The sequence below is a fragment of the Melanotaenia boesemani genome, chromosome 5, assembly GCF_017639745.1.
Source record: "Melanotaenia boesemani isolate fMelBoe1 chromosome 5, fMelBoe1.pri, whole genome shotgun sequence".
NCBI lineage: Eukaryota > Metazoa > Chordata > Actinopteri > Atheriniformes > Melanotaeniidae > Melanotaenia > Melanotaenia boesemani.
The window spans coordinates 15630491-15750805 of NC_055686.1; the positions used below are offsets into that span (position 1 = coordinate 15630491).

General features: G+C 38.8%; 6 protein-coding genes across 19 annotated transcripts in view; 4 read left to right on the plus strand and 2 right to left on the minus strand.

The window, feature by feature from the left end:
* nagk (N-acetylglucosamine kinase) overlaps nucleotides 1–1425 on the plus strand; it is a 3636-nt gene extending 2211 nt beyond the window's left edge. The window contains exons 9-10 of the mRNA XM_041986676.1: nucleotides 24–102; nucleotides 249–1425. Of these exons, the coding sequence (XP_041842610.1) occupies nucleotides 24–102; nucleotides 249–451 (282 nt within the window). The 3' untranslated portion in view covers nucleotides 452–1425. The remainder of the gene's footprint in view (nucleotides 1–23; nucleotides 103–248) is intronic.
* A 5693-nt stretch (nucleotides 1426–7118) lies between these two features.
* On the minus strand, nucleotides 7119–19683 carry paip2b (poly(A) binding protein interacting protein 2B). 2 transcript variants are annotated; one of them, XM_041985401.1, is made up of 4 exons: nucleotides 19457–19683; nucleotides 9938–10104; nucleotides 9232–9414; nucleotides 7119–9113 (listed from the first exon to the last, which is right to left on the minus strand). In XM_041985401.1, exons 2-4 carry the CDS (start codon nucleotides 10091–10093, stop codon nucleotides 9057–9059), a joined length of 396 nt encoding a protein of 131 aa, XP_041841335.1. In that variant the 5' UTR covers nucleotides 10094–10104; nucleotides 19457–19683; the 3' UTR covers nucleotides 7119–9056. The 2 variants fall into 2 exon arrangements, with proteins under 2 accessions (XP_041841335.1, XP_041841334.1); XM_041985400.1 differs by lacking the exon at nucleotides 19457–19683 and adding an exon at nucleotides 16511–16672.
* A 71-nt stretch (nucleotides 19684–19754) lies between these two features.
* hspa12b (heat shock protein 12B) lies at nucleotides 19755–45177 on the plus strand. 2 transcript variants are annotated; one of them, XM_041985395.1, is made up of 15 exons: nucleotides 19755–19820; nucleotides 25405–25549; nucleotides 30556–30619; nucleotides 30976–31058; nucleotides 32291–32415; nucleotides 32501–32687; nucleotides 32835–32939; nucleotides 33058–33174; nucleotides 36098–36275; nucleotides 39937–40023; nucleotides 41405–41509; nucleotides 41578–41836; nucleotides 41953–42056; nucleotides 43538–43728; nucleotides 43797–45177. In XM_041985395.1, exons 3-15 carry the CDS (start codon nucleotides 30574–30576, stop codon nucleotides 44274–44276), a joined length of 2067 nt encoding a protein of 688 aa, XP_041841329.1. In that variant the 5' UTR covers nucleotides 19755–19820; nucleotides 25405–25549; nucleotides 30556–30573; the 3' UTR covers nucleotides 44277–45177. The 2 variants fall into 2 exon arrangements, with proteins under 2 accessions (XP_041841329.1, XP_041841328.1); XM_041985394.1 differs by lacking the exons at nucleotides 19755–19820; nucleotides 25405–25549 and adding an exon at nucleotides 28124–28535.
* Nucleotides 45178–46220: 1043 nt separating this feature from the next.
* cct7 (chaperonin containing TCP1, subunit 7 (eta)) lies at nucleotides 46221–51460 on the minus strand. The gene is made up of 12 exons (XM_041985396.1): nucleotides 51385–51460; nucleotides 50436–50519; nucleotides 50285–50354; nucleotides 50080–50186; nucleotides 49818–49996; nucleotides 49553–49724; nucleotides 49251–49415; nucleotides 48982–49170; nucleotides 48649–48746; nucleotides 47976–48108; nucleotides 46988–47194; nucleotides 46221–46900 (listed from the first exon to the last, which is right to left on the minus strand). Exons 1-12 carry the CDS (start codon nucleotides 51388–51390, stop codon nucleotides 46670–46672), a joined length of 1641 nt encoding a protein of 546 aa, XP_041841330.1. The 5' UTR covers nucleotides 51391–51460; the 3' UTR covers nucleotides 46221–46669.
* Nucleotides 51461–52026: 566 nt separating this feature from the next.
* Nucleotides 52027–59762, plus strand: LOC121639848 (kelch repeat-containing protein). Of its 2 annotated transcripts, XM_041985398.1 has the most exons (13): nucleotides 52042–52299; nucleotides 52618–52776; nucleotides 52927–53008; nucleotides 53139–53189; nucleotides 53409–53640; nucleotides 53839–53931; nucleotides 57226–57357; nucleotides 57440–57627; nucleotides 57715–57911; nucleotides 57999–58093; nucleotides 58182–58236; nucleotides 58353–58450; nucleotides 59065–59762. In XM_041985398.1, the coding sequence occupies exons 1-13, from the start codon at nucleotides 52238–52240 to the stop codon at nucleotides 59283–59285; spliced, it is 1665 nt and encodes a 554-aa protein (XP_041841332.1). In that variant the 5' UTR covers nucleotides 52042–52237; the 3' UTR covers nucleotides 59286–59762. The 2 variants fall into 2 exon arrangements, with proteins under 2 accessions (XP_041841333.1, XP_041841332.1); XM_041985399.1 differs by lacking the exon at nucleotides 53839–53931 and having other exon boundaries at nucleotides 52027–52299.
* A 4479-nt stretch (nucleotides 59763–64241) lies between these two features.
* On the plus strand, nucleotides 64242–118948 carry mark2b (MAP/microtubule affinity-regulating kinase 2b). 11 transcript variants are annotated; one of them, XM_041985382.1, is made up of 21 exons: nucleotides 64243–65606; nucleotides 87852–88022; nucleotides 90998–91051; nucleotides 92879–92927; nucleotides 93121–93186; nucleotides 93539–93609; nucleotides 93873–93929; nucleotides 95504–95740; nucleotides 96535–96654; nucleotides 97669–97771; nucleotides 97950–98062; nucleotides 98273–98347; nucleotides 98663–98720; nucleotides 98914–99065; nucleotides 101161–101255; nucleotides 104066–104212; nucleotides 108688–108954; nucleotides 111090–111116; nucleotides 113758–113796; nucleotides 114445–114554; nucleotides 116670–118948. In XM_041985382.1, the coding sequence occupies exons 1-21, from the start codon at nucleotides 65556–65558 to the stop codon at nucleotides 117017–117019; spliced, it is 2412 nt and encodes an 803-aa protein (XP_041841316.1). In that variant the 5' UTR covers nucleotides 64243–65555; the 3' UTR covers nucleotides 117020–118948. The 11 variants fall into 11 exon arrangements, with proteins under 11 accessions (XP_041841325.1, XP_041841316.1, XP_041841319.1 ...); XM_041985385.1 differs by having other exon boundaries at nucleotides 113761–113796; XM_041985388.1 differs by having other exon boundaries at nucleotides 98273–98311.
* The last annotated feature ends 1367 nt before the right edge of the window (nucleotides 118949–120315 follow it).

Consider the following 120315-nt stretch of genomic DNA (forward strand, 5'->3'; position numbering starts at 1 on the left):
AACTTGTGTTTTTTTCATCTCAGTCTTTATTAAACGGTGAACTCGGTCTTCCTATCCTGTGTGTGGGCTCCGTGTGGAAGAGCTGGTCTCTCTTAAAAACAGGTCAGCATCCTGGCAGCTGCACATCATAAAGCGTTAACTGCCTTTCTCCCTTATATTTATCCTGAAATACACAAAGATAGATCAGGAGACAAACCTGGATAAAGTTAATAGGAGTTTACTTTCTGTTCCTCACTGTCTTTCTGCAGGGTTCACTGAGGTCCTAGATAAGGCAGCATCATCTGACAAGTTCAAGGGCCGTTTCCATGGCTACAGCCTCCTGATGTTGAAGCAGTCCTCAGCCCTCGGAGGTGCCAGTCTTGGGGCTCAGAGTTTAGGGGCCACTTTAAATTTGGATTATGCAGCCAATGCAAACGTCTTCTATCAACACACCTTCAATGGTAGCCAATGAAAACGGAATACATTACCACTTTGTAATTATTTGGGTCCAAAACTTCTAATGTTCTAATAATGACTCAAATAATGATGGTGTAAAAATGGTGTTGCACACAATTTAATTTAATTTCAAATATCAAGAGAGCAGATGAAAATATGCCAGATGATTTTAATGGTTGTTTGATTGCTACTTTGAAAAGAAAGTTACTATGAATTTCACTATACTGTCAAAACATTTTTTACGCTTTTGAACACTTGTGATTTATAATAAAAATGCCAGTGATTTTGCTGAAAATGTTTGCAGAATTATATCTTATCTTTAACCCCCCTCAACACTTAAAAATACTCCAAAGCTCACAGAATGTTTTGTGATAAGTTATCACAGCTCAATAAGGAGAGACCTTTGGAAGTGAAGAGCAACCCTTACAGATGTAACTGAGGTTCAGTGTTAAATTCATTTTGGGAATTAGACTTTGAGGTGATGCATCATAACAGAATGATGTCCATAATAAAACTATACAAGGTGTGTCTGGGATAAGGTGGAGAGGAGGATGAAAGGGGATGTAGAGTCCGAATGACAAGTAAAGGAATTTGACAGTGTGGAAAAGTGAAAATGATGGAGCAGCAGGAGTTGCTCACACATCTAGAAGTGAAGGCAAACCAAAAGGAACAGATCTAATTAAAGTGATGAGCACATCACATTGCCTGCAGTTCTTTACTGATTATGTAATAAACCGAATGAGAAGCATACATCTCTGAAAGACGTCTGTAGTCACTACAAAATTATTTTCTTGTAATTGATTTTCTGTAACACATGTAATATTGAGTCATGGTTATATTAGCCAAACATTTGCTATAAACATGATTAATTAAATGAGTGGTTGGTTGTCTTTCTCTATGTTATATTAAATGAATGATGAATTACTCTTAGCAAGTTGATTGACTGTTGGGGATTTTATATGAGATTAAAAAACGAGGCAGGATGTGATACAATGATATTTGCTCGTCTTTAATTGTTCCAATAAGTGTGGTATCAATAGTAAAGCCCAGAGTGCTGAAGTTGCATTCTATGGCAACAGTAAAATACATGTAAGAGCTTCTCCTAATGTTTAGAAATTAATTTAAATGTAAACAGTTTCAAAAGTATTCCACTGGCCCTCACTAGTATTTCTTTTCCAAGGAGACGCCAAGAACATGTTTCTGTCAGCATCTTTTCTGGTAAATACACTTTTTTCTTTTAACAGTTTTATACAACTTTGAGTTTAAATATGCAACTTTTTTTTATCTTTTATTGTGTTTTGAATTTAAATTAGATTAAAGCAGTCAATGAAGGGAAAGGCGTCTATGTTTGGCCACTAGGGGGCAACGTAAAACATGCCGTAAAGTTTATTGTCTTGTCTACGGTGGTCTTGCACGACGAAGTTTTTACCGTTTAACTGTTAAGAGCTACAAATTTATTGCACATAACAATTCATGGAAGCTATCTATATAGCCAGAGTTGTGAATTTATAATCAACATTTACTGCCCTCTGTCATGGTGCTGTTCATTAATGTTGCTATTTCTCCCAAAAAAATAATAATAATAATAATAATAATAATAATGATAATAATAAAAATAATAAATAGTAAAATATCTGGTCAGTGACGTTACTAGCTAAAATGCTAGCATTAGCACTAGCGTTGCCGAGAAGAATCAAGTTTTTACTTGTACACGAATTTTTCGACGCTTTCACCCAATGATCAAGTTTTTTTTTTTCTCTTTAAATAAGATTGGTTTTATATTTGTTAGACGTGTAAGTATTAATACTTAAGTTCATCCTTAACCTATATAGAATGACCAAATATATGATTGGGAAGGCTTTAAAAATATTCATCTTGAAACATAAGGGAGGACTATGGTGTCTGTATCCCACCGACATAGATGACCAGCTAGCAGTAATTAAAAATTATATGTTTTCAAAAGAAAAAGATGCATGACATAATAAATAATTATGCAATATAGAGTTTGTGAAAAATGTGTACGTTTGTGAAAAATATGTACGTTTGTAGCAAGATCTGTTGCAGTCTGGTGCAAATAACTGTTAGAAATTAAAGAACACTAGATAAATAAAAAGAATCCAAATTAAGTTGTAAGAAAGTTAAATAGAGACATGATTTTTTGGGGGGAAAAGCTAAAGTCTTCAGTGAACAAATCATTTATTATTGCCATTTATTTAAACACTGCTCATAGTGGTGGTTAGCGCCTCACAGCAAGAAGCTTCCTGTTTCCAGCCTTGGCTGGCCTTTGCTGTGTAAACGTTGCATGTTCTCCTCCTGCATGTGTGGGTTGTCTTTGGGTACTCTGACTTCCTCTCACAGTCACGCATGTTAGGTTAATTGGTGTTTCTAAATTTCCTCCTGAAGTGAGCATGAGTGTGAGTGATTGACTATCTATGTTTGTCCTGTGATGGACTGGGAACCTTTCCAAGGTCTACCCTGCCTTTGACCTAGTAGCATCTGTCATCCTGCTGTGGAATAAGCACATTTGTGAGGTTTATTTATTTTTACAATGAAGTTATTGTGCTTTTTTTCTTAAAGATAATGGTTATTCCTATACAAACCATTGTTTCTGATAGGATTTATTAATCTGCATTTTATGTTTGACTACTTACAGTGAAATTTTCATAAATGCCTGTTTTGTCGTCTCAGAGTCAGGGAGCGACGAATGAGGGGAGATTCACCAACACCTATACCGATGACTTTAAACCCATAAATGAACGCCAGCCACAGCTAAAGTTCAGAACTAAAGCTGAGCCTGTTCCTGCACATATCAACCCACTGCAGGTTGGATGGATTACTTGATGTATAATCCAATCATTTTAATGATATATTAACTCTTCTATACAGGTTGTGTTGCTTTTGTAGGCTAAAGGTGAAACTTGACTTGTTTGTTTTCAGCACATCTACAGGACAACCAACAGCACCTATGGCTCAGGTGTTATCTCCCAGGTTAAACAACACAACTATGCATAATTTCAGTAAAATCTGTTTATTTTTATGTAGTTTCCGTTACCAACAGCAGCACAACCCTCTCACTCTGTCTTCCAGTCTCCTTTTAGCTCAGCCTTCCCTGGCTCCTTGCCCTCATTTGGCATCCCAGCTCCTTCCCTTTCCAAAGCAGTTGGGAATGTGGGCTCTACCCTGAAAGAAGCTGGGACACAGGAAGCGAGAGTTTCAAGGGAGCAAAGGGTTTCATTTGGTGGGGAAGATGAAGGTCAGTAGCACTATATTTGTGACATATCTCTGAGACCGATACACGTGTACGATGAAGATGGCATGCGTGTAAACATTCCACTCGTTTTCTTTTACTGACAGCAAACAAGTTGAAGGAGCAGGAGTCAAAAGACGAACTGCGGAAGTCTGGTGTTCACTATGAGGAAGGTAAAGTAAATAAAAAGTCCCTGATGAAAAAATTTTAACATTATTTCAAGAGCTTTCAAGGAAAATGACATTTTAAATATTTTTCAATCCTATTCAAAATTTCTTCATCTTCAGGTGTAACTGTATTGTCCTGTCTTGGTCCGACCTGCTGTGATGATTTCCAAAAATCTCAGTACAGAGAGGTCAGATCACTCAACCCTTCAATGGCCTCAGCTTCCCTCATCACAGTGATTTATAACACAGGTGAAGCTGCATTCTTTCACATACTCATTTGTTCCGTGTTGAACCCTAAAACCATCTGTTACCGTGAAGCCAGGGAAGTAGCATTTACTTAATTGGAGGTTACAGTTTTTCTCAATTGCTAAAACACTAAACCCTATTGTCTGAACCAGATGCTCAGATGCATGAACCTGCTGATTGAATCACTCTTTTGGCAAAAACCATAAGCAGTTTTCACATGTTTAAACACAACTTGCCAACACATTTTTATTGTGATGCACCTGTGTTGCATAATAATGAGCACAGGTGGCAAAAGTCAAATACAATTAAAGCACAGGTGTCAGAGGTTGAACACAACAACTTAAAATTTATTTCACCCTTTTGGTGAGGGAACCTATAATTATATATATTTTAAGGAAATTATTAGATTTAGATTAGATTTTTGACTTTTAGAAAAGTAGATAAATGTTCAAATAAATGCTTCCAAATATGAGATCTCAGCCCGTCCAGAGCGTGACATATTTTACTTAGATATAACAGATAAAAACTCTGCCTTATTATTTATTCAAGTCACCAGCATACAGAGGAATTAGTAGGTCCTCCTGTAACAGATGCAAAGAAAATGTCAGTTGACAAATGTGCAGTCACAGCTGAACAGAATGAAACATATTTAAAAAAATAGTTTAAAATGCCACAAACTCATATCTGCAGCAAATATGGTATCTTAACAAATGAACTATGTTTCCCACCTCTGATTAGATGATGGAAACAGGGAGAACAGCGCCCACTTGTGGGACTTGAGTCCTGCTGTTGGGCTGCAGAGCAGCTCTGTCCTTCAGCCTCCCTCCAGGCAGTGCAGTCAGTAAGTCAGTGACACAAACCATACATTTATAAATCTTTCATGTATCATGTTCAAACACTGTCTCTCGCTTCCTATTGTCATCAGCTGTGCACAGGAAATTGAGCGTTGCTGCTCTGAGATGCAAACCATCCCTCCTCACATCTCTCAGAGCCACGGCCAGCCATTGGCTTGTGCACAACCAACTAACTGCTGCATAAGGTCCATCAGGAAGCTGCCGATCACAGAGTACCAAGCCAGCTATTCTGCTAAGGTAAAGCAGAGTTGGCAAGGTCAGCAGAGCCTCTATGTGTGTGTCTTTAATGGTTTCATTTATCTTCACTTTTTTTTTTTTTTATCTCTACCCAGTGGTATAGGCCTAAGATTCGTCATTGCACTCGTCCTCATCACAGGAATCCTTTACTCTGAATTTCAACCCTTATCTCAATACACAGCTGAAACAAAACAACAGTTGTTTGTCTTTTGTGTTTGACATGACATACTATTAAGTTTCAAGTTCTAAAAGAGGTCTTTGCAGGAACAAAAAAGACAAATGTTTCCAAGCCAAGATACTGGCCTTTGTCTGGAGTTCTCCATTATCTCGCTAAAGGAGCCCGAGCGCAAGTCATAACAGAGTAGTAGCAAAAATAAGCCAAGTCTGCAGTCCCTCTTTGGGAAGACTGGTGCCTGTAAAGCAGCTTCTTGTAAATTATACATGCTAACCCACATTCACCGCTTTTATAATCTAGAACTCAATAGTGTTCTTGCAGAGGTTTGCTTTTCATAATCTACACGAGAAACTGTATTATACTACTATAATTCTTATATTTTTTTGTCATCTTAGTTTAATTTTGTTAATTTAGTTTTAGCTTTTTTTTAGACTTGCAGTACTTTCAAAAGAAGTTAGCCAACTTTGGAAAAAAACAAAAACAAAAAAAAACATAACATTCTCCAAGGAACGATCTAAAGGAATTAGCCTTCCTGTGTGCATCTCATTAAACCAAAGGACCTAACCTGGACATCTGATCATCTAACCCTTAGATGGTATTATAGAGTGATCATATTATCAATGTCCAGATTATGTTTTAGAACACATGGTTGGCCAAAGTGTTACAAATTAAGGTAAAAAGACACGACCCAATGAACTAAAACAGATGTCTCCTGTCATAAATGGCAAGATTATCATTGGCACCTCTTGTCACGCACAACTGCATTTCAGAGCTTCACTGTGCTACAAAAAACACCTTATGTTAACCTTATCCAGAGGCAGCACTGATTTTTCTCATGAAAACTTCTGGGATGGACCATTGCATGGTGGAAATGTGTATAGGGGTCAGATCAGTCGGTATTCAAGGTCTTTAGTGGAAGAAGTTATTTGCTTGTTCTCTGGACCCAAGGTGAAAAAGACCATTTTATGTTTCATGTCTCTTTACCTTGGTCTTATATCTCTGATTACTTTGTGTTGTACTGTAGACATAATATGTATAGAAGTACAGCACAAAGTAATCAGAGATACAAGACCAAGGTCATATGTGGTTACACTTAAAAATATGGTAAGAATGATGCGTTCCTGCAGAGGGGCATTGGAGGGAGCTGGTACCTATCCCGGGATGGGAGGGTTACCATCCAAAAGGTTGCTACTCCATCACAGCACCAACTCAAACAATTGTTTTTACATGCATGAAAACCCACACGTGCACAGGTAAAATACAAAAAATCTCGCCTGCTAACTGCTGGGACAGGCTCCAGCTTCCCGTGACCCTGTACTGGACTAAACAGCATAGAAAATGGATGGATGGAGGAAACCCAGTGAACCACAATGCTGGGTCAGCACTCCATTCTGTCATTAAATACAAATCACCTAAAGAAATAATTGAAGTCAGCAAATGTTGACAATTTTTTTTTTTTTTCCCAATCGAGTTAGATTAGTAAGATAATGAAAGTACTCTACATCCACTACAATGCTGCATGCAGTAAATCTCCTTCCCAGGGCCACTTTAAAGTCAGACGTCTTACACTTTTAACATTGTGATGTCAGTTCTGATTAGCAAGTCCCTTCTGAAACATGGATCAGCGATGAGTCGGGTGAAGCTAAATGTTGTTTACCAATTACAGATGAACAATTCATTAGCTGCTGTTAATTAACTGAATTTACAAACTGCTGTAAATAAGTGGAAAAGACCACACTGACAAAAAAAACCCCACATGTCTTTAACATCTTTATTCATCTTTTTTCATTATTTTTATTTGTATTGAAATTCATACTGTGTCATCTGAACTTTTTTTTTTTTCCTTTTAAAACAGCTTCTGTCATCTAACGCAAACAAAATCACCAAAAATGATTTCATGTTGTACAATCCACCTGGCGGACATTCCTATTGGCTTCTCCAGAGTGCCATTCCACAGCTGTGGTCCAACCCTGTGAGGAAGTTCCCCTTTAAACCAACACTTCACTGTCTCTACTGCATTGTTGGGGAACACGATGGAGCCAGAAAAAGCTGCTAGGGTGGACAGAAGTGCTACTTGTCAGATGATAAATTCAAACGTGCAGCACATGTCTGCTTTACACGAGAAAAAAGGAAAAATATCACAGCTGTTAATACCACAAATGATTGCTGGCATGAAGATCAGAACAATTTGACAATACTATTTTGAAGGCAAAATATCTTAAACTGAGAAGGAGCAATATTTAAATTCAAGATTACTGTGGCGAAATGGATTTCTGGGAAAGTTTCTATTGACTTACAACCTAATGGATGCTATACTCAACTATGGAGGGAGACTGATGAATCCAAGACTGCAAAGATTTATGGTTTAAAAGCTGAACTTCCTCATGGGGGCAAAGAAACAAAAAAACTGTCCTCAGATAGGACAAGAATGGCAAGTAGGTAATACTGTCCACCACAAGCTCCATACTGTATTAATCTGATACTTTTCTCCCTACTGTTTCTTCCTACAAACAGGACTGCATGGACGCCACAGGCGACTATACCCAGTGGAAACAAACAAAAAAAAACCTCATCCTCAAAAACAAGAAGGGAGGAAGGGAGAGGGGGGAAAAAAAGGGAGGAGAGGCTATTTGAAAACCTGATCTGGATATGGACACTTGATCTGACGCTTAACAAACCAAGTTGTTTCAGCAGAACGAGGTGGCTGCGTTCCACACCAAACACTTTTCACCTGAAACAAGGCTGAACACTTCAGAAATCCAAACTCAAGATATGAAGTGAGCCAACAAAAATGATAAAACTTTATAACGCGTATCCTTCTAATATTTTAACTCAACGCATGATTTTGACATTTGCCACCTTTGCTCTTCCAGATTGGCTGCAAGATAAACTCAAGATTTCCACCTGAATTGGAAAAACAACTACTTATTCACAACACCTGTCCATGCCTGCTCTGATCACTTTATTTGAAAGGATAAGGGTGGAGCAAGTATTTGGTTTGGAACGGAGTCGTCGTAGATACAAATAACGAAGCCGCATCTTTAGATGCACGAGAGCTGTGATGTCACAAGAAGTTTGAGACATCATAGGAGCGGATATTAATGGATTTGAATGACTGATGACTTAACAGAGTAGCAGAAGCCCAGTAAAGTCCCCTGAAATGTTAGTCCACTTCCAACTTCATTGAAACCCTCAACATGCTGATGATATTTTACCCAATTTGAAATCATAGAAATGAACATGTTTGTCAAAATGAATTTAATTATTGGGATTTAAGTTTTGTTCTGGCATCACTCCTGGGTAGCTGCCTCAGTTCCAAGGAAACTTCACTGAGATCTGTGTGCTCTGCAAATGTCAAAAAGGTGTCACCTGAAATACAATGATGAGCTAGCGCCAGCAGTAGGGTGGTGCTGGTACCACACCCTCCCCCAACCCTGTTCCCAACGTTCCTCAGTTTACAAGAAACAAACAGGAAATAAAAAGATTAAAGAAAAAGAAAAAAAAAAAAAAAAAAAGAAATCCCCCCACCCCCCAACCGGGCCTGCCAGCACGCCAATGACTTCAAGTGTGTCAATGAGTGTGTGCGTGCATGTGTGCGAAAGAATCTGTGTGTGCGGACGAGGCCGCAAGAGTCTCTGAAAATATATGAGGACTGGTGTGTGCATGTGGAGGCTCCATGGGGGTGAGGGGGACTCCTAGTATTTCTTCCCCGGGATGAACTCCTTTGCTTCGGGATTCAAGATGCTCTTCCTCTGCAGAAGAACACACACACACAAAAAAAAAAGACTAAAAACACTCCTTTAAACTCAGAGACTAAGAGTTTTATTATTTTTTATTTATATATTATATATAAATTTGCATTTAACTCACCGCCACTTCCTCCAGGTTGCTGTGGTGATCGCTGACCGACAGACCGTTGAGTTGCTGTTGCAGCTGCCCCACTCCCTGGTTGTTGAGGTCACGTGACGGGATAAACCAATCCTGGTCCTCTTCCTCAAGCATTTCCTGGAAACAGCGCTCCAAAAACTCCTGCTCCAACAGCTCCTCTTCCACCTGAGAAGGGGGAGAGGAAAAAGAAAAGAAAGTGGGGAGAGGCAAAAGCCACACAATCATTTACAAACTCCAATTTAACTAAGTAACCAGTCAGCATCCTGAAACCAGCTCTGGTCAGATGTATTGCTTATTGTTGTATTTTAGCTTTCTAAGCTGTGGGGGGATATTTTAATTTTTCCATTAAAATAAACATTTCAATGCTCTCCTTTAGTGGATAAGCAATCCTAGAGTTTTGGGGCTCTCTTGTATTTAACATGTTATTTTTGCCAATAGAAGCAGACAAAAATTGATCATGCAGAAGCCTGAACAAGACCTGATGTTGGTCAAACGCCACACTAACCAGATCATGGACCTCAGACATGTTTTTCCAAGACTATTTGAGCATAAGGAGAATGGATGATAAAATGGTTAGTAGTTAATATAACATTAAATACACCAGGTCTACAATTTAAAAAATTTTTCCAGATCAGTTACCTACTAAAACTGCATTATGTGCCATTGCAAGTGCACCATGTGTACATACCTGTCTGTTATATTCCTCCTCATTCTCCATCCACATGTACTCAGCAAATGGGTTGGCATCATTGCCCTCTCCTCCATGCCCATTGGCCACTGGCTCCTTTCCTTCTTTTCCTGGAGCCCCGCCACCCGGTGTCTTGGCCACTTCTGGACCGCTCATCTCAGCTGGCTCTGCATGAGGAATACATACAAGGATTACTGCTGATGCTCCCTGAATCCCATTTTGCTCTAGAGAACTTTAGAAATAAAGCAAGCTATGTTTTTCAAAGCAGACAATCCAAAAGTATCTCACATTGGTTTATTCCATTTCTTGAAGCCATTTAACATGTACTCTTCACTAAGCTACTAGGTCTTATTAACTGTTCACTTCACCTTATCTCATTTTAAAACGAGGCTTTGACAATTCAGCCCAGAATCCAAATGTGAGAAACTGAACAAAAAGGATCATAGTCTCATTTACATTTTAGCTCCAGCTTGAAACCCAAACACCAGATGATGTTAAAAGCTGGTTCTAATCTTGCTTTGTGCACTGATGCAAGTCCAAACAGCTCTGTCAGAAATATTCTGCCTAGAAATGTAAATCAACCTTAAGGGTGCAAGGGTCTTTGATATTTCATGTTAGTCAATAACTTTTCATCAGTGTTTTATCATTAACCGGGTCAGACACACAGGCCCTGACCAGCATATGCACACAGGTCACCAGTAACAAAACACCAACAAACATCGATCGTTCGTAGAAACCGTCCTAAATTTTTTCCTGCAAATGATATTTAGAATGGTCCCAAGTAGTAAAAAAGATAAATCTTGATTTAACAAACGATGGGAGGCCAGTCGTATGCACGTTAGCAAGAGTTAAGGTCAGCTGCTGATATAATCATGTTCTAAAATCACTTGCTTGTGCCAGTTTCATGTTTTTTTTTTTTTGCATTCAGACACACCCTCATTTAACCCATTTAATTTGTTTCTCTTCGAAGAGTTGGAAAGAAACTTAATTTCTGCTGAGCTTGAAGCCAAACATGTTTAGTTCACTAATTCAGGTTCAGTTAACATTTAAAAAAAAAAAAAAAAAAAAAACATCTGAATCACACTTGAAAAAGTTTAAGTGTGGGAGAAAAATATTTAACAAACCTCTGAAACAATATACTGCATAAAAGATTTCATTACAGAATAAATAAACGCAGAGAGAAATGAGTGTAGTAAAATGATTCAGGATCCCGGAAAGATCAGTCTTATTTTTAAATGGATATTAAACTGATATCAAACTGTAAAAACAATTAAAGAAAAACATCTGAAAGAGAGCTGCAGCACACAGGCAAGACGCATCTGCAGCTAGAGGATAGAAACCAACAGAACCTGATGTTGCATTTTTATCCCGTAAACCTCAACCTCTGTAGGTTTTACTCGTTTTGCTGAGATGGAGGCTTGATTTAAAGTAATTTGCACACATATTCTTAGCATCGTTGCAGCACTACCCTTTGATCTGATTTTTAATCGTTCAAAAGAAATAAATGTGTTTTGGTCCGGAGAAAAGACGCATCCAGCGCAGCTGCTCTATTATGGCAAAAATGATAAATCGTTTTGATTTAAATTGAGATCTCGATTATTTACCACAATTATTCATTATTCACTTTAATTTTGTTCTTTAATCTATCAATCTATAGAGAGAGAGGCAGCCAGTGTGACATTTGAAGCGTTATCTGTGGTAATACAGACTAGTTTCTTTCCACCCAGGTCCCACGTAGCTATAGTTTGTCTCAGACCAGCAGCTATGTTTTTTATATTTTTATATGGCTCCATGGGGCAGCTTGACCACAGCTCCGTAGCGGCGGCGAAAACATTGGACTGTAGCCACGTCCTTCACAATACCCTCACCACACTCATACAGGGCAGGGAGAGACTCCACTAAAGTGGTGACGAGATGGCAATGATGCCGTTTGTCCAAAGTGTTGCTGAGTTTCTTAAATCCTGGGTTGTTTACTGTGTTAATTGAGCACTGGTCTTTTGCAATTAAAAAAAAAAAAAAAAAAAAAGTTATAAACAAACTTTAACGTTTGTTATCTCAGGGACTGGCTAACCACCTGGATATTCCCTGGGTCACTAGTTAATATACTTTTGCAACACAGACCCCAAATCACTGCAGAACTCTAACAGGATCTTTTTCTGCATCAGATCAGAAAGGATCTTAGCGATCAGATCAGCTGATCGTCAGCTTGAAATATTTGATAACATCAGATCAATGATGCTTAGATTCCACCTGTCTGTCACAGGTGTCAAGTTTTGAAACCAATGGCGCTACAAGCCTGATTGTTTTTAATAAAAAAGGGTTACTAGTTAATTATCATTTACAAAATAAAGAATATTTAGGCTGAGATTGCTGTGACGCCTGCAGAAATAATAGTGTCCCTGTTCTTCTACTAGATTCTGTGCATATACATGGCCGAAGCTGTTCTTATTTTTAAGAACATTTCTATTCCTAGAAGTATAAAGTACAAGATGGTAAATTCCACACTTTGCATGAAAATGTTTCACACAAATCTGTCTAAGAACAGCTGATAAATAAGGACCCACAAGTGTTTTTCAGTCAGTTTATGCCAATTAAAATAGCAAATACATAACCAATTACTTCACCCTAATTTCCCTACAAGTTTAAGCATGTGGAGCAAAGTAAAAATTAGTCAAATTAGATGCAAACTGATGCAAAAAATGAAAAAAAAAAGGTAGGAAAATAAAAAAGAAACCAACTTCTGGAAAAGACAAAAATAAAAAAAATGTAAAAATACAAAATCAGAATAAGAGGCTCTTCATTCATTCATGAGGCAATTTACTAGTCTGTGCACTGAGTCATAACCTTTCATTCTATTGCATATGCTGAAGCAAGTTTATTGAATGGTAGTGTGACGCAACTCATGACTCATTTAACTGGTTTTTCAGCCAACCATGTTTTGAAGTCAAGCTGGGTTTTTTTCCCCACAATCATCAAGAATATAGCAGAGAGCTTCGGTATAACAAAGTGTAAGGTGTGTATCTGCAGTACAAAAGTGTCTTAACATTTAGACTTGCTTTAGAATAAATCATGACTACCCTATGTTCATTTCTGACAACAGCATTCTGCAGCACATAACCTTTATATATTGTAAAGTGACTTACAAGGTTGTGATAAATTTTACTACACTATAATAAAAAAAAAAGAATACATACTTTCTCTATAATTGACTGCATCTCAGGGTGTTAAACATGATTGACCCATTTCATCTGAGCAGATGTACAAACATGTTTTCATTGTTCAGCATCTGCAGATTTCAGCACATGATGCAATCACGGTAAATACAATGAGTCATGTGTGATGGTGCTGCATGTTTAAACGTGGAAGCTGCAAGCACAACATCTGTCCTCTAAATTTCAGATGTCTGCAAGGGTTATTTCCCTGACCAGTCTTTGGGTTAAGTAGTCATTAGCTTAAGATGTCTTAACATTAAAGCCGTTTTCCACAACTGGTTGCTTAGAATAAATTTTTAGAATGGTTGCTCTTCTACACTACAACACAGCAGCAACACAGTCCATGATATTTCCAAAGTGCCCAACCTCAGTCAAGAAAGAGTTGTGAATCAGGAATTTAAAGGTCTTCAGCACGGGGGAAAATTTGTAGAGGAAGTGAAAACGAATCATACAATTCTAAAACTAGTTCTGCTTATCCAAATACTTACAAGCCCTCTACCTTCGATGCTATGGCCCCAAATTTAATAGAAATTTCCCATCTAAAAATGTTATGCTGAAACATCCACAAGATCACCCAAATGTACATTCCTGTGTTACATCTTTATCTTTTCACTGCACTGACCAATGCTGGACAGCATCCAAACCACAAGGAATTCCCGTCAATGAACCACAAAGCAACCAATTAATACCTGTTGACATCCCAACTACATTTTGAGATGGAATATTTTTTCTAAGGAAGCACTACATTTTATCATTTAAACATGACCTCCATCACACTTCAGTGTGGCCTGTACACGGGCCTCAAGAGACGTGCATGCGCAAAAAGACATGACACTCAGCATGCTTGTTACACTTGTTAGTGTTTTTGTATTCGTTTCTAAGTTATTGTGCAATCAGAGCCCAATTTTTTTATTTTTTATTTAATATATCATTAACATTTGATCTTACCGTTTCCCCATGCAGACTTGTGACGTGTGCCTTACTTCAGTGACGTGAAAGTCAGATGAAATGTGACATGACCGTTCAAACTGAAGTTGCTTTGAAAGATTGAATATGTATCCAATATAGTACTAGACTTGAAAGTGAAATTGGATTTGTGTTGTTCAGACTGTCTTAAAAAGATCTGATATGGGTCACATATGGGCTATACATATTGTATATATTATACATACACATATATACACACATATACATACACACACACACACACATATATACACACACATATATACAAAAGACTTTAGCCACTTTTGCCTTCAGTGTGAACCGCCAGCCAACCAGAACAGACTTTGTCATGACTTGCCTGATGCTAACAAAGTATTTTAGCAATGATTATTTATTATTCTACCAGAAATCTTCACATAACGTCCCAATTCCTAGCTTCTTTCTTATTGAAGCCCTTTCTGTGCAGGTCAGTGTTACAAAATCAACATGTGTGAGCAGAGTTGGAACTTGGGCAGAGCACACACCGTTCATAGTGAGTGGAGACAAGCAGTCTTTCAAAAGAGCTTCAACCTACATCCAAGTTGTTTAGAAAACTAAGAAGAATCCTGTCTGATGTCAACAAATGTCAAATTATCCAGTGCAGTGATTTATACAAAGCTATTTTTTCAAGTGAAAAAAGTTAAGAGTGAATGGGAAAGAAGCAAAAATTACTGGCATGTTTAAATCTTGTGCCAGTGTATTCAACTCATCTTTAAAACAATCCATAAAGTTTTATGGAACAGAACAAACTTATCAGTTGTAAAAGCTTAGCTTAATACTGAGCAACATAATCAATAAATGGCACCTTTGATGTTTCGGCATGTAAGAAAATACAGTTGAGAAGTATACAACAGATAAGAGAAAGTGAGCTGGAAAAATAAATAAAACTTTTGTTGCATTACCGTTTTATATTTCTGAAACTGTTGCAGAGAGTCAGTAAAAACCTCCATTCAGATGATACAAAACGCACAGCAGGTTAAACAAGGAAAGAGTGAGAACAGCGCATGTTCATGAGGCATTAAGATGTGCTGATCCCCATGTAATGTTTAGTTAGCAAAGCCTGGAGCTGTGCATCCTGAGCCTGCAGGCAGAGGGTCATTTGATCCAACTCAATGGCCATGAAAGATAAACAAAGGTGACATACAATTCTGTTCTGTAGGAGGGACACACAGGAAATGTGCAAACTCTGAAGAAAAACATTTGTTACAATATAGTACAGGTGATAGGAATATTTTCCTTGACTAACTTTACAGTCACGGTTATCCTCAAAAAAAAGGCTGCCTCTTGCTAAATACTATTAATCTTTATTAATTTTTTCTGTCATTTGGTGATATTAATTCATCTGAAGTCTCATTTTCCTCTATATGTTGCATCTAAAGGCTTGCTGAGAAGATTTTACAATTTCTTAATATATTTCAAGCCTGTCCATTTCTATTTGGCTATGCATTTCTTTAAGTACATTTCCTAGTATCTATACTAGAAACTCTTCATGATTTTTAGACCAAGTTGTCAGAAAAAAAACCGATAAAAGTAGCTGACCTTAGTAAACGAAAATGATCACTATAACGGGACGTGAATCAGCCTTGTTTTGAAAACAGTTAAAATTGTTGAAATGATAATTTGAAAGTACCACTTATCAACGTGTGCTTTAACCCAAGCTTTTCCCTTTGAACATCTGCAGGTGGAAAAAAGAAATCTCAGACTTAAAAGGTTCAACTATCGGATCGGGAAAGGGGTATATATGCATTTGTTCAAGACTGGGTGTACAGATTAAGCTTTAAAACGCTGAAAATAACCTGCTTCATAACTGTTTATGTGATGTAACAGTGTTGAATGTAACAGGAGCTGTGTCGTCGTGGCTTACTGTTGGCTAACGTCTTCGCACAGCTAACGGGCTAAACCAGGTGTAAAGGCCTGCCTGAACAGTGGGTAAAAGGATTGTATAGTTTAACAGAGGTGAGGCTAAGTAGCTAGTATACAGTGGCTGCAAATAGATCCACGTATCTGTGCTGTCAGTGAATGGGCCTAAGGGTAATAGCCATCCCAGCAACAACAAAAGGGTAGTGGGCTGGGTTGCCGAAAATTAGTTTTTCTCATAGTCGTCAAGAAGAAAAAAGTCCACAACGGAAACAACGCATTAAACTAAAAGTAGAAATGTTAACCAATACTAACACATGAACATACACCGAGGACGAACTCCGTTTCTGTTTGAATTTTTGAGGCGAAACAAAGTGGGCTCTGCTATCGGTTAGCAAGCTGCTAAAGCATGGCAGCATCCCTCAAGCAGGTCAACAAAACAAGCCTCCGCTCCGGGGATTACAACAGCTTCACAAACACGACGTCCTTTAGCATTTTTACATTAAATGGTTATCGTTACCTGGCATTGTGTGGTTGGTGTTTGCTTCCAGGCGCAACGTTGGGCAAAATTTAAGTGCACAACGAAGAGTGCGTGTTCGTCGTCTCTTCAGTGGGGATTTGACTGCTGCGATGCAACGCAACTCAAGTTAGCTAAATCCTGTTAGCCTCTTTGCTACCGTTAAAGATGGGTTGGTCATGTGGTCTCGTGTGGCGTTTGCGGACTTTATATCGATGTGGAAATGTCGCTTTTTTTTGTCCCCCTCCCCTGTAACCCAAGTGGGGGTAGGATTTTCCAAAAAATATTTCACATAGATTGTAGCCATTTGACCAGTCCCCTTTTTCTGATATCCACATTAATAATTTTCATCAAAATGTAGTGAAAAACTAATGACATTTATGACTAAAGCTTGTTTTTACTGATACAGCCTGAAGAGCTCAATTTCATGTAATTCATTATAGTGGAAAGTATCTATATAACCTGTGTTGATACTGGAAAATAAACCCAGAGTGACTTCACCAGCCCTAGATATTATGTCTGATTTTATCTTAACACTAACATATCTGATCATGCAGTCTTAATGAGGACGTTTTGTTCATTTAAAAACAATTTATACAAAAACAAAGATAAAGTGTCATTAGAAAGAGCTGATGACAGAAACAGAGAAGCAACTGAATCTGTTTGTATCCTAGAACAGTATTTCCAGTCCTGTCCTCAAGTGTGTGATTAAATGATGAATCTTATACTGAAAAATATCTAGCTCCAATGCACTTTGAGCAGAAACACTAAATGTTTGACTCTCTTTCCTCATTGACATTGCAATAGAAAGTCAGTCTTTAACATTTTTCTATTGAGAAAATGCAAAGGTGTATTTAAACGTTTCCCATCATATTAGGCAACAACAGATGACTGAAATAAATTACCAATAAAAAAGAAACGGTTGAGGCTTTTCTAACCAGAAATTCTTAAATATTGTCAATTATGCTGAGTGACTAACAGCAGCTGATACATTGATTGCCAATCAGCTAATGAGGGACGATCCAGCTGCTTCTCCCTGTAACAACATTGTCTCCACAAAACGTTGGAATAATGTAAAGTTAAAAAATGCAACGACTTGCAAATTTCTTGCAAACATTTAACTGGTCAAAAACATGACTATAGATCTCATAACTATTTAGGTTGACTGACAACTCAGTAATATGATTTATTCTTAAAATAACTTCTAATTATCTAATAATAATGATAATATGACTCAGAGGTAAAGATGGGGCTTCAGCAGCCATTGAAAGACAACTTCAGGGGGAAGCAAGTTTGAGCCTCATGAGTAACAGTCCTGAAAATTATTTAAAATTTTAGATATTTCCCTGTTTTAACACACTTCACTCAAATGAATAAGTCACTGGGCAAGGCATGATGAACTACTGGATCTATTTAATTTGAGTCAGCTGAGTAAAAACAGGGAATCGTTTGCAGGACTGGAGCTCTTGAGGACTGGAGTTGTCAACCCCTGGACTACTGCAACAATTAAAGAAAGTGCAAGGATTTCATTTGTTGCATTTATCATAACCAAAGCACAGAAGTTGCCACATAGTCATATTATGTTTCATTTGACAGACATTTCATTAAGCTTTCTTTCTTTGTTAAAATGCTACTAGATATAAAATACTAGATAGGTTCACCTCTGTTCTCTTAAAAGAACATTTGAAGTTGCGCTGTTTGCTGAATGACATACATGACCATGGCCAAAGAGTGGCATGTACACAGATGTTTCTATTAAAGTGTTACAAGACAGAACGAGACAGACCCTGACAATCAGGTTTAATCAGAATTATTTCTTAAATCAGATTGAGAAAGTAATGTAAACCTCTTCATAATGTTAGCTGCTACATTTTGTTTCACTTGTGTTTGATAACTGATTATGGTAGTGCTGCTTTCTTGTCCAGGTCACTCTTGAGAAAAGACATTTCTAATCTCTATGGAGGTTTTATCACACACCAGTCATTCACGTCTTCCTCAATTAATAGCAGAAGATTTTTTACAATTTCTCATATTTCTTTATTTTTAATGTCAATGAAAACACCTAAATTGGAATTTCTAATCCAAATGTGGATTAAACCTACTTGGACTTCAAGTGGATACACCTTTAAAATGGCTGCAGAATGCAAAAAAAAAAAAAAAAAAAAATCAAATTAAGCATTTACAGTTTACATTATTTTGTGTATAAGTGAAGTTGTCTTTCAGTGTGGAGATTAGGCTGTGTTTTGTGGTTCCAAGTAGTTTTCTTTATAATAGTGCTGTGTGGATGGGATTCTTGAATAACAAAAATAAAATAAAATATTCCTGTAAGTGTTAAGTGGGACAGCTAACTGGCTAAGGACCTAAACTGCACGTCGTGGCACCGACTTTGCAAAATCTGGGCCCAGTTATAGGTACCTAAATGCAACATGAACAAACATCCACCACATTCTCCTTCACTCTTCTAAATACATACATGACTGCGTGGCTTCACGAGGAAGAGCAGTTTAACTCTATTAATATGAATAGTTAAATGATCAAAGCTTTAATTTACTTGTAAAAGATCTAAACAGTCATAATGCATCCTCATAAATATGCTCTATTGTTCCAATAATTGTGTATACAGAAAAGATATCGATCCATCTTTCAACGTTGCTTGTTTTCGTACCCTTAACTTTGCGCAAAATATCGCAGTAATACATAAAAAACGTTTATTTATCTCTAATCTTTTGAGTTGTCTTATCAGTTTTAAGTGATGTATACTTGTGCCTTCTTTCGGTTGTGATACTAGAGGTTGTCAACAGTTAAATACTTGCATTTATAACAATATATATGTACAGAAAACAGGTTGTGTTAGATGCATTTCTTAGTTTTGTTTACATGAAGCTTGTCTGTGAAATCTTTCCTTGACGCTATCTTCCTTTTTCTTGCACCAGTAAGCAACACACTCACCACTGAACTTCAACTGCAAGGGGGAAGGGGGAATCCGCAAACCAGCTGTCGGAGGGTGAACTGAACTGCTCTTTTCTGGAGCAAATGTTACAAGAAAGACGCGCTGTAGTGAAAATTCTTCCAGTTATCTCCAATATGCTGAATGAACACTGATTTCCCCGGTCGGTTTGTTCGTGTTATTTGACGAAAAAAATGATAAATTCACTGTTTTCTGCCTAAACGTTCAGGGGGGAAACGGTATGTCGTGGTCTCGCTTTTCCAGCTGTACCTTTCAGTCATTGGTTTAAGTCTACGTCAATCAATGGTTACTAACCACACTATTGGTTCAAATGGCCACATGCTCCGCCCTTGGCTCTCCATTCACGTAAGTAAACAAAATACAGCGTCTCGCTGCCCTTTTTTGTAATCAATATGTCCTGTAAATATTTAACAGTGTGGCTGAGATCTAACCTTTTAACAAATGGAATTCTATTTTATGCAGTTAAAGAGTTATTGGGATGAGATTACTAAACAATGAGAGTAGAATAAAATGTAATACGACTGTGAGCTCTCGTGTGTGCATTCTAATAAAGGGTGAGGAAAGCTCCTACTTACAAACTCATTCAGTAACCCTACATTTACACATATTAAATAGTAGATGTTAAGTGTTGAAAGTGCTCATTTGAAGCTTTAAATGAGGAATTCACAATGTGAAAGGGGATTTAGACAGTTTTTGGTTTGCTTCAAAATGCTCATGGTTAAAAGATTGACCAATACAGTGAAAACTTAGAAAATAAGTGTTACGTTTCAATGCTTTTTTCTTGTGAAAGATTTTAATGTGCACTGGAATAGGTTTTGAAGAGTGGTTGAAAGAGCCAAATGCAAGGTTTACATGCTGTAATCAAACAGATGTCCAAGTCAAAAAAGACTATTTATTAGCTAACAAAAAGTGCTGCAGTGGCAAGCAAATAAACTGGGGGAAAAGAAAATACCAGCAGAAGCAACAATGATCTAACACTAAACGCATTTTATAATGAAGAAGATAATTAGAAATGAAGAGCAGGTGCAGTAATCAGAAACCCAGATGTGAAACGAAAGCAGAAAGTAAAAATTACAGAAAATACAAAGAGGCAATCTCTTCAAAAATAAAACAGGAAGCAACACTTACCAAATTGTTAAAGCCATGACATTCATTCAAGCATAGTAAAGCCAATCATAATAAAACCAGAAGACGCTAACAGAGCATGAATACACAGAACAAAGTAACCACATACAGATAATGCACAAACTATATGCACAATAGCATACATAAGTAATGGTCTATATTACATTTGTCAATGCACTAATTTGACACTTCGCCATGTTTTCAGCTCTTTGCCACCCTTTCCCATTCTCTATCTTCATTTAGACTGGATGTTGTAAAATGTCATAGACTGCCTGGCCAAAAAAGAAAGTCTCCACCTGGATTTAACTAAACAAATAGGTACAAGCTGATATGTACTGGATGGGTGATTATTTTCAGCTGCAACAAGTTATTTAATCCCAACTAATGCAATGAGTAGCTTCTCATTTGTGGAAAGACATATTACGTGGTTGTGGAAAAGATGTTGTTCTGTGTAAGAAGGGTCAAATCATTGGCATGCATCAAGCAAGAAAACATCTAAGGTGATTGCAGAAACTACTAAAATTGGGTTAAGAATTGTCTAACACATCATTAAAACTGGAAGGATAGTAGGGATAGTTGTTCAGAAAAAAATCCTGAATGATGGTGATAGGTGATTACTTAAACGTTCGGGGAAATCAGATCAAATAAAAACAACAGTAGAAACCAGGGCTGTGTTTAATGGTGAAATTAAATGTTTCCACATGAACAATGCAAAGGGAACTCAAAGGATTGTGGCTGCACAGCTGTGTAGCCATAAGAAAACCGATAATCTGTTAGGCTAGCCGGAGAAAAAGACTTTATTTTGCTAGGGAGCATAAAGATTGGACTCTGGAGCAATGGAAGAAGGGCATGTGGTCTTATGAATTCAGATTTAACCTGTTCCAGAGAGATGGGAGCATCAGAATAAGAAGACAGGCAGATGAAGTGATGCAGCCATCATGCCTAGTGCCTACTGTTCAAGCCTGTGGGGGCAGTCTAGGATCTAGGGTTGCTGCAGGTGGTCAGGTCTTGGTTCAGCAACATTTTGTGTCCAAATAATGAGGTCAGCTGATACCTGAATATACTGAATGACCAGGTTATTCCATTAATGGATTTTTCTTCCCTGATGGCACAGGCATATTCTAAGATGACAATGTCAGGATTCATCTGACTCAAACTGTGAAAGAGTGGTTCAGGGAGCATGAGACATCATTTTCACACATGGATTGGCCACCACAGAATCCAGACCGGAATGGTCCCTCTGCCTTGGGACGGGGGTGGCTGCCTCTGGGATCTTGGGGCTTGGGGCCTTTCGCTCTGACCACCCTGGATGGCCAATGCCTGGCAGGGTCAGTGGTTGCCGATCTTGGCCCGCCGGGGCCTGGGCCCCATGACTGCGGGGACCTCTGGCTGGGGGTGGGTCCAGGGTAGTCTTAGTGGTTACTTGGGTTCATGCTCTGGGATTGCAGCTAATCGCCCGGTTCTCTGTCTGTCTTGTCTGCCTCTGGCTTCTGTGGAGGCATGGTCATATTTGCATGATCACACTCATCTCTTCTCACTCCTAATTCCTCCTACTCCCCATGTTGACACTGTCCCCGAGTTGTCCAGTGGATTTATACACAAGCTATTTTTTTTTTTTATTTATTTAGTATGGGCGTGTCTTTGGTACTTTGGTTGTTGCTGTCTTGGTTATTTTTTTAAGGAACTTCTAATGACTGAAGCTTAGTTTACCTGTAAAGGCTGTAGGAAATTCTCTGTTGTGTTTCTGTATAGGTGTCGTAGTTGGATGTCTGGTGTTAGGTTGGATTGAAGGGTCGTTGTTTCTGTCCACCGTATCTTTGTCTCTACTTCTTGTTTTTTCACTTTCCCTTTTACGTCTCTCCATTACTGTCCTTTTTTTTTCCTCTCTTCTGTCCCATTCGGTCAGGTCCAGCAAGATTACACAAATTCCATAACACTAACTAAGATAAAACAATATATTTATACAAATAAAGAAATTGAAAAATTTGATATCAAGAGGAGCCTTATACTCATAAAGCTCCTCTTGGCAACACAGCAGCCAGACCATTATTCTGTTTGGCACAATGCTGGACAGGACAAGTTAAAATAAAAAAAAGACCTGGTCTGACCTCTGCATGCATCTCACTATGACGTTTTTTTGTTTTTTTTATTTGGAAAACCCTCAGGTTTTTCTAGGCTGCTTTCAAACAATGTGAAGGATTTTAAATCCTTTTTAGAGAGCACTGTAAGTCTTAACAGCTAAAGGATGTACTTGATTTAATTCAGCTTTCACCTGCATTAAGCGTTACATGATAGGCTGCACTACTCTTAAATCACAGAGGGGGGCGACTGTAGCACATTGTGGAGGCAGTATAGTGCATCCGTTAAGTAAAACAAGGATCAAAGTGGAGGAAAAACAAGGTAAATTTAATCAGCTCCATCCTCCATCCCTTTTATATCTACTGAAGAACAGCCCATTTAAAAGTACTTTAATTAGTTACAGTAGTTTAGTCTATAGATAACCAGAGACCCTGAAGTAGCAGTAATAACATTTGATGAAAGTGCATAGTTAATCATTTCTATTCATCTTTTACACACTAAAAAATTAGGGTCTAATTTCCAATGCATCGTCCCTTACACCACTACTTAAGCTGTAATTGTCACAGACACTCCCCTTCATTGTAGATCCTGCTTGCAGCTTGCTATTTTTCAGCTGGATTCAAGATGCATGGATGTGTGCATGTGCTGAGAAGGAAATAGGGACATTAAATTCAAGAGCACCAGATGTTCCCCTGAGTGTCAGCTCAAATTTAAATTTAAGTGTGTGTGTGTGTGTGTGTTAGTGCGTCTGCAGCTCCATATCCATAGTGTTTTGTGACATCTGTCCTTGGAAACAAACAAAGACTTATGAAAACTTTATGTTTCTTTGTGTTTAATACATGCGTACATGTGAGCTGTATCTTAAAGGCGGCTAGTTTGATATGTTTTGTGAAGTCTGACTGGCATTCATGAGGTTCTCATTTAAAAAAAAAAGCTGTTTTTACCAGTTTTTGACTGATTCCCACAATGAACTCTGAGTTTTTTTTCTGTAATCATCTATCATTTACCACTTTATAATTCTTTTCCACTTTGTATTTTCATAAACGGTGACTTCCTATTAAGCTCAGAGGAGGAACAAAAGAATTGTGTCAATTTTGAAGAGACCACCTTTTTTTAAAGTGGTGAAGCCTCATATTAACTTTAGATTAACACGTTTTTACACAGAACAAGGACTTCATGCTATGATACATTTACTTGCAGCTTATGGGAAAATTATGTTTTAATGAGTGAAAATAAAAGGAGGAGTTTCCTTCCGAGTGACCACTGTTTTAAGACAGATTTTAAAACTGTGCATCTTTAATGGAAATTCTCAGTGATAAAAAGAGGATGAGGAATTCTCCTTTAACACTCTTTTCCTTCTATCTGCTGCTACACCCCCCTCATTTTGTTCATTTCCCTCAGTCCCCTCTGTTATAAATTTTACTCTTAGACTTTGCTGTTAAATCATAAATCATGAGTTCCCGTCCTCTATCCCTCTCTTGCTTGCTAACCTTGTTTCTTATTACACACCAGCCCAGACTTTATGTCAGAGTGCAGTCATGTTTCATATATGTGTGTATATCTTCTATCCCAGGCTTTCCTGTGGCTCTTGTTCCCTTCCCATGGCTGTATTGCTGAGTTTGTCCAAGGCAGCTCACACAAAGACATACATTTGCTTGAGTATGAACACTGTGGACTCAGACCCCACCAAACACTTAAAGGAGGAAGTGGCACATTAGCGCGCTCACATGCACCCAAAGGTACAATATTGCCTTTATTATTTTCTGCAGAAATTTAATATTCTTGCACACACAGGTGCTTACTGTCAGAGGGTCTGCTTTTCCTCGCCACTGAGGTGCTGTTAAGTTGCAGCCTGCAATAAGCAAAAAATAGTTAAGTTTAAACAAGATCTAGATGTTGCACAGTCCATGCAGACATTTCACTTCCAGTCTAATAGCATGATTGTATTTTGTGAATCTGCATATTCAAACGCTTATTTACTCCAATAACAGAAGTGGGGAGAAAGATTAGCTTAGAACAAACATTTAGCTATTTAATGTTATTGTAATTTGAGAGCTTATTTGCAGATATTTTCTTAAATTAAAGCATTTAAATAGAAGTTAGAAAAACTGTAATTACTGAAACAAAAATGAGTTTATCTGTGAATTCAGTTTGCATGAGCACTGATAACATGAAACCAAGTTTAAGATTCAGTTAAATTCATAAAATTTTATTTGTCTGCAATTTTGTATTTGAAAAAAGGACATGGAAGTAGCTTAAAAAATAATGTAAAATACATAAATAAATAGACACAAGATCAACACATGATACAGCAGACACCATTTAGAGATAAAACAGATGCATAGTTTATAAAGTGTTTGGATTATAAAGTACATGTTTCGGATTTGTGTGTTCAACTTTGAGAAGCTTGACATCCTTAAGAACAAAAGTTGTCTTCGCACTTTGTGCCCTGCAACCAGGGCACCGTCACACGTCATGAAAGGAGCCATTCAAATTCAGAAAACAGAATATGGGAGGGGAGCTCTTATAAAATTTTGTGAGCCGATCTCACATTTGCTGATCACATAAAGTGGAGTTCAAACAGGTTGCTTAATTGCTTTTGAGCAAACTTTAACCATGTTCAACAGGTGGTTTCTACTCTGTGAAGTAATAAAGTGGACGCAGCAATTTTCCCAAATGATTTTTACTTCCTAAGTAGATACTGTCTTTGATGGTATTTCTTTAGAATTTCCTCAGTGTTCAGGAAGAACCTCAGCAAGTTGTTGGAGATTATCCCAAGATATTTAAACTCCTCTATCTGGCTGGGCTGATCTGCAAAGAGGAGAGCCGGTGGATGTGAAGACCAGTGGGAGTACTGAAGAGTACTGAAGGTACAGCTGCTCTGTCATATAAATAGATTTAGCTCTTACAGCATTTACCAGTTACTTCACTCAGTCTTGAATGTTGCTTTTTATTTGTACAACTTAAGTTGCTTTGGAGAAAAACATCTGCTAAATATAAATGTAATGGAAATATAAAAAAAATGCACCACTAGGAGACTTCACAAAGCTGGTCGCAACCTATAATACCAATAACATTTGGAATGACAGTAACAGCAATAATCAGGCTGTATGGAAAAGGCTATATTACCACTAATCAAAGAACCAGTGGGTGTTTGCCTAAAATGATGCCATAGAATTTCCAGAAAATAAATATTATCATTTATCATTTAAAACCTGTTTTGACCCCTGCCAGCATGAAGGACACACCCTCTATGCTCATCAATTCAAGAAAGAATATGTTGTTATTTTCCAATGGCACAGATTAAACTTGGCAGCATAACATGAAAAAAAACGTTTTATTTTGTCTGACAAAACAGAGATCAATCAGTTAATTAGTTAATGATAGAGACCAGCATGTTTGGCGTGAACCAGGCCAGAACTTCCACGGAGAATTCAAGGTCATAAAAGGGAGACAGAATAAAATACTGGCTGATGAGATGACTCCTTGCATCTAGAAGCTCAGCAGAAGAAGAATATTTCATCATGATAGTCAGTCATGAGATATGATTGACAGTCCCATGGTACACTACCAAAATCATGCAAGGGATTTAAAAAAAATTGGAATTATCACCTACTTTGCATCTTGTTAGTAGATCGTTTACCTGCTTGTGTTGGATTTCAATTAAGTGATATATTACAAGAGTGTATTAAATTCTGAATTACACTGTAAATCAACAAATGCTGCCTTGACAAAATAAAAAAATAGCACAAAACCATGAAAATGTGGCCCTTTTCCACTCTATGACGTGTGATGCTATCTTAGGAAGTAACAAGTTCTTATTTAGGTTGCTGTTGGTATTTTGGGCTATTTAAAGGAACTGAGGGAAGAAGACATTTTATGTGTGTATGTGTGCGCGCACACACGTCTGTGTTGTATGTTATGGGTGTGTTTCCGTTGCTCGAGGACTTATCCCAAAGATAATGTGGAATTCATGAAAGGAATGTCACACAGGGGTTCCTTCCTGTCACCTGACTCCATCACTTCCTGTGTGGAGTTTCCTGTGTCTGGACTTCGATGGAGAAGGGTGAACCTGATGAAAGCGATAAGAGGAGCCGGTTTTAATGCAGAATAACAGAACGATTATTCCAACCAATTTCTCAAAATTAAGAAAAACCTCAGATGTAAAAAAAAAAAAATAAAAAAAAACTGCCGCCCCATTAGAAAGATGCAGGGAGGGCAAAGGGTCCAAGAAAATGGATTAAACGAAAATAAATCTTGGCTTGTAAAAGTGAAAAGAGACAGATGCATAAGAACAATAAAAGAGCCAATAACAAGGAAGAAAAGAGGGGAGGCAAGAAGGTGATGGCAGGATCCATATGGGGCCTCTTTGTTTTTGGGCAGCAAGAGGGAGACATGCCAGGTAATGGCTTCCAGATACACATACACTCTTAATTTGATTTGGAAATCTGACAGGACAAGGAGACTGAGTGTATGTGGACATGTGTGTATGTACCTTGGGCAGTTTGTTACACAGACTCAAGAGATCTGGCTTCCTCAGCCCATTGGGAGTGCAGCAGATTAGACCCAATGTGCACTGGGGTTAATGTATGCTTTCAATCACAGCTTCAGTGGGGAGAAATCAGATCCCTGCAGTTTAAAGTGGATCTCAAGTTCCTTACATAAACACACACACACACACAGACATGAGAAAACAAAAATTAGAAGAGAAAATCAATACCCTATGTCATGAAACAAAAACACAGCTTTGCAGAACAGCTTAAAATGGGTTAACACGGTCATACTCTCAAACAAATTATATGGTTTTTTTTTTAGGTCCTGGAAGGTAGATTTTCTAATCTTTATAAAGTGCAACCTCATGTTTCCCAGTTTGAAAACTGGGAAAAAAAGTAAATCTGGAGTGAATATAAAGACAGAAGAAGATGAATATCATATTTTTCTGCAAGAAATTAAAAGAAAGAATTTCTTTAGATTTTTTTTATATACACTGAAACATTTAGAGTAAACCACAAGCTCTCCTCCCCCATGTGATTTAGTCAAAAGACTTTTCTGTCAGAGGTGGCACTGCAAAAAATAAAAGACTATCCATATACTGTACACCTGGCTACTTCCTGCTTTTGTCTGAGCAGGCTAAGAGGGCAGCAGCAATATCAAGAAAGGTGAAGAGATGAAAACAGAGAAATGGAAGGAGGCAAAGCAAAAAGGGAATGTGAGACAAGTGAGACAGTGGAGCAAAGAGGAAGACAGGATGAGCTAATTAAACAGGACGGATGGATGTTGAGGAGTGGGAGGAAAGTGAGAGGGCAAGATGACTTAATCAGGGTACACTGCCTGCTCAAGATTACTCCACCCTCAGCTTACACCAGGCTATTTCCCGGTGAGGTAAATCCCCCAGCATTCCCCCCATGTGTGTTGTCATAGCCCTCCCACTCCTACAGCTAGTGCTTGTGTGTGTGTGTGTGTGTATGCATGTATGTGTCACCACTTTTCTCCAACATTCCTGTGCAAAGCAGAGAGACGGAGCACTCGGCTGCAAAGAGACGGAGCTGCAAACCCGAATCAGAACTCTGTTTGGAGGAAAAAGAATCTCTAGAACTTCCCTCCTTTATCCAGTCATATCCCTTTAAAGTTTCTTTTTAAATCTGGGAAATCTGCATGAAAAACATTTTGGAAGTCTAACATTTTAACAAGGGATTCCTACAAGAGCATCCTCTTGTATCCGTTAGTTTCCTCCTGTCCTTCTTTCATCCATCTCTCTCCCTGGAGGCAGATTCCAAGTTTGCAGAATTACAGAGTTTGGGAAATACATTTGTGAACCAGCACAAAAGGTACAGAGCGAAGCAAGCATTTAAAAGGGTAAGTTAACCTTGAAAAAGAAAACTTTCTTTGTTAAGAAAGGGTGCAAACAAATGCAATTAAACTCTTTGTGTAATAGGAAAGAAGATATCTTTCTGCATGTTTGTTTTGGTTGTGTTTTGGATCATAAACTGGAAACAAATACACATGATAAAGAAAACTAATAAAGGCTCTGTTGAAAGTAATTCATGTTCTCAAACCTTTACCATACTCTGCAAACAGATATAGCTGTGTTGTAATGGTGCATAAAAGTAGTAGTAGTAGCATAAAAGTCTCACAGGAGTTTTTGTCCCTTGCTCTGCTGACCCCTGCTAGATCTCAGATGTGTGTTACAGAGATAAGAAGAATGGTAAAGCTAGAAGTATAAATCAGCTAGATCAACCACAGCACATTTAGGTTGAAGAGAAGATGTGAGAGAGATTTAAAAAAAAAAGATATGTGGAGTTTTATCCTCTGGTTCTACCATCAGATGTCAAAAACAATTGTGGAAAAGGAAGCTGATCACACAGAGATATGCACATGTGCTACATGCAGATTTCCCCGAGCGTGTTTTAATAAATGCACAAAGAAGTTGCATGTGTTTGCAAGAAAACTAATTTATTCACACATGTGAGTCAACCATGCAGAGCCACAAACATACGCTAACAAGAAGGAGGTCTTTGTTTCATTGTACTTGCTAGTTTAATTTGCTTTTGGCTCAGAATACAGTCTGATCCCAGTTCTCACACACCTATACACATATACTTAAAATACGCTGAAAATGACACACAAACAAAGCACATGCATATTAAGTAGTAGTAGCATATCAACCAACTGTAATACAGGATAGTAAACTTGTGAATACAGTACATGAACTAGTTAAACTCCAGGATGTAGTCACTGAGATGCTGTAACTTTCATATGGTATTTTTATGGTACTTGGAGGACATCCTGATCCACAAATTTACAGCAGACAGCTTTCTGTGGCAATAAGTCAATGCACCATGGTTTGATGTTCAAGTAAAGAGGCATAGTTGTTCTGAAAGATGGGTGGGGTGACCCATTAACTTCCCCATATTGGCTGAATATTTGTTCAGGATTACATCAATATTTCCCTCATGTTAATGCAGTGTACTGCATTTGTGTGTATAAAAAATAAAAACGACAGGAATTCTGAGCTAAAACTGAGCCCAAATTCAATGCTTTTGCTTTGTTGGCTTACATGTACATCAGATGTGCAACAAAAGAAATGTAACGTGAAAAGCCTTCTATTTTATACAAAATGTTTCAACAATTACAGTAGCAATGGCTGGATGTTAGCTCCGTTATGTTAAAAAAAATCACGGCGGTGTACCTGAGTTTGAATGCAAAGGTTCAGGACTTATAAACAGCTAAACAGGATTTAATCATAACTGAAATATTTACATCTGTGATTTTCACATACTTTTGACAAAATCTTTTGTATCCCAAATCTCAATTTACCCATTACTATAGATAAAACAGTTGTAGGAAATAGAGAACAGCTTTGTACATTGTTCAGTCTAGTGTTTCCATCTGGAAATAACTGTCCTATAAAAAAGCTATAAAGCTTAAATCCTGCTCATTCAAATGTGTAACACTACACTAATTACTGTTAATGTTAATGTAGTTATTTATTAAGGTCTGAGTCCTTCAGCTGTTGCTTTAGCTTTATAGCCCACAAATGTACTGCTTGCCTAACTAATTAGCAGCTAAGAAGTCAAGAGTTTTCTCTCAGAAAATTCTGGAAACAAAAACAGAGAAAATAGTTGGACCGAATATCAGCTTCATTTGCCAAAGGCTTAAAACAGTTCCAGATAAAAGCAGTAAAATACTGCACCCCTGCACCCAGGCTAAACAAACAAATTAAAATTGATTATTTAAGATTAATTATTGTTTAGATAACTCAAATTCTTTCTTTTGGCTTCAAAGTTTTATTGGTACACCACACTTAAGGTTGAACATAAAATCTGAACATAAAACAGATGACCAGGTAAAAGCATGATATGATTTTTTTTTCCAGAATCTGGCTCCTATAAAGATGGCTGACGAGGTGCAGCTAGAGCCCAATAACCTGCAAATACCTGGTGAGACACATGCACACAAACACATTAATTTTCTATAGAAATCTGTCCAGACCCCCCACCAATCCCCCCCATGTCCCTCTCCCATTTAAGAATATTACTCACATCAGATTCCAGTAACATTCCAGTCATTCCTTTACAATTATCCGGTCTCACATTGCTCTAGATGAAGTGTATTTTTTGCAGCTGACTATTGGGACAATTTTGGAACTGGGAAACATATACAGAAATATTTTCCTGCATGTAAACTAGTTTGTTTAGGCACTCTACATTGTTTTGCTAATTCTTTTTGTGTATTTAAAGCATAACTTATTTACTTATGTAATCCTTCTTGTTTTGTATCTTCCATTCATTTTCAGATGAAAATTTATCCACCCCGTCTTCACCAGCCACAGCTCGAAACGAATGCAGCATCATGCCACTCACACCCTCACCCTCGCCGGTAACTGTGCACACAACCACTCACCACAGGCACTCCTACACACCCTTATCCGGTTTCTACTTACTTTTCTTCATATAGAGCTCTTAATTAGACCTTTAGAAATACATAAGCTCCTTACTGTTATTAGTGGTTTACAGTAAGACACACAGTTTAAATAGAAAATAGCTTTAAAACAAGTGCTTAAAAAAGGTCTGCAATCTGAATAAAAGAAATATGCAGCTAACAAGTTGGAACTTTCTGTTGTGAATACTGAGGGAGGAAAGGAGAACAAATCAAAGAACAGTCTTATAGAAGTAAACGAGTCTGTTAATTCTGCTTGTCTCCTCTCATACAATCTCATAAGTGTAGAAATGTTCAAAACTAGAGAAACAGAAGATTTTCAGAAGGTGATAATTCGTTAGAAACTTCTTGTTTCTACAAACTTGCTAATTGGACCTTGTGCTAATTGTTAGCATGCTAGTATGCTTCCGATGTCATTATAATCTCATGTCAATATCTGATGCTTAAAAAATGTGTTTTCCATGTTTATCATCATTAATTAAGCTAGTTAGCATGCTAATTTGAAACTGAATTAAGAAAAACTATTATAATGTTTCAGTAGTTTGTTTTTCTTTCTTCTCTTTCTTCTTCTTCTTCTTTTTTAGAAATGATTAATTGTCCATCAATTTGTTCCAAAGGGCAATGGTTATCTTTTTGTCTCACAGTTACTTGAAACCTCTTACACTGAACTGTGTTGTGTAGAGAGTGTGTAGAATTGTCCTCTATGTTCAGCAACATGTGCAGCATTCTTCTCTGGACAATCTGCTCCAGGAGCTCCAGATCCGTCCTTTGCACAGAGACAGTTTTCTTGATATTCATTCTTGAAAGAGAATATGAATGAAAACCTCACTGCTGACATTTTGATAACCTGCGTGCAGATCTTTTCCTTTACCATTACATGTCCATGTTGAAAAGCACTGTATGACCTCCTCCTTTTAGCTTTCTGCCAATTTTGTTGTCTCAATCTGTTCATACAGTTTAAAAGAAGCGTAGATACATTAGGGTCTGGGATATGTTCCTGCAGCCATGTCTTGGTGAAACACATAACACTGCTTTCTCTGTATCCCTTCTGTGTCCTTGTTAACCCTTCAAGCTTGTCTATTTTGTTATCTAGAAACTTGTGCTAATAGAACATAGATAGGCAGACATGTTCACTTTTTGTGAATACACCCAAATTTCTTTCTCTCTTGCAGAGAGTTGAGGTCAGACCCAGGATGGCATGTCCATTTTCGGTTGTCGTGGCGATAGATTTTGGGACAACCTCCAGTGGCTATGCTTTCAGCTTCACACAGGACTCGGAAGCTATACACATGATGAAGTAAGGGTATGCTTCATGTGTTTCCTTCTGTTTCTTCAGTGAGTTTCTGTCCTTGACTGCCTTGTCTTGCTCCAATTCTTTCCAGACGCTGGGAGGGTGGCGACCCCGGAGTGGCCAACCAGAAGAGCCCAACTTGCCTGCTGCTGACTCCGGAGTTGCGGTTTCATAGTTTTGGATTTGCAGCCCGAGACTTCTACCATGACTTAGATCCAGAGGAGTCCCGGCACTGGCTTTACTTTGATAAATTCAAAATGAAGATCCATAGCACAACTGTAAGAGACATGTTTAAAGACCATTCTACCTGTAACACTACTGACAAGCAATATTAGAAGTAATTTGGTTTTATAAATCATGCTTTACGCAGTTTTACTGTTAGTTAAGCTTTAAAGTTTCAGCAGTTGTGGCTTTGTTTGCTGCAGGACCTCACCATGGAGACAGAGCTGGAGGCAGTTAATGGTCGGAGGGTCAGGGCCATTGAGGTGTTTGCACATGCCCTTCGCTTCTTTAGAGAACATGCTTTAAAGGTAATGCCTTAATTGCATAGTGCCTCACAAGACCTTTTAAATGTGTTGTCATGATGTTACTAGGTTGTTTTCTTTTATGGTTGACCTAAAAAGCAGTGACTTGTGGATTCCCATTTAGGAGGTGAAGGACCAGTCATCATCAGTTTTGGAGGGAGAAGAGATCAGATGGGTGATTACTGTCCCTGCTGTTTGGCGACAACCAGCCAAACAGTTTATGAGAGAAGCAGCATATCTGGTAGGAATTGTACACCTACCGATACATTTACACATACATGCAGACTCAGAAAGATGTTGTAGTGTAAAAAATAATTACAGATTTGTGGGGGCTTTCAGGTTAACCTAAACTATTCCTCAAATTAAAAGAAAATGTTGCCTTAGTGTGGGAGGGTTTCCCTCCACTATCTCTCTGAAAACCAATTATCCATTCTGGATGTATGCACTTTCCTGGGAAAACAGGCCTTTTATATGGCTATATTTTATTACTTTCAGTGTATTCACTGACCAATTTCACTGTGTTAAAATTTTTATTAAACACATCTAGAGTCTGATACCAACATACTGATAAAGGCATATTTTCTGTTGTGTTACATTACCATTTTGACTGCACTTTTCAGTGGTTTGAGATCTGAAAATATCAGTTGTTGGAGTTTTGCCAGAGGAATCTGTGTGTGTTCTTTCCGAAGACAACATTTCAACAGTCTCTGGTTGTCATCATCTGGTTCTCGTCTTGATGATGCTCCATATATTGACAACAGATACATATTTGAACTGCAGGCAAGTCAGTCAAGCAAACACTGTGTCTATAAAAGTCATATTGTTGTTAAGGTCTACTATTGTGCTGCTGAGATGCCCATGTACCTCCCTCTTAAAGACGTTGACCCGATGATAGTATTTGTTCCTCCTAAATTTAGTATAAAAATTCTGCATAATTCGGCATAGTACCTTAGTACACATGGAAGTCATCCATACCATGAACACTAACACACCCCTGTACCATCACAGACACTGACTTTTCAACCTTTCACTGATAACAGTCTGGACAGTCTTTCTCATCTTTGCCATGTGAAGCCAGATGGTCTTTCTTTGTTTCCCAAGCAGCTGATACATAGACTGAGAGTAGTTTGTGTCCAGAGAAGTAAGCAAGGTTTATTTTATTTTATTTTATTTTATTTTATTTTATTTTATTTTATTTTATTTTATTTTATTTCAGGAATGATTCTCTGACTAAGTTTTGTGTGTTTTGGCACAAAGTTGTGAGCCACGGCCCAACCATGCCCAAGAAAACTAGAAAAGAATTCTTTTTATACCCAATCCTGACACCCTTACCTGTCAGCAATTAAACTGCCAATGATATATTTCCTCCAGAACTGTATACTTGTTTATTTGAAAAACTTTTGTATTAAAATCTGCTTATATTTCCCAAACATGTTCAAGTTGGTCACGGAAGACACTGAACATTATTTGTCTGCTAAATAAAGGTTCAAATCAATTAAAACATTTAGGATTTTGTTGCATTTAAGGCAACTTTACCAGAATTTCTGAATCACTGCAAAGCTTGTACGTGTGTGAGAAACAAAGAAAGAGGAATAACAACACAGTGATGGAAAGACAGGCACTGTATAAAGCATGAGATAAAGGCTGATTAATTTTCCCACGGAGGATCACTTACATTACACACAAACACACAGAGACACACAGAGACACACAGACACACAAATCATAATGCTGCACTTTTGCCTCTTTCTGTGCGTATACCTTCCCATCAAAACACACAGCCCCTTCAGTGTGTACTGTACATGTTACAATGACTTGTAGGAAGCGCTTATGCTTGCACAGGAAAGCATCAATGAGAATGGATCAACCTGTGTATGTGCTGTTTCTAAGACTACATGACTACTAGTCATCCTTTCTCCTTTGACTTCCACAAACATATACACTCAGTGAAAACACACACAGAATAAATTGTTCACTATTACCTGTCATTCGCCACTCACTCACCCGGATAAATGCATAAATAGTCAGACGCAGATACACTTTCACATGCATGTTGATAACATGTGCACACACACACTCCATGCTGGCTCCTGGATTGAGGCCGTCGGGGCGTGTGTTCTTCCTGCTGGTGATGATGTCATTAAGAGTGAACAATAAGAGAGACCGGCGTACAAACACAGGAAGTCGAACCCAGACCCACGCCCTGCACACACACACACACACACACACACACACACACACACACACACACACATCCACTCACACACTCAACTTTACTCCCTATAGAACAAGACTAATGCTTATATGAATCTCCTCCTCTTTCGAGTCTTTCATCCAAACAGAGAATCATTAACTTGTGTCAGCTTTAGCTCTCATCCCCATCTTTCACCCTGTGTTTATGTCTCTCCATATGTTTACACTGCCCAGCTGTTCATCAGCGAGACTATGCGTGTGTTCCTCCTCTTCATTTTAGTCGACCTCCACAATTTGCCCCAACCTCCATCCAAATGTCATCTTGAAGTGTATAATGTCACTTTGTTTGGCTGATTTTTCACAGTACAATGGAGAACTGGGGTCATAGAGGAAAAAAAAACATTGGTATGGGAAGATTTTTTTAACTCACCTTTGCAAGAATAAACTCAAAATGTTGACAGAAGACCACCATCCACACAAAATAGAGACTACAACAATAAGTATGGTTACTTACTATGATGGCTGCATTACTTCAGCTTATCGTAAGAATCCATACCCCATAGCAAGATAGGCCCTTTTTCTTTCCTAATGCTTGCATGTCAGATGCTGCACAGCTGCCTCAGCTCCACATCTTCAGGATGAAACACCTTGATCAATTGCCTTTGTAATACAAAATATTCTCCCTACATTGCATACAAGTGGAAGTATTGGTCTGTTGCATCTGTTCGCTAGCAGCTATTTAATTGCGAGGAATGCAGCCACATCTTCCAAGTTTGTGTATTTTCTCCTTCTGAATAGCCACAATTTTCACCACAGTCTTTTTAAAGCACTAATATTTATTACCATAATGTGTTTAATGCAGAATAAAAATCTTTCTGCCTTCATGTGCACTGATTTACTGATTTTTCTCCAAACTACACTTCTCCAACTTGGTGGGTAAAAGCCTCATCTCTTCCTGTTGTGTTCTTCAGGCTGGTTTGGTGTCTTCTGACTGTCCTGAGCAGCTCCTCATTGCCCTTGAACCAGAGGCTGCATCTATTTACTGTCGGAAGCTCCGCCTCCACCAGGTGATTGACCTAAGTATGCAGCCAGTCACAAACGGCCTGGATCTGGACGCCTCACGGCCCTTCGACTCCAGCTTTAGACAAGGTAGAGAAAGCACAGAGTGTGTGTGCTTGCGACTTACTCATTAGCATAAACATAAAACCACACTGTGTTCCTGGAAATGTTTTTTTGGGTTCACATGGGGATTGTGGGTTTTGAAAAAGATGAATCCATGTGTATCTGAGAGAAACAAAGAGTGTAAAGATCTGACCTCAGATACTGCTCATGTTTCTTTCCCTCAGATGACTTTGCATGTGTGTAAACATGGGTTGTACACAGACACAAGACTCTGAGTGGGCCATATGTTTCATGTAGAGCAGACCGAGAAGCAGGAGAGATGGAAATATGAGCAGAGAGAGAAAAAGAAGGAACGCTGTTTTAAAACAGACCACATAATTCCCATGAAGAGGAAGTATTCTGGTTCTCAAGGCAACATTAAGCTTGTTAATTAACATTACACTGTGTCTAAAACACTGCGGCAAAGTCTTCAGTGTTGAGTCAGGTTTGGATTTTGTGGTAGGATGAGTAAGTACAGAGTGCTAGTGGTTGGAGCATTTCAATGACATGAAGCTCCCCCACATGTTTCCTCAGTACAGTGATGCTAAAGTTAAGAAGGTAGCATTAGATTACATCTTGCTCTAAAGTAAAAGTACTTAACTATTTGTACTTGACTATTTGATGTGAAGTTATCTGCAAATAGTAAAGAGTTGCAAGCTTGCAGTAAGCAACTGAAAATCAACACTTTGGGCTAAAGCCAAAATGACATTATCAGAGGAAGCAAGAAAGAGAGAAAGTAACATTCAGACATCAGACTGACTTAACTTCTGGAGAAGCTCAGAGAAGAGACAGGATGCAATGCGAAAGTTCAGTTAGCCGTCGTTTGGAGGCAACAAAGTAGTAATATCTGCCAAAGTTCAGTAGTGTTGCTTTAGAGTAAAAAAAAAGCACAAAATAAAAATCATTTGGGAAATTGAACATTCTGTTTTTATTGTAAATGATAGAATTTGACCTTATTTTGGTCAATATGTACTTCTGTTGGTACCAGATGTCCTATAGGCAGGACAGGACAAATAAATGTATTTGATTCAGGCTCCCTTGCAAGTACCTACCATTACCTACATACCAGTCGCAAATGTAGTTTTTCTTTGAAGCCAGACTCCAATAGCAGATGATACTGCAACAAAAACTCTCCTGTTTCATCAGCAAGGGTTCAGTAAATGTAGTCCAGTAACATAGTTGGTCCACAACAAGTGTTCTATTTATAAAAACTCATTTTAGGTGAAGATTTTAGGATTTTAAGGGGTTAAAAGTATCCTAGTAATGTTTGTCTTGAACGTTTATACGCTTCAAATTCAAGCACATATATGTAGCATCAGGTCATAATGGGCTAAATGGGAATTTACTGTCTGAAAAATTTTTTCCAGATCCAAGAACTGAATGCCACTTCAAGAACTTACTGAAAAGCAAAGTTTTTTGTTTTTTTTTACATTCACATGACTGCAGAAAAGCTTCATTTAAATGACATAGACATCACTTTTCAAGAGGAAAATGTCACAAAAAAGCAGCAAAGAACAAAAGTGATTTGAAGTTGGGATAAAGAGGCTGATGCATAATTCAGAGAGTGAACATGCCGTCCAAAATCCCCACCAAAGGCCCACTTATACATATGCAGTCAGTAAGATACACACAAAGAACATTCACTCACTCTAAACACAGGATATTGTAATTGGAAAAAGGTGCAGTGAGACTATGATCTCACCCCCTCCTGGCCTGTCACTCTCCCTCTCTTTCATTCGTTTTCTTTTCTTCGTATTTTCTCTCCAGCTCTTTCTTTCCTTTGCAACATCGATCCCGTTCCAAGGACTTTGCAGACGCACACAGCACCACACAAACAGACTTATTTACACACACTTGGCATCTCAGCCATATTTTTTCTATCTTTAGCTTTTCTTCTACCTCATTTAGTCTCCAAAGATAGCACTGGGGAGTCATTAAAACACACACACACACACACACACACACACACACACACACACACACACACACACACACACACACACACGTATAGTTTTTTTTCCTGCTGTTTTATGTAAATGGTTTCCAGACTTGAATTCTATTCATCGACCTGAACAAACACCCACATAAAATCAGGTCTTACATGATTGTGGTGGTCTTTATTCAGCTTCATTTACCATGCATTCATACACACTCGCTATCACACACACAGATGTGTTACCTCCTGCGTCATCCAGGGCCCTAAAACAACTCCAAGAGCTCACTGCTTTCAAGACAGTGTTGCTCAATAAGTCTCTAATCTTTACAAACTAAACAGACTTTCTTTTCCTTTGTTCTCATTTTTACTACAAATCTCATATTACCTTTCTCTCTGTTTTACATTTTCTATGGTGTGCAGCCCTCGTACAAGTAAAAACCACTTTTACCAGAGCTTTACTCAAAACTGTCAATCCTTTGCTGCTTTTCACAAACAACCTTTTCTATCAGGACCACAGCTCCATCACAGTCTCACCAAAGATTTTTTTGTTATCTAAACCAGACTTAAAGTTTGTATTTTCTTTATTCCAGTCATATTCCCTTGTTTTTTTTATGTAAAATTAGCTTTGAAAGCCATTATGTCTAATTTCATGCATTCAACTGATCTATGGAGGCTATTAAATGCATCAGCTCTGTCAAACTGGCCGTCACGTATGTGTTGTTTCTGCCATGTTCTGCTTTTGTTGGCCCTTAGTCTAATCTCTTAACCGTCACTCACACGATTTACACATGAAGAGTAAATATAAAGTTGAAATTTGAGACCATTCATTTTCAGAAAAATTGCTCGTCGTGTAAAAATTTCCTCCCCATATGTCTTTTGTTTTTTTACTGGGCAGAAAAGTAATGAACATTTTAGCACTGAAACTTGTTTACATTTCATATATATAAAAGGCAATCTTTATTAGTTAAAAACTGATTTGCGCTGAGAATTAATAAAATAAAAGGTCCTTTCATATGTAAATTATTAAAAAAGCACTGCTACATGTTTTTCACATACAACATTTTACTTCTACAGATGTATACAGTGATGCTTTTTTATTTTTATTTTTTTTATTTTATTTTTTATTTTTATATTTATGCAATAATATGTTTTCATATTTCTATTATAAATATTCTCTAAAAATAAAGTTGAACCATTTTTTCCCCCTTTCCATCTCTGAGGCAATTTGGTAATTACAATGCATATATATATATATATATATATATATATATATATACACTACTGTTCAAAAGTTTGGGGTCACTTCCCTATTGAATCCCATGGCAAAGTGACCCCAAACTTTTGAACGATAGTTTATATATATATAACATATATATATATGTGTGTGTGTGTGTGTGTGTGTAGGGGTGGTTACTGTGGTGGTTAAGGTGGTGGTTACTCTGAGTGTCTGCAGATGTGCACTGTCTATATAGATTCTTCTGGAATTCATTTATTCCGTAAAAAAAGGGCAATAAGAAAATATAAGAAAAAATAAAGATGTAAAAAACAAATAACAACAAAAAACACATAACAAAAACCAAGTTTTTATGTCAGGAATATCCATTCATAGTGCATAAGGATTATTGTTCAACTCAGTGCATGTTGTTGTGCACGCTTGTGCAAAATAAATTGCATCCACATATTGCACGTTATAGATTTGTGTGTTTTTTGCAGCGAGGGAGCAGCTGAGACGATCCAGACACAGCAGGACCTTCCTGGTGGAGAGTGGAACTGGAGAGTTGTGGTCTGAGCTGCAGACTGGTATGTGTGCTTGTTTGTGTGTGTATGTGTGTGTATTTTTGTTTCAGAAAGAGCCTTCATGTTGGAGATATTGATGATTTTGACCTTTAACCTCAGCATGCTGACGATGTGGGCCAGACAGATCCACTCCAGTGTGGGAGACAACTACTGCTTTCTAGTGCACTGTGTCCAGTTTATTGTCTTGAGTGTATTTTATTTTATCTTATTTTTATGTACATTTTAAATTTATTTTTCAATATGTATGTTCTTCTTGCACAGTGATGCCTGATTGCTGCTGTAACATTTAAATTTCCCATATGTGGATAACTTAAGTTGAATTTTATTAATTTTAATAATTTTAATAATTTATTTTCAGGTCAGTAAGCTTATGTTTCATATCCATTTCCTCGACTGCTACTATGGTTTAAGGAGATATTGCATTAGTTTGGAGCAATAAAACAACAAAAACAACTAAAGAAGCAACACAAATTGCTCTCAAATGAACTGAAGTTATTGCTGATGCAGGTGCCTTGAGCTAACAGCATTGATTTAATATAATTTTGTACCAGCACTTGTATGAATATATTGTAAAACCTACTGTGTGCCACTGGAATATATACAGTGCTTCCACGTTGCTTAAAGCCTCTTGATACGTGATTTTTTTTTTCAGGATATTTTTCAGGATTTGTGCATCAATAACCTCAAAATAAACTACAAGTTTCCAAGTTGCAACACATTTGTTGCTCAGTCTTAAATTGTTTATTTCATTTCAACCTCATTTTATGGTCTTTGGCAGCAGACATAGTTTGCTCATTGGACATTAAGGCTGAGTGCCCCCAAAAGAACAGAAGATCTCAATTTATGAGTCCTCTGACACTCAACAGGGCCTCTGATTGGCCTGGCACAACCACAAAATGGACAAAATCTACATCCCAAAGCTATTTTTCTGTTGAGCCATCACAACAATCTGAGGGCCACGTGGCCCTGCTGACCCCTTCTGCTCTCTTTCCTGTCCACACACACAGGAAAGACCCAGCCCATGGGACTCTGCCTCGGTGCTGTAAATATACAGAGGAAGGAGGAATCCTATTTTCTTCTCCACTCTTGCATTTGATTTTCACTACTATACATATCTAATTCTTTAACTCCTCTCTTTGTCACCCTCTTTTAAAACTTCTTATCCTGTTGGGTTTAGGGTGGGGTTAGCTGAATCTCAGACCATCTCAAAAAACATACAAAAAGGCCTGAAAGTTGTATATGTTTGAGTTTCTTCCATCAGACTTAGTATTTAGTTTAATAATCTTACTGTTTCTGGCTCTGGAATCACAGTGATAAGCCTAAAAATGTCACATAACAGACAAAAAAACATAAAATTATGTGTAATCTTGCTCTCTTTCTGCAGGCGACAGATATGTTGTTGCAGACTGTGGAGGAGGAACAGTTGACTTGACAGTTCATCAGATAGAGCAGCCGCAGGGGACGCTTAAAGAGCTCTACAAGGCTTCAGGTACAATATAATGTTCACACAGATGAACACATTTCCAAGAGTTTCTAAAGCTGTTGTGTTTCTCCCAGGCGGTCCCTACGGCGCTGTGGGGGTAGACTTGGCCTTTGAAGCCATGCTGTGCCAGATCTTCGGAGAGGACTTCATCCACAGCTTTAAAGTCAAGCGGCCAGCGGCCTGGGTGGACCTCACCATCGCCTTTGAGGCGAGGAAACGTACAGCATCACCAGGCAGAGCCAACGCCCTCAACATCTCCCTGCCTTTCTCATTTATCGACTATTACAAGAGACACAGAGGGCAGAGCGTGGAGGCGGCCCTGAGGAGGAGCAAGTGAGTGAGGCGACAGGTGACAGTATATCTGAGCAGACTGACTACAGTTTCAATGATGAAGTGCTCTTTTTTTTTTGAAGTCGTAAAAATGAATATTTTCTTTGGTTGTGTGTCAGCATGAACATAGTGAAGTGGTCCTCCCAGGGGATGCTGCGGCTGACGCAAGAAGCCATGAATGAACTCTTCCAGCCCACCATCATCAATATAGTCAAACACATAGGTAAAAAAACACACTACTGCAAACATATATTTGTCAGAGCTGCAAGTACACACACACACACACACAGCATTTAGTCTTCACTTATATGAGTGTGATTGATTTAGTGTATTTTTCTATTACTTTTAAGTTTGATGTTATGAATTCAAGAGTAATAAGTTCTGTGTCATCTGAAAGCACCAAAAACAGGTTTTTAAAATACTATAAGCTTTAAAACTGCTGAGTTTGGTAGTTAGTTAAAATGTCATGGGTTTGCTTTGACACCCTCATAATATTCAGACTACTGTTTTTACAGGATGACCAGCTGACTGTTCAATTAAATAACACATCATAGCTTGCTATTGCCCATAGACAAAACAACAAAAAGGCCAAACATGGATTTCAGCAGCAAATCCTACCAAACACACCACAAGCATAATGGCTTTTATAGATTCTTTACTCTAAGAGATGGTGACCTCATTTTCTGCCCAAGTTCTTCACAAAGAAGTCAGGCAGAAAAATGCAGAATGTCTGTTTCAAATCAGCCACATTCCAGTGGTACATTTAAAGCCAGGGGACTGGTTTTCCAGTTTGTAGCTTTGCTGATCCTGAATAGCCAAAATAAAAAAAATAAAGGTTTAACAGACGCTGTGTAGGGAATACCAAATGCAGCTGATGGAAAGAAGTTGGAAATCAATAACACTCAGTGAAACACGATATTTAAATACTCTGCTGGACTAAAAAAGAACAGGGGCGTATCCAGAAACATTTTAATGGGGTGTCCAACAGAAGACAGAAGTTAGTTTGGGGGTGGCCAATCAATAGATACGACAACTGCAGCAGGATTGTTGTTAACTTTGGTTAGAATCAGTAAAATACAGGAATTTTGGGGTGTCTGCAAACCCTTAAATAACAGCTTTGGGACCTTTCCAATTGTTTACAGATTTTAAAGAATATCATATAAGTTATAGATACAAGCTCTTTAAAAAAAGAGCTTATTGGTATTACAAACACAAACCAACTTTAATCCCACAGAGGAAAGAAAGGCTTCAAAATCTCTTCAAAATCCAGAGTAAACACACAGGAACTAGTGTAATTGTTCTTGGAGAGTAGTAACAGAGTTACTCACCAAACCCTCCAATTGTCCTAACCTAATCTCATGGCCTCAACCCAATTTCACACACTGGTTAGCCACATATAAAACGTTAGCTCTATTGAACAAGTATATCTTTAAAATTTGTTGTCATCCTCCTGAGGCTGAGCAAAAAATGCACAAATATAAAAGCAAATTGTAGATAAATAATAACATAGATGGTGAGAAAAGCCTGAAGATAAACATTTACTTTGCTTCTAATTTTAATAAACTTGATAAGCTACAAATCAGAATTGGGTTTGCCAAAGAGGTGGCCAACCAAAATTTAAGGGTGCCCCCCACCCCTTGCGACACCCCCCGAACCACCACCTCCAACAAATCAAATGACAGATCCTTGTCCTTCTTCTGACAGAGGAGTTGATGGCAAAGCCGGAGGTGCGAGGTGTGCGCTTCCTCTTTCTGGTTGGAGGTTTTGCAGAGTCGCCCATGCTGCAGAAAGCGGTCCAGAAGGCACTCGGGAGGATGTGTCGTATCATCATCCCCCATGATGTTGGTCTGACCATACTGAAGGGTGCTGTGCTCTTCGGGCTGGATCCCACTGTGGTGAGGAATCAGGAATATGGGTTTGAATATGCGGTTTGACACACAATGTAATGGCCTCTCTCCAACAGGTTAGAGTGCGGCGATGCCCTTTGACCTATGGGGTTGGTGTTCTAAACCGGTTTGTGGAGGGACGCCACCCTCGGGATAAACTCCTCATCAAAGATGGACGTGAGTGGTGCACGGACATCCTCGACCGCTTCGTCTCCGTCGACCAGTCGGTGGCCCTGGGCGAGGTTGTGAAACGCAGCTACACACCTGCTCGGGTGGGCCAGCGAAAGATCATCATCAACATCTACTGCAGTGCTACAGATGACATCATATACATCTCCGACCCTGGCGTCAGGAAGTGCGGGACGATAACTTTAGACCTACCTGAACCATTGCCACCACCAGGAGCAGTGGGAGGAGTGGGAGCAGGAGGAGCAGGCACAGAAAGAAGGGAGATCAGAGCAACCATGCAATTTGGAGACACAGAAATCAAAGTCACAGCTGTTGACGTCATGTCTAACCGCTCTGTCCGGGCTTCCATAGACTTCCTGTCCAACTGAGGAGGAGCAGGAAGTGGAGACGCAGACTTGAATACACACTAAACTGATTTAAGGAGTGATAACCTTCAACAAAAAAAAAAAAAAGAAAAAAAATGCTGTACTTTGGGAGAGGACATCATAGCTTCAGTCAATCAGTGGAATAAAAAGATCATGAGATAAACATTTTTATAACTGAGAATCCTCTTAGTTGCAGAGCAGAGTCTTCTCTGTCTGCCTTCTGTCAAACCATATTAAGCACTTACTGCACAGACACTCCAAAAAGGCTCCAAACCTTATCATAAATTATCCTCACAATGGATTACTTTAAATTGTTATAACCTAAAGAAGCTCTACAATACACAGTATACTACCTAGAGAGAGACTTTCTCATGTTCATTGTCAAATTCAAAGACTGTTGCCTTTTATAATTATTGATACCTCATTTAAATCCTTTCCCCTATATCCCCATAATGTATGAAAATAATAACCTGGACTGAAGCTAACATGGTAGTGCTCCACCCAGTGGGGAAAAGACTGAACTACAAGCTGAAAAGACTATATTTCTTGACTTGAATGAAAAACAATTTCAAATTTTGCATGGGTGAAGCAGAATAATTTAGTCTGAATTAGTTTAAACTGTGTAACATTTGCTTTTTACAATGTTTAAAACGTTAAAGCTCTATTATATTTGATATATAAGCTCCAAAAGCCAGATACAACATTTTGCCTCATTACATTAATTTAAACATTTATTTGGAATCATGTCTGACCACTTAATACAGTTAAATCTAATTATATTTTGTTTTCTACAACTCATAAGGGATATGTTTGGTTCTTTACCTGTTTAAGTGCTTTCAAATGTTTACTTGTGAAGCTTAACTTTGACTAAATAAAACTAACGGGAACCTGAGGGGAAACATGATCATGCTCTTCTGGTTTTCTATTTAGCAACTGAGTTAATGAGATATAAAATTAGTTATTGATTAGTTTGGCATTAAAGGGAATTCATGCAGAGAGAAAACATGGGGGGGAGAAGAAGTTGTAGCTAAATACTACAGGTTTTGGATAATTTTGGAGCATGATCTTGGTTTACTGCAGCTTAATTCCTGAATGAGATGGAGTATAAAGGCTGCAGGCAGAATGATCACACTTGAGAATGCTGACTAGAGAAACCCTTGAAAACTGAGAATACTATTGAATCTTAATGCTACATAGGCATGACTTCTTTTCTAGTAACAGTACAGTAACTTGAGCTGACAGCATTCTCCCTGTAAATAAAAACTAGACTAAAATAAACAGATAGTCTTCCCCATTACACAGCTAAAGATAACTGGTTCTAGCTCAAGACAATAAAAGTTGTCATATCAAGATCCTCACCCAAGAACTGACACACTCAGATCAGAAGTGGTTCACAGCCAGAAGAAAACAGAAAGGACACGACCTGTCAAGACTGCAGCCGTCTTGATTATGCCAAGGTTAAGGCCCAGTCCTAAGCCTCCTCTTGGTCCAACCATTTGTTCCTACTCCTTTGTCTTGCAAAGGTGACCCCCCCCGCCCTATTTTAAGGCATCATCATCTAAATACAATAATAAATACATAATAGAGGAGTAGGGCCCAAGGAAGAACTAGCAATAGGTCTCGTGACATGGTGATGTACTGGTGAAAGTCTTGCATCACTTCTAGTTGAGCAATCCTGACCAACTAACTAACTAACTTGTGTCTTTTGTAATAAACTAGTTTTCAGTTTAACAATGGTGACTCAGGTTAAACTGAATTCATCAGATTGTTTAGTTTGATAAGCCTCATTCTCAAGCCTGTTTATACCAAGGTTGCTATGACAACAAACAGGACAATCAGCCAGCGGTGTGATTTCAGCTGTGACTTTATTGATAAGAATGGTCCAATAAATAGCGCCACACAGCATGACCAACAGATGGTTCAGAACGGCTTAGCACGCCATCGGTGCTCCCACATAAGTTTGCCTCTTAAAACCTGACTGGAAGGTCAGAGGCAGAACTTAAGGTGACAGAAATCTGAGAGAAAGCCGTCCCCCTGCTTCTATTTCACCAGCATTTCACAGTAAGGTGGGTACAGGAGGAAAGATGCTTGAAATGTTAAACTGACGTTACCAGGTCAAAGCTTCAGTAAGAAAAACTACAGGTGGGAAACAAATAAACAAACAAAAAAAAAAAAAAAACGGTCAAAAGTCCACAGAATCTGAGTAGAAATTGCTAATGAACTTCTTTGTTTCACTGCACCTGCCGTTTGTGCACGGCTGGTTACAACACCTCATTTTATTAAGAATTAAAACCTAAACGCAGGTGAACGTGCTAAGCTGTAACCAAACCTTAACACTGCTTTCTGCATTTGGATTTTAATGCGTCTATAAAATGGGGTTTTCCTATTGCTCGTTGTTAGTGAGCATGTGGTCTCCCGCGGCCCCGTCCCCTGCCAACGCCACCTGGAGGACCGTCCACACTGCTGCGGGGGTTCTTGATCGTCTCGTCCACCGAGAGGATGAGACAAGCTGCCTCTGACGCTGCCGTCAGGGCGTTTATCCGCACGATGGACGGCTCCCAGACGCAGGCAGCGAAGTTATCTGCGATGTCCTCGTTGTTGATGTCCACGCCGTACCACATGCCACCCTGTAAGGAAAGAGGTGACCTAAAGTCAGCAACGGTGGAGGGGGACATCCTTGTGTAAGATTAGGGATACTGTTTTGAGTTTTCTACCTGTGCATGTTTTGCACGGAGTTTATTGAGGATGTTGGTGGCATCAAAGCCGGCGTTGTCACACAGCTGTCGGGGAATGATCTCCAGGGCCTTGGCGTACGCTCCGATCAGCAGCTGCTGCTTTCCGGGGATGGTTCTGGAGTAATCCCGCAGGTACTTGGACAGCTCCATCTCTATGGCTCCTCCACCGGCTACAATGGAGTCATTCTTCAAAAGAGTTTATACGACTGCGTCAGACTTGAGGCACAAACTTGCCAACTACTTCTAAAGATATCAGATAGCTTCAGCTCCAACTTGGAATATATTTATTAAATGTTTGAGGTTCGGTGACATAAAATTAAAAGACATCTGAGTCGGATGTGTGTGAATGTCCTTGAACAAGGGTTAAAAATCATGCGACTGCTACCTGGTTCCTGGTCAAATCTCTGCTGTTTACTTTTTAAAATCCAATCAACTATGAGTGGACAAAATTTTGGTTAGGTGAAAGAGTAAGCATCTTTTCAATCTTTATTTTTGTGCTATCAAAGGCTTAAGTTAACCACCCACTAGAAGGGAAAAAACAATCCACAAGAACTACAACTACAAACTCTCCCATGTCTGAAATTATTTGTGTTTGTCAAACAACCTGCAAACATGCTGGATGAATCTCCAGCCTCACTACTTGCTAAAGGTAGTCATGTTCAGGAAAAATTAGTGCAACTGTAAATGTTAGTAGTTGCAGCATTTACCCCAAAGCAGATGAAAACGATGAGATCGACTCCAACCTAAATTCTGATTGCTCAAATACAACTCAGATAACAAGTCACAGGAAACTGTAAACGCATGGCATTGCTAACATGTGTTCCCTACTGTACAATCTAGCAAATTCAGGTTTCCTTCATTTTGTATCGGGAGTTGGGAACTGTTAATACATTTGCATCACGTAATGTGACTTCAGGAGCTCAGCAGGAAAAACCTCCACAGCTACTGTTATCCAGGCGGAGCTGACCTTGATGGCTCTGCGTACGATCATGATGGCGTCGTGCAGCGATCGCTCCGTTTCTTCTGTGAACTGTTCCGCTCCACCTCTCAGGATGATGGTGCACGTCTTCGCTTTTGGGCAGCCTTTGAAGAAGTTGTACCTAAGAGGAAAAACAAGAACTGTTTTCACTGTGATCACTCCAAAATTTAAGCATCAAGACAGAGTAATTATTATAAAAACTATATATAAGCTTTTTACATGCAATAGATTACATTTATAGTGCTGTGCAAAAATCTTGAGCCAACACTTATTTCTTTATATATTATCATGGAAATGGGAAATAGGTGGAGGTAAAAGGACACAGGGCAAAAACAAAGGTTGTTCAAGTTTTATAAGTTCCAAAGTCAATATCTGGTATGACCTCCGTTATACTTTAACATCCAGGATTCAGGCCCACATGCACTACAGTCCCCAATTGTTTTGGACACATTCCAGTGGTGGATTGTAAGAACAAAAACGTCCACATTAACACTTTAAATATTTCCTAGCATGAGAGAAATGAGTGAAAATACTTTATTTCTCCTAGATGGAAATTAAAATAAAATAAATAAATAAAAAATAAGGGCTGTTGGAAGACTTTCACACAGCTCTGCGTTTAGTTACGATGCAAATTAGACCTCTTCTTTTAGTCGATTCTTACCTATCTCCTCCCACTTGGGCTTCTTCAAAAAGTTCACACTGACCCAAGACGTCGTTCGTCAGGCTTCCTACAGAAGTCTGTATGGAGCCTCCACAGGCCTGATGGTTACATTAAACACAAGCTTTTAACCGCTTCTGATCAAAGTACAGAAATATGGTTTTCTATCACGAACTTCAGCCTGGAAAGACACCTTTTAAAGTTAAATTATTATTTTAAAACAGTTACAGTTGAATAAATAATCCAAGCTGTTTCAGTCACTGTTTAACAAATTTAAACTGTTTTGCATATTTCTTCAGCATCACGGTGTATTCAGTCAGCTTTGGTTTGTCTCACCATCATGGTTCTCCTCAGGTCCTCCTCCTGCACCCTGCCAGCACAGAACAGGTCTCTGTCTGCAAAGTACTGGGTGGCCACATCACCGATAGGTAACTTAGAAAGAACCACCTTGGCTCCTGACTTGTAGATCTTCTCCAGTTTGTCATACAGGATGTTCCATTCTGCATCCACAATGGCCTGGTAGTCCTGCAGAAAAGATTCTGATGAGAAGAGCAAGAAAATAGTGATGATTTCAAGACTTTACGTTTGCTGTAGAGATAACGAACCTCCACAGACTTTACGCGGACTTCTGCGTTATCCTTCTCAGCCTTCAGCTCCAGCTCCACATTGAGCAGAGCGATCTTTGGATTCTCGTAGCGTTTGGGCTGCATTTCAAACCCGGCATAGGAAAAGGTCTTCTTGAACGCAACACCAGAGATCAACTGGGAATCCTGTGCAGTGAGAGAGCAGAAAAAATTTTTTTAATACAATTTATTAAGGAACTCATGAAACAAATGTATTTAGAAAGTTGTGCAAATGGCTCAGATGTGGACTGCCTTTCTTTTTTTGTTGAGCAGCGGACACCAACCTCAAGGGCACCTCCCTGCACCTTCTTGATGCCAATCATCTTCAGAGAGAGCAGCTCATCCAGAAACATGACAGCATCCACCACCATTTTAGAAAAAAAATCCTTCTGACCAGCAATTAGCTTGGAGTTCAGAGCTGTAGCTGCACATTTTTCCAACAACTGCCTCTGCTCTCTGGCAAAATAGAAAAGCAACTTTTAGGACATTTCCATGAAGAGATGACAGCTCAGATGTTTAAAATATTTTACAGTAGAAGTCACCACTTACTGTTTATCATCTTTCTTCACAGAAACGGCAATCTCCTTGATCTTGTTGACAGCGAGGTTGGTGGCTGTGCGGAACGCTCTGATGATGGTCTGAGGGTGGAGACCCTCTTCCACATAAGCCTTCAGCTGCTTCAGAAACTCAGCAGCCAGGAGGGTGACAGATGTGGTGCCATCACCGACCTGAAAGATGAGTGCAGGGGGAAAAAGATGAGTTGGTTTCCAATTAGTCAGAAATGTCCAAAGTCCACAGAAAAACAGCTCACCTCAGCATCTTGGGAGCGAGCGATGTCCACCAGAGTCTTGGCTGCAGGGTGAACCACATCCAGCAGTTTCAAGATAGTTGCACCATCATTGGAAATTGTGGCCTTCCCTGGAAAACAGCCATTTACATATTTCAATCAAATAATCCACAACGCATTTCCTGTTTTTTTTCTTTTTCTTTGTTTGTTTTTAAGCATCTCTTCTCACCTCTGTTGTCCACCATCAGCTTGTCCATCCCCCTGGGCCCCAGGGTGGTCCTGACAGCCTCAGAAATCACCTGCACAAGAGAAAATAACCTTTTATATTAGAATGTTAATTTATGCCACACAGATCCAGAGACACGATGTAGCTCCCTGACCTGGCATGCATTGATGTTGCTGACGAGCTGGGGAATGCCCTGAGACGTGTCCGTCCCCTCCTTTAGCAGGATAACCGGCGTGGGCTGCAGAATAGAGGGGAAGCGAAGGAGGAGAAGTTGATACATTAAGTACATTGAATCAGAAATAGAAGTCTGATGTAACAGCATGCAGAGTCAAGAATACGAGTCAACAAAATCCAAAAGCGTTAGATTGGTTGTGGTGAACTAATTCAGTTTAAGTTAAATTAAAATATCTTTTTGAAGAAATCCTACTGTGTCTTAATGAAATCCTTGTAATGTTAGAATAATGCTTGATTTTCATATATTATATAGAAACAATATGACCAAATATGGGAAAAGAAAGGCTGGAGTTGCCACTCTTCCATCAGTCATGCAGCCAACTGACACTGTCAAAAGCAGGATGTCTGTTTTCAGCTCCCATTATTTTAAAAACATTGGTTTGCATACTTTAACAAATAATGGTGCCAATAAATGTCAATCGCAGGTCTGACTAACTTATAATACGAGATGAATGAATAACCCGTCAAGACTTCCCTAACACATACAAAGAAGCTAACCCCGGCTAGCTTGCTAACACCTCTGTGTCAGACAATATAAAATCGTATAAATTAAAAATTCTTTAAGTCCACGACTGATAGCTTTGAAAATATGTAGCCAGCTGAGTCTAGTTTGTGTTTTACCCAGTTATCAACACGCTAATTGACATCGCCCTTAGCATCATATACGCCCATTGAATTGAGGATGCTAACAGTGTCTGGCTAACCATAAAATATTTTTTTAATGATTTCTGCATAATAACTCTTTTCCAACACTGCCAATAGCTTGCCATCTACATTACGAATCATTTCGATACGAATGACCATTGATTTATTAATGGATGGGCACGGATTGCAAGCCGTGTTAGCAGCACAAATGCTAACTCACTCACCATCATCTTTGCAGTTCTTTCGAGAAGCTTTCCACCGGCATCCCCACCCACAATGCTTTTCGACAGTAAGACTTGGCTGTGGTACATTCAAGAACAAGCCACTGTATTTAGTGAAAAATTTTATTTTATTTATTTATTTGCTTGTTTTTTTATTTAACATGTATAATTAAGAAGTTGTAGTGTATATTACTTATATGTTGACTTTAAGTGTTCACCATTAAATAAATATATGAAACAACATGTTATTTCTTTAAATAACGGTGAAGTTGTGCTCAAACCGCTCAAACACTTATGAAACACAATATCGTATTTGTAAGACATCTGAATTTGGAAGTAGTATTTTTCTTTATCTTTTAACACATTGGTGTTTCTGAATTACTTGAGTAAGAGCTTTCTGATTGGGGAGTTGTTAGAAGAGTATTTTTTATGAGTTATCATAGTATACAGTTGTCATAGATGCTGATACGTAAACATATTAAACATATCGTGGTTGTTTTGAACGCAGCTTCTACGATTTGGCAGCGCCGCTGATGTCAGGCCTCTGGTTGGCTTTCGTCTTGTGAATTGCAACCTGGAGTGCAATTGCTATGTGTTAAGGGATGTGCAGCACGGGCGGAACACTCGCTTACCTTATAATATTCTATCGCAGAGGATACGCTGAACAACAAAATACGCGCACACAAGGATTTGCTCGGAACTCGCGCGGAGTTTACAAACTGTACACATAGTGGTGGCGGGAGAGGCTACAAATAGTAGGATAGAAATATCTGCATTTTATGTTTTACATTGTAGTTAAAATAAAACGAAAAGCAGATAAAGTTATTTTAAAACACCACAGGAGGAAATAAGCAATATGGAAGAATTTGGAGTTTATGCTGTTTTCGGAGTTAATGGTCCGCCGCAAAGACTGCTGAGGTAGGAAACACGTTAAAAGCTTTTAACACTAGCGCATATTAAACTAGGTCTTTACGCGTTGTCCATTATTAACGTGTATTGAAACCTCAATCCAAGCGCTGTAACATAACGTTACGATTCTCGTAAGGTCTAAACTTACCTATATGGCGCCTCTTGAAATTGGCCATCTTTGTCACAAAAACATAAATCTATTAATATTGCTTTCACAACTAAACGCGTGTGAGTAAAAAAAATGTATACACAGTCGTGTTTTATTGACACCATAAGCCCAGCATTACCCTAATTTATTTGTCTCTTGCTTTTGTTTTATTTTGTCAGTGCTGAGGGGTCGTGCAGGGTGTCTGTTGCTGTTCCCTCAAACATCCACCAGGTGGTGCTGTTCAGTAGCGGACCGTGGGGCGAGAGGATCTGCGTCAACGCGGAGCTCAATGATGCCCGCATCCCCATAACCATTGGAAAACTTACTCCTTATAATAAGTAAATTTGCTTTGACACACAAAATTATCCTGTATATTCTAGATAGACTCCTTGAGATTTGCTAGAAAGAATGAATGAATAACGAAGTACAACACTAAATATTTTCATGTACTGGTATTTTTTCCCTGGATGCTTCCATTTGTTCTCCAGGTGTCTGTCATGGGAACAGTGGGAAGAGGAGACATGGACAGACAGCGTCACACTGAATGTTTCTCTGGAGGGAGGAAACATGGTAATCTAGAAATGTGCTGTCTTAAATTATTGCAGTTTTAGCTTAAAACAATTATAGTTGCAATGCTTGACAAACTTTAGATACTGACAGATTGATGGGGTAACATAATAGCAATTTTCTCCTCTCCTAGTCAAAATCAGAGCCTGAGCTCATCTTGGCTGTGAAGGAATACACCCCAAAGGTAATATGACAAAGACATAATTCCACCAATAGTGTCAGAAAGGAACTATTTAGCTCATAAAGCCATGTACAACAAAAAGAGTTAATTTTTTAACATATACCAACCAGCCATGTTTAGTGTTTTCGTCATTAGTTGTTAAACATATTAAATAAAGAATTGATTTTTGTCTTGTTGCTATACTATATAAGTATTTTTGCTATTATCACTGTGCCACATCAGGACACGGTGGCTCCACTCGCAGCTCGAGAGCACAACAGCAAGAGGAAGAGAAGACGAGCAGCAGAAGAAGACAATGATGACAAAAACGGGGGAAAGATGGAAGAAGAAGAGAACACATGTCCGAATGGTAGTAAGGAAAACACCTCACCAGTGCGAAAAGTTCAAGGTCAAACTAAAATCAGCCAGAAGCTGTTTGCTAGCAGAGCAGATGTCTCCAAGACAAAGGCAGCAGGTGAGGAAATGTTTTGCACTTTTGTTTATTGCACTTACATCTAAATCTTTATGTAGGTATGAGATGTTTTTTTGGGTGGGAGGGGGGTTGATAATTTGTGATACAGAGAGACTTGGAAGGCTCGGTGAGGAGGTGTAAAGCATTTCTCTCTGTCCTATTACATCTTTCAAATCTGCTTCTATGTCTCCCGTTTTGCAGCTAATGGAGAGACGCAGGGGATTGTGGGAAGAACGCCTCCTCAGAGCGCAGCCAGGATGAAGAGTAGGCAGGCCAAGACTCCCACACAGACTGGTGTGTTTATGCATGCACATTACAGATCATTTTAGTTGTTTATCTTTTTATTTTTGTTTGCATCCTTCTGTTGATGTCGATGCACATCGCCCACCTCAGTTCACAGAACAATGTTGTGTGTTTTTTTTTGTTTTTTTGTCAGAAGTGTTTTGGAAATTTGGAAGAGATTTGGATGTGCGACTCACGCACAGGGCATGGGTCTTCCAGGCGTTTGTGGGTTTAGGCCTTCTTGGTTTTTATGGAGGCCTCTTAGTTCCTAAAAATATATATTTTTATAATATCTAATGATTTCTAGGGCATTTCTGTTGTTTTTTCCTTCAGTCTCAGGGGGGTATTCTAAAAAGAAGGTGTACTGGTGTAACTGGCTATGTTAAACTTGACTAAACAAAAATCTTGAGTTTTCTGTTCCAAAATGGCTAAAATAGGTAAGTTTGAGGGAAGGTCATCATATTGTATGTGTGATCAAATCTCTCTAAACCAGTATGTTTTAAAGAAATGAACAGACAACTCTATTTTCAATATTTATTTCAATTGTTGTCTTGCAACTTCTCTATTGCATGCTTCATTCAAAGAGAATGATGATGCAAGTCATCAATTACTGACGTTTTGTGCTATGCCTCCAAGTTTTTTTTTTAAATTTTTTTTTTACCTCAATCTTCAGTTTTAAGTATCCTACTCAATATCAAGGTCCACCTTTGCAAGCTGGTACTGTAGGTGGGCTTATCTCTGGGCCAGAGGAATCTTTTCTAAGGTGCAGATGAGAAATTCTCACTAGTTTGCTTTTACTTGTGATAGTTACTTCATAGCCGGTGTTTTGGAACCGACAATGCAGGTTAAGACGTCAGGGGATGTACCAACCTCAAGCACAGGCTTCCTCGCAGGATTTGTCAAACCTTCTTTCTGGAATGCCCCCCAGCTGTGCTTCCATGTTTACAAATAGAAATCATTCCAAGAAACTTTCAACCAAAATCCTAGCATCAGCTCTCAGATCTGAGATCAGCTTCTGAGTTTTGACTTCTTTATGCTCTTACCGGTTGCATCCAGTCTGCTGCGTTAAAGATAGAAAAAAAAGAAAAGCAATTAATAAATCAGAATTAATCATTATATCAGAATCTATTACAAGTCTCTGAAATGTGAGACATCTCTGGGAGTTGTTCTTTGTTGACCCAGATACAGCAGAGCTTTTTTTGTGTTAGCCACTGTACCAAGCTAACTTCTCTCTATTCTATTCTATTCGACAGTCATTTAGCAGACGCTTTTATCCAAATCGACTTACATCTGAGAGTAAGAACAACACAAGCAAGAATTCAAACAACATGGGACGTCATGATTAAGTGATAGTCAGACTGCTGTGAGTCCAGTTGGACCCAGGTGCTGTCATGTAGTGCTAGAGGCATTGGATTTTTTTTTATAGTTTTTTTGTAAGTCATTTTGTTTAAATACAAGATCACAATTTCATCAAACAATATCAACTTGGGCATAAGTGCACGCAGCTTATTCAGTACTTAGTTGAGCCAAAGAGCTGGACAAATCTTTCTAACTCATTCTGTTGAGTAGAAGAGTTAAGTTAAATGTGGAAATGCTCCTTAAACAACTGAGTCTTTAGCTTGCTCTTAAAAGTGGATAAGGACTCTGCGGATCGGACAGAGTTTGGTAGATCGTTCCACCACCGGGGAACAACAGAGGAGAAGAGTCTAGCTACTGATTTTGCGCCACGTTGTGGTGGGAGTACTAGGTGTTTTTCGCTGGCAGAACTTAGCTGTCGAGAGGGAGGGAGTGTAGCTCTGGATTAAGGAGTGGAAGTAGACCGGAGCCGTTTAGGTTATTGTTTTGTAAGCCAGAAGCAGAGCTTTGAATTTGATGTGTGCTGCAACTGGAAGCCAGTGAAGAGCGATTAGCTGCAGAGTGACATGAGCTCTTTTGGGCTGGTTGAAGACCAGACGTGCTGCTGCGTTCTGGATCATCTGCAGAGGTTTAACTGAGCATTCAGGCAGGCCAGCCAGTAAGGAGTTGCAGTAGTCAATGCGTGAAATGACCAGAGCCTGGACCAGGAGCTGTGCCGTGTGTTCAGCCAGGTAGGGTCTGATCCTCCTGATGTTGTAGAGAGCAAATCGGCAAGATCGAGCAACTGAGGCAACATGGTCCTTAAAGGTCAGCTGGTTGTCTACCATGACACCAAGATTCCTGGTAGAAGACGTAGACACAAGTGTGATGGAGTCAAGCTGCACGCTTATCTGTAGCGGTAAAGAAGGATTGGCTGGAAAGACAAGCTTGGTCTCTCAGAGACAATTGGTGCTACAAGGGTGGTACTACAAGTTTTCCTCTTTTGGCTCTGTGCATGATCGCATAAACAGAGGCCTTTTAAATCCCAGATCGCAAAAAAAGAAGCGTGTCATATGAATGGAGAGGTGTGATAATCAATAATCATTTTTGTTGTTGAATATCCCACAATTAGGACCAAAGCAGGATGCAATAAAAATATTGTTATTCTTCTGTACAGCACTTTGGTCCACAGTGGTTGTTTTAAAGTGCTTAATAAATAAAATTGGATTGGATGCAAAGTGATAAATTGATAAATTCCTGCTGGTTCTGTCTAGCTGCATAAAAGCTCTTACACTTAAAAAGCAGTGAATTGAACTCTTAATCTGTCAAATAACATGGAAATCACCTCAAGGGGAATTAATGACGTTTAATCTATAGATTGGATTAGATCCCACCACCTTAGAAAGGATTTGTCAGTAAACTGGAGCAAATATAAAACCACATTTAGTCAGACTAATCTGTTCACCAACTTTGTAACATGATACATATCTAGTTTTACTGTAACTGCAAATCTTCTTTTGTGGTCTTTTTGCAGCTTAGTGGTTTCATATATAGACTAATAAAATATTCCCACACTTGATAATCTCTTTAAAGTTCAAACTGGAAAAAACCGGTTCAAACTGCTGGTTTTTCTGCAGGTGCTCCCGATGATTGTCAGCTTTATTTTTCTTGAAGAAAATGTTAGCTTACATGTGTAGCAGCTGGTTTTCTGCTTGTCTGATTCTTTGATTGAACAGCTGATCATGTTAATTTCTATCTGGTGTATCTTTGTCTCCTTTTTCTTCTCTTCACTCTCTTTTTCCCTTCCCTTTACTCTCTCCTTTTCTTTTCAGTAGTTGGTCGATGTTTCAGTCTGATTACGGATAACAGGAAAATAATGGCTCAACATGCAGTGTTTAGCCATTATTCTGGCTTCTTATGGCACCCCTCAGAGGATATTGGTGAAATATTTAATATTTTGTCTTCCTGCAGCTCCACTGGTCAGCCCCTCAGGACGCTGGGGTCAGACCTTATGCCCCATTGACACCCAGACGGCCATCCTGATTGGAGGACAGGGAGCCAGGATGCAGTTCTGCAAGGATCCCATGTGGAAGCTCTGTACAGGTCAGTTTTACATTTGACTAGAAATCGGAATAATGTAGGAGATTTTACTTTCCAGTTTGAGTCTTTGCTTTCTGTCCAACAGAGGACATGTCTTGGGTGGCAGCGGAGACTCTTGCAGAGGGTCCGACCCCTGAGGCCAGGATCGGCCACACAGCTATCTACGACCCCGACTCAAAGCGGATCTTTGTGTTTGGAGGATCCAAAAACAAGAAGTGGTTCAACGATGTCCACATACTGGACACACAGAGCTGGAGGTGGAGCATGGTGGAGGTGTGTATTGACCCTATTTATGCTTCTATAACACCACACTGTTTCTCCTCTTGTTTTAATGTCCTCCTCCCACTCCTCTACCTCCAGGCTCAGGGTAAGGTCCCCCCCCTGGCCTACCACAGCTGCAGTATGTTTCGGGGCGAACTGTTCGTGTTGGGAGGAGTTTTTCCTCGCCCCAACCCAGAGCCCGACGGCTGTAGCGACTCGCTTTACATCTTTGATCCTCAGCTCTCCATCTGGTACCAGCCCATCGTCACAGGAAACAAACCCTCCCCCCGCTCAGGGTAACGTAGCTTCATCCAAATATACACATTTTAAAGGCTTTCTGTGTTCGGTCTAACTCTCCAACACCATCTTCACTTTTCCTCCAGTCACTCCGCCTGTGTGATGCAGGAGAGGTATATCTATGTGTTTGGTGGGTGGGACACTCCCGTCTGCTATAATGACATGTACATGTTGGACCTCGGTAAGACACACACACACACACCTGCTTAATGAGACTGCACACACACTGAGGGAATATATGTGTAATTAATACATTTTTTCTTTCTTAGGTCTGATGGAGTTTTCCACTGTCAAAACAACTGGGAAATCTCCATCTCCTCGAAGGTTCAGAACTAATTAAATAAAAACCTCATTCCTACTTAGTGTCTACACAGTACTGAACCCTTATTTAAGCTAATCAAGTAAATGTTTCTCAGAATAAACGTATCTGTGTGTTGCAGCTGGCATGGCAGTGCTGCCATCTCAGACACCAAGTTCCTGATCCATGGTGGTTACAACGGAAACAACGCCCTCAGTGACGCCTTCATCTTTGATATAGGTGAGAGGCAGTTTGGATCCCAGCAGGGAGGATTGCAGCTGTGTTATTTTCTCTTTGTGGTTTGTTTCTGTACCACAGGGGAAGAGCTGAAACAGGAAATTGATTGCTGCTGTTTATCTGTCAAATTATGCAGAAAGCACTAAGTTGGGCCATGTAACAGGGATCATATGCAGCAGGTGCAAAACTCATATGTGGTGCTTGTCATCATTGGAGGCTCTCTGCTGTGGGTTGTGTTCCTATCAATCAGCTGTGACCACACAAAATTGTCTGCAGAATTAATTTAACTTAAGCAGTCCTGTTGGAAAGTATACATCTGTCAGGAGCCAAAGTTAAACATTTGCATGTCTGTAGCAGAGTCTAAGCTAAGCCTCAGATGCTACTTTGCTAAGCTCAGCATAAAGTCTGGAAACAAACAAAGTGGGTCACCTGCCGAGCGTCACTGCAGTTACATAACTGGGATCATCGGGGTTATACCAGGTCATCTGAGAGGCTGAGAAATAGTCTTTCTTTTCAACAAAGTCAAACAAGCTTTTTTCTATATTCTCTGTATTAATGACAAAAACATCTATCAATAGAAATGTGAATACAAATTGGTTGTAATGTGCTTGTTTCAGACACCAGCAGCTGGACAGAGGTGAAGCTTCCCCAGCTCTCTGTCCCCCGGGCGGGGCACTCCGTCATCAGCATGGAAACAACTGGTTACTTCTCAGAGGAGGAAAAAGATGGTGACTCCATGAGAGGAACTCTGATGATATTCGGAGGAGGAGACAATGAGGGAAACTTCTACTCCGACCTGGTGACCGTTGCCGTGGAGGAACTGCTCGATGCTCTTTAAAGAGCAAGTTAGAGGTGACATTTCCTGACTGGATTTAAACACCCGTTACACCTATCTTTGGTATTTATAAGCTTGAAGTTTGGCTTTTTTCTGCTTTTTTGTCGAATGTGCTCTATCTTATTTCAGTTCTGTATTATAACATGTTTTACAGAGTGGTGTTTTCCTCCTTAGCTGACTGTAGCATTCAGTTTTCTTTTAAATGATCATCAGGGATCTGCTGTTAATGAAAGCAGTAATGTTTATTTAAAGCATCATATTTACTTTAAATTTTTAATGTACATACTTTTTTTCATTCTGGTAAATGGTTTCACTTTTTAAACAAGTCATGTTTTTGAGACAGATTACTTCTAAAAAGCTGCGAGTGCATAAACCACGTTATATTCTGTTTAATCACTTCTGTTGTGTTTAGCATTTACCAAACTGTTGCATGTTTCACTTTTCTTCTTGTTTATACTTAATAAAGTTTATATTCAGAGAGCTGACATGTAGTTTTTCAGCTTATTAGACCATCTTTTTATTCTAAAATTTCAATTTGCAGAATAATTAATCCTCCTTCTTTAGTTTCACATCAAACTGTGTGAAGTATACTTTATACCAAATCATGTCCGACCGATGTAATTTAAATGTCTCTGACACGTTGAAACAAAAAAGCCTTTAGATAAGACCCCTGCAGGCCTGGTAACTCCACAAGAACATGAGCTAATGTGAGCGTAACACTGATGTTATCTTCAAAAAGCAAGAGCTGGATGGAGCTATAGAGGGATTTTTATCCCTCTCCACTGAGTTGCTGATAATCCTGTCATGAATATGGCTGTGTTTAGCTTTAATTTTTTCATTGGAGCCACATTCATCTTTGTATTTGGTAGCTTTTTTTCAGAATCCTGTCTAAAATCTGTGTGAGAAATAACCTAAACACCTCGATGTAAAGGAATGTTGCTACTTTGGTCTAAATGGTGATTACAGTCATCTTTGTGAAAGGGTGTTTAAACAGCAACACACCTGCATGCTGAGGGAGTGTGTCTTACCGGAAGACAAACTATAAAAACTGATTTCACCTTTTGCGTGGCATTTCCTCCGGTGAGACAAAGGAAAGCCAGACTTCCTCGAAATTTTCACTGGAATCGAACCCATCCCTCATCCTGCTGTTTTACTTTACCACCTAACTACAGTAAAGTGAGGAAAAGCTCATTTTTAATGTGGTGGAACGTGTTTACCTTTTAAAATCAGTCACTCTTCATTTACTCATTTAGACCACGTTGAGACTGTAGCTAAGCTGTGCAAACGTCTGCTATTTGGTTTTGGTTCTTACTGCATTAATTCTGCTCTCAGTCTGCTGAAGTTAAACCTGAGCATCAGAATGCAGAAAAAAAGGGATTTAAGTGACTGAATGTGGAACGGTTGTTGGTGCTGGATGGGTTGGTTTGAGAATTTCAGAAATTGCTGATCTTCTGGGATTTTCACACACAGCCATCTTTAGAGTTTACAGAGAATTGACTGAAAAAGAGAAAATATCCAGTGGGCAGCAGCTGTCTGGAAGGAAATGTTTTGTTGATCTGAGATGTCAGAGGAGAATGGGCAGAGTGGTTGGAAATGATAAAAAGCCAAGAGGAACTAAAAAAAAAAACACTGGTTAAAATCAAAGTACAGAATACCACACAAGACACTGGACCCTGAAGCAGATGGGTTACAGCAGTAGAAGACCACACGAGGTACCACTTCTGTCAGCTGAGAGAAAAAAACAGTACAGTATCCATGAGCCACCTGTACCGGTGTTAAGCTTATTTACCTGCTTATACTCTTGTAGATTTGATTGAAAGCTGTATAATTATTTGGTTAAGGTTGCTGCTGATGTTAGTCAAGGACTGACACATCTGCTGCATTCTCATTGGTTGGTGAAGTCATGTGATTTCAGCCCAACACCAAACTAATTTGCATAAAGATGAATAGTTGATCTGAGGTGATAGACATATAAATATTAACGACATACAAATTATTTAAATGATGAACATCAAATAATTGTTTATGTCTTCTAATGGATAAGCAAAAATAAATAAAGAAAAAGAAAAAGTAGGCCTGTCACTGTACTGACATCAATCATACTGTTTGCTTTAAGTCAGTAAAATCCCTTCATTTAATTCCTGCTTCCAAAAACATGCATGACATTTCTGTCTGATCACCTACACACTTTGTTGACTGACACCAATCAATCCCAACAACTGGCTGGCTCATGGTCCAATGCATTTAAATCACATGTGTAACAATGTGATGGAAAATCATGGAGCATTTCAATCCAGTGCCTCTCAAGTATCTGCACTCCAGTGAGTTACATGACTCTAGAGTTTTTGAAGAGATAAACTGAAACACTGGAAAAGCCTGATGATAAAATATCATCATCTCAAGGTGTGAGCAGGCTGCCAGGCTCTGTAGGGGGAAATGTTGATCACGTATGCAAAACAACTGGGAATACAGCCAGATACACTTGAAACTCAGAAATAGGAGAACAGAGATTGAAAGGAAAAAAACACCATAATCAGCAGATAGATAGATAGATAGATAGATAGATAGATAGATAGATAGATAATTAAACTGTAATATATTAAAGCAACCTGCAGATGGCGACATTTTAACACTTTTTCCCATTCAACAAATTGACCTGTTAAAATGACTCATGCAGCTTAAAGCTGTGGTGTTGACGTGTTTACATATATCTGTGTAAAAATGGATGATTATATGTTTAAAATGAAAACATTTGTCTCCTGTAACAGTGTACCTACCCTTGAGTGCACTCTACTCATCATGTGGGAGGTGATTTTTCCCTTGATTCATCGGGAAATCCTGCCAGTTGGATTGTCTCCCACTCATTCCTAACTAGCCTCTGAGACCCCTTCATTTCCTGAACTCTTCTTTTATTTTCTGCCTAACATCCTCACATTGTGTGAGTATGCAGAGATTCGACTGTGCAAACCTCCTAGTTGACAGAGTTCAGACATTACCATTTCCAAATGGCAGCCATATTTGTCTTAGGCAGCCTATGGTTGTTGCTAAGTAACTTGCCTGCTGTCTGCACCTCATGGTCACACTATGGATAACGTGGATATACAAGTACATTTATGTTTTAGAGCTGTGGTGGAAAAGGTGGACCATAATATGAGATTGAATACAGACATTAAAAAAAATTATGTGGCTCAACTATCTCTCAAGCTGATTTATCACATTTTCTGTTTATAGCTCAGTAACATTAACTGAAAAATTGTGTTTATCTGAATTTGCATGGAACTTAATTATAGTTGAATACATGACGTTGTTATCCAAAAATAGAAAGTCAAATAGGCATGTGTTGGATCAAAATCCAAAGTTTCTACGTTTATTACTTTCCATAAACACTGTACTGTTGTGTAACACTGGTTTAGTGAATGGAAAATGAGGAAGAAAGACATCACTTTTTTTCAGCCCTGAAATAATCAATGACCTATGAGAAAATAAATAAATATTTTTCAAAAAGAAAAAAAAATACAGCTATTTTTTTACATAACAGCTGAGCATCCTGGTCTTGTAAAAAAAAAAAAAACTTTCTAAAATAAATTAAACTATTTAGATTTTTTTTCTGTATACAAATAAATAGAAGAAATGGAATAATATAATAATCTGCATTTCTATAACAAATATCTACACAGATCTATTGCAAATGAGTCTACAGTTTAAAGAGCGTGCTTGCAGACTTGAACAAACTGCTTCACCTGGCTCATTGACAGAAAACATGACCCCCAACAAGAGAGTTGTCAGTGGAAACAATGGAAAGGATAACTAAACTCCTTTAAGGAGATATCTTTGGCAAGGAGTATGGGAAAAGATGCTGGTTGATTCAGTTGAGTATAAAATTTGAACCAAACAAAAGGGAAGGTTGGAGGTTGGTTGCCCAAGGAAGATGTCAAATTTTAAGAACAGAAACCTCAAATTATTGGATTTGTATAGAAAAAAAAGCCAAACATAGATCATTCACACCCAAACAGAAGAAAACAAGGTCACAGTGGGCAAAAGAGAAGCAGTCATGGGCTGCGGTTTATTAAGTGGAAGTGATATTCACTGATGACTCACGAGTCTGTATTGGGCAAATATATAATGCTGGGAACTTTATAAAACATATAAAGATGACTGTCTGGGAAAAAATTTAAATAAAAAATAAACATTTCTACAAGCAATGGTGACATTGGGCTGCAGGACCAGGGGAGGTGGCAACTACAGTAAATACAGTAACGTGGACAATGAAATGTTGCACACTGTCCTCATAAATAATGATAATAAAGCAAAAGAAGTATTTTCTTTGGAAAATGTATCCAAACTCAATCCAGCTCTAAAGAGTTGACTATATTCAATGTTTTGATTGTATATTCTACAAAGCCAGAATGTTCAAATGTTAAATGAAATTGTTTTGTGTGAGATCTGACTGAATTTTTCCATTAGTTAAACAAAACAAATAAATGAACATCCTCCAACTTAGTCAATTCTGTACTTTTTTTTTAGGTTTATAATTTGTACTATTTTTAAAAGAAGAAACAAAATACAGGTGACATGGGGTGAAAATAATGAACTCTCATTATCATTCGTGCCAGCATGATGAGTACAATCCTGCTTGCAGAACAGGAGTTTCCAGAGAGATACAGGAAGGAAAAACAACAAACAGAAATAATTATAAAGGAATTCCATTCCATACATGAGCACAACATAAGAAAGCTTGAAAAAAATAACCTAATAGTAAAGAAAGAAAGAAAGAAAGAAAGAAAGAAAGACAGACAGAAAGAAAGAAAGAAAGAAAGAAAGAAAGAAAGAAAGAAAGAAAGAAAGAAAGTGTACATCTGTGCCTGCACCTGCCGTCTTCCCACCTGAAGGAATGACGATCAGTTAGACAGCAGTGAAGGTTCGGAAAAAGTCGAGCAAAGCCGAACGCAGAACTCCCTCCCTCTCCCCCAATTCTCTTGTCGTGGTGCAAGCAGCCATGTTGCCGAGAGCTTGTTCCGGTATCAGGGCAGGATCGTGCGCATAGACTGCATTCGGGCGCAGCTCCTCGCCTTTCTCCCCCTGCTGCCCGTGACAAGCACCTCCTAACAAGACAACCCCACTTTGCCGATAATGGATTCTACAACTTGATGAGTCCTCCTTCAGTCGGTTGGTCGCTAGGATATTAGTCAGCGCACCGACAGGACGAGCTGATATATCACCACACTGCAGTGCTGCACTGAAGGACCTTATTCCAATCACGCAACACAAGGAAGAGCGCCGGTGATTTCCGTGGATTTGGAGTTTTACGGGTTGCTCTGTGGCAGTCACCGCCACTGCAGTCGCTGTGAGATAAGCTAACTAGCTAGCTTTGCACAGATAAAAACATCGAATTTGCTAGCTATATGGGCTAATATCGACCAACCAGTTAGCCAGCGCAACAAATTATTTCGTGTTTATCACCTGCCATGTTACCCTTTTATAGGGTGCTGCTTTTATTTTTTGGATCTCTTGCCACGACTGTCTCGTTGGACATATTTTGAATTGTTCTACCAGAGTTTGGAAGGTCGAGAGCTGACCGGGAATAACTTTGGCCTGAAAGTTTTTAGACCCCGGACCTGATTTCAGACCTTAAAGGAAACATCTGTGCCACAAAAAGAAGCAGACGGACGACGATTCTGCGTTCTGAAAACGAGACTGGATAAATATTTACAGATCTGTGCTTCGGTTTGGACTACCTCAGACGTTAGTTCGCAACATTGCATGTTAGCATGTTAGCCACCTAATTGAACCTCGTCTCGTTCAACACAACCGTTGCCCAACTTTTCTTCGAGCTAGCACTAGTAGCTAGCTGGCCAAAACGTCACAGTACCAGACTGTGAGCTTTAGTGTGATCTCTGTAGCTCACTCCCTACCTTCGACGCTGATAAATGCTAACTGGGAGTTTAGTGTTTCGCATCCAGGTCGTGGCTGAAAAAAACATTTGCTTTTGCTGTTTGGTGCTTGTTGACAAACATGGGAAATGCAGTTGCTACTAGCTAGTTTCTAGCTAGCTGGCTAACTCTACTAGCCGCTGATGTGGGATTCAACTTGTTGATTCACGGGCTATTTGTCGTGCTGCTAGCTGGCTAGCACTGGACATCTGTAAGAAGTTTCTTTCTACCATCACCTACAAAGGCTTTGGATGCACAAAAGACACTGACTGATCGTTATTGCTTCAGATTTCCTTCTCCTCCCCCTTTTTTCTTTTCTTTTTGCATTTCCAAGTCTTTGAAAATGTCAACAAGGCCCCCGTTGGTTCAAGTGATTGAAAATTCAACTGCTCAGGTAAGATTAACATCTAAAAGCAATCAGCAGAATAATGTTACAACTGAAATTTGTCCACAGAGTAACTTTAAATAGGAATTCCCGATCTGCTTCGGAGAGATGTCTGAATTGGCCTTCAATAGTCAGATTTTTTTTCTGTTGTCTTTGCCACACAGCAGTGATTCACCAACTTGCCTACGCAATTACATTGGATTTCCCACTCCTTGGACCATAGCAGAGCAAATTTAGGCTCCTGTTTAGTCTGTGTCTTGAGGCATGTCCTCCTGCTTGACTTTTTGTCGCTTTGACCTGTTGCAATACAGACGTTGCTGTCCATTTGAACTTAATATAGCTTAGGGTTCAGATCCTCAAATTCCATTCACTTGTTAGATGTATTGCAGTGCAAGTGTTACCAATATTATGTATATATTGTGCAGTGCCAAAAAAACAGTGAAGGTTGGCAAATAAATGTCTCTTAAAAGAAAATCTTGTCAAAGACTTCTGAGTTAACTTTACACACTAGTTTGCCGCTGAAAAAAAAAACACACAAACTTGAAAACTCATTTAAAATTTGTTGGTAAATGGTATACAAATGAGCAAAGGGTAGTCATGGAGATAAATTTAATTAAACAGGTCCTTGTGATGTTTAGCTGGACAAAACAGCAACTAACACATACCAGCATCTGGCTTTTAAAGGCACTGAAGTGTTTAATCAACATTCACTCCCACTTGAAATGATTCGGCTGTAATCGCAGGTATTTTTTGGCTTTGGCTATAAACGAAACCACTGTGGGCACACACACTTGGTTTCGCTGAGGGTGCTGTGCTTGGCGTTTCAAGGGTGGGTGCAAACTAATATGGAACTATAATTTTCTTTCCAGAAACATACATTTATTTGCTGTTTGGAGGCTCTAAAACTAACACCACCAGAAAAAAAACTGATAAGTTTTATCTGTCTGCCAAGCAGCTGGCAGCGCCCTCTTTGTCTCACTGTGTGGGCTGACTTCAGCAGTCCAGTCCAAAAGTTCAGCTATTTCAGAGAGTTGTTCTTATCAGAAACTGTAATCCCAACACAGAATGTAGGATACAGTGAAATGCCATACAATCATGTTGTTGCAGTTACAGGTTTTTCCCTTGGTAGGTAGTGGTTGTTACTTGACCATTTCTGGCATTGTAGGGTTGGGCCATATGGCAAACAATGTGACATCTCTGTCTTAATCACCACATAGTTTAATGCTGTCAATTTCACAAGTATGCTAATAATGACTGCAGCATAAACTAAATATAGTAAAACTTCAAATCAGTTTATTGCTGTTGTAATGTTTTTGCTTTGTTTTGAATGCTTTTCATACATGTCACAGCCACAAATGGAAAGGTGCTTCTCTGTTTGTTGCTTGCACCCTGAGAAGTGGTACAGCCAGTCTAAACGGTGCCCATTTCCATGACTTCTGTGCAGTTGCTGGAGTGATCATTTTTAAAGTGATTAAACAAATTAGTAGTTTACAGTTTTTCTGTTCACCAACCAGTGGCAAACTTTGCACATTGTATTAATTTATTTATCATTTTTACTGGATCTAAACAACCTCCCAGCTGACATATTGGGAACTTGCTTTTATTTATTTATTGGTGGGTCAACTACTTTGACAGTTTGGTAAGAAAACGTGAGTTCAGTCTGTGTCTCAGTCCAGCTTTCATGGCTACACTCATTCTCGCCTACATTTTTTACTGGAGCGTGCTGAGCGATACACAGCTGGCTCTGTAGATGAATCAACTGAAAATGTCTCATGCTTATCACAGAGAACGACGTAAATTTAATCCCAATCTCATTTTGAGGTTCCTTTATTGCCCAGCCCTAATATATTGTATTCCCTCAGAGCACTGAGGATAAAATACTGGTACTAACAATGGAAGAGGATTTAATTGGCTTATTTTAATAAGGGTACCCGTGTTTAAAAATCCATGTGCATATGCTACTTTTGGTGTAAAAATGGCATAACAATGCACATCCTCCAATGAGGTAAAACAAGGCCCCATATCCCCTGTCCTTACTGTGAGGGGTTCCTAAACACAACAGAAATCCCACTTTGTCGTTTACAAAGGATTTTGAAAACAAACAAAACAGATCGTGCTGTTTCTGTTTAAAGATTCAAGAGCCTTTCCCTTACAGATAGAGCAACATTATGAGCTGTGTGGCCAGACGTTCAAAAGCTAAATAAAACCCTCGACTGTGCTGCAAATCCATGCTAGCATGCTGAAACAAAGCCCCTGCTTCCAAGATTACAGTATCTGCCTTAATCTTAAAGACAGTTTTATCTTGTTATTATGTAAAAACCTCAATGCTCACATGAAAGCTATTACGATTTTCAGAACAGACTATGACTTGCATTACTTGGACAGCTGTTGACAAGCGTCACATGGCATTTGTTCTTTCAAATGAACAGTCTCTCATTAGTGTTGTATGGAAAAAATAGTGACTACATGTTGACAGTTTAGCCAGTGGATGGTGTCGGCACGTGTTTGAAACTAAACACATTTCTAAATTTGTGTTGCTTGAGCTTCTTTATGTATGAGAGTTGACTTGCAAGGATTTAGTGTGATTGTTTTAGCAGTTTCAGTTGGTAAGTGTAGCAAATGCTAAGAAAGCAAATTTTCTGAATTTGATTTAAAACCTTGAAGAATAATAGAGCATCACCTTGTTTTGTAAATACTAGCTGGATATGAAAAAGGCAATATGATAAATGGTTTTCTGTTTAAAAACCCCAAATCTAGCTGTGTGGTCAGTGATCTTTTGGTACATAAAAAACAAAGTGGATTGGATTGAAATTGCTGATGGAAACTCAGAGGTTCATATATTATGTCCGTCTTTGCTGCTGCTTCTGATGAAGTTATCTGTTGATACCCTGATCACACGCTGAGTCAGTGTGAGTGTTGGCACTTTAAACACCGTAGGTCACTACAGTCATGGTACTGTAACACAAAAGCAGACTGAAGATGTGCTGATATGTAGGTTAAGCATAAATGCACACACTGGGAATGTTGCATAAATATTCTTGCATGGCTTCACCCTTGTGAACATCGAGAGTGGATACAGTTCACTCTCCTTAGTATTGGGTTATAGCTGTCTATCCTACTGTCAGACTGATCTCCATTTGCTGTGAGATTCTTAATGATGTCACGTTGTGTTGCTTTTTGAACATAATGGTTTCAAACATGTACGAACAAGTGAGTTTTCTTCACTAAATTCAGGAAAATTGCTGTCCTGGTGTCTGACTGTGACTGTGGCCAAAACAAAAAACTCAATGGAAAAAGTTTGGCATGGCTCCACTTTTTAGTCACAGCACAGTTTAGCATTATCTAATAGCATACTTTGTTAAGCAAATCATTGCTCTGGGCAGTTTTTCTTTGACTAGCACAGGTGCTTCTATCTTAAAATTTTAGCTGCTCCACAACATTTAAGAACACCACTTTAAATGACAGAAAATACCATTCTTTTTTGTTTTTCATATTAAAACTGCACTAAAGATAAATGTTTTGGTAATAAATTGGTAATTGACTGTAATATTAAAGATTAAAATGTCATTTTTAAAGGAAGAAAAACTAATGAAGCACAGTGGTTCTTAGAGAGAAAGCAGCATGAAGTTAGAGCATTTTTGAAACAGACCACATAAATTAATCCCTTAATCTTCTTTCAGAATAAATTGGCTGATGACTAATGTAAGCTATACATTATTAAATAAACATATCAGGAATACAGGTCAGAGGAAAACAAATTTGCATTTAAAGTAAGTGGTTGACAGACTCATCCGCACAAATGGACTGTATTTGCTGTCATTTTTGTAAGCTGGAAAGCAGAATTTATTGTTATATGTGACCATGAAGATATTTTTGTTACTTTAGTCTTCTGCAGATTGATTACTTGACTCTTGTCTTTAAAAGGGCTAGAGGTAGACTTTCCGTATAATAAATTTTGGACTCTACTTCCCCTTTCAGAGACGCTCAGTTTTCCAGTAATCTGATAGCAGCTGAACATTTCACTGTCAACCCTTATGCTTTTTCATATGTTTTGTAAGAAATTGCATATTTGCTTTAGCCTTCTGTCCAGCAGCTTCTCCTTTTAGACGGGTGACAGAGAACTGACTCTGTAGGCCGGTGAAACAAAAGATAATGTTTACCTTGATAACAGCTACTCCTATTACTCTTTAAAAGCAACGAAACCCTCACCAACAAAAGACAATTAGACTATTATGAATATGTACTGGCAAGTCTTACATTATGGGTCTTATTGCTACTGAAGATAAGAATGAAGCCATGAGGGACAGTAATGTCAATATGATTCATATGTTAATGTTTAAACGTCATTGCCTTAACACCTTCCTGTTCAGGTGGAAATTTTGTAAAAACACCTATCAATGTCACACCCAAAGCAAAAGGAGTACTGATTCTGGACCATATGGAGGAAATGCTTGATGTTTTTTTGGTATCCTTTATACTAGCATTCCTTGCACTGTTAGTTCAAACTGGTTCTTTTCAAGGCTGTATTCTTACACCACTGCTTTTTACCATGTGTACAGACAGCTGCAGGACATCTGAAGAAGGCAGCTACTTTGTTGAGCTTTCTTTCTCCAAAGCTGGCGATTAATCGTCAACTTTAGGAAAGATTTTGATAAATCAAACCTCAGCAGAGGGAGTCCAAATTAAGGATGCACATTAGCACATTAGTTCAACTCCCAACCTAAGATTGATTTAGACATGGAGTTGATTACTAAGCAAGGACTACAAAGAATTCGCATGATGTAGTAGCTGAGCTATGTTTATGCAGATTTGATCAGGTTGTTGGTGGAAGTCTAACATTTTCATGCATGTGCTGGTTTAACAGGTTGTCTGAACAGCATTGTTACAGTCTGCTCTGAGATTTTTGGAGTCAAGTTAAAGGGCCAGTGTTGATGTTGGAAGATGTGATTGGTTCAGAAAGCAGAGGGATTTTTTTTAAATCAATCTAGTAAGGATCTTGATTACTTCTGCTGTTTGGTTGTAGTTTTTAGTTTAGTTTTTGTTTTCCCTAAGCTTTGTGTCTTTATTTTTGCCATAGTAGGCAACTTGTGGGATACGGATGTCACAATTATAGATGTTCTTGGTACGATTGATGTCAGAGAAATAATCACGATTATCATGATTCTTCTGCGTCAATTTCCCATCACTATAAATGTGTAAAACCACACTCCTTATAGGTCTTAAAGTTTAATTTATTTCTATTTTTTGATACTAACATAACAAAATAATAGAACAAAGTAAAGTAACCAGGAAGTGTCAATCCAACTAAATAAAAAGAATAAATAAATCATAAGTATTACTCTGGATTACTCTCAGAAAAAAACCAGCTGGAACAGGCTAGACTACCTCTACCTGGACTTGGGAGGCTTCTTTCTGGAAACTACATTACAAAATGGTATTTCTTTTTAACCTACATAGAGAATTTAGAAACAGAAAAAATGTCTAGCTAGCTTTCACTTTCTGCTGCTTTCATGCTTTACAGGCCAGTGAGCCGCCCCTCACGATGACACATTGGTCCTTTCCTTATTCTACAAAAAGGACAAGAATGAATTAATTAGTTTGTTTGGAGGAAATAACTCTTTCTTCGCCATAGTGTCCCGCTCTAACAGCCTCTTCCGCAACTCACACAAAACCAAAAGCAGCACAAGCGGCAGCATGCAGATGTGGTGTAAATGTTTTGTTTGTAGCGGAGTTGCACTGTAATATTGAGGGATTTTTACGATGAATTAATCGTAGCTTTTAATACCGCAATTAATTGTAGAATTAAGTAATCTTGACATCCCTACTTGTGGGTGCTATATACCGATTTGTTGTCACAGACATGGTGTTGTGTTGTTGTTAGTCTTAACTGTGTGACTTGGAAAAGCTGCCAAACTAAATGACCCATTTGGGATTAGAGCTTCTCTTTACTGTGAAATGAACCAAAGTTCCTATTCTGGTATTTCTTTGCTGAATGAAAATATACAATATAAACCAGCATTTTATGTAAATTGGGCTAAATATTTAGTTATGGCACAGCAGTTTAAATTAGATTATTACTAACATTGGAAATCTGGTTTGCCTCAGTACTTTGCAATTAACTATTGCCCATATGGAAATGAGCAGTCATTGTTTCATCAAAGGCAAGTGGACAGTTGTCGTCCTGCACTAACTGTACTACAGTGGAGCAGAAAAGATCAGAGAGACTCTCTTAAACAGGTATATAATTAATATTTGTTGAAATATTGCATCGTATTTTTTGGTAGATGCTTTGTTGCTCTGGTTGGTGTTTGCTACCAACCAGTGAGTGTTTACTGACCAGACACAAGCAGATATTAGTCTATGCTGAATTGTCTCCACCTGGCATTGCAATGTTGGAATTACATCATAATGCATCCCCCCCCCCCCTCCCCCTCCCCCTCCCCTCGTGCACTGTTACAAGTGGTCCCAGCCTGGAGCCTGTAATGTGCATAATATTGCTTCCAGTATTCCACAAGCCCAGTAAGGATAAAAGGTAGATTTATTGACAGAAGGATTTTTTGTGAGGCGTTGTGACATATCTGTACTCACAACCACATACAACACAGCCTGCAATCTCTCTGTGATTTTTAACCCCTGAAACAAAATCTCTTATTAAGCCCCATTTGTGTGCCCATGGTCTGAATACATCATACTTGTCACACAGAGCCCAAAGAGGATTTAGGGACAGGAGAAAAGTTTTGGGTCATTGCAAATTCTTAATTAGGTTTGTAGGCAAAAGGTTGCAGTGGGACACTCTCACACAAACAGCCTGTTTTTAAAGGCCATGTATAGAAAGCCTTTGGTGTCGGGTCTCAAGATACAAGACAAAATGGCACCGGACCTGAGGACGGGCTGAACATTATGAAGCTGTGTGCATGTAAGAGACTATAGTATATATTCTGATCTGATTAGCTGATGTGTTATTTATTTTCTTGTTTAACTTATGACTGACTGGAGTGGACAATTTTTTATTTTAATCTTTTACACAGTTAAACTAATTGTGACTTGCTTTACTTGGCTCCAAAGTTTGTGGACCTCTTTTACATATGACAACTAATCTGAGAGTTAATGGTTATTGGTGACTAGGGGCTTTTACATTAAAAGTCAGTTACCATGACACCTGGTATCCAGCCATTATCAGCAGTTATGCACATATCATAAGAGAGCTGTCAGACGTGGAGAAGTGCTTTATGACATCTTTCTGCTGGTGTGAAATGGGAGAAATGTTAAGTGACTTTGATCAAACATGTTGCCATGTTATGCAAGGCTTCACGCTAGCTGTCAGGATTGAGGAACTTACGTTACTTTGACAGTTATTGTGATACCAGTTCAAGAGTAAATTAATGAAATTTGCATCCCTATGAGAAAATGTTTGTATTATTATTACAAAGCAGTGGGTTTTAATTCACACCCGTTGTTGTTAAAATATTTCAGAAAACTGGTTTAGTTACCAAATTGTTAACAAATTTCCCATCAACAGATTTTCACCGTTTGTTCACTTCTCTGATATGTCCAGCTGATTTCCTCTTACACAATCTCCCCCCCCCCCCCCCCCCCCAATACATAAAAGCATGCCTCCTATGACACGCATGCAACTGGAAATACTGGTCTGCCATTTCAGTTGTTATTTTATCCTCCATGTCATTGTTTGGGTAGTTGAACACTGGCTAAGCAAACTGGATCTTTCTCCCATTGCAGTGTGATCGCGTCGGGCCATTAATTTGTTAAAGTTAGACATTTGCTTATCACAGAAGTCAAAGCTTACTATACTAAATTAAGGAAGTCATTTTAAAAGTTTACACTGAATTTACTCAAAGGTTATTTTGACAAGACTTTCCATCCCCAAGGGAAATAAAATAAGGAACAAGAAAAACAAAAACAAAAAAACACACACAAGATGACCTATTTGAAAGCACAAAATGGCCATTTACAAAACAGTATTTCATCTTGCTCTGCCTTCTGTGTACAACTGACAGCCCAAATTTGACCCTCATTCTTCATTGTGTTTTAAATTTCTACCAGTTTATAAATATAGAATGTTTTACTGTACTTACTACCATAGTGACAGCTGTAGTTTATTTATTTTGCAGCTCTTAGTAAATGGATGCAGTGTACAACTTAAAGAAACAGTTGTAATAATTTTCATTGCACTACTTGGAACAGATCCTTTACAGTATGTGGTATAGAACAGGCAAACATGTAAAGAGCTTAGCCAAGACACTTAAAAACATGCTGTGTTCTTTGTGTCTGTACTTACATGTTGGGATTAAACAGAACTGACATGCAAGAAAACTTAGTTTTTCATCTTAACAGGATGTTTGCATTTCACACTAATCTGAAAATGCTTCAAAAGATTTTGATTTGGGCAATTTGAAACTCTTCTTTCAGTGCACAAACGTTGAAACCTGGTTTTAGTTTTACATTTACTCGCTTTTTTCACTCCAAGGCTAAATATTAACCTACAAGCTATAAGAGAACAGGAGGTATTGTTGTTCTAAAACTTGCTTTGCATGGTCTTTGTTAATTCACAATTAACAGATTGAAGACTGAGACATAATCTCATAATTAAAGCTTGATTCCCTATGTGTAGGTGGATACAGCACGGGTATACAAGAAGGGGAAAAGTTGTATCTTTCAACATAAAAAGTTGCCCGTTTCCGTCCATATTGAAAATGTGATATATTTGGAACAGATTTTTTTTTTTTTTTTTTGCTACATGTCTATTAGTATTTGAGGATAAACTGATTAGAATTTTGTCAGTGTCACTGTATACTCTCAACATTTTAATAAGCAGATCAATTTCTAAGCCATTGCAAAAAGCAGTCTCTTCCAATGTCGTGGTCACTTTGTATATCCATAAGGTCAAAGAGAAACTGAATAACCTCATTGTGTAATGCAGATAGTTTGCATGACTTTGAATTAAATTTGTCACAATACTAAAATTTCAAACTTGACACAGATAGTAAGTGTGCTCCACGACCCTCTATCAACCCTCTATACCAGGGGTGCCCAAGTTCGGTCCTCGAGATCTACCATCCTGCAACTTTTAGATGCAACCGTTCTCCAACACGCTTCAATCAGATGTCATCTGCATGTCATTCAGCTCTGCAGAGGCCTGGTAACGAGCCAGTCATTTGATTCAGGTGTGTTGGAGAAGGGTTGCATCTAAAAGTTGCAGGATGGTAGATCTCGAGGACCGAACTTGGGCACCCCTGCTCTATACCATTTTTGGTACTATGGAGGGGGAACCCCCCCTTTTTTTCTTTTTTTTCTTTAAAACAAAGTCAGAACACCACAGAAACTACACAGCCCAAACAATACAGGAAAAATATATTACTAAATATAGGAGAACACATTTACATTGTGAAATAAAGTAATTGTTTTAAAGCTCTATTAGCTCTTGCAAAAATAGGTTGTAAAAAAATACAAAACTAGAAAAACTTTAACCACTGGTTAGTGTACTTATTAACATAAGTGTCCTTTTTCTCACAATACTTGAACGGCTCAGGTAAACACTACAGCAAACTTGTTAAGATCTAGTTTTTTAACTAGATTAAATAAAAAACATTTAAAAGATTAACTCTAAATGTTTTTGTCTACAGTCTACATTAATAAGCATTAATATCTGACAGTAAGCCAGGGCTGGATATGTCAGTGGCAGCTTCGTGTGATTCATATTGAGTCTGGTAATGGAGCAGAGGTGAATGCCTCGTGCTCTAACTGCAGCTGGGACTGCTTTTGTGTGAGGACCTAGCCTCTTGTGGGTGCTTTTAAATGGCAGCGATGCCTGCAGAAGCACCCGCTGCTCATTGAGAAGAGTAAATGATTATCAGTCTTAAAGTCTCTAATAACACCAGAAAAAGTCACCGGATCTGTTGCTAGTTGTCCTTTTTTTAAGTTGCTAAAGAGGTCTGAAATTTGCTAAATGTAGTGACAAAGTCACCAAGTTGGCAACACTGTAAACAATGGGTCCACAGGCTGCCCGCTGCAGTGCCTGTTGACAATTGATTGAGGCCGCTTGTCCATTCCATGACTGGCAGACACCATAGGAGTGGCTAAGTATCGATACCCGTGCTAATTAATTTCTAACTAGAAGCTAAAATTGATTGATTTATTTATTTTTTTTATAACATCATTTTGAATATAAACTGTCCTCACAATGAGAGATAAATAATTGTTGCTTGTGATTAACACTGTAAATTTCCTGCATTATTGCACATTATGTTAACATTATCTTCTAATGCATGATTTCCTGTAGTAATGCCTAGCATGTTTCAATTGTTAGCTAAATAGTATCTGAAGGTACTGCAAAAGAAAAGTTGAGCAGTTCTGCTGTATTATCTTTTGCATCAGACTGAGGTTTTGAAATGGTTTCAGAAGCTCAGAGTGGTTGAAGTTCATTTGAAGGAAGTGCATTGTGTATTGAGCAAAACTGTGAAAACGATGTGCGTGAGATGATAGATAAATATACTGCTTTGTGTGGCATTTCAGTTATTTCTGAAACTTAATTTAGAAGTCAAAATTTTATTGCAGACAGTATGATCTGCTTCAGCAGTATCCCACATTCTGTTATGTTGCAGAACAGATAAGATGCTCAGGAAGGGCATTTTGACCTGGTTATCACAGTTACACTGTTTTACAGGCATGGACATGTAGTGGGTTTTCATGTTTTTTATATTTTGCATCAGACCATGAGGAGTTTCATAAACGGGTATAAATTTTTTTTATTTAATTTTTTCTTTATCGGGGGTGCGTGCCAAATTAAATCTATACTCTTAACAGATGTCAGGTTTTTAAGAGAATAGACCATTTTCACAGCAACCAATTTCACATAAAATAGTAGAAAACACATGTTGCTGATGGCATTAAAGAAAATTCTGCTCTGTTTGGGTGCAGATCCATATATATTTATAATATAATTAACACCTGCTGCTGTGAGAAACCATCCTGCGTTAGAATAAAGCTCTTTTACCACCTGTGACGTAATAAACAATCCAGTCATCAATTTCTATTTTGTTAGTCTTTTTGTTTAGTTTATAGTCTTTAGTTCTTCTTCTGTTTTTTCTCAGTGTTATAGTTTTGCGTATTCCACTTTTGACCTTGGTAACCTGCACCAGTGAGCTATCAAATTAAAGAAAAAAGCGAGCACCACAAAAACAAAGAAAAAGAAAATAGTTTTGCAAATAAGAATAAAGCTGGGTTTGTTTTTTAAATTAGCCACCTGACACCTTGGAGAGTGAAAGCAGAGCAGAGACAAATTTATGTGCTTGAAATTCTATACACATGAAGAAATCACTGATGGTGTGAATATACTGGCATGTACTTTGGTGAGTTTAAATTCAGGTGCTCACCTTTTTGCCTGTCGTCATTACCTTGAATGAGTCATCTTTATGCAGTCTGTAGCAAAAAAAAAAAAAAAAATCTCACACAGATACGCCTTGCTTTTACACCCAGGAAGCCATAAATCATGCTTCTTGCCTTACCAGACCTGTAACTGGGCAGATGAACTAAGACAAAGCTAACCAGGGCCCTAGCAACAGAGAACTTACTTCAGACACACACGGAAGCTAATTTACTCCACCATGATCACATTTGCTCTTCAACACACAGTCTTACTTCAGTTTCCTGACATACTGATACATGCAGCTGATGTTTAATTTGATCAAAATTACATTTTCATTGTCATATATACTGGGAGAGCTTGTGCATCTAGGTGTTTAACCAACAGTCCAGTGAAATTTGAAGGTGTGTGTGAAGGTGTGTGTAGGTGATAAACTGTCGTAATGAGTAAAACAGGCCCTTCCAGTTGAGCTGAGCGGTAGGTGTGGCAGCCAACTGTAGACCTGTGATTTGAAAGGCTTGATGTCATCCAGGTGAGAGTGTAGACTTTTGTTGGTGCTTCAGGAAGCAAACAGATTTCCATAACACTGGAAAAGTGTGGTGTTATATGTTAGACGAAAACCAGACTTTTGAAAAACGTGTAAACACGTTGCTTCCAACTGAAACTGTACGAAACTGAAGCTATCAAAGACCATCTTAACACACCCAGATACAGCATGCTGGATGGTAAGGCACCCCTGCATGTTTACTCGCTGGATGCAAACAGTTCAAGGTGCTTTGTAAATGCATACGCCCACTTTTGCATCTATTAGTAGAAACCATAAAGTCAGTGTTTTAATTCAAGGTAGTCTCATTCACACATTTTCCTGCTTTCTTTTTTTTTTTCTTTTTTTTTTTTTTTTTTTGTCAGGATGCTAAATGTGACAGCAGTAGACTGAAAAGCAGTCCTATGAGGACTGATCAGCTTGCAGTCGCTTAAAGTATTGCAAGATTGTAGCTCTGCTTCTAATAAAATTCAGATTTTCTTACATCACCTGACAAAATCACTAACTGAAGAGGATGTCTGTGCAGTGCATTCAGCTATACTTAAATGCACGATGATCTCCCACAGAGAATGTTGGAAGTAGGAGAATCTTTTCTCACACAGTCCACATTGTCGGACATACTTTGCTGAGTAACTCGATTACCCTCCAATGTATCTCTACCAGGACACTGACAGTGGCCCAATTGACTGGCCTGTTTGGACTCAGCTGTGCATGTAACAATAATGAGCGTAGTTCTGCTGCTCAGTCAGTTGATGCCAATCGACTATCAATAATTGGGATTTGTTCTATGGTCAAGGAAAGGATAAATAAATCTTTGAGAAAATAAAACTATTTAATAGTAGATTGTTCCCTTCTTTAGTATCATATGTCTGAGAATTAAGTTAAAATGACTTAATAGCCCTAACTCTTAACTCTATTCCTACTTTTGTTCCACCTGTTTTTTTATTATTTTTTTTATGTAAAAATACATGTAAAACCTCAACCCTTTTAAGCACAGTCAACATACAGGCAAAATTAATTTTTTTTAGGGCAGCCTCAGTTGTCAGATTATGAGGCTAAAATGATGTAAAATAAATATCAATAGATATGGTACCATACAGGCCAACCTATAAAACAAAAACATTTTTTTAAATTTACCTAACGGGACTTTGTAGAAATACAATGCAGATTAAAAGTGGCCGAGCATTTTCTCATCTGCATATCATTCTCTCAAGTCTTAGCTGTCAGAGGAAAAATATTAAAACAAACACAACAGAAACTATTTACAGTTTTTTTATTTTTTGCTATTTACAGCTATTTATTCTACTACTTATGTACTGTCCTCACAAAACCAACTACAACTCATCTTGTTTTCGGTGCCACTGTTTATCAAAAACACCATCTTTGCTTTATTCCAGCCATAAAGGAGCATTATTTTTGTTCTTTTCAGACACAAATAACTTATGTTGTCACTTGTTGGCTCCTAATTGACAATACCACCAATTTAAACTATCTATTTGTCAAAAGTTTTACAGGGAGTGGCTTTAAACTATTTTTGGTAAAATGCAGGTGTCTTAGAAATTTAGCAGATTTATTCTTTTTCTGCTTTTTTTTTTTTTTTTTTTTTTTTTTAAGAAAATGTGATAATCATGTTATTGTCGATTACTCATTATGGATATACCATACGTAGTCTCTAAATAAACACAGAAGTATGGTGGCTGGATACATTTATTATTCTTTCAAAACTGCTCCAAAAAAATTTTAACAGGAAGTTATTTCACCAAAGGTATTACAAACTCATATCCCAGTCGGTCTTGACATTAGTCTGACATTAAAATCAGTTGATGAGGATGTAAAGAATAGCTTAACTCACTCAATGTGGCACCTTATTTTTTTGGCACTGTCGGAGGTAATCTTTGTTTTAAAGTTAGTAGGCCAGGTGAGGCATCCACCAGCCACCCTGCCAACGCTACACAGGCCTGTTTACTCCGGTAGCTAACATACTCCTCTCACACCCTCTGAGTTGCATAGCAGCAGAGCAAGGGCACACAAGGAAGTGCTATGCTGCATGTCCCAACTGTGAGAGCAACAGTACAAACATGAGCTCTGAATTGATTTCACTCACACAAGCACATACACATACCAAGGGAGTTAGGGAAATCCAGTTCAAGAGAACATGCACACACTCAAACACACTTTACTACTTTAACAGCAAACTGAGACCCAGTGTGACACCACCTTGCCAAAGTAAAGGGCCTCTTACAAATTTACTTGGCCTTGTGTGGTAGCAAGTATGTTTTACCACTATGTCTATGCTACCTCTACTGTATATTGGATGTTACCTACCAGTGTTGTGCTGTGCTCTATTATCCAGCATTCTGATGTGGCGGGAGCTTTTGGAGGCATTCATTAGTCAGTTTAACTCGTTCATGAAACAGCAGCATGGAAAAGTTGCAGAGCTATAATCTGGCAGACTAGCAGATTTAATCTATTTTCATTGCAATCAGAGCAATTGGTTAATGTTCTTATCCAGAAATTTAAAAATGTACCCTCGGTGTCAGGTGGCAAAAGTCTCTACCCTAAGTGATGTGTAACTATGTTCAGCACAGGCACATTAACCTGTAAGGAAACATGGCAGTTTTTGTGGAATTAGGCACAAATAAGTACTACTGCCCAGGTGTGTTAAAGATAGAATGGAGTGAAATATTCATAAATATATTGTTCTCATTAGTGAAATGATTTGTCAGGTTGGAATTGTTACTTTGCTTTAAGGCTATGTATATATTCTATACATAGAGAGCGCATATGGTTATATTTTTGTACAATTTAATTAAATGTAGATAGAAGAGAAACACGATTTAAAATTAAAGAAGCATTAATAATCAGGCCACAGACTTAAAAGGACTTACAAAATCACCTTATTTCCCTTGGTTTTTCAGATATGCTTTCATTCTTTTGATGTTCTAGTGTGTGACTGTATTAGAAGTACCTAATTTCTTTCTCGTATTTCCTTACTTTGCTGAAATGTACATCTCTGGGAAACATGGTAGCATGTTCATGGTCCATTTAATTTCCTTTTCATCGTATAGTGGCTCTGGAGTTATTCTCTCATGGATTTTCCATGGAATTCGTAGAAGCCGGCTTACATGGGTTCTCTAGAAAGCAAAGTTTGTTTTCAAGAAAACAAACGGCTGCTTGGACGGATGGACTTTGCTGCTGTATTGTGAACACTAAATACTTTTAAAGGAGAGGAGACTTTAGATTTAACTTGAAGTTTGAAGAAGAGAGGTTAAAGAACGTAAATAAAAAGAAGGTTGAAAGATACAAACCAGCATCAACATAAAAAGCACAATATCTATTATTACCTATTATTACCTTCGCAGATACTGTAAGGTTTAAGTTATGAAGAACCTAACGGAGCATCAGGATATTGAGCAATACTTTTAGTTTAGTTTAAGACTTCAGAGTTGCTTTTTTCCAGCCTCACCCATTGTAAAGTCTAGTCACGCCAATTAGGGCATTCTTAATTGATAAACAAGATTAATTTAGTGAACTGTAGTTAAGGGGGACTGCATTTACACTTTCCACCAAGTTACAATAAGTGGTTTGTTACAGAGAGCATGCTTCCTGAGCTGAACATGTTAAATGAGCCATATGAAGGAAGCTTATAGTCTCTATTGAGGTCACATGCAGCTGGTATTACAGCAGCTCCTTTTAACTAACTCAGACTTTGGCTGGACTTCTAGTTTTATATTTATTTATTCATGTTTCATTTTTTACTCTTATATTTCACATATAGGCTTCTAATTAGGGCAGTGTTTATCCCACAGCCAAAATCTTTTTTAGTTTTTGTGGGAAGATCTTATTAGATTCAATAACTGTAGAAAAGAAAGCGTCTTAAAATAGAGTGCTGTGTGGAAGGATCGTTAATTACTGAAAGATCACCATTATTGGTGTATTTAAACTTCCCTTCTTGCCATGGAGAACTCAGTTTTTTAATAATCATGTACTGTTTTTAGTAATTTATTACTACTTTTATTTGGCAGTGTTTTTCATAAGGACAGGAGTTTTTTTTATGTATTTTAGCTGCATAAAGAGTTGATTGTCCCGTTAACATTTTTAACGCTTTATTTTGTAATTATAGTTTTGGAAAAACCAGTACAAATAACAGTATAATATATTTGTAAACATGCTCTGTGAACGTTTAGTTTAACTTCAGAAATTTGGTTTGCAGCTATACTGTAGCTTTATTTTTTTCCTCTATATATAGCAAATCCTGTCATCACAATATGAAATTATGAAATATCCCATGTTGCAGGTTTTCCTAAAATGCATCTTAATTCCCATATAATTCGCATCTGATAAGTGATTAACTGAAGATCCATTGTGATATCAAGAGTAAACTGATGCACCTTTTCACTTGTGGTCCTATCACCACAGACATATCTTAGTACCAGGTATAAACAGCCTTTTAGTCTAGAGTTAGAGTGGTTCATTTGTTTGAAGTCATTTAAAAAAATTTGATTACATCACCAGTTTGTGATCTATGAAAATAAAACACAAAACCAGTGAGCTATTGTTCTGTTGGCTGCTAAAGCTGGCAGAAAAGCTGCCATATTTTAATTGTAGAGAACTGCAACCCTAATGGCTATGTGTAATTATTTATAGCTCCTATTTCTGCAATTGAAAGAACATACAAATATCTTTTGCAGGTTAAACAGTAGCGGTTATTATTTATTTATTTTTGTACTGATTTTGTCTAAAGATCTTATCCCAAAAAGGTAAAAGCAAAACAGTTTTAATAATGAATCCCAATAAGATTCGGAGTTGATAATCAAATGTGATTTGGAAATGTAGTCATGTTCATTATCAAAAGTAGTATTTTTTTATTTATTTATTTATTTTTTAAAAGATAGCTTACTTTATTGGGCAGCATTTTTTGTTTAACTTTGCCTAGCCTTGTTTTTGGTTTCAGCTTTCTCTTAATAGAAGCACTTACACTATTTTGTTTACCATCTCTGCTAAGTAATTATCATGTTTGCATCTGATATTTCTCAGAACACACATCAGCAAAAGTCAGTAATAATGAGGCCGGGGTCAACATAACTAGTTCTATCTTAGATTAACTCTACTGCCATGTGTGTGTGTGTGTCCATTTCCATCATGTGCAAATGCTTGGTTTGCAATGTGGCAGTAAATGGTTTTCAGCTGCAAACATCTTGTCAGTATCTTTTCAGTGCATGTGTGTTTGATGGGGGGGGGGGTCTTAGTTGAGCAGGATGTAAACACTTCACTAATGGTCTTTCCACACGGTAGGCAAAAGACAAAATAGTCCTGCACACTCTGTAGCGTGCTTGACATCCAGTAGCCGATACAGTCAGGTTCAAAACAAAGTGCTTTGCTTTGTTGCTCTTTCAGTGGCAGTCATTTTAGAAAACTGACAAATCTGTCTTTATTCACTTTTCATAAGTATTTGTATTTATTTGCTAAGGAACAATGCATATTAATGAACATGTACGTGTAAAGATGCAAAATTATAGCCAAGGCTATTTTCCGTCTTTAGTCTCTTAGCAGGCCAAAGCCATCACGGAAAAGTCAACTAGAAAGCTGCTAGTGCTCCAGTAAACAGCTTTCCACTGAGTTTTTATATCTAATTCCAGACTTTCAGACATTTAGGATCGGCAGCTGCCCATCTTAAAGATAAACAAAGAATTTATAGGACGCTTAACTCATGTTCAAGTTGTCATCTACATCTGTGGCTTTGCCATTTTTATAAGGCCACAAAGGTACTGGTTCTATGTTCAGATACACCAGTATCCACTGTGGTGCTTACTAGCTTGTCCAGGGTTACCATCAGTCTCTTTCTTGCCTCCTTGCCCATTCTGTGAGTTTTGGTCAACAACCCTTTCGGCAGGTTTTTTCTGGTGCCATATTCTGTCATTTTGTGTTGATAGATTAATGATAATCTGTTGGATTTTTCAAAGTTTGGGTTATGTTTTTACAACCCAGCTATGATTTGTACTTGCCTATAAGTTTGTCCCTGACCTGTTTGCAGAGTTCCTGTGTTGCTTACTTGCTGGTGGCTCTTGATAAGTGGACTTAGCACAGGTGATCATATACTGATAACATGTGACACTTTATTTAACTAATTATGTGACACAGTTGTAGGTAGGTAGGTAATTGGTTAAACCAGCCCTTATTTTAGGGGCTGGTTCAACCCAGTTTTAAACTGGCAACTGATGATCTCTACTAACATTTCAAATCAGCTATAACTGAGTGTAGAAAAGTTAGTAGATTCTTGACTGAACTCTGCATGTTGGCAGTTTCATGTTAGTTTTCCTGAGTCAAACTCAACATCAGAGGGTAATGTGAGAACCAAACGATGATGTCAGTTATTGTCCTCTTGTCACATCTAAAATTATAACTGAGGAGTGGGTATGTGTTTGTCTATGTGTTTATATCTGTGAGTGTGTATGTCAGTGTAGGGTTTGCTTTGCCTGCAGCTGGCCAAAAATGAAGGAAGAATCAGAAGACAAAAATAGTCAGACATGAAAGGGGATAGGAGAGAAGAGCGAGGGAAGACTAAAGAGCTTGCAAGAGTGAGCGAGCTCAGAGGAAACGTGCCTGAACTGTAAGGGTCAGTTTATGGTCTCTCAGAACTTATTTACAAGACACGCTATCCAATCATGCCAGAAAGTTAAAGGGGTTATAGTTGTCAGGAGCTGCTGTACTCAAAGGCAAAGTGAAAAACTAACAGTATAGACTGGAGGAGATGTGATGTGGAAAAGTAGGGATTGGGATGTGGATTCATAGTTTTCTTGCTGGTTGTTCCCATTAAAAGTGTCATATACTGTATATATAGCCATGTAACAACAGAAACGTGAGTGAAGGAGATAAACAGCCTTGCCATTTTTTATTTATTTATTTTTTTTTACTTCTAAGTTATCAAATTAGCCAATCGTTGCTTGAAATGGGTGATTAATTTCAAATTGTCAAATCACTGACCAGTTGCATGATTGTACCAACTTAAATGTACTTAGTCACCTGGTCTTGTCTTCCTTGGTTCTTAGAGAAGTGGGAATTTGAAAATGTTTTGATATTAATGCAGAAATATTAAAATTAACCTAACTATTTGGAGTTCTACCAGTTAGTAGTTCTCCAATAATTACGAACATATCAAGCGGTCCAAATTTAAATTGATATTAAATGCGTTTTCACAAATCTGGACTTACAGGAGAAATGCCCTTATTTAATTGTACGCTCAAACACATCCTTATGTTTTCTGGAGAAGCTTTCTGTTTAGAGCAGGGGTGTCCGGCTCCGGTCCTCAAGGGCCACAATCCTGCAGGTTTATGATGTGTCCCTGCTCCAAAACCACCTGACTCGGCCTTCGAGGACCGACTTTGGACACCTCTGGTTTAGAGTAGGGCTGCAACGATTAGTCAACGTTGTCGACAATAGTCGACAATAAAAATAGTCGACAACGAATTTAGCCGTCGACTATTGTAGGCAAAAAACAAAAAAAAACAAAACTACAGAGTGAGACATCGTCTTCTAATCCTATCTCTGCTGAGAGTTGCACAAGCGCAATAAAGTCCGCCATGGGAAAAATATGGTGGCGGTCCAGGGAGGAAAACCGCGGCGGAGAACGTTAAAAGTCTGGGATAACTTCACGTTAAACTTACAAAATAAATTAAATACATGTGAGATCTGTAAAGCGGACCTTGTGTACCACGGAAGTACGTCTGCAATTCTCGAGCATTTAAAGAGGAGGCACGTCGGACTTACTTAACAACCTCATGCAAGATTTCAAAGCTGAAAGTGAAAAAAAGATCCATATATAATAATCATGAGACATAATCCGATTGGTCGACTAGTCGTTTTAATAGTTGGTGACTAATCGACCATCAGAATAGTCATTAGTTGCAGCCCTAGTTTAGAGCATGCAGAATACCACATAATGCAGAAGTTGTGCTTTTGAATTTGCAGCTTAATCTTTTTTAAAAGTTGGGAATAGTTCCTTATGAAGTTTGACAGCATACTAAATGTATTTCTACATATCTACACTAACAGAGCAAGGAGAGACCGGCATACAGGTCAGCAGAAAGGATAAACTCACCAGAACAAACACACGGTGCAACCACAAATGCTCTGGAATATTTGCTGACATGTTCATGCATTGTCTCACCAGCTGATGATGTGATCTGGATATTTTACTATGGACCCGGGTGGAAAATCTCTGCGGAAACATTCTTTCAGAAATTTGCGGTCTCGCATGCCACCACTCGGGAACAACTAGAACATTTCAGGAGGAAAAAAACAAAAAACCAAAAAAAGAGTGTAGCCCCAAAAACAGTATCATCACATATGGGTAAGCTGCTGTTAAATATATTTTTAGACCAAGAAGCAACTTTATAGAAACCACTGATATATACAAAATATTTAGTTTAGGGCATAGTTTGACCCTCCCTTGCTATTTGGCGACAGCAATACTGCAGTGAAATCAATGCAAAACAGAGGTGACAGAGGGAGATAGATTACATAAACATTCATGATGACAGCTCAGATGAACCAGAAATCCACTTTGAAAAGTTCAATTGGTTCTCAGTGTCTTAAATGGTGCTCATATAGGACGTTTGGTCTGCCTTACTCTCCCACATGTTCCAAAAATAAAAATCATTTGCCGCGCCCCTCATGCAAGACCACATAAGGCCCTTCCCCTGTCCTCTGGGTTTAATGATAACTGTCATTCATTTTAATTCCCAATTCCCCCTCTTGTGTTAAAGCCTAATCTAGCATGTTGCATTTTATGGAGGTTTGCACTGTCAGCATGAGGATACTTGGGGGGGTGTTGAGATGCAGACATTAGATCATACCATCTGGGACACGAAACGCAAAGTGAAGTAATCATGAGGATCCTTGTTTCCCATGACCTAATGTGGAATAAGATATTGATTTAAAAAAAATTAAAATACTGTGGTCGTTTGGTGACGTTGAGTGAAGCTTTAGTTAAACTTTTTTGCTTAGGTGAACAAGGTACGGTCACAGCACAATTCATCCACTCAGTTACAGATTTCAATCAGGGAAGTGTGATCATGTTATTGTGTACCCTCACCTATGTGTTTCCTACAGCATATACCACTCTGTATCATGGTCTGTGTGTGTTTGCGTCTCGTCGCCCTGGAGCCAGTCGTCCTCTCCTCTGACCCTGATCCCCATCACCTGTCCACTTAGATCACACACACACACACACAAACACACAATTGCTGTGACCCTTTCCTAGAGTTGAAACCCAATCGCAGCTGCTAATCATGCAAAACTTGCCAGCACAGCAAGGTTTTGTTTTCTTTTTCAGAGTGTGGGTTTGACATGAAGGGCCTAGTGTCTCCTGTAAGATACACTGAATTCATTTTACCCTGGGCCATTATAAAAGATGCTTGTAATATTAATGTATTTGTTTGTTTTCCTCAGTGTTGTGGAGAACCATGATCACAAATGTACATTAATTGTGTGGTTTGAATAAAAGTCAAAGTTCCATAATGTGTGATAGCTCATTTGGCAGAGCATCCATCTCTCATGCGGGACACCAGAGTTTGATTCCCCCAGGGGATGAATACTAAGACCTTCCAGTTGGGTCCTTATGCAAGATCTTTAACACTACTGCCTGACCACTATAAGTCACTAAATGAATGTAATGTACATGGGGATAACATAACTCTGGATTTGTTTAAAAAAATATATAAATAACGTACCAGTGGGCAGCTGAATATTGATGCTCCAATGATAAAACCATTGTTGCTGGCTAAGCTTAAACCACTTTTAAGTAGATGCAGTGCATCATTTTGGCTCGGTTACCAACACTGAAAGCATAGATAGAGGAGCTACCTTGTCCAGTATGCATACATTTTGGCCTTTTTTTATTTTTAGTTGCTTCTTGCTCTGAGTCAGATGCTACATCCAAGCTAAGTTAGTGTAATTGTTGCCCATCTTACCAGGGACGGATGGTATAATAGATGCCTCTGCTGATGGTGTAAGATCTAGGTTGGAAGATTCAGAGCTGTGATTGGGGTTCTATGTAACAAACGGCTCAGCGCTTCTCTGAATGATAAAAATCTTCAGTACTTCTATGTTAAAAATGGAAATCAAACTGCAATTGAGTTTTCTGTTTTGTGACTGGGTGGTTGCTTTACTGTGACTCAGCTTTTCTTTGCAAAATAAGGGTTTTCTTCACAGTTATGGGTTATTTATTGCATAGAGTGGCAACATTTTTGCTGCATCTGATTTTTCTGGATCATTTTTTATTTTTCCGCAATGGCTCATCACACTTAAATGATTTCTTGTTTTTCTGCAGGAGCAGAAGTCGTCATCTGGTCGATCCAGCATGTCACGATGTCGGAATTCCGTGGCCACGACCACATCAGATGAGACGCCACACATCGGTAACTATCGGTTACTGAAAACCATCGGCAAAGGAAACTTCGCCAAGGTCAAATTGGCACGACACATCCTCACGGGAAAAGAGGTGAGCATGAACACATGGATTTACTAGTTTCGAAGTGAGAGCTTTAACCTTAGCTTGCACCTTTCTTAACTCTAATTTAATAACTCTGGAAAAATGCTTTGCTTTTAACATTTAAACTGCAGTTAAACCTGGTGATAACCATTTTACTTATTTAAAAATAGAAACCAAGAAAATTTAATACAGATTAGCAGTAGTGTTGAATTTAATTGTTTCCACGATGCATCGTGATGCGGACATGGACGATTCTGCAGCTCGATGCAGCAACCAAAAAATCGATTATAAGTAATGTAATGTATCTATTCTGCCTCTGCCTTCTTGGATCTGTCTTCCAAGAAAGACCTGAGGCTGAATCTGTTTTGAGACCTTATTAAATTTATAAAACTAAGCAAACATACAAAAAAATACATCAGTATTTCACTGGAAACATGTCTGTCCAAGACTGAGCTTATTGTCTGTCCAGCCAATCCTTTCTTACCGCTACAGATAAGCGTACAGCTTGACTCCATCACACTTGAGCCTACGTCTTCTACCAGGAATCTTGGTGTCATGGTAGACAACCAGCTGACCTTTGACCATGTTGCCTTGGTTGCTCGATCTTGCTGATTTGCTCTCCAGCCCAAAAGAGCTCATGTCACTCCGCAGCTAATCGCTCTTCACTGGCTTCCAGTTGCAGCACGCATCAAATTCAAAGCTCTGCTTCTGGCTTACAAGACAATATCCTAAACGGCTCCGGTTTACCTTCACTCCATAATCCAGAGCTACACTCCCTCCCTCTCGACAGTTAAGTTCTGCCAGCGAAAAACACCTAGTACTCCCACCACAACATAGTTCAAAATCAGTGGCTAGACTGTTGTCCCCCGGTGGTGGAACGATCTACCAAACTCTGTCCGATCCGCAGAGTCCTTATCCACTTTTAAAAGAAAGCTAAAGACTCAGTTGTTTAAGGAGTATTTCTGCTCGTAGCTTAACTCTTCTACTCAACAGAATGAGTTAGAAAATTTGTCCAGCTTTTTGGCTCAACTAAGTACTGAATAAGCTGCGTGCACTTATGCCCAAGTTGATATTGTTCAATGAAATCGTGATCTTGTATTTAAACAAAATGACTTACAAAAAACTATAAAAATCTAAAAAAATAATTATATGCACTGCCTCTAGCACTACATGACAGCACCTGGGTCCAGCTGGACTCACAGCAGTCTGACTATCACTTAATTATGACGTCCCATGTTGTTTGAATTCTTGCTTGTGTTGTTCTTACTCTCAGATGTAAGTCGATTTGGATAAAAGGGTCTGCTAAATGACTGTAGAATAGAATAGAGACCAGTGAAGATGCACATCCGTACAGATTAGCACAGATTAAGATTTTGACCACTTCAAACTAACATCAAAGTGTTTTGATATGACATGAGAACTTAGTGTCAGCAACAAAACCTTAAGACTTTGACCAGCCCCAATCCCCACGGGGTCCCAAGATAATTTAATCGATCTGTGGTCACCAGATCAGTGCCAGAAAGAAAAAAAAAAAGGCCTACAATTTTTAAATAAATTTGGGACTTTTATTAGGGCTGTTAAAATTAATGTGTTAATTCAAAGAGATTAATCTATAAAATTAATGTTTTAGCTTTTTAAGGCATTAACAGCCAATTTATTGCTTATACCTTAGTAAAAATCTGATTTGGGCATTATCTCTGCAAGAGAAGCTGATTTTTAGGCATGTAGGTGCTTTGTTTTACCAGTAAAACAAGTCCACTAAAAACCACTTTATTCTCCTTACTTATAAAGTTTTCGACATTTTTCAAGCCTTACATTTATTATTTTTACTATGGGGTGTCCAGAAACAAAGTTATGATGGGTGCTCTTTTAAAAATCTCAGGAAGAGAACGTATTTCATCTTTGCTGTCTTGGCCCAAACTTTTTAAAAACCACTCATTTAGACAGTAGAAGAAAACTTGTTTATCTTTAACTGCTTAACAGTATGAATGTCGGTAATGCTTGGCTGATTTCCAAATGTTAATCTTGTTTACTGCTTAAAAAAAGAAAAGCTTGCGGTGGTACAGAGTGGGTTTGGTCTAATTTAAGTCTTGCTCTGCTTTGGAGTCTGTACATCCACTGCAGGAGATTAGATCACCATTGTCAGCCCGAATAGAGAAGCCTAAATGTCTGCGGCTTACAGTGAACTGCAGATGTGATGTAACGTGGTGATCTGTCCCTTTAAGGCAATAGCCATGTCCAGTGAGCCCATGCTGGGCTCTGTCTGATGCCCGGCCAAGTCAACTGTCGATTTTACATGTGAGAGAGAGTCCTGTGGGCGGGCTCTGTCAATGTGTGACAGCTCCGTGCCTGACACCCTGATAACACTCCATGTGACTCGCTGGCACACATGCACAAACACACACGGAGAGAAAGAAAACAAGGGCGAGTCAGAGGGTATGAAAGAGTCTGACAAGCACAACCAGAAAGAGGAATGAAAGAAAGAAGTTAGTTGACAGAAATGAGAGAGAGAAGTAGACCTCCCTGTTCTGTGTCCTTGTGAAGAGATGATTCTTTGTTTTCCTGCCTTCACGTCCTCTTTTCTCTTGTTCTGTTTAATCCCTTTTTTTTTCTAAATATCTCACTTTGAATCCCTCTCCTCTCTGCATTTTTAACTGTATTTTTTTTCTGTTATCTTTCTTTTTTCTTGCTTTGGATTATGAACTGTAGACATCATTATGACTTGGGCAAAAACTGTTATTCAGTCCACTGTGTGTTTTTCTTACTGTCCTGTCCTATTATGCAAGCATCACCAGCTGTTTATGACTTAATGCTGTAAGATTGTACTGTTGCAGTGTGTATATGTGAATCTGTGTGTGAGAGAGTTATCCAAAATTATACCACTGTGTTTCTGTATTTGTAGTTATTTTGGCTTTTGTGCATTTAAATGCAGCAAGTGTAATAAAGAAACAAGGAGTAATGATCAGTTCTTGTTCTCCTTTCAGGTGGCTGTAAAGATCATAGATAAAACTCAGCTCAACTCCTCCAGTTTGCAAAAGGTGGGTCTCTTAAGCTCAGTCTTGTATACAAATATACTAGAACAAAATTTAAACTTCATTCCTTCTTATCCCCTTTCTCAGAAGCAATTTTCATGTCATTCTTCCTGCCTCATGTGTCTTCCTCTCTCTTTCTGAAGTGGTCCAGTTTTCAGAGAGTTTTAATTACGGGAAACAAGCTGCAATTACTTCTTTTGATCGTGGCAGGGTGGGGTCTGTCCACTTACTTGCGCAGTGTCTAACCACGTATGCTTGCACACTGAACATACACACCAAACACTCATCCATCCACAGCGCAAGGCGTAGAATACACACTTGTGTCCAAAAACAGACACGTAAACGGTCAACCAGACGTAAAGACAGTGAAGAAACACTGACTCCCCTAAAGCATTTTGCAGAAATACGAACGGTCTCATACTTACATGGAACGTATGGATGCATGCACACTTTGCAGGAGACACTTGTTAAACTCAACTAAGCCTTAAAGTTGAGTTGTTGTTTTTTTTTAATGTAACCAGCAATGTCTGCTTGTTTAAATACTTGCCTTATTTTCTTTCCGTCCATAACACTCCAGCCGAAAATTCAATATTTTCACCTTTGGATCTACATCTTAAAAAGCTGGCCAAGATAATATGGATTACTGGATATCAAAAAGACTAAAAGACTGTGAACTTTTCACTTTTTAGTGTCAGAGATTATGATCAGCGCCTGGACAAGGTACAAATCTGAATATTAATGAAGGAACATGGCAGCATTAGCATTGTGGCTCATGGATGTTTTTAAACCATATAAATTATGAAGTTTGTCTACATTAAAAATTGATACAAGTCATAAAGACACATTTGCCTCTTTTGGCCTTTTTCAAATAAAGCCAGATTTTGATGGTGCTCATAGGTTGAGTTAAATCTGAATTTAAAATATTTGATTTTCTGCTCTTAGTTTCAGGTGTAAACTGATGAGGGACTTATGTTTGAGAAAGTGACTTATGCTGCTTTCAAGGACATGAAAAGTCTTTGAAGAACGGATTACTTGTATCAAAGCGAACAGCACAGACTGTGCTGCTGGTGCTTTGAAAGAGTGTTTCATTCTGCACTGCATGTAACTTTTATTGGTCTTGGTCAGCAGGTGTTTCTGTTTGAGGAGTTAATCTATCCAAGAAGCATCCATTAAGCCTAGTTTGAGCTTAACTGCAAGCTCAGAGGAAGTAAGATTTATAATAAGTGGAGTCCTCCCTATGGTTTCATAGTTTCATAGAGACTTCAGCTATGATAGGAGCTAAAATCTTAAACTGCACCAGATGTTGGGTTGAATGAACTGTTTCTTAAACCTCTGCTCACTTGACATCCCTAACCATGTTTATTTTTGTTTAATTTGACTTTCCTTCGCATAAACAGGAACAGGAACTAAAACTTTGTGGTTTTGGGCAATTTTGTGCAACACAAATCTGCTGATTCATGTATTCATGAACTCTGTAGCTGTAATAGCTAACCTATTCATTTCAGCATTACAATGTGAATGTATATGAAAACAATTTAAACATCATGTGACAACTACTCTCAGCTGTGAAGTCATGTCACATTTTCAAACTTTATCGTGGGCCAGTTTTCCATAAATTAAAAAAAATGCTGTGATAAACACAGGACAGAAAAAAGTACATTTTTTAAATGTCCTGATGACACTGCAGATATTGATTCTAGAGTTTTTGTGGAGTTGTCCCATCAGAATCAAATTCAGATGGTGTATGAGATGGTTGTAGCAACATGTGTAACATCAATGTAACTCTGTTCACTCTAGTAATTGGTAGCATAATTATGGTCCGTCTCCTTTCAGCTCTTCCGGGAGGTGAGAATTATGAAGATGTTGAATCATCCCAACATAGGTGAGTCATGCTGAAACATTGGTCTGTAGAAACCATGTGCTCAGGCCAAAATGATTAAAATACTCTTCTTATCGGTCTTTTTACTTTCCCGTTCCTGGACAACCATCCTTTTGCCTTGCTTTCCCCCCTGCTTCCCTGATCCTCTTCATTTTCCCCTCTACTTCTTTCTTTGCTTTTCTCCCTCTGCCTGCAGTCAAGCTCTTTGAAGTGATAGAGACAGAGAAGACTTTGTACCTGGTAATGGAGTACGCTAGTGGAGGTAAGTGCATGTCCCTGTAAAATCGCAGCCCCTGCAGCTTGGCTCTTTGTAGTTTAGATTGAAAAAGAAAAAAAATCTTGTAATCTGAATTAAAAATGGCTGATCAGATATTAATTTACCCATAAAACATATGGGCAGCTGGTAGTTTATTATTATTATTATTATTATTATTATTATTAATTATTATTTATATTGTGTCAAGCTAAGAAAATGAGAAAAGATCAATAAAATAAAAATAGTATGAGCTCTCTGTGCGTTAAGGACACAGAGTGTCCTCTTAACCCCTCGTTCTGTCTTTAAGGAAGCAAGAATTGGATTCCAACACTCACCTCTTCCTTCTTTAATCTTTCAGGTGAGGTCTTTGATTACTTGGTGGCTCATGGCAGGATGAAGGAGAAAGAAGCACGAGCCAAATTCAGACAGGTGTGTGCACATTTCTTTTTCCACAGATATTTGTCTTATCATTGTATATGCTTTAAATGATTTACACTTGGTCATTAAAAATATAAACTGCTGAGATAGCAGCTTAAATCTTGAATTCCCGGTAGTTCCTCTTAGTTGTTTTATGAAAAAATTGTAACGAGGAGTTTTCAGTGTCTTTTACTTCATTGTCTATTTCACCACATCAGTTTTTCCTTCCTTATTTCCTCCTCTTCACTCCTCTCTCTCACGTTGTGCCTCTTCAGATTGTGTCAGCAGTGCAGTATTGCCACCAGAAGTGTATAGTACATAGAGACCTCAAGGTGAGAGGACACACACACACACACACATTATTGAATTACAGTTTATTCTGTGTCAGAGGAAGCTCCCGCTCCCGTCACCCCACATTAATCTTCATACGATTTTAAATTTGTGAGATTAAATGCTGCCCCCACAAGCAACTGACCCAGAGGTTAATGACGAAGATGATATAATGTCCCCTTTTAATACTTAAGTTTTAACATACACACATGTATATCCATGCTAACCCTAACATAACCATTATGGTCCCCTTCACTCTTTTTTAGACTCTTAGTATGTTCGCAGTATCTCATGCCAAAACTCACAACATGCACACACAGATCTAAGCTTCCAGATCACTTTGGTTCATTATATTATGCAGTGTTGCAAATCCTCTTATTGTGCCAGAAGGCAGACCTGTAGACATTATCATGATTGCTGTTAGAGTAACCTCACAAGAACCTGCCGTCACAGGTTTTTCTGGCTACGGTTGTTTTTTTGCTTTTCAATAAGAATTTTCGGGGTTTTGAAATTGAAGGTCGTGAAGCAATTTCTACTCGTCTTTTCAGGTAATTGCTGTCATTTACAAAAATGGCAGCATGGGAATAAAAGGCTACTGCTGGATTTCTCTTCATTTTAATGCGTACCATCATGCACATTATCCTAATCACTCTCTATCTGAAGGATGGGATATGAAATCCAGAACAGGTTTAATTTATGTTGATCCTACTCTGCAAGAGTACATTAAGATGAGTGTATTTAAGAATAAGACTATTGGAGTCCAAAGATAAAAAAAAATTTACAACTTTTTTCTTTATTTTTTATCTTTTATGATTAATGCTATTTTCTGTTTGTATTTGCTATGGCGTAGAGTATCAGATCTGTACTTGTTAACTTAAAAATTTAAGTATATAATCTAATATTGATGTTAAAAGAAAGTAATAAAAAGCAGGTGTTCATTCATTTCTTTTCACCAGAGGTTTGAGGTGATGTCAGCATTTGATTCAGTGTGCTTGCTCACTCAAACACACCAAAGCTGCAGAGTATTCAGATCAAGTGAAAAGGAGAGTACACCGGTTGCTAGGCAACACACAGTCTCCCTGTTCACTGGCTTACTTTAGCATTAAAGACACAGTCATGTGCACATACATAGGACAATTCACTGCTATTTTCTGCTGTCTAATAGACTCAGTTAATTAATCTGGAAGCACTTTTTAATTTTTCTACCTTATTTTCTTTCCATACATGTTATTTTTTTCTCAAAACAAGGTTGTTACACAACTCTTAACAAGGCCCAGTATGTTATCTGCCAACTCATTTCCACAAAAAATCTCTTTCAGCTATTAAAGTTTCTGTAGATCTTTGTGTGGGGAAAAGGAAAATTCAACAATAAAGCACACATATCAGCCAAAATAAATCTGAATTATGTTTTTTGGGTGTGGTGCAATATTCTTAAAAAAACTTATCCTTGCATATTAATATTTTCTTTTCTGTATTTATTTTGTTTCTGTTTCCTTCCACACCCTCCTGCTATGTGCGACATAAATCTGTCTTTCTACCTCTATCATTTCTTCCTCCACACGGTCTCCATCTGCAGGCAGAGAACCTGCTTCTGGACGCAGACATGAACATCAAGATAGCAGACTTTGGCTTCAGTAATGAGTTTACTCTGGGGAACAAGCTGGACACTTTCTGTGGCTCCCCACCCTACGCAGCCCCAGAACTCTTCCAGGGCAAGAAGTACGATGGGCCTGAGGTGGATGTGTGGAGCCTGGGAGTGATCCTCTATACGCTGGTCAGCGGCTCGTTGCCCTTCGATGGACAAAACCTCAAGGTTGGGAAGAAGAAAGGCTGTTTTGTGTGTGTTCGTGTGTATTATATAAGCAGATGTCTTTATTCTGTGGGTGTTGTAGTATTTGTCATGCTAGTTTCTGTTCCCTCTGGCCCACTAAATATAGAAATTGAACTCCAGTGTGTGTGTTTGTGTGAATTTCTATTTGTAGTACACAATGTATTTGATTTAAAATAGTCATTTAGTTGGGTGATGTATCCAAACAGGCACAGATACCTGGCATTTTGGCTTTTAAACACGATAAATTTGTTTTCTGTAAAGTAGCCGTGCACAGTCATTCCCACCACCTGTTACACTTAGTATTCATGTGACTCACACTGGTAGTGCAGTCTCATCTTGGGTGGGTAATATGACATGAAATATGATGTGATACAAGCATGACTGTGGAAAAAAAAATTTAATTATTTATGTTGTTTTATCTTACCAGTGTAAGACTTGCATTATTGGTTTTGCTTTTTAACAGAAGCTCCACAACCCTCAGATTTAATTAATCTAAATTTGTTTGTTTGTAGCTGCACTAACTTAAATCCAAACAAGTAAAAACTTTTCCATCTGTGTCTAAATCTGACTTATTAATGTTATTCAGCTCAGTTTTATTAAACTGCATTGTGGAGCTTATTAAGAGCTTGTTTCAAACATTTTACAGCTGTATAAACTGCTACCATTGTATTTCTTAACTTCTTCAGTGTGTAATTTGTGCATAAAAGCACAGTGGTTTTCTAAAAACAGAAAACTTCCATTAATCATCAACTTTCAATATATTGGTCCATCTGCAGGAGCTGAGAGAACGTGTGCTGCGTGGTAAATACAGGATTCCTTTTTACATGTCCACTGACTGTGAGAACTTGCTTAAAAAGTTCCTGATCCTGAACCCTTCCAAAAGAGGCAGCCTTGAGGTAAACTACACTGCACATCCTTCACACACACACAAAAATCAAGATATTTTAAGGGATATTCAAGTAAATAGGAAATTCAATGGATTACAGTAGTTGTGCACTGTTTATTGTACAAATAAGTCATTACAGTGCTGTGTATGCCGCAGACAGTCTGAAAGTACTCTGTTGCTAGACAAGAAATCTTTTTTTTTGTTACTAATGAATGCTACATGTACAGAACTGTACACATGGGCTTGTTTCACCAACCATATGTGACTTTGTTGCTGAGGTGTAAAATGCTTTTTAAAGACCTTGTAAATACATGCTAGTTTGTGGTTTATGAGTTCTTAAATTTGCTTCCTCCAAAATGAAAAAAAAAGAGAAATATTACTTTTAAGGCAGGAAAATTAACTCTGACTGCATACATACATGTCAGGTTAAAACTCCCTCTGTGGAAGATGGTGTGTGTGTTTCCCCTTCTGTGGCTAACCGTAAAGCAACACTGTAAAGAAAACTGAAGTGTAAGTGTTAGAAATGTCTGGCAACACTTCATTTGCACCTACTTTAGATCATGTGTGCCAGTTTAGGTTGGGGTTTGCACCTTCCCTGACAGTTAAATTCAGCTTGTGTCTAACAATGAACAATCTGTCCTGCTTGAAGTAGCCAGTGGATCAATACCACTTAGTTTAATCTGCTGATTGCACGCAACTTTTGTCTGTCTGTCTTATATTGTGTCCATTGTCTTTAGTTTTTTTAAGTCTTTGGGTTTTAAAGGGTAGATTTCAAAAGATTTACTCTTAAATTTTTCATTTAGTGAGTCATTGCAGCATCTGAGTAGTTAAGAGTCCTTCTTTCCTGAAGGGATATTTAGCATATTGGTAGTAAATTTATGAGATGGCACCGGAGAGAAAACCCTGGCAAAGTACAATGAGTAACAGAATAGTGATGAACTACTTCCTGCTTGATCTTTCTTCCCTCCACCTTTTATCTTTTTGTCAACTCATGTCATCCTGTTTGTGTCTGGCTTACTCCCAGCAGCAGATAATGAGGGATCGATGGATGAATGTGGGCTATGAGGAGGATGAGCTTAAACCCTACATTGAACCTCAACCAGATTATAAGGACCCCAGGAGAACAGGTACACAGAAAAACAAACTCAAACTATGCTCCCCCCCCCCCTATAATTCCACTCACAGATACAGATGACCCCCCCCCTCTCTCTCTCACCTGAAAGGATCATTTATCACAAGGTGTATTATGAGCATACCATAGGTTTGTAATTCTAATTATAAACCATTTTTCCTGTGTGTGTGCAGACATAATGCTGCAGATGGGATTTGGTCAAGAGCAGATCCAGGACTCGCTGGTGAACCAGAAGTACAATGATGTGATGGCTACATATCTGCTTCTGGATTATAGGAACTCTGAGGTACGCCATTTCTCACACATTCACACACATGGATTGCCTTCTCTTCTGTCTTGTTGCCCTGTATTATATTTAGCTACTCCATGATACAGTTAATGTTTTTTGCCAAATCCTTCAGTTTTAACACAACAGTTAAGTGTAAATATGTTAAAAAAATGTCTCTTTCTCTTTTACCTACTTGAACACATGACTGCTGTTCTTCTTTTCCTTCAGCTGGATGAAGGTTCCATCAAGCTACGGCCAGGAAGTGATGTAAGCAACATAAATGCTCCCTCCCCGTCTCACAAGGTATAATGAGAACACGTGTCATCTACTAATCATTGTGAGGTTTCCCACCTCAGGCCAGAAACAGAAGTACACTCACTTTACCATATGTTTTTACCACAAACCGTAGGGAATCTACTCTGATGTCTTTTAGAGTTTCTTGATCAGAGACCTACGGTACATGTAAACTTAAGCACACCACAACCATCTTGCTTTTTTTGACAGCCCTGTAGCTAAAGAGCAGCTCTAAACATTGAATTTGGATTAAAGTCTTTCACTCTCTAGTAACTGTGATGTTAATAATGATGCACTGATCTGCTTCTGTCTCGCATCTCCAAGGTACAGCGCAGCGTGTCGTCCAACCAGAAGCCTCAGAACCGCAGACCCACAGACCAGAGTGAGGGTAGTGTGTGTCTCAGTGGAAGAGTGTGTGTGATTAGAGAGAGCTATGAAGAAGAGAAGTTGTAGAAGTTGGGTTTAGATTGAGAATGTGTTTTTAGAGATTAATTATTGAAGTGGTTTAACCAAAAGGCTTTGAATGCAGAGAAGAGGTCTGATCATTCTGTTTGATGCACAATGTCTTCCTCTAGGTTCCTCATACTCCAAGAGAGGAGGTCAGGCAGACAACCGGTCTGCTGTGGAGGATTCTGGGAGGAAAAGTTCATCAGGCAGCTCCACCACCAAGGTGCCGGCCAGCCCTCTGGTGCCCTCTGACCGCAAGAAGAGCGCCACGCCCTCCACCGTAAGATGTCGCTGACTTCTCTAATTATTACAGCACAAGCCACAGCCTACAAAATTTTTACTTTTAATACTACCTCAGCTGTTAGTATAGCTAAGTAAGCCAACAATACAAAAAATCTGTAGGGGAATTTTTTATCGCCTTCTCACATTTCTGCAACCAGTTTTGCACACAGTGGTAAACTTCTGTGTTCACTGTGGAGAGACGTTGTTTGGGAATCCATGAGCAGAATGTGCATATCAGGTATTCATGAAGAACATGTGCATGCATTACAAATCCAAGGGCACATTTAGTAAGTCAATATAGACAGTATCGATTTTCTTGCGACTCCCCCCCCCCACTTCCTCTGCTGACTGGAGGTGACCTCTGTAGCATGATACAATGACCACTGGATGCTCAGAGGGAAAATTTCAATCATGTTTCTGTGTCACCATAGCTTCACACGGTGCTGTGATCAGCAGCTGAGCCCATTTTCGTCTATCTGCAATGAAAAGTGAAGCAGAGGCTGGTCAAGTTTAACCACACTATGTGATGTAGAAACAACTGAAGATTCAGATGGACAAACAATGTACACTCTGGGGCTTTTGTTTTATGGATGAACACCTTCATTTTTTGTAGCGTTAAAGCTGACCATTACCTGGAGTCATTCTCTCTTTAGTTTATGCCGGTATCAGCCATAATTTATTGTATGTTAAGGTTCAAAGATCAGCATAAATACTTGTTAAAAATTAAACTAAATGACATGTTAGTGCCTGCTGTGAAGATAATCCTGTTTTTGTTTTGGGTTTTTTTTTTCTTTCTTTTTAATCTGTATTACTCTCATCACTTCTGCCTACATTAGTTTCCACCTTACACCTGTATTATAACTTCCTGAGGAAGTGCTTGTCAATAGTGTCAACCAACAAAATGAACTTACAGATAATGAGACGATAGTATCTGGTGGTTTAGTGGTCATTCAAGCTGGCAGGATTTTGATAAACATATGCAGTGTCACATGTATTTTTGTCCAGAGCTGCATTTTATTTATTAATTTTTTCTTTTCTCCAAGATCTTGGATTGATAAATCCTCAATAGGGTTGAAGTTTGGACTCTAGTCATCAGTCCATGTGGGAAAAAGATGTCTTTTGCTCCCTGAAACACTCTTTCAAAGTTTTAAAGAATCATTGTCTTCTTGGAATGTGCCTTCAAAGAAAAAAAACTGGTCATTCAGCACATTCTTGTAGTCAGCGGTGCAGCACTTCATCTCCCACTTTTCTGATGCAGCCATCACTCTGGAACAGGGAAATCTGAACTTATCAGACCCCGTTGCTCCCAAGTAAAATGTTTGTGCATCTTGATACATTTCTTTTTAACGAAGGTTCACCGCGAGCGATCCTTCCATGTTTTAATAATGTCTTGGATGGTTTTTAACTGAGTTTTGGTACTACTCGTCAAGGACTCTTCAAGCATCCATCTTCCTGCATTGTTTAGAGAGTGTAAAGCTATTCAGTTACGGGTCTCATTGAGGTGAAACATTGTCTTTGCTTAGTTAAATCCAGGAGGTTACTGTTTTTTTGTCCAGCCAGTTCACATTTCATGGCATAAACTGTGTTAACTGAGTCAAAGCTCAGCTCTTTCCAACATAAGCTTAACTATAAAGGTCTCATAATCTTGCTTCACAGGTGGTTTGGTTTGATCTGCCTCATTGCAACTCTGTTTAGTACCATTTACTTTATTTAAGAGAATCTCTTTTCTGTTGTTGGACATTTTAAAGCTGAACAATATAAACAGATTTCTGTTTAAAGGTGAACTTCGGTAATTCCTTTAATCGCTTTGCTAGTCATTGTTATAGAAAATGAAGCTGAGTAGGAGTGCAAATGCATAAAATAATGATTCAAGCATATGTGGATAATTTTGGGGCGCTTTAGAGGGGAAAAAAAAAAGATCTTGCAACAATTAAATGACGCACTCATCCGTGCTGATTTGTAAGCTTGTGATAGGGTGTTCCAGGAATACTTATTCACCTTTAAATCCCATCACTTCATTGTTTGTCCACAGTTTGCACTCTTCAGTTATTTCTGTCTTTCTAATGTTGTGTTTTGTTGCTCTTTCCTTTCAGAATAGCATCCTGTCCACTGGTACCGGTCGCAGTCGAAACTCCCCACTGACTGAGAGAGCCACGCTCGGCCAGGGTATTCAGAACGGCAAGGACAGGTACGCAAACACACACATAGTTACAAATGTTTTCAAAAGATAAGGGCTAATACACCCACGTACAATCATACTCATTGACACTCTTTATCGTCATTGTGAGTGAGGTGGTGCTATTTCCTCACTAAAGTAGATGTAATAGGAACACACTTGCCCATATTTTGTGAATGGAAAAAGTCCCACAGCTGTCTCTGTGACTGACTTCCAGAGTTTGGCTGGTACTCCCCAGAGCTCTGCCAGCTGGCTCAGGGAGGGCCTCAGCCTGCTCCCAGAGTGGGGTGAGCCCTCCTGGACATGAAAATCAGGCTCTCCTGGGAATGTAGGCCAAACCTCCAGTAGATTAGAGATTACCATGATTGTCACATGGACGCCCGCCAGGCAGAGCAGACTTTGAGGGAGACATGGACCTCAGAGTAATCTGGACCATTTAATTATTTTTTCCTGAACAGTGTAAAAGATTTCCTGGATAGTTTATTTTGACGAAATAAAACAACTGTCTACGTTTTAGCCACAAGTGGCTCCCAATTTTTTTTTTCACTGCATTGGGATATCGTTCTTCTTTTTTTTTTTTTTACACTTCCTGAATGTAGTTTATCCTCCCAACTCATCTTTCTTCTTCAGTTACATTAAACAGCAGTTGTCCATGTTAATGATTTTCATAGAAAAGCACTAGCATTTTAAAAGGATCCTAAACCCATTAATTCAACTGCCCCTTAACTTGCGGGTGAGTCTCGGCAAGCGCTTACCCTTTTGGAGTTAAACAACCCATGCGTGCCCGCACACATGACCATGCGTATATCACCCATGCTTAACCAGCCATATGCTTTGTGTGCTTTTTCATAGGCATTAAACATTAAGCCAAACCATAATCCCCACTGTGACGCACTGTTCATGGTTCATACTGCTTTATTACCTGTTTATCATTCTCAGATGGCCCCCTCGTTTCCAGCATAGTGCTTTATCTATAGCCCAAGAAATGAAATCCAGTCTATTTCTAAGCAGTAGTATCAGATCGGTTTGGACACATTGATCCTTTTCGTTGCTACATTGACTAAGCACTGTGTGGGGACGAATCGGCCATTTGAGATATCATTGCTTATTTCAGTATTGTGGGTCTGTTAGCTATGATAGCCTCTGCTAACATAGTGGTTGTTATCTGCTTTGATTTTTGAAGTTACTTTATGTGATCATTAATGCTTTGAAGTTTGGGCTTTTATACTTGTTACACCCCACCCGCCCTCCTTCTTTCATCCTTTCTGTCCTTTTCTAATTGTTATAATTTGCTCTTCTTTAATCTACGTCTGAGCTCTCGTCCCTCCGGATCCTAAATCACTAATGTTTCCTTGGTACCTCCTGTCTTCACTTCCTTTTTTCTGTCCTCGTCTTTATATTAATATTTCCTCTTATTTCTCTTTTCCTTCCCCCTCTCTTTCTCTCTCTCACTCTAAGGAGATTAGAAGGACTTGTGATGGAATATTAACTCTCACTGGCGCTGTATGCTCCCCATACTCGCCTCTTAATAGGCTTATGCATACACAAAAAATATCCACACCCTCTGAGGCCATGCACCAGTTCAAACATAAATGTCACGTATGCTCCAGCTCTTGCCACATTTCTGGTTTGATTGCAGTCATTTTTCCATCGCTAGCCCTACAAATCCTTGTCAGAGGGAGAGTGTGTGTTCCTCTCAGCTGTGTGTTTGTATTCTGTCTAACAATAAGTTGTTGGTTGACCTCTGTAAATGTCCCTCTTTCTCTCATTGGCCATTTTTCTGAGATCGCTCTCTCCCTCTCTGTCTTGATTCTGGTACCACCCTCCGCTGTCTCTTACTGTGTTTTTCTCTGCATGTGGACAAAGTCAAGTTCAAACTGTCAGTAATGTGCAGAGTTTTGTAGCCATGGCAACTTTACTGATTAACAGAGGGTTCAGGAAGTAGTTTAGAAAAGTTTGTTTTGTATAAATAAATAAACCTGGAAAGTTTAGATTTTGTAGAGCTGGGCAAAAAGAAAGATGAAAGAGAGAAATCTGGTGCTGCACAAGCAGGAGGAGCTGTATGGATCAAACCTATGACAGATCCAGTTGCATGGACATTCATGTGACACTTAAAGTCTTAACATTTGAAATGCTGCTGTCAGCAGATATTTGAAGTTTGAGTTTTAAAACAAAAAAGGACAAAAAAACAATCAAAACAAGTCCTATTAACATTAATTCATGTTGACTGAATAGTGGTAATTTGAGGCGGTGTGATTAAAGTTATCAACTTAATCTACTTGGGACATTTTGGGCTTTGTTGCTTTGCACATTTCTGTTTGACTTTGTCAGCATAATTTGTCTGTCTTGTATGTAAAAAGTCTCAGCCAATAGAAAAATGTGTTACAGTTGGTCTCTTGTGCTCCGTTTTCTGTCAGGTGCTTGAAAAGATGAAGGCACAAGAACACTGATAGCCTTTTTCTTGTGGTATCTTTAACCACAAAGTTAACAGCAAAAGAAGACCAACTTTGTTTGTTCAAGTCTCTTTGCTGCATGTTTTCTCTGTTCTTCCTCCTGTATCTCTCCTCTCTACTCCCCCCCCCCATCCCCCTACCCCATACTGTGTTTGATAAGTGCTGCTTCTAACCATACTCCACCTCACCTCCCTGCCCATTCTCACACAAACCCCGCCCGCTGTGTTTCTGGTTGGTGAATGCTTGGCTGTGTGTCTTTTTGGGTGTTTTGTCCCCGTGTTGCTCATTCATGTTTGTGGGTGTGTTTGGATGTGTGCGTCGGGCGGGGCGTTCCTCCTCTTCCTCCCATTCCCCTTCCCCCCCTCCCAGCCTAAACACTCCGGGCTCCCGTGCCTCCACTGCCTCAGCTGCTGCCGTCCTCTCCTCCTCCTCCTCCTCCTCGCGTCCCCGCCACCACAAGTCCTTGTCCTCCTCCAACCATCCATGCCCCTCTGACCTGCACGCACAACGGCCCAGGCAAGTCTTATGCTCTGTTTTGCACAGTGACACATACACAAGCCGATAATCCTTCTCAGGCCCTTTTAGGAAAAAAACATTTAATCATTAGATCATCAACTCTCCTGAAATGGATGAAGAGGGAGATGAAGACAGTAGATTAATACAGCACCAATTTTTGCTACTTCCTCCCCTTTGTTTTAATCTATTTGATTGTCTTTAATTCACCCAGTGACAAAACTTGGCAAAAAGCAGTGACTTGCTGCCAATTTTTTTCCTCGACCGATCAAAAAAATGATTTATGTCCCTAAAGAGATGTTTTTTTGTTGTTGTTGTTTTGTTTTGTTTTTTTAACACAAGCCACTCTGTTTGCAAAAAGCCTTCTTGCACAGAAACTCGCACAGCAAAAATGAAAACATTTGCAGAGTTTACTATTTTTAAATTTTCTTAAGCATTAATTATCAGCTAGCTTCTCTGCATTTTTCACATCCTTCTGGTTTATGGAGAATAAAGACAGCAGCACAAATGGTAAACATAATTTTTAATGATTCATGGTTTCAATTCTAGAAGCATGCAGTTTAAATCTATTGAGGCACTAAGATCTTGGGTATATACCTATATATGCATATATATATGTTTTACCATTACAATGCCACCATGGTAAAATATGAAACTTTTTAAAACTGGCAATCATACATCCAGCAGTTACTTAGCAACAGCCAGCAACTAGATTGTAGAGTTCATAAAAGTCAGTTGCTGACAAAGCTTGTCTTTGGCCAATCAGTCACATTCAAACTGCACATTCACCCACTGGGCCATACCTGAGCAGTCAGTTTAGAACAAGATGAGCATGTTTTCACACACAGAAAAAATAAGTAAATGATGGAAAAGATGTCTTTTTATTTATTTTTTTTTATGTTTATTGTGTGAAATGTTGACTTATTTGAGCAGCTTAACATTTAACAGATATTTGTAAAGTGATGTTTACAAGACAGTAAACTTAATGGGAAAAAAGTATTACTAAGCTTCTAAAACCTTAAATGTTTTGCTTTTCTTAAAATCTATTAAAGACCAGGTTGATTAAGCAGATTTATTTAGGGGAAATAGTTCTTCTTCTCATAACAAATCTGACCTGTAAACCTGATGCCTTGAGTCTTCCTAACCTTCCCAGTGCACCTGTCCTGGTAGGCCAGCAGGTAAGTGGTGGAAACAACTGTACAACCTGCAGGTGCTCTGTGGAGAACCAGACGTTATTACTCAGTATGTGTGTTATATTTCACAAATGTGTCTATTGCAATTATGGTTTTATATGGTTTTCCCTGGCTGGTTAAAGTTAACTTAAGCTTCATGTGCAAGAACTTATAAGAACTTATATATATCTCAAACGATAAGAGAAAGCCCTTTAATGCAGTACAGCTTTTCTACGTAAATCTTTGTTTTCTAGGAAAAACCCCGTATTTATCCATTAATCTTCACCTGTACTTTGACACCTCCAGTTGAGTGAATGAAGTTGAGCACTGATGTGACTGTCTTGTGGGATATCTGTGAGAATTGTATGTGAATTTGTAGTCTTGTCTTTTTTTGTGTGATGCCTTGTTGTGTTGCTTTTGTGCTTTACATTGTCTGTTAAAAGGGCCACTTTGATATTTTGAGTACATATGTATTCTGGGACAGGAAGAACAAGAAAAAACAAACCAAAAAACAAATGTCAGAGTCAAAAATCCAGCAGGGGTAATGTCAAGGTGGCCCTCTGGCTGTTTGTTGCTTTGTCTGCTATATGTTGAAGTCTTGTTCTGTTGCATGCATCGTTCAGCAGTGAGCTTGGGCTGTTCAGAACCTGGTTGGGAACGCTGGAGAGAAGGTACCACTCCAATACTTAGATTGTACCCTGAGTGATGAATAGGCACCTTTTCTGAGAACATAATATGTACCCTTAATGCTCGTCCATACCTTTTTTTTTTTATTTATTTTTTTTTTATTTTATTTTAATCCAGCTGTCCCCAAACAGCCCTCTGAGAGGAAAAAAAAAAAACTCAAAAATGCCATTCTCATACAGTTAGAATCCCTTTTAGACAATGTCCTACAGCATGCTTTCATTACTGTGATTAACACCAGGATGCTGGGCACTGACTGCTCCATATTTGTGTAAAGTAAGCAGTCAGTGGTCTGGTTTACAGCAACGTGCATCTTTGATGATCCAGTCATAACGGGACAGCTCCAAGAACAGTAATAATATCTAAACACTCAATCCAAAAGTGCAATAAGTCTGGGATGCTTATTACAACCTTGCTGAAGCAGTGTCAACACAAATACCTCCAGAGCTTTACCTGACGTGCATTCACACAAGTGGAACAGTTCCTACTGGGAATTTATTTATTTATTTATTCTTTCTCACCTATTTGGTATCCAGACTCTGAACAAATAGAAGAAAAAAAAAATAAAGATCTGAGTGGATCAAGAGTTTCATACCTTAACTTAAAAAGAGGAATGTCAGAAGGAGAGGTAATATATATTGCAAGACACACAATAGCTGTAGGGCTTGACGGGCTCTGAACTTTGTAAATAACATGGCGATCTGATTTTGCTTGACATTTGTGCAGATCATGGATTAGAATTAAAACTGCAAAGTTTGAAATCCTCAGCTTGCATATCTTAAATCAGCTGTGCTCACACTGAGCTCCTAGACAAATAATTAAATGCATTTTTATCTTTTGTTACTTTTCACATCTATTACATAACCCCACTTTTTATTTTAGAGCAGTCCTGTGAATTAAAACAAAGGCATGATTTTACAGAACATTATTAAACATATTTATACAGTGTTTGTTCCCCACAACTGGCTGCTGTTTGCTGTGTGTGGTGTAGGGGGATTGAGATGCACTCTAAATGACAGGTGTAAACTGACTTGTTTAGAGCTGTCTGTTTATGCTTTCGTCACCCAAGATGCATGTTAATTCCATGTATGAAGAGAGAATAGATACCAGTTATGTGTATCTGGCCTGAAAATCATGTAGCTGCAACATGAAGACATGAGCCTCATCCCAGCCTTTATTTAAACACCTTCTGGATGATAACAAGCCATCACTACTCAGCTTAAATCAGTAGGATGCTGCATCACTCGCAGAAATATGTAGCCATTCCCATCAAGTCATCTTCATAACTATAAGTCGCACTGCTCCCACTGCCTGCTCCAGATTCTCTGTCCTTGCATGTGTGTTTGTAGTTTGTGTGTTTTGGCATTTTTGATCTATTGGGCATCTTGATTATATCCATATCAAATTCATGACTATACTTGATGTGTTTTTCCACACTGTGTCCCTGGAGACTCCTTTGAAAATCTCCCTTTTTCCCCCCATGCCTTGTCCAGAATTAGACGGACTGCACAGGACTGTTAAGGTTTTTGTTGCTGTCGCAGCCTCATTATGTAATGTGTTTGGAAGTAGGCTTCAGTTTTAGGCAAATGGTGACAAAGTAGATTAATGATGTTTCCCTGAGCAGCAGGGAAACACTGATGTAATTCATGGTGGCACAGATACTGTGATAATTACAGACCTGAGTTTCAGATGTGACCTGTTTTTTTTTAGTTCTTAGCAGGCTGTTACATTATGAATCTAAAAAGAGAAAGTTAGTGTCCTTGGTGTTGGATTTAGAGGTGCTGTAAAGACAGACATTTATGCCAAGTCAGGACATTATTTTCACATTTTAATGTATAAAAATTCATCCTGCGTTTAAGATCATGTTTATATCTGTGTGAAAAGGACCTGCATCTGGGGCATTGATGTTGCAAGGTCTTAAAGTTTATTCAACTTTTTTATATATTTAATCTACTTTTTGTTTTTCTTGCAATATAAGGCTGCTGCTGCCCTTTTCTGTGTGTGCGCTTTGTGTTTTAGCCTCCTCTGTTCTCACCTGCTGCTGCAGGTGTGCTGCTGCCACGAACTGCTGTAAAAGATGCAAATGCAACTCTGTGTGAAAGTGTCGGAGTGTGTGTATGTGAGGCTTTGTGAATCTTCGACCCCTCGGCTAAGACAAAGAGGATTAAGTGTTTGTGTTTACTTGTGTGTGTGACTGACCTGACTTGACTGACTGTGGGGATCACATCAGGACATTAAACACAGACATGGATATTTGTATGAAATGACTGAAGAAAATAACACATGAGAAAGATCAGTGTTTTTCTAACTTGTGTTTTTCTCCCACACTCTTTATCTTCATTCATGTTTATTTCATTCTTTCCTTTCTTTCTTTGTGTCCTTCTGTATCACCTCCTACTTTTCATCCTTCCTCTCCTTCCTGTTACATTCTTTTCCTTTTCTCTGCTCTTCATTTGCACCTCCTCTTCACCACTTCTTATATACCACCTTCCAAATTTTTGTCCCTTTTCAAATTCTTTCACACTGCTTTCCCTCTCTTTATGAGCACCTTCTCCTCCTCTGTATCACCTTTTCATTACCATCCTTCTGTCCATTTTGTTCCTTTTTGCACCTCCTCTGTAGTGCCGCACCACAGCGGGCGCCTGGTGCCTCCCCGTCTGCCCACAACATCAGCAGCGCAGCTGCGGCGGACCGAACCAACTTCTCCAGAGGGGTGGGCATCCGCAGCACCTTCCACGCGGGCCAGCAGCGGGGCGCTCGGGACCAGCAGGTCTCTGCCTACCCCGGTGGTCCTGCCTCCCCATCCCTGTCACATGGCAACAGCCAAGTCCGGAGGGCACATGGGGCCACAGGCATTTTCAGCAAGTTCACATCCAAGTTTGTACGCAAGTGAGTAATGGAAAAACACATGAAAATATTTAAATTGTGTACGATTAAGGGTTAGTTGAGCTGTTTCTGTGTTAGAAAGAGGAAATGAAACGAGGGTTCAGGTGAAGAAAGTCTGTAGCTCCATAAATGCAAAGCAGCTCTGATAGCAGCCAGTTTTTTTTTTTTTTTTTGTATGCAGTTTAAATCTGTACTGAGGTTTCAGCTTAAACCAGAAAATGACTAGGTGTATGTTACAGCTCACTTTATGTGCCCATTTCCTCTCACAAACATTGTACAGTATGTTCATGTCATCAGTGTTTTTTCGGAGTGTTTCTTTAAAGGCACTGCTCTCATCTATCACTAAACTAGTGCTGATCTGTAACTCTACTGAGAAGAGAAAGAAAGGGGAAGGGAACAGCTGTGTCTTGCCTGTAATTTTGTTTATAGCAGTGGTGACAAGGGAGTAATTTTGGTTGTGGTTCCATGTTCCTGGCCTATTTTCCATCTCAGTCTTTCAGCACAGGTTGCAGCAGTTAAATTTGTCTTATGGTACCTGGTTGGAATAAAAGCTAAGGTGGTTTATTTAGACTTTTCCTAAGAAGCCTTTTTTTTCTTTAATTTTTTTATTAAAGCCTAACAGCCTCTGAAACAAATTGTTGGAATAGTCACATAAAAGTTAACTATTTGATGCAACAAAGCTTGAGAAAACTGAAAGCCATTGAGTATTTCAATAAAAAGATTATAGTTTTTTTTATGTGGACAGATCAGAATGAGGATAGAGTGCAGTGGAGAAAAAATAGGTGGATTATTATCTGAAGCACACATGAGAATGGAAGAGACACGAGGGGAAGTGACAAAACGTGAAGGTTTAAAGGGTCATGTTTAAGCAAGGCCCAGAGAGGAAGGTCTAAGTGGACAGTGGGAGAATAAAAAGCTAAAAGGGCAGGTAAGGTTGAGATTCATCATTGCTGTTGTCGCCAGCCAACCCAGTAGGTGCATTATTAATACCAGCATTGAAACGTGTGCATTGTGTGGTAATAACAGGAGTCTGTAGCTTTGTATTTTAATGATTTTGGTCATTTTAAAGCACAAATTGATGAATATATACAATTTAAATTCCTCACACACGAATGGCGACTTGAAATTGGAGACTGACTTAATTTTAAATTGAAGTTAGCATTAGACTAAGTCATTCAGGTGCAATGATTGAGGTATGGGGTAAGGCGTTAAGGCATGTGGTATGTCAGTCAAGTGTCCTCATAGGGATATAGAAACAAATGTGTGTGTGTTTCTCTGGTGAAGAGGCGAAGGCACAGCCACTCTCCAGGCCTCCCACTCAGAGATAGTGTAGCTCCGTGGTGACAGTATCCATGGTTACACCGGAGATATCACTTTTCCCTTAACTATAAATACTGCTAGTGGCGACACCTTGACACACATGAGCACATACACACACACTTGGTGCGCCAGTATGCAAAAGTAAGGGAGACTATTAGGAAATGCTATGACCTAACCATTAGACATGTGGCTGGTCTGGAGAGTGAACAGCTTATTGTGTATGTGTGTGTGTGTGTAAATGAAATGTTTCTCAATCCATGTTCAAAGATAAAGTTGTTGTGCTGTGAGTTTTGATATAACATGTCTGTGTGTTCAAAGGAAGTGTTTTTCATTTTTCTTATTTCTGTTCTTGTTTGAAGCTTTCACTTCACAAACACTTGTTTTCAGGAATGTCCAGGACTGCTGTGCATGTGGAGGAGGGCTTCATTTCAGTTTGGGGTTCAGATGCGAGTGTCTTAATGTCATTTTTCCAACAGAGCCTGTTAAACCCCTCCAAAGTGTTTTAGTGTGCATTTAATGTTTGCTCTCACATTCTCACTAATAACCCCCCACATTTAAACACACTAAAGTGGACATGAGTGATGCTGAGATTTTGTCTGTTCATTTTTGGCTACTTAATGTCTGTTGTGCTTGTTGCTTCAGTCCCATGTGAGTCGAAACTTTTTTTTTTCTTCTTTTTGTTTATATCCCCGTGACACTTTGCTTTAAGGTTTGCTACTCTGAGGGCAGCTTGTCTTTTTTTACAGGAAAGTCATCAATGCGTACGTTTTATACATACTTTTTTTTCTCTTTCTTTATCCCTCTTTTTGTTTTTGTAGAAATCTCTCGTTCAGGTTTCCAAGAAGGTAGGCAACATACCTAACGTTAAATATAACCCCTTGATACATATCCACGTATATTCTCTTCTTTATATATATTTTAAATATATATATATTTATATATACTTTTCCCTTTTTGGTGTTTCGTGCAGCTTTTTGTTGAGAATTTCCTTTTGTGCCTTGAGCCTTCTTTACCCCTTTTTTTCTGTGGTTTGCCCCCCCCTATTTATTTTTTGAGCCTTATGATTTTGAGTGCCATGTTTTGGCCCATTTTTATTTAATTTTTTTCCACTAACTTTCCTGTCACCCAGCCACCCTCTCACTCAACTCACCCACTCCATCATCGTGCAGCACAATAACACCTCACTCCTCTTCCTCTTCATCCCTCCATCGTCCACCTCATCCTCATACCCCGTTTTCCATGTTTTAGGTAGAATGTGTATGAGCTCAACCACCTCCTCCCCAAAGTGCCACAAAAATCGTGCCTTAATTCCTAATCTCTCATACAATAATCCCCTTTCCAGATTCAGGTAAAGCTAGCCCTATTTTGGGCATAAGAGATTTTTCTCTCATTGTCTTAAAAGCTGTGAGAAATACAAGTAGCAGAGTGTTAGAAGCTGAATGTGGAACTTTTAATATTGCTAACATTATCCAAGCTAACACCACCCACCAACCAATCCAAGCCATCAACCATCTCAACTTTTTTGCTTTAATCAGTTTGGTCAGTGTAACTCCGTTTCCCTTGGCCACACAGACTAAAGTTGCGTACCTAGTAGATTCCAGCTGGGGAGCTGCTTGTATTAAGTCCCCGGCTGTAGCTGGAGTAATTGTGGACGGAAGCAGAGAAGAGGAGAGGATCCAGCTGGGGAAGGGGCTGCAGTGTTTATCAGGCTGCACCTTTTTTTTTCCTTTGGAGACTTCACTTTTCTTTTCATTCATTTCTCTGATCTCACTCTGGCACTGGCTCTCTAACACCAGCAGCAACAGACCTGGATGGCTTTGACCTACTCTGGCTAGAAATCACCCTTATGCTGTGAACACACACACTCAATTACACTTTATGCACATGTGCACATCCTATTTATGTATACTCAAGACTTGTACATAAACACATTTGCACTATTTGGAGATGCCAAACATATATTGACACATTTGAGCTGCATGTATGTATAAAGGAGCTCAGATTTAATCCAGATATTCACCTGTATTTGTTGCTTTTAACCAGCAGGTGGAGCAATTTTCCAGCTTGATGTGGACCATTGCTCCACCTGCTGGTGTGAAGGTGTAATAAAGGTTCTAGTGATATGTACAATAAATTACATATATAAGGTGTATTTAATCAGTCTCCTATGATGCTGCAGTCTCTTATTTTTTTGAAGTCACATAAAATGGCATGAAGTTCATCTAAAACCATCTATAAATTGTTTAATAAATCCATGTGTGACTCCACTTCCTGCCATTTCCCCTGTGTATTAGCTCTATTTAAACTTGTGTTGCAGGCAGGATTTTACACCTTGTTGATGTAGCTAGCAGGAAAGATGTCCACTGCAGAATGAAGTTTAGACTACAGACTGTTGAATTTGCCATCTTGCTTTCTTCATGTTGTCTGCATGCGTGTTGCTGTTTTGTCTTTGTGTTTGTTTGTTGCCTGCTCTTTTTGCGTCATTGTTTCTTTTCTGTCTTTGTCTGTTGTCGTGGGAGAGAATGTGTGTTTTGATTGGGTTTTATAGGCAGTGGTTAAGGTGTTGTCCTCAGGGTGTGTATGTGTGTTTTTAAACAGGCTATATGTAGGTCCAGTGTTACTAATACAGATTGGTTTACCACAGTGCTGGGATCATTAACCTCTTTCAGCTACAGGACTCGCCCTCACCATGCCAGCTAGTCATTTCTAAGCCATTCCATCCTTTGTCCACTAAAAGTTTTGCTCTTATCATCCCATTTCTTGGATTGTACTCCACTCCATATCATTTTCTGTTGTAAAAGAACAGATTTCATCCAAATCTTCACCTGTATTGGTTGCTTTTATCCTGCAGGTAGACCAATTTTCCAGCTTGTTGTGGCCCATTGCTCCACCTGCTGGTGTGAATGGCAAACAAGCAGATACTGTTGGAAGTACCTGCTTGCTTGTCCACTGCTGTGGCCTTAATTTCTCCATTTTAATTTGGACTTTGGATATTAATTAAACTACTCTACATTAGTTCTGTTTAGTCTCAGACCATTTTGCTCTTTTACAGCTATTCTGATCATCAACTTTTCCTTCTCTATCCTGTAGTTGACTGGACTTTTCAAGTTCCAGTCAGTCTCTCTTAAAATAATGACCAGTTCAACAGAGTGTGTTAATACTTCAGGTCTTTTCATTTGTTTACAAATTATCTGCTTCAAGGTGGAACTGTGATGGATGACTACATATAAGAGTAGTATTACCTGAACTAGCTGACATGTCAGTGCATTGAGGTGCCCTCAGGTTACTGTTGACTTAAATCTGAGCACTTGGAGTGGAATTAGATAGTTGGCATCAAATCTCAAAGTGGTTGGATTGGAAGATTGATGCCGGCATGGTGAGCAGTGCGACTTGTGTCCAGCCAGCTGATTCATTATCTGTGTAAGAGCCCAAATGTTGCCTCCCAGCCCTGAAAAAGACTAAACTTGTGCTGATTTTTTTCCCGAGGAGTCCGTATGAGGGAGAGGGTCAGGATGAGGGGAGCAGGTGAGATACAGAACCACCCGAAAAAACCGACAAACCCTTAAGATCCTGCAGACTGTAGCAAATTGCCTGCCAATCAGTAGACTGGGACTTAATCAATAGATGACCTGAGCTTGTTATGATTGGATGGATGAAGATGGGGTCTGAGATGGGTAGTTTAATTGGTTGGTGATGGTGATAAGGGGTTAACCAATCAGGGGACGGGGACTGTAGCAGTTAGCGGTAGCATCATATAGATTGGTAATGATGGTGATGAGGGTGAGCTGCATGATGGGTGTGTGAAAGGGGAAGTCAAAGCACCCCAATGTGTGTTTGTGTGGACAAGTTACCTTCACACTCATAATTGACCCCATGTTGTGATCATGTTCATACACAAACACACACAGAGGTGCTTTAGAAGTTTTCATTTTTGTCTTCATTTGCACAACCTCATCATTTTGCTCTTCCTCTCAATCCCTCCTCCTCATTCCTCATCCTTTTTTTTTCTTTCTTTTTAAAATGATTGTCACAATTCTGAAATCTGTCCTTGCTTTCTTTTTTTCTGTGCTTATCTCTTCCTCTTTATTCCTTCTTTTCGTCTCCTTTTATCTTCTTCCTCACCCTTTCTTCTCTCTCTCCTGTCCTCTTCTATCTTCCCATGGCTCCATACAGGTCAGTGCTGACCAGTACTGTGGATAAAACGGAGAAGACATCAGGTGGCGTTCTCTCCTCTTCTTCCAACAATGATGAGAACAACTCCTCGCCAGGATCTGGTAACACTGGTATGCGCTGTTCTTTTACTTCCAACAGCTTCTCCACTTTAGATTCTGTCAGTTGTCTTTATTTATTATTAATTTCTACTATACATAAAGTCTGAGTAAAGCAGAAATCTACGTTCTGAGTTTGTCACATCTTAGACAAATATGATGTTAACCATCCAACCAATCCTGAGTGATTTAAAGCAATCCTCAAGTAAATTAAATTAGGTCTGAAAAGCACAGGAAAGACATGGCTCTAAGACACTGGGAGCGTGTTGGTGTATCCATTAATCTCTGCTGTCTCTAGTAAAACTTTACAAAAGCAGCAGGTGAATAATGACTCGGGTGCTGGCTTTTTTTCAGAGATTTTTTAATCCACAGTATTAATCCAGAGGTCTACTGACCGGAGTTAACTCCTGAAACTTCAGTTCTGTTAGTGTGTTGTCCTCAAACGTTCACAATGTGCTTCTGGTGTGCTGCCAGCTCTTCAGCGGTTCCTTCAAATCAGCTGCAATTTGCACAAAATCAATCCAGTGTTTCTTGCACTCAGTTGTTCTGCTGCTACACGTCCCAAGTTCTGCTGATTCAGGCATCCAGAGAAGATGTTTCTGTGGTGAAGGCAGAACAGTTAGCTAGCTGGTTGCAAGCTTCAATAATCTTATCAGGATAAAGTTTGAAAAGATTATCTCTACTGTAGTGCAACCTAAAGAGTACTTTTAAAGGCTAAACAATTGGATTTTTTTCTGTAAAAATAATTAAAAATGTTCTCATTTGTTAACAATGTTTTTGTCATGTTTTTCTCCTTTCAAAGTAAGAGTTACGTGATGGAATAACTTTAGTACACTGTGTAGCTCTTTCCTACTTCCTGGTTACTCAACCAGACTACCAACGGTTTTGTTTACACTCTATTTTATGCTAACGTAAAATAGTGCGTGAAATTAGCGCTAGCATTGCAAAGCATAGCAACTTGCTGTGTGTGAATCATCTTCGATATAACCTTTGCTGGTGCTATGTCCTCCATAGACTGTATATAAAAGAGCCGTCCTCTCGCGAACCAGCAACCTGCGCAAAACTCTCCGGGGGGGTGTTTCTCTTTTGACTGCATTTCTCAAATAAGACAGAGTTGCTGTATGTTGTTTTTATTAGTTTTATATTTTATTTACCTTGATCTGTTAATTATTTTTATAGACTGGGATGCACTTTGATATGTGATATATAGATAAACTTGCTCAAATAGCTTCAGGGTCTACCTGGGTGCTATTGGACTAATTAGGTGCATCATTTTATTGTTACGGTGACGCACTTGATTAGCATCTCGAAAAAAGTTTCCATTGGTTAATAATTTAAAGTCAGTATATCAGTGAATGTAAAATCTTTGAAAACAGGACAAGTTTGACCTCCTTAAGCAGAAATAGCCGCTCATCTTGCTAAAGCTCCTGATTATACTTTCATTCATTGTTCATCCACTCACACTGAGGGTTTCTTCTGTTTACTGTCAACTCAGACTTTCTGGCTAAAGGAAGCTCTAATAACCTTCAATTATAAATAAAATCCAGAAACTATAGCTGAATCAGGCCCAGCGAGTGTGGTTTCCTTTTATATTTAGTTTCAGCGACTCCGCTCCCACAGCCATGTTCCCTCCATCTACTCTCAAACTTCTACAGTGAGCAAACAACAAGCAAACACTTGCCTGTGTTTTTAGCTATGAGGCTTTAGATATATACCCCATCTTTGCTGAACTCTTATGTCCTCTTGTGTCCTGGCTGCGTGGTTGGACATGGTCTTTGTGGTGGATTCTAGTGGTATTTGTTTGGCCAGCTGCTTGCACCACAAGGAAATGGGCCCATCTCACCGCCACTCGTTCTTAATGTCAGTTTAGTGTATGAGAGCTTTTTTCTAAGCAGATGTCTCTTTGTCAGACATGTTTGTAGCAGGTTTGTTGTGACCCACGAGTTTGGTCTGGCTGATGACCAAACCCTGAAGGCTTTGAGTAAAGTTTGTTCTTGTTTCTTTTTTAACATGACCGTATTTAGCAATGATGTCACCATTACTGGACTTCAGTGTGAAAAATTTTCCAATATTCTCCTCTGATGTTTATAAATGAGATGGACAAACTTTTCTTCTCCTCCCCCGCTTCAGGTGGCACGGGCACGCCTCCAGCCAACGCCAGCCAGAAGGACTCAGCCAAGCCGCGCTCTCTGCGCTTCACCTGGTCCATGAAAACCACGTCATCCATGGAGCCCATGGAAATGATGCGCGAGATCCGCAAAGTGCTCGACTCCAACAGCTGCGAGTACGAGCTGCGCGAGCGCTACATGCTGCTGTGCATGTCCGGCAGCCCGGCGCACGAAGACTTCGTCCAATGGGAGATGGAGGTGTGCAAGCTGCCCCGCCTCTCCCTCAACGGCGTGCGCTTCAAGCGGATCACGGGCACGTCCATCGCCTTCAAGAACATTGCCTCAAAGATTGCCAATGAGCTCAAACTGTGAGCCTGAAGGGCCACCGAGGAGAGATGAGAGGTTGACGGGGGTGAGAGCAAAATGATGCTGTAGGTGGGATGGGGGCACAAAAAGGTGGAGGTCAGGAGGTAAGCTAAAGGGTGGGATCACTTTAAAAATTACATGATTGTTATGTAGAAATAAGTCTGAAGTAGGGCTGCCAGTTCTGGGACTAGAGAAACATTTCTGTTTTAGAAGTTTTGTTCCATACGGAGGACCTGCGATCAGAGACGCTGAGCAGACTTCCTCTGTGTTGTGAAGTACTTACAGACCGAGGTCTTCTTACCCTGCTGGGGGTTTTTCTGTCACGTTCTACTTAGACGTTCCACTCTTCTGCATGTCCGATCCTCTATCTTTTTACTTTTTACCTTTTTTTTTTTTTTTTAGGAGACACATTTTGATCACTTTGACCACTCCTGTCATTTCCTCCTATTTATTCAGTTTCTTTGCACGGTTCTGCTGCCGGGTGGTTCCGGGTGGGTGGGGAGGGTAACCAGGTGGAAGCAGGTTGGATGGAGGGCGATGCAAGCAGAGGAACGCTGGGTTTTAAAAAAAAATGTCAATGGAGCCTTATTGTGCTGGAAAACTCAAAGGAGTTTTGATAAGAAATTTTCTGATTGTCCACCAAAACTGAACGGACTCCAGCTGAGCCAGGACTTAATTCACTGAAGCCCATATCTCACACACACACACACACACACACACACACACACATACTGAATGGACTAACTGCTGATGACGGTTAAAGGACCTTCTCCACCTTCCACCTGCTCGCCCAAGCCTACCTTCCTCCAAGTGAACTTTGAGAACTCACCTCATCCACCCTTCTGCCTCATTCTTACTGCCCACACACACATCCATCTTTTCACCTTTTTCACTCCTTTTTCGCCCTTTATTTCCTTTCACCATCAAGTCGCAAGAGGCCAGTAGACTTGATGTCGTCATCAATCCTAGGGGCTGCAACTTCAAGTCCAAACTTTTTTTTTCTTTTTTTTAAATAAAAAACGAGTTGTGCACTGGAACAAGAGGGGCATATTTAAACCCGAGGAGGGGAGGAGACTTAACGGACGAGACTGTCGATGGATTTTTATGTTGCCTTTCTTTGAAGAATTAAATTTAGGGTTTGTTTTTGTTGTCAGCACATAAATGCTCAGATGATTTATTTGTACTGTTCTTTCGTTTTTCGTTTTTCCTGATCTTTGCATCATTCGGTTGGCATCACGCCTTCGCATCCAGAATGTCGACCCAGAACCAACACATTTCTTCTCCCATCGTTCCCTCCGCCCTCTGTTACACCTTCCCAAAGAGCAACTGCACAAGAAATGTGTTGTTGGAGTGTGTAACCAACAGTGTGTGTGCGTGAGTGTATTATAAAAGATCACTGGAAAAACAACAATTGACGACAACAAATGGTGAATTTTGTTTTTTGTTTTTTTTCCCCCCCTCTGCTTTTCATTGGATAATATATTTTTGTGTCGTTAAAAATTTCGGAATTGTACAGATTTGGGTTCTCGGGGTGGGGGGGGGGGGTCTTGTCGGATCATATTGCTGCCTTTTTGGTGTAGTGCACCTTCAACACACATTTAACTTCCACACACAGCTCGTAGTGAATCAGATTAAACACAAACCCTTCCCTCAAGTTCAGGATTAGTATTGTATTTAATGATGGTGGTGGTGGTGGCGGTGACGACTACTGCTTGTTCATTTTTGGCCTTTTTGTTTTTATTTACTTTATTAAAGGCCTTTGTCGGTCCAGAATGGCTTGAAGCAGAGAGAGTAGAGAAGAAAAGACTCATTTCTCTCATATCAGTGAACGTTCTCGTTCAAAACCACAAGCAGAAGAGGTCGCTTCCTTTTCTCTTTGCCTCTCTCGTCGCAGTCGACAAAAAAAAAAGAGAGAGCCTGGGTCCCGTCACTTGGTTGTATCTAACTTAACACTTTTCTGTTTTTTTTTTTGTTTGTTTGTTTGTTTTTGTTTTTGTTTTTTTTTTCCACAATGGCAGTCGTTTTACTTTTCTTTCAATTTTTTTAAATACATCTAAATTTTCTTTAAAAGTTGATCATTTGTATTAAGGTGCTGGGTTTTGGATTCTAATTATTATTCTGGCTGTTGCTGTTATATTATCTTTTTCAGGGTTGATTTCATTTTTCATCATTTTGTTTTACATTGCTGTAATTTACATTGATTTTAAATGTGTTTTGAGCAAACTGTAACTAGTGGTGGGTTGTTGGGGTTGGGAGGGTGATCAGCTCCTTAAAAATGTATTATTTGTTTTTTTTTTTTGTTTTTTTTGTGCAAAGAAAAAAATGATGAAAAATTACAATGATAGTAATAAAAACAATGATATGATAGCCTGTCTGAAAGCCATTCTGTTAAAAACCAAGATAAAGTAGCCGCTCCGTTTATTGGCTGTTACAAATCAGCTGATGTAACTTTTTGTTGTCATGGAAAAATGTTTGTTTACATCACTTTTAAGATATGAGGATCATTTATCAGAAAAATACTAACTAGTATTTAGTCAAAAGTCAGCACACACTTTTTTTGTTTTGTTTGTTTTTCCAGTAGCTCTGCATGTTGAGACAGATCCTCTAAAATACAGATAAAAACAGTATCTGTAGTAACTTCTTAGCCTTGTTGGAAACTGCTGGAGTTGGAGGGACGGCTCTTCAGCTGGATGACTAGAAAAATACAGCACATCATTTAAAATATAAAGATTTGATCAGATGTGTTATAGTGTTCAACATATACCATGAGCTCAGTTGAAGCCGTTGAAGGGATTTTGATCAAAATATGAAAAAGTTTATAAGAAAAAAAGTTTATATTTCTATCTGCCTTTGATGTGTGCAGCCAGCTTGCAAAACAGTATTTAAAGCCAAAGGATGGGGCATTTTAATTAATGAGGACTGCTAGTAAATGGAAAAATGGTGGCGCTCCATATCAGCAGGATGGGATGCTGGAAAAGAATTATTTGTTAGGAAAACTATGGAAAAATGCAGCATTTGATGTCAAATTTTAACTAAATTTCTGAACAAATCAGAGAAAACACATTAATTCACTTTCTAGCCTGGGTTAGATTTCTCAGCATCAACTCCAGCTTTATGCAAAATTTTCTTTCATGGAAGATTACACCAAAATTACATCATTTTTATTCTGAAGCTAGGACAAAAAAAAAAAAAAAAACGCGCTCCATTTACTTTCCAGAAAAATTAGTGCCTCAAATTTTTCAAATGTTTTACACCACCAAACCTTCACTTTTAAAAGTATTGAATTCAGTGGTGCAAAAAGT

Coding starts and splice junctions, on each gene's coding strand:
- paip2b (XM_041985400.1), bottom strand. Junction 9,415..9,937: donor AGGAGGAATATAACAGACAG/GTATGTACACAT, acceptor CCCCCTTCTCAG/GTGGAAGAGGAGCTGTTGGA. Junction 9,114..9,231: donor GCAACCTGGAGGAAGTGGCG/GTGAGTTAAATG, acceptor GTTCTTCTGCAG/AGGAAGAGCATCTTGAATCC.
- hspa12b (XM_041985395.1), top strand. CDS start 30,574: ATGGCTGACGAGGTGCAGCTAGAGCCCAATAACCTGCAAATACCTG. Junction 41,510..41,577: donor AGAGCTCTACAAGGCTTCAG/GTACAATATAAT, acceptor TGTTTCTCCCAG/GCGGTCCCTACGGCGCTGTG. Junction 43,729..43,796: donor TCGGGCTGGATCCCACTGTG/GTGAGGAATCAG, acceptor TCTCTCCAACAG/GTTAGAGTGCGGCGATGCCC.
- cct7 (XM_041985396.1), bottom strand. Junction 49,171..49,250: donor TCCGCGTAAAGTCTGTGGAG/GTTCGTTATCTC, acceptor TCTTTTCTGCAG/GACTACCAGGCCATTGTGGA. Junction 47,195..47,975: donor TCGTACGCAGAGCCATCAAG/GTCAGCTCCGCC, acceptor ACTCTTTTGAAG/AATGACTCCATTGTAGCCGG.
- LOC121639848 (XM_041985398.1), top strand. CDS start 52,238: ATGGAAGAATTTGGAGTTTATGCTGTTTTCGGAGTTAATGGTCCGCCG. Junction 57,628..57,714: donor GGAGGTGGAGCATGGTGGAG/GTGTGTATTGAC, acceptor CTCTACCTCCAG/GCTCAGGGTAAGGTCCCCCC. Junction 58,237..58,352: donor AAATCTCCATCTCCTCGAAG/GTTCAGAACTAA, acceptor TGTGTGTTGCAG/CTGGCATGGCAGTGCTGCCA.
- mark2b (XM_041985382.1), top strand. CDS start 65,556: ATGTCAACAAGGCCCCCGTTGGTTCAAGTGATTGAAAATTCAACTGCT. Junction 88,023..90,997: donor ACATCCTCACGGGAAAAGAG/GTGAGCATGAAC, acceptor TTCTCCTTTCAG/GTGGCTGTAAAGATCATAGA. Junction 95,741..96,534: donor TCGATGGACAAAACCTCAAG/GTTGGGAAGAAG, acceptor GTCCATCTGCAG/GAGCTGAGAGAACGTGTGCT.